At 40.1% G+C, this 144,179-nt stretch overlaps 1 pseudogene; it reads left to right on the forward strand.

The window, feature by feature from the left end:
* Window positions 1-26,690: 26,690 nt before the first annotated feature.
* Window positions 26,691-101,788, forward strand: LOC122794830 (annotated as a pseudogene).
* Window positions 101,789-144,179: the final 42,391 nt, after the last annotated feature.

Consider the following 144,179-nt stretch of genomic DNA (forward strand, 5'->3'; position numbering starts at 1 on the left):
AAGCTGTATGCAGAATCATACCCTACAAGTGTACAGAAATGTCCAGAATGTCCAGTTAATCGGCCCATATCTGTTGGCTGTTACCCTGTCCCCCTGCCATGTCAGTGTGCTAATTTCTGACATGTAGGCAGAATTTCATGTCATATAACTAACTGTCAGACCTGTATATATTTGGAAAATGTCAAATAAAACAAACCTGTCATTGTACAAGTCACTAAAGGTTTCAGAGGGCAATAGTCGAAATATGTCCTGGTTCACCTGCATGTGGTGAAGATATGCCCAGAGTGTGTTCAATACGAGATGGACAGGTTTGTGCATAGCATCAACCTGGAATCTGGGAGTATGTGTAGAAACAGTTAGGTAGTGTTAACAAATAATACATCCACAGGTATACCAGGTAAGAGGTGTATACTGCAGGTAAAACTCAGTTCATGAATATAGTTGTCGACAGCCATACCACTGTCCAAACTAAGGGAATAGGGTAGTGTACTAATACTTGTAATGTAATGATCACAGCACTGACTAGGAAAGTAATGCGAACTACAGGAATATATTAGTTGTTAATTGACACCCCCCCAACATATCTGCAAAAATAAACTAAATACACAGCACAATCAGTATGTGCTGAATTAACTCTACTGTTGGGACATATGTCCTATTGTTTGATAATTATTTAAATTTGTTTCTATGCATGTGCCATGTTAAAATACTCCCACATTGTTGGCATGCTGCCATCAATGTACCTGCATGCTGTTGTAATGACCACTGTGGTTCCATATATGCATGTGTTCTGTTTGCTATGCAACTGTTCCATATCTGGTGTTTGGATTAATGGGAATATCTATGTATGCTGTTGTACCTAATCCTGGAATGTGTTGACTATTACTAACCCACATATGTTGATAAAATTTAAACACCATAGCATGTTTGGTAAGGCCGGTCCTGGTGGACCCACCTCTCGCACCTCATCTGTCTGTAGCTCTGGTCATCAGCACATCTGGGGCCCAACCCGGGAACTCCTCGTCCATTGGTCCTGCACCACCTTTGGGTGGTACCAGGTCAGGGGATGGGGCTCACTCCCCCTGGGAGAAGAAACAGAAAGGAACCTGTCACCCATTACCAGGTCCAGGTCGTGGTGCGTAGCGCGCTCCGCAAGGAGTTCAGAGATCTGCTACAGCAGCTTGAGGGCCATGTGTTGCAAATAGAGGGTCAGCCTTGCCCTCCTACTCAGCCCCCAGCACAGCCACCTTTGGAGATGTGAAGGTGCAGGGGTGACTGTCCCTGTGTGGGGACCTCAGTCCCACTGTTTCCAACTAGGGGGCTCATGGGCTTCCGATTTCCAAACACTCCTCCCCAGCAAGGTGTTTACCCCTCACGTGTCATATACCACCCCTGTTATCATCTTATTTGTCTTGTCTCTTAACCTACCCAACCTACCTCCCCAAATATACCTACATTCCCTCCCCAACATCCCACTCACACCTGAAAAAGAAGGGCAATCTGTTCCCCCAAAAATATCTTGCCCCATACATAGCTGTCCATTTCGCACACATGTCCACTGGACATATGTAATCTGGTCTAATTGGCTTAACAACATATTACTGTTGTCCTCACCCCTCTCTCAGGGGTATAAGTGTCCAAATCTATCTCCAAATTCAGTGCATATGCAAAGCGGTTGCTGTAGAAGAAATTGGCAGATATAGACCTTCTCAACACCTGTCCTGCACATCCCTAGCTATTTTCCCTACTGTCTTTCCCTCTTTGTGCCCCCTTTTCACCACTTTCCTATCAACCCTTTTTCATTTCTTTTAAAGAAATAAGCACAGGGGTAAGCGGAAGTAAGCACTTTTAAGCAGCAGTAACCGGGTTTAAGCTTGTTTACACAGGGATAAGCAATGCCTACAAAGGTTAAGCAACTGAGAAGCTAAATCAGTATAAGAAACTATAACAGGAAGTTAGCAGTGCTTACTTAAGCACAAACCTGCACAGACCTGCTTTCAACTGCTTAAAAGTGCCTTAATCACTTTGTATCCAATGGCCCTTGTTCTGTCCAGCAACAAAATAAATAGCCTGTTCAAGTCTTGAACTCAGGACCCTGCACACCATAGTCAAAGTGATTGACCACTAAGCCAAGTCAGATATTCATAACCCTCATGTTTTCACAGATATATCATCCATCACAGTCATTCAACAGTACAGGAAATGTATTTAAACATGTAGATGTATTTATTTATTTATGTATTTTACATTTGTGAACCATATTAGTCTGACTGAGCTTTTGGCTCATTTTCATCAGAGACCCGGGGAGAACAGCTCCTCATTGAATAAAATGTAAAAAAGTTTCATTGCAGTCAGCAAAAAAGTTATTATCAGGTTACAATAGCACATGTGTGTGTGTGTATATATTTCTATCTAAACTAATATATATATATATATATATATATATATATATATATATATACACACACACACACACACACACACACACAAACACACACATATATATATATATATATACATATATTTATATATATATATATATATATATATATATATATATATATATATATATATAGATATGTACATATGCATACATCTATAGATATATATGTCTACATATATATGTTTATATATATATATATATATATATATATATATATATATACATATATATATATATACATATATATATATATATCTATATATATATATATATATATATATATATATATATATATATATATATATATATAAGCATAAATATATATATCTATATATGTATATACAGATATATATCTATAGATATAAAAGAGAACATAACAAATGCATTTATGACCATAGGCACCATTAATGGGGTTGAGGGGGCCCAAGCTACATATGTCTTGTACGTATTGATACTACCCCCCCCCCCGACAGCCAAACAGGTCTGCCCTGCAATACAGTACCAAATATTGCAAGTCCCATAACCAGGACCCAACACAACATGGGCACAAGATGTTAACAGTAATCCGTCCCACCTGTATTATGTCAGGCTGGTATCAACAATATATCATGCAGTACAGTCTGGCTACCATAGGGAATGTACAGTGTGGAAGCAATAAACATTCGCAAAGATACACACACACACACACACACACACACACACACACACACACACACACACACACATGCAGATACGTATATATATATATATATATATATATATATATATATATATATGTGTGTAACTACACATACACACACAGAGATATGTATAGGAAGATACATATTTAGAGGGTGCACACCTGATGGGATGGCCAGTATTCCTACAGTAGCCACCTTATCAAATGGACACTGTATGAGTCACCCATACAAAAGACAGTTGTTGCCTGAAACCTATACCCACAGAGAGGTCAAAGGATATAACACCACACACAGGTTTGCATACATGAGAACGCTTTATTTGTGTACTATTACAGTTTTATATGCCATGTCATACAGCTGTATAGACTTTGAAATACACATAAACAGATGAATGCAACTGTTAAACAGATCATTTAATACAGTATTCCGGAAAACATAACATATGTTGCTGTCTAGGCCAAGGCCTTCAAGTAGTACAACAGAAATGGCAGACAGGGCCACAGGAAAACAATCAATCAACAGTAAGTAATACAGATGTATAGTCCATCAGCCTCTAACTACACTCTGTACACAATCCCTAGGGGGGAAAAGACTTCAGTTGACACAATGGGACTGTTACATAACAAGGCATAACTGAAACCATCACAATCACATTGACAAACAGAAAAGTCTGTATGGCAGGAAGCAGGAGGCCAGCATTTTCCCAAGGTGAATTGTATGGTAATGTACATCCAGATACCTTAAGACAGCTTACACCTGATATCCCTCACATGTTGTAACAGCCTAGGATATTTATGGTGCACCCCCCATAGACTGACATACAGAGGCATATACCACTGTTACATTCACTGACATCTGGACTGCACACATATATTGTGCAGATGAAGCCCACACATATATGGACCCAACCCCACAATATATGTGGGGGCCACAACAGCAGTGGAATGATGGCAAGAATGGCAGCATGACATAATCATAGGCCACTACATAACAACCCCTGACTGCATGTCATATGGACAAAGCCTGGTATGTAGGTGGAGGACAGAGGCTGAAACACAGGCCCATATGTGAAATAGTATTGTCATACACTAAGCAAGTCACTGGTGTTACAGGATAGTCTGCAACATACCCTTAGTCAGGAATATGAAGTCAGAAAAAAATGGATGTAGCCATGTACTGATAGCACTCAACACACACACTGCAAGTGATATAACTGACACAAGACCCGTGTGGTGGACAGAAAAAACATATCAGGCACACCTCTGGCCCTCAAGTGGATAGGCCTACAGTTGAGAGCTATGCAGACAGACTACATTCCATGTTAAACTAGTATATACACACAAACCCTGTAACACTGGTACTATACAATGCATACAACACTACTCACACTCTGTAGTTCTGGAACCTCATACAGATATGTAGTTGGCCTGAGTGTGCAAGTTCCCTTGTAAAAAGTATTGCTACCTGCTGTCTGTAACACTGCTGCCCCACACAGGAAGGATGTCACCATACAGAAAAGGTAAAGGGAACACTCCCACATGATGTAGGGATTTATAGTAGTGGGTTGCCATGACAGTGGTAATTGGAAGTACTACACAGCATGCTGCATGCAGGTAGGAAATGGAGGGCGCTGACCGGTGCAGAGGCCATCACCTGATCATGTGCATCACCTACAAAAGCCATGCTGCAATCTCTTCCAAGCAGCTCAATCCATTAACTGAAGAGAGAGAGAGAGAGAGAGAGAGAGAGAGAGAGAGAGAGAGAGAGAGAGAGAAACCAAAATGAAAACCAAAACTGAAACAATCAAACAAACAAACCTAGACAGAAAGCAGGCTAAAGCCAAAGCCATGGAGATAAAAAAAATACTCCTACAAGGAAACCATCCAAAAATACCTCATTCCCACAGTAGGTATGTGAAGTATATATGCAAGTAATTGACAGTAGTACTTGGTCCATAACACTGGGATAGATGATGTGGAATGATATATATGTGCCATCATGTGTTGTTGTTGTAATGATGTTCGGCTGAACAACTGCTATGGACGATAGAGTCTGTCCCTGTGGGTAGTGGGCCATACCTGTCAACTGTGCAGAGCAGCACTGACTGACAAGATTTAAGCCAACATAGTGCGTGTTGTGTAATGGAAAGCTTGGATATTACTGTGGCCAACAGCTGGTGGTGGAAGTAATGCCATAATGATAGACACGTGGGTTCCAAATTCCACCACTTGCAGGACACTCAAGTTAACATGTATTGTAGCAAGTTGAAATGCCATAGGTGTGTTATAGGTTTACATGTGATCTAGCTCTATATATACCCCCCCTAATGTTAGGCTGTGTCCATATGTGGCACCTGTCTATGTTGTAGCAAGGCAGAACAGTGCAGCTGTGCAGGAAAGAGCATTAGAGATTGTGGACCTGATGTCTGAATGTACCCTACACATATACATATATATATATATATATATATATATATATATATATATATATATATGTGTGTGTGTGTGTGTGTGTGTGTGTGTGTGTGTGTGTATATATATATATATATATATATGTATGTCTACAGATATACAGAAACCCATATGTAGATATATATATATATATATATATATATATAACACATATTTATATATATATATATATATATATATATATATATATATATATATACATATATATATAAACACATATTATATATAAACACACATATATCTATATATATATATATATATATATATATATATATATATATATATATATATATATATATATGTCTACATATACTACATATATACGAACACACGCACATATATGTATGTAAATACATGTCCCCTATGTTACCATCACAGTGCCGCATGCTATGTGTGAGGGACCATCACACATAGCAATACACACAGATATATATACAGCTGTAAGTGCATGCAACATGGACAGTTATGTCACATGTGAACCCCTTGTTGGGACCACATTGCCTTTGTCTGTTAAGTAGGGAATGGAAATATGGGGAAGGATAGCAGGTATATTTGTGGAGGTGGTTTGAGTTGGTAGATATAGAGTACAGCCTACAGGGGTGGTATATGATACATGTGGTGGGTAAACATCCTGGATGGTGTGTGTGGTCTGTGATGTGGAAGCCCCATGAGCCTCCATAGGGAAACAATGGAAACAAGGCCCCCACCCATTGTTAGTCACAACAGCAGTTTTATGGCCCCGAAGGTGCTTGGCCTGGAGGCTGATCATGAGGAGAATGTGGACCCTGTGAATGTGTACTGAGGGCTTCAAGGTGCTGTAGCACATCCCACAAGTTTCTGTGGAGCCCCCTATGGAACCGGCCCTGGACCTGACTTCTGATGACAGGATCATGTCTGTGTGTGCCCCCGGGGGGGCACCATCTCCTGAGGTGGTTCCACCTGAAGGTAGTGCTGCTGAAGCAGTAGATGAGGAGGCCCCAGGTTGGGTCCCACATGTAATGTGGCCTGGTAACATGGCCAGATGAGATGGGAGAGGTGGTCCCACTGGCAACTATTCCCTAAACATGCTATTGTGTCACTGTTATAAAACATATGTGGGTAGTAATAGTCCACACAATCCCGGAACATTTCCAACAGTATGCATAGATATCCCCAATAACACAGAATGACAAATGTGCAGCAATCACATAGCAAGCATACCACATGCATATATGGAACCATATTGGGCCTGACAATGGCATGCAGGTGAAATAGTCCATAACAGGCCAGCAATGATAGTGTCCCCACAGGGAACATAGCTACAAACACATAGCACAAAGCGTGGTACAATATATGTCCCAATGGTAGGTAAGCTGTAGCCATACCTACTGAGCTGTGTGAGCAGCTTGTTGTCACTGATATGGTGGTGGGGAGACAGAGATGTGTATTAAGAACTATGGAAACTTTGCTGTATGAGTTGCTCAGAACTGTTTCCATCATTATGTCTTTCAGGCAAGATGTCCCACGGCTGGTTACCAGTGTATTCAGCGGCAGAAAATGAGGCAATTCTTAACCACCTGATATAGCACTATCAGGTTCTCTTTGGCAGGACAGCCCATGAGCAGCAGTAGCAAACCATCCTGGGGAACGATCTAGTCCACAGGGTCAATGATGTCGGCCTGCATAACCGCAGCTATGAGCAGGTCCGGCATCAGTGTAGTGACTTGCTTTGCAATGCCCGTTGGCATGCTGCTGCAGTCTGGAGGGATCACCTCACAGTAGGGGTGTCATGACATCCATCCCCCCGACACGTGTTGAGGAGCTCCTCACCAGCCTCGTGTCACCTGCCTGCCCGCACACACAACTGGCAGACACCATAGTGGAGGTGGGTGCTACCCACACACAGGGTGAGGAGCATGCAGGTAAGGCCACAGGGCACATCAGTAGACAACTGTTGTGTATGCATCCACATCTGTACAGGTAGCTCATGCATATGTGAGATGTCATATATATAGTCTGATGCTGTGTAGTAGTAATAAACAGACGTGCATACGCTGTAGTATTGTGGACTTGTACTGCTGATGTACTGTAATGCTGCACCCACCCTGTAGCAATGCCACAGCTGTGGCCACTGACATCACATCTCTCACACTCTTATGTAGGCTCCTCTGGTGTACCACCAAGGCAGCAGCCTGTAGCTGGTGAGTATGGTTTATGTTCATGCTTCCCAATACACCAGTCATGTAATGGCTATGGTATATTCCATGCACACATCTAAACACACCTACCCATAATGCATGCTGTACATGTACATGTATTGTTGCTCTTAACTGCACTGCATCACAGTAGTGACCATGATGGGGAATCTGAAGGGTATGTCAGACACCTGCAAGTTAACTAACATCCTGTCATTGTGAAATATGTCTAATGGGATGAACATAATGGTGGGACACATGGCCTACAGTAGGGACATGTGTGAAACATCACCCTTTTACAGTGCTACAACAGTGTATGTACCAGTATTACAATGGCAACTGTTACAAATCTACACTACGGCATATCATAATACTGTAGTCCACAACCCTTAACACCTGCAATGTGGTCCCAACATGAGCACTGAGTGTGTAATACAGAATTGTAGGTTAGGGCAGCAAATATGGAGAATGTAGAGAAAATATAGTGGAGGCAGCTGCTGAGGTACTGCCTGCATGCATTTGTCATGGAAATGCAACTTTCAGCAAGTACATCTCCCCAATGTCACACCAAGTATTGGTCTGCTGTCTAATTCATTTCACCATCAAATGTGCACAGTTACCTGCAACAGAGGCAGGCATGGTTTGCACACATCTTACATGACATGACGTGGGCCCCATACCCAACAGGTAGCATCCATGAGCTGCACATGTAGCCATACCTCACCATTGTATATGCCATGGCAAGCAGTGCAGACAGTCATATATGTGGCAAGGATGTATGGGACAGGAATGATGTAGGAAATAAACAGATGGCCACCCAAGACAAATGATGTCACATGTAGCAAACTGGTCATGCGGGCTGCCCACTAACATGCCACAACACTGAGGGGGTAGCAGGAATGTCCGGCAAGTACTGGCTGTGCGGTACCCATGTCAGCAATTGCCTGGACTCTGCAAGCATGTGGTCCATGGGTTAGGGTAAACAGATGTGACAGTTGTATCACAGGAGACATCAGACAGGCCTCTCTACAGGTAGTGTATGGAAAACAGAAGAAGTCCCCAACAGTCATACGTTGCAATGTGTACTTGTGCACAATGACCATGTTGGAAACCTACAGACAGTATCATGTAAGATACAGGTGCTGCACAACCAATGCCTCACCCCACCTCAGGCCCACCATCCCCATCTGTACTGTGCCAGTGCCAGTGTACATCTGTATGTTTGCCAGTCATTAGCTGGGACTTAGCTGTTATATGTGGTATTCAGTGTTTGGGACACTGCAAATTGACACACATGTGTAGGCCATAGTTGTCAAGCATCTGCAAAAAGGCTGATAGTGGGGAGGAGTGTCATCATGACACAACAGTGCACTGCAGCAAGGATCCAAAGGATGCTACAAATGGCTGTATCTGCACACAGTTTGGGTTAGGAACTGTGGCAGACATAACCCTGACTCCTCAGCAATAGTGATGGCAGTGTGTGAACTCCAAGGGATGTGCACATGAGTAGACCTTGCAATCATGCAGAGTTGGGGAACATGTGTAGGGCAGACTGACCATATACTGGCAAATGCAGTCTACAGTTACTGTCCACATGTCAGATCAGTATCCAGTAGGGGATATATACTGTGACACAACTCACACACCAGGAACACGACAGTGAGGCCTCAGAGTCCAGTTATGCCTGCAGGGGTGCTTGTTGCCAGTACTACATTTAGCAATCTACTCTTGCCTGGGAAAGCACTGTCAACAGCAGTAACGGCATGATACACTACATGCCAGTGTGATGGCATGTAACCTGGGTTACTACCCTTGTATGTAACACATTCACACAGATAAGAGTGATGTACAGGTCTTATATACTTGAATGTCCCAGACATGATACTCACACCCCTTGCTACTGTAATGACGGCACATAGACGCATGTTTTGTACATGACATTATATACACTTATTTCAGATGTCATTAACCTGCTATGTTATCAGACTGGGATGTGAGCATTGGTTACCAGGGTTGAGCCATGCTTTGCAGGTGTCAGCATTGCTTTAATATAACAGCTAAGCACATTTGCGCACTGGGAAGCAAAGCCTACATGGTGTAAGCATCCTTACATTTAAAGGTACGTTGGCACAGCTTAGCTTCACGCAAATCCATGTAAACATTCTTAACGTTGCTCAAAACTGCTCAAAACTGCTTTAACCACTCTGTGTACAGCAGCCCTTGTTCTGCCCAGCAACAAACTAAACAGTCCTTGCAGGTCTTGAACACAGGACCCTATACACTATAGTCACAACAATTCATGACTATGTCATGACAGCTGTGAAGACAACTATTGTTGTCCCAATATATCTGTCAGTACACATATTGACTAGCATTGAACGATTGCTGTGACTTCCACAATTGTACAGTACTTGTTAGTCATATTACTGTTACATCACATCTGTTGTTATATCTAAATATACACATATCAGATACATATGGTGTGATACACGTGGGAAGGCAAACCGTAATGTTTACACATGACAAGGATATGGCTATATACATATACATATGTAAATATATGTCTACATGTACATACACATATATATTCATATATATGTATTTCTACACATCTGTATAGTGCATCATATATATGGTCATTTATAGATTTCTGTGTGTGTGTGTGTGTGTATATATATATATATATATATATATATATATATATATATATATATAAATATATATATAGATAGATATAGATATATATATATATATATATATATATATATATATGTGTATGCACATCCTATATGTACAGATATACCTATTTATGTCGATATATATATATATATATATATATATATATATATATGTAGATATATATATATGTAGATATCCATAACTATATGTGTGTATATATATATATATATATATATCTGTATATGTGTACACATCTATATATATATATATATATATATATATATATATATATAAATATATGCATACATATATATTTAACATATGTCCAGAACATGGAGTGGAGTCCTACCTCAACACCAATACTCCCAACCTCTTAGTGCAAGGGGGATGTCATGTATGTATTGCAGGTATATATGTAGACTATTGCTACTGTAACAGGGGTTGTCTTAACAGACCTGATGTGTGTGGGAGTTCACATCTGCTGTTGACATGTACACCATCAGTTACTGACAGACATCCTAAGGACATCAGACTACAGTTCCACTGATAGCACAGTAATGTTCCTGTGGAAGACAGCAGAGATATGACCAATGTATGTGGACAGTCGGGCACTCTATGGTCACTCCAGAGGTGTACACAGATCCCATTTGTGTGAGACATGTGGACCAAGTCTGACAATGTGGATGTTAACAGCCATGTACATGGATATATCATGTAAATACTGGACTACATATGCCCACACAGTTTATGCATTCACAAACGCCAGTCTTTCCTGACACATAATACCTGGTGGTGCAGAGGTCACATGGCCACATATTATCCAGTAGTTAGTGACATACATCTGTACAGACTCCCACTGCTTTGTCAGAAATACACAACAGTTATGGTGGCCTGGCAGCAATATGTCTTGCAAATATCTGGACATAACATCACACTGAGTAATTACACTATGCTGCTAGACATGTAACAAAGCACTGTGTAAAGTACAGGCAGACTGCCACAACACTGGACTACATTTTATATGGGAGAATACACATGTACCTGCAAATATAGCAAGCTCTACATGCATGTCACAGCACAGAGTAACAGACACCTGTGCGAAAGTGCATACCTACAACCAATGTGAACACAGCCACAACCACATATGGTACACAAGTTTAATATGACACTATATGGACCGTCTGATAAACACCATCCTCATATGTGCCACTCACACACTGACCCTACATAAACTGGGTCATGACACAGTGTGGTCCAATGCCTGTCTGTGGTATGGGACATGTGTGTGTTTGGCCCTACAGACATGTGAGCCACTAGGGTACCATATACTGGAGCAGCATGTAACATCAGACAGAACAGGATCAAGAACAATGGCATCTACCACAGTCTGTGCACAGGCCAAAGTACGTATGGGCAATACACATACTGTTGACAATCACCATAAGTACACAGACCCCATTACTGTACACACAACCGCAGAATGCCCAGGTTATGTCCTCAGAAATAACCCCTACTATACATAACATGTCCAGCAGTCTGATATCTGACCAGCTTGTTATCAGGTATGATGTCAATAAATAATGGTGTACGGAACATATGCATTTTTTACTGCATGACATATGTACAAAGGTTGACAGACGTGTGGCTGGAGCCACAAACACTGGACAAATATTGGCATGTTGCTGTGATACCCTCATACATTTACTGTCATAACAGGGTTTGTTACGACATATGTCTTATGAGGGATATGAAGTCAGTAAATGTCATGGCTGTCACCATGTACTGACTGCAAACCTCAGACTATGCTTCTGCAGTTCTAAGATAGGTGATCTGTGAGTAACACAAGGAACATATGACTCCAAACACTGGCCAGTCTACAGATAACCCTACAGATGGGAGTTTCCTCAAACACATAACACTGTCATGACAGGTATTAAATCATGCAGACCAGCCATATCCACACACACCCTGTTAAACCAACATTACTCCAAATGCAGAAGAGCAACACTTACATTCTGTAGTCATGTCTGGCACATCCTCCTCCTGTTTATTGGCCTGTCTCCACAGTGTATGTTGTTAGAGGTAAATCCCAATACCATCTGTGATGTTGTTTGCCAAACACCAACATGAGGACCTGCTCACAGTGAATGAAAAGTCCCGACACCCACATGATGTTCCTAGATATTAAAGCGTGTTTCCATGCAATTGGCTATGGGAATGTTACCACAGCTGTTCCACATGCAATCGGCTAGAGGGGAACTGCAATTCATGCAGAGGCCATCAGCTGATCATGAGCATCACTTATAAAACACAAGTTGCTGCCTAAGCAAAGCAGGTGTACTTCTCCACATTCACCAGAGAGGGAGTGAGAGAGACAGAGACAAAGTAAGTCAGGGAGGGGGGTGGGAGAGTAAAACCTAAGCATGTTTGTGTCACACACATACCAGTAAGGGGTTTCAACCCCCTGATTGACTATGTAGCACTACCACATGTCTATGCAGTTATTGCATGTACCACATAACTTACATGTTGGTGAAGCTGTCCAAATGTATATCTGATGGTGAGTGACATCTGCAACAGTGATATAGGAGTGATAAGGTAAGTGTAGAACATGTGCCTGTCCACATCAACAGGTGTCAATGTCGACACAGCTACACTCTCTCAGGGACTCACACACACATTAACACAGTTGGCAGGGTCAGAAATAAACTTTCTAACTAGCTAGTTTGCTGCAATACAGTAATACACATGTTTCACATGCACCACATGGGTTATCCAGATGATATATGGGCATAGGGTATGTAAAGGTGTCTGACATCAGATGGCATGCTTCAGTAGGCCAATGGGGGTTGTGGTGAGTGCGAATGGGGTCAAAATCATTATACTCCTCACACAGAGACACAGGGTGCCAGTAATGATATGCATGGGTGCATTACTTCACATGTGTGTAGTGGTTGACTGTGCCAGAAGGCTGTACAAGGCTAGGTGAAGGGTATACCTTGGCATCAGGCCACATGACAATGGTCTGCAGTGTGGCTCAGGGGTGTAGTGTCTGGATTAGCTCACACAGGCTGGTATTGTATTCACCATCCAGTCATCTGGGTTACTATTGTGTGTGGCCAGTGCTGTGCAATGCTTGCCATGTATGTGTTCTACAGTCCATGACATGGACGGTGTCTGGGATGTGCACACAGCCCACATGCATGTTCTGTGACATGTGGAACTGTACCTGGGGTCTGGGTCATGTTGTGTACACAGATTGTTATCATTGGATGTGCCAGTCCTGGCCTCATGTGGTGGGAACTGGCAATGGACACCAGGTTGACCCTGCACCTACATTGACTGCATGATACAGGTATTCCCTAGTGTCAGTGGCATCTGTCCATACAGGACATGTGTTTAAGGCATGGTACGTCCTTTGTGGGTCACATTTGATAGCATTACAGTTATTGCAGGCATCCAGTGGGGAACATAGTGAAGGTGCACTGTCTTGCAATTATATGCCTATTGTAGTGATGGGACAGGGTGTCATGCCCTCTGTAGTCCACTGCAATTACACCATGGTTACTATCTGTGGGCAATATGCAGGGTACTACCAAAAAAGTGTTTGTTGCCTAGGCGAGTGTGTTTGTGTATGAGACATGGGTTGAGAGTGTTCTCTAGGTAATACAAGGGTTGCCTAATTTGTTTGCCTGGCCTTGATGTCACATGTAGGGGTATGGATTGGCAACACCAGCCTCTCTGCTGTTTGACATCTATTATCCTTGTAAGGTGGACATTGTAACATATAATAGGCCTACCATATAAGAAATTTGCAAAATCTGCTCCACAATGAGTCCAGTTGCTCCACACTCACAGCCACTTCCACACAGGATACGAATTACAAACACAGACACACTCACACCAAGTCTCACAGTTGCCATGTCTGGGAATAGAACTCCTACCGAAGTACTATATCACACTACAGCATTACACAGTTATAGGAGGCACTACAGAGATTACTGGGCTCCTCCTTCCCGAAAGGTGTATTTCAAAGGGAATGACATAAGCAGGCTTACCAAAGAAGGGTACTGGAGGTTGTAGTGACTGTGACTGGCCTCAAAAGCATTGTTACCTACACAGCCAAACTAACACACACACAAACATCCACACTTGCCATGTCAGGGAACAGAACTCCTACCTAGCTAGTTTATCACACTACAGCATTATGCAGTCATAGAACGCACCATGGAAATTAGTGGGCTATTCTTTCCCCAAAGGTGTATTTCAAAGTGAATGATATCAGCAGGCATGCCAAAGTAGGGCATTTGAATTGTAGTGAGTGTAGCAAGCCTAAAAAGCATTGATCCCTACACAGACAAACACAGTTGTCACTTATGGTATTAGAACTCCTACCTAACTAGTTTATTACACTACAGCATTACACAGTTATAGGATGCACCACTGAGATTACTGGGTGACCCATTCCTCAAAGGTGTATTTCAAAGTGACTGACATCAGCAGGCTTGCCATAGTAGGGCGATGGGGAGGGCAGTGTGTGTGCATGGGCCATATCCCATTCATCTAGAGGCAGACACACCACACTCAGGCAAACACAGGTTTATATTCCACAAGTACATGTATACAACTTCTAGATGACTATTGCCTTGTACAGTTATGTTGCACAGTTAGCATTAGCACCATAGAGTCTAAAATGCTGAGGGATTCCAGAGGCAAATGTCTATGGTGAGTGACAGTTACACATCATGTGGTTGTAGCCATTTTGCTGTGTGCTGGGTGGGACAGGCCTCAGGATGGAAGGCTCTTGTCACTGTCACTCTCTTTCACACATCTATGTATGTGCACTTTTGGCATATTATAGTGTGTTGTCCTTGGATATATGTGTGTATTCCTATACAATGTGTGTGCAAAGCATGACTGGTGCATACTGAGGAGTGTATGCACTAACATCTGCAACTGTCAGATATGTATGGTCCACTGTCCTTGCCAGACATGAGCTTCATTTCTTTAAGTGTGTGAGCATGCCACTATGACCTTCTGTACTGACTGTGTGAATCCATTCCAGGTAGATTGTACTCCAGTGCAGACTTTTGTGTTCTACACCTACAGCTAGCAAACTGTTTCTGCAGGATATCTGTAGATCAGTTGACAATATGGTGTAAAAATGGGAAAGGGATAGTGGGTTACTGTAGGTAATTGTGTCTGTGCTGCTTCTGCTACATGGTCCTGGTGTTAGCAGAGATATTCAGACATGTGTACTGTTATAAACTGTGATGTTTTATGTCACAAAGTACTGTCAGGTAGACATATTTGCTCACAGTGATGTCCTGGGGAACACAGGGTGAATGCAGCTGTGTCCAGTATTGTGGTCAAATGCCTACATATTCTTGCAAACTCATGCCATTCTGGAGGGGGACCTGCAGACACTTGCTGCTGGGTCTGTGTAACTGGTTCAGCACCTTGATACAGTGGTGACAGAGGATCCCATACTTGTACAGCCATCGACATGACAGTATGGCCTTATCTTGCTGTGGCAATACCTCACAGCTGTACATATTCACACAGGTTACCCAGAGGCAGGGGTTATAAGTCAGGACATTACCCCTAGTGTGCTTTATGAGCAGGTTTGTAGCCACCCATTCTTGTGTTTGCAGCCAGGGATAGTATGTGCACATGGCTATGTTTTGGACTTCACACACTCCATGCTGCCCATGCTCTCACCCCCCCTATTATTCTATCCTCTTCCATACATTATGCAAACATTCTCTGATACTTTCTCTATAGTTATCACCTCATCACAGCAGTATATTGGTGTTGGTCCACAGTTCATGCAGTAGGACATGGTGGACATGTTACTGTGGTTTGTCCACATGGCCTTGCATATGGGTTCTGTGGACTGTGTTATGTTGTTATTTGGGAGTCCATGACATAACATACATTGGCAGTACGGGTGAGACACAGGCCTTTGGCAGAGGACTGTAGGCCATTTGGTAGTGATGCAGGCCAGCTGTAGCAGGTTGCATTCTGTCGGTCCTACAGTCCCAGACTTCAATACAGTATATTTCCCTGGGGTGACAGGGTATGTGTGCTTGGTGTTCATGCTAATACTTACTGTCAGTATTGATCCAGTGGTGTGGATGCTGGCAGGGTGCTGCTTACAGCTAAGGACATCCTGCATGGGACACCTGCACTGCATGCTGCATTCTTTTGCTATTTGCCATACACAGGTGGGGGTCATATTGTACTCATTCCCAACAGTAGGGATAAGACCGGACAGGTACCTGTGGGTGGTGGTTGGGTGAGCTGGGTACATGTGTGCTATGGACACTACTTGCATCGGACTCACAGATATGCATGGGACATTCCACTTATTCTGGCTTGTGCAGAGACATCAGCTGTTTCTCAATACATCATTCCTATGACCTTTGTGGTTTGCGAGTGTTTGGCCAGACAAAATCGGTATTCCCTACTACAAGCCCAGATAATGTGCTGCAAACCTGTATGTACAATTCCAAGGGTGTGTCCATATAATGGTTACGCAGTGATGGAAGGCTCTTGTCACTGTCACTCTCTTTCACACATCTATGTATGTGCACTTTTGGCATATTATAGTGTGTTGTCCTTGGATATATGTGTGTATTCCTATACAATGTGTGTGCAAAGCATGACTGGTGCATACTGAGGAGTGTATGCACTAACATCTGCAACTGTCAGATATGTATGGTCCACTGTCCTTGCCAGACATGAGCTTCATTTCTTTAAGTGTGTGAGCATGCCACTATGACCTTCTGTACTGACTGTGTGAATCCATTCCAGGTAGATTGTACTCCAGTGCAGACTTTTGTGTTCTACACCTACAGCTAGCAAACTGTTTCTGCAGGATATCTGTAGATCAGTTGACAATATGGTGTAAAATGGGAAAGGGATAGTGGGTTACTGTAGGTAATTGTGTCTGTGCTGCTTCTGCTACATGGTCCTGGTGTTAGCAGAGATATTCAGACATGTGTACTGTTATAAACTGTGATGTTTTATGTCACAAAGTACTGTCAGGTAGACATATTTGCTCACAGTGATGTCCTGGGGAACACAGGGTGAATGCAGCTGTGTCCAGTATTGTGGTCAAATGCCTACATATTCTTGCAAACTCATGCCATTCTGGAGGGGGACCTGCAGACACTTGCTGCTGGGTCTGTGTAACTGGTTCAGCACCTTGATACAGTGGTGACAGAGGATCCCATACTTGTACAGCCATCGACATGACAGTATGGCCTTATCTTGCTGTGGCAATACCTCACAGCTGTACATATTCACACAGGTTACCCAGAGGCAGGGGTTATAAGTCAGGACATTACCCCTAGTGTGCTTTATGAGCAGGTTTGTAGCCACCCATTCTTGTGTTTGCAGCCAGGGATAGTATGTGCACATGGCTATGTTTTGGACTTCACACACTCCATGCTGCCCATGCTCTCACCCCCCCTATTATTCTATCCTCTTCCATACATTATGCAAACATTCTCTGATACTTTCTCTATAGTTATCACCTCATCACAGCAGTATATTGGTGTTGGTCCACAGTTCATGCAGTAGGACATGGTGGACATGTTACTGTGGTTTGTCCACATGGCCTTGCATATGGGTTCTGTGGACTGTGTTATGTTGTTATTTGGGAGTCCATGACATAACATACATTGGCAGTACGGGTGAGACACAGGCCTTTGGCAGAGGACTGTAGGCCATTTGGTAGTGATGCAGGCCAGCTGTAGCAGGCCGTTGCATTCTGTCGGTCCTACAGTCCCAGACTTCAATACAGTATATTTCCCTGGGGTGACAGGGTATGTGTGCTTGGTGTTCATGCTAATACTTACTGTCAGTATTGATCCAGTGGTGTGGATGCTGGCAGGGTGCTGCTTACAGCTAAGGACATCCTGCATGGGACACCTGCACTGCATGCTGCATTCTTTTGCTATTTGCCATACACAGGTGGGGGTCATATTGTACTCATTCCCAACAGTAGGGATAAGACCGGACAGGTACCTGTGGGTGGTGGTTGGGTGAGCTGGGTGCATGTGTGCTATGGACACTACTTGCATCGGACTCACAGATATGCATGGGACATTCCACTTATTCTGGCTTGTGCAGAGACATCAGCTGTTTCTCAATACATCATTCCTATGACCTTTGTGGTTTGCGAGTGTTTGGCCAGACAAAATCGGTATTCCCTACTACAAGCCCAGATAATGTGCTGCAAACCTGTATGTACAATTCCAAGGGTGTGTCCATATAATGGTTACGGATTATACACTGTCTGTCTGGGGTACTTCCCCCTGTGTACTTCTTGTATATCTGGCCCGACAGTCATGCCATGTCCATCATTCAGATGGTAACACATATTACTTCCAAACATTTACAACGGCTTATTGCTAGAATGTGTTATAATGGGAAGCATTGTGTTTGGCACTGCAGTTGTGAGGACTTGGCCCTGTCATCGGCAGTACTGGGCAATGGCCACCAGGACAAACCTCACCATGCATACATACTGACCACTCTCAGACACTATAAAACACACACCAACTTAACACACGCAGACCTGCATATTGTACACATGCTACAATCTATCCTGCTACCTTTGCCAGCTCAGGTAATCTGTGCTCCACTGGTATTATGCCTACACATACATGTTACTACATTTCTACATAGGATTGGGTGGAACACCTGTGTGTTACTACGTGTCTACATAGGATTTTGGGGGGAGGCACACCAGACTGTTACTACATTTCTACATAGGATTGGGGGGGCACACTTTTGTGTTACTATGTGTCTACATAGGAATGGGGGTGGGCACAGCTGACTGTTACTATGTGTCTACATCGGATTAGGATGGCACACCAGACTGTTACTACATTGCTACATAGGAATGGGGGGGGGGGCACTCCTGACTGTCACTACATTTCTACATAGGATTGGGGGCACACTTGACTGTTACTACATTTCTACATAGGATTGGGGGGGCACATCTGACTGTTACTATGTGTCTACATTGGATAGGGGGGCACACCAGACGTTTACTACATTTCTATATAGGATTGGGGGTACAGCTGTGTGTTACTATGTGTCTGCATAGGACTGGGGGGCACACCCGACTGTTACTACATTTCTACACAGGAGTGTGGGGGGGGCATACCTGTGTGTCACGACATGTATACATAGGAATGGGGGGCACACCTGACTGATACTACATTTCTACATAGGATTGGGGGGGGCAAACCTGACTGTTACTATGTATCTACATCGGATTAGGATGGCACACCAGACTGTTACTACATTTCTACACGGGAATGGGGGGGGCACACCTGACTGTCACTACATTTCTACATAAGATTGGGGGCACACTTGACTGTTACTACATTTCTATATAGGATTGGGGGGCACATCTGACTGTTACTATGTGTCTACATTGGATAGGGGGGCACACCAGACTGTTACTACATTTCTACATAGGATTGGGGGGGCACAGCTGTGTGTTACTATGTGTCTGCATAGGACTGGGGGCACACCCGACTGTTACTACATTTCTACACAGGAGTGTGGGGGGGCATACCTGTGCATCACTACATGTCTACATAGGAATGGGGGGTACACCTGACTGATACTACATTTCTACATAGGATTGATGGGGCACACCTGACTTTTACTACATGTCTACATCGGATTGGGGGTCACAACAGATTATTACTACATTTCTACATAGGAATGGGGGGCACACCTGACTGTTACTACATTTCTACATTGGATTGTGGGCACACCCTGACTGTTCCTACATGTCTACATCGGATTGGGGGGCACACCAGACTGTTACTACATGTCTACATCAAATTGGGGGGGCACACCAGACTGTTACTACAGTTCGACATAGGATTGGGTGGGCACACCTGACACTTGTAAACATTTGCTATGACTGTACTGATATGTCAGATACTCCATTTCATTCTGTATTCTAACCTATCATGCTGACTAAAGGCATATCAGTGTACTACAGGTCTTAGGATTGATTGACTTACATATCAGTTTCTGACTTCTTACCCTTCAGAACTAACATCTCACTGCCTGATCTGATGTAATCTGTCTGTGTAGGCCTGGGGGGGTATCCATAGCCATCATCCAGAGGCCTTAGCACGGCCTTTGTTTGTGTTTGTCTACACCTGTCCTGCTGGCTGAGACTGTTGTTGGGTATGTGAGTCTCCATGATTGCCATGTGTGTGTCATATGGACACATATCTGGCCCAGCACATTTCTTGCAGTGGGTTTTGTCACCATGTGTAGTACTGGCTACTATGGTGACACCAGTATTTTTACAGATCTCATGCTGTCACTATAGCTGTCTACTATCTGCTGGCATCCCATTCAGCCACCCAATTCCCTTGCATGCTCACATCCATACCATAGATACAAGTAACAACTCATACTACTTCATTCGGCAATTGGTAAGAAGAGTGACTTAACCTGTGGCTGTGCCAGTATTGAGGATGGTGCTGGAGGGCTGCCTATGTCGGATGCACATAGTACGCTCCCTATACATGGTTGAGCACAGGTAGTGTCATGTTTGGCATCCCTTTTACTCTATGTGCGAGTCAGAGAGAGGTGTCATTCCCTGGTTCCCTACTGTGTCAGTGTATGTGCTATGCATTGCCTCTTTGCCAAGGCCAGGGCATAATGGGTATGCCTCCTTCTGTCTACTGGGGCAGGCTCAGGTTGTTCCTTCTCTGAGTCACTCTGTGCCTGTGCAGGTCTTGGCAATGGTGGGGGGCTGTGTGGCCCTGCCCTGTGATGTTCCTACTGCAGCTGTTTCCCCAGGATCATATTGTGTAGCATGGCACATACAATGACAATTTGAGTACATGTAACTGGTGAGTACTGCAAGGGTCCACTGGATGTGTCCAGGCACCAGAACCGTGTCTTGAGCATCCCAAACACACACTCTATTATAATTCTGGTCTGTGCATGTGCCTCATTATGGAGTTCTTGTTCAGGTGTGTGTGCATTTCTGATGGCTGTCATCAGCCATGGCTCCAGTGCATAACCAGCATCCCCCACTAGGTGACCGTAAGGGATATCCCCATTGGCAAATCTCTGATACAGCTGCATCAGATGCCAGATGTGGGAGTCGTGATAGCTTCCAGGGCAGCCAGCACACACACATTCATTATAATGCCCTGGGCATTGCACACGACCTGGCAGTTGATGGAGGGGAAGCCTTTGCAGTTGATGTAGACCCTACCATAGGGTGGTGCTTTGATGCATATGTGCATGCAGTCTATAGCACCCACTACCTCCGGGTATTCTGCTGTTTGGTGGAAGAGGCACATATTGATGACCAATGCCTCACGAGTGTTGGGGAAATATACGTGCTCACTGGCATAAGCTGACATGGCATACAGAAACTGGTGGAGTACCCTGGATGTTGATGCCTGTGAGATCCCCATGATATCCCCAGTTGGCCTTTGGAAGGTACCTGTGGCTAGCATTCTTAGGCCTACACATACCTTGGTATCCACTGGGATGGGTTTCCCTCTGTTAGTTCTGTGTGTCAGGCATGGCTGGCACAGCTCAACAATTTGCTGCAGCAGGTCCCTGTCCACCCTATAGTGCTTCCCTATCTCCAGCTCATGTAGCCCCTGGTAGGTTACCCTGGGTCTGTACACTCTTCTCCGTCTCCTCACTGTGAGTTGGTCAACAGCATTCTCATTCTCACCACCCTCAGCCTCTTCCACATGTTGATGTATGATAGCTGCTGCAGCCCCTATCATTTTGTTGTTTTTGTTTGTTAAATTTTCCTCACTTGTATACACTAGTGGTGTAGAGTATGTGGGAAAATACAGAGGGAAAGGTGTTTGCATAGTTTATAGTAGTGTTCTGGGCTGGGCTGGGCCGCTGCATGTGTAATTGGCTGATTCTGATACATTTCACCTGCCAGCTATGCTTGTTCTCCTAGATTATCTTCCTACTTCTGTTTTCCCTTCCCATTGCCTTCCTGTTTAAGCCGGGGGCACGCCACACAAACACAGTGCTCAAATGTGCACAGAGCTGCTATTTCCTGGTTTACTTTTTTTTCCTTTAAAACTCTGTGTGCGGAGTGCACACCCACTTAGGCAATGTAAAGAGTGCTGGGCAGCCTCAGACACACCCCCTTCCTTAGCTCTGCTAAGCTAAGGGCAAAGCCAAGCCACAGGTCTCCAATCTGTTTACAGCATGCCTGACACACACCCCTATGATGTCAGCTAACTCTTAGGCTTGAACCATGCTATTCCTGCACTTACACTGTTGGGTGCTGACTAGCATTGAGGAGAAATCTGGGATTCAGTGTCATTCCTCTCATTTGCATAGGACTGCCTGCTAATGCATAGTTACAGGTCCCACACTGAGCCCCCTCCCCCCTTAGCAACCACTATTCACTGGCCATGTTGTCTTCTGCCTGCCATTGAGTATAATGGCAAAATAGTGATTTTGGTTAGAATGCATATTTCAGGTTATTTTTTATATTTTTGCCCGATCCCATTTGTGCGTCGCTGCCCTACTCTTAAACAGCTGAAATCGGCATCCATGCCAATCGCCATATGTATGGCCATTGGCATGGTTTCCACATAATATACACACTTTATTTGGAGCTGCCATGGCTCCGTTTTGTAGTTTGCAGAAATGTACTTGGTTACTAACCGAGTACATTTCTACACACTACACGAGTCTTTCTTGGCCAACTGACAGCTTCCTGGATCGCAAATTCAACTCAAATGGGGTAATTTGCATACAGGAGCTGCATCCCTGCAGCTTATTCCTGGATCGCATGGCAGCCATATTGCCTCCTGGAGCTCCTGCACTGTTCCTGCACACCATGCAGGGCTTGCTGAATCCAGGGGAATTAGTCAACCTACACAGTCAAATGGAAATTAATTCCTGAATCTATATGCAATATAATTAGTAACTCAGCACATAATATAATATAAATCAAACAAAAGTCTTTTATAATGTGATGAGATAACATAATATTTAATAAAAGTATAAAAATAAAGTATATAACTGTTACTAAAACAATAACCCTGTTTAGAAAATATATAAACATGAACCCAGATATAAAGACATGGTTTTATATTACATCCTATAGCTTGTACACAAAAATGTATAATTACCTTTGATTCAAATGTAATTAAAGTGTTTAAAGAAGAAGTAATCTACTGGTATCAAATACTCACTGGCAATACTTTATTCACGCTAGATCAAATTAAAAGGTAATTTGACTTAGATGATAAATTGCAGATACCAATACAACAGTCCATCACAAATAAGCTGGAATGGATGACAGTGATTTTTAAAAATAATATTCCTAAGTTCATAGATCTTGTGATTAAAGGACAAGGATGTCTATCCAAAATTCATAAGACACTTAAAGAAACAAAGAACTATACCAGTAATAGTTACTGGAACTATTATAATCAAGTTAATCAAAATGAAAAAGAAATGATCTTTTTATCACCAAGCTTTGCTACCAAGTCAGTTCAGTGGAAACTATATGCATGGAAATTCTTATATAGATCCTTTCTAACCCCTCATAGATTAGAACTAATATATAAGAAACATATTGATTGTTGGAGATGTAAAGCACATACAAAATCAGATTGAGTTCACATGTTTTTGATTGTCATTCATTGAATAAAGATTGATTTGAAATTATTTCTTTCAAACAATTTTTATTGATATTTTTAAGTTAACTAAGTCATTAGTTTTGCTTAATGTACCCATACCACAATGTGCCCCAAAAGTAAAATATCCTTTACTGTGGACATTGCTTGTCATTGCACATAAAGCCATAACAACTTACTGTAAGAATAAAGCACCACCAACTTTTCAAAACTTCAAGTAAATTGCACTTTTCATGTCTTAATGGAAGTAGCAACCATAAAGAAAAGAACTGATAAGACAACATCATACATCACTTACTGGCAGAAGGTTGACTAAATATTGGACAAAAAAATTGAACTGATAAGTTAGCACAGCATTTTAATACAAACTGCATATTGTATATGGAAACGTAATTTTATAGATTGTATACTTGGGCAATTGTATATAGTTTCTTTTGTAAATAGCTGACTAGTTGATTATGTTATATTATTTTTATGTTTCACTATTTATGGTTCGATCTATTTGAAGATATGGAAAGAAAATTAATAAAAAATGTCTTGAGTAAAAAGGTACACATCAGACTAGGTCACTCTATAGGGTCAAACCTTTTCTCACTAATAACACCAAAATATCCATAGCCAACACACACTTACTCTCCTCCCTGCTGTATGCCTCACCTATACCACTAATCTTAGATAAACAGATCTAAATAAAATGGAATCTTGCTATGACAGAATAGCAAAATTTGCCACTCGCCTCCCCTACAGATCACACAATTGTAATGCACTACACCAATGAAAATTGCTGGAATTTCCAAACCTATCAACATTCAACCAACTAAACTTCACACATAATGTCTTTCTCCGCCATAGCAGCTACACAGCCCTAAAAGGCCTGGTTCACCCCATAGCACCAAGAGATCCCAAAGAACAACCAACAAACTAATTCTAGAAGTAACTAAATTCAGCAGTTACCATGGTGACTCCCTAATATCAAACAAGACATAATAAATCTGGAATTTCATACCCCAAACAATCAACACTAACAATGCATTAAAGTTTAAACACTTCTGAAAGAACACCTTACAAATAAATGGTTACACTCTTGCACCAACCCTGGATAATCAATCCCTTCTCTACTACCTCCCTTTTTTCATCCTCTTTCCTTTCTCAAACATTGTCCCTATTTCCTACTCCAAAATGTCTCCATTTTGCTTTCTCCTTTTATCCCCTCTCTGAAACCTACCTGACCCTCCCCTTTCACCCCTCTCCACTTTCAAACTACCCCCTCAGTTCTTACTACATTTGTTTTTCAGTACTTTTGGCAGTCTATTACTAGGCTGCTCTGAGCATTACTCGGGTCTCTATTTCCCAATAATGGTTTCACAGTATTACTTTCACCCACCTTTTTCAGTTTGCAACCTCTGGTCTATTAATTTTCACTCCTCTGCTGTACCTCTACAAACTCACATGTCATCCACTTTGTCTCAGTCTTGCAATCTTTCTTTTCCATTAGCATAATTTCCATGTCACATCTGCTATCAGTACTACTACTGCTGTTAACTAACTTATAACTTATTGACCACTTGCTAGACCCTAATTGGTTGGCTTATATTTGTTCACCCCAAATCTAGTTCTGAACTATTTTACCTGCTTTTCAAAAAATTTATCTATACTTAAGATATTAACTCTTGTAATTATTTGCTATTTTTGATATGTTTCAAATGCAATTATACACCTGTTGTATTTTTGACTGCTACTTTTTTTCCTTACTGTGTATGAGGATGTCTTCACTCTATTACTAGTAAGTTTTTTAGTCTAAGGTTATGTGTACCTATTCTGTATTGTTTCATTTTTGATGTTTTTATTGTTTGTCATGTTAATTGTGGAGCTTTTCTCCCCGGGCCTCCATTGAAAAGGGACTAATTATTCTCAGCCCAGTGGATAATCCCAGTAAACAAATGAAAAATAAAATAAATAAATAAATGATTTTATATCTTGAAAAAATATGAAACTGTTTCAGAATGTTCCACAACAGATGTCCTTTTCTGGTTTTATCAGGTATAAAATAATATCAACTGCAAATAAAGCCAGCTTTTATTGAATGCCATACTAATTATATCCTTGACATTTTGAGTCCCTTGTTTTCTTTGTCAATAGTTCAATGTAATGTAAATAACAGAGCGGAAAGAGGACACCCCTCCCTGGTTCCTCTGTTCAGACACAACTTATCAGAGAGGAACCCTCCCACTTTGATTTTTGCCTCTGATCCCTCATACATCCTCCTAATTAACCAGATTTCTGCATCAGGAAATGCAAATGCTTCCATTCCATTGCCCTACTCATAAAATCTCAGTTTACTCTGTTGAATGTTTTCTCTGAATCAAGACCCACTAACACCAGCAGTGGCATTTTCTTATATTCTGCTTCCCTCTAGATCATCATTGTTCTGTTAATGTTGTCAAATGTTTTCCTCTCCTCCACAGAACCACATTGATCCATAGCTATCAATTTTGGTAATAACTTTGCCATTCCTTTAACCATTATACTCATAAATACTTTATAGTTTAAAAATGGAACGGGCCTATATGAAGCTGGATCTGATAGATATTTACTGTCTTCAGGTATTGCAACCTCCACAGCTTTTTTCCAGGATGTTGGTGCTTCCCCTACTTTTAAAATGCTGTTAAACAAAACCTTCTGGAGCTTTATTACGTTCTTCCTTCCTAGCTTCCAAATATCTGCCAGAATACCATCTATTCCTGAAGACTTAGCTGCAAATTGGTTACATATTGCCATGTTAAGATAATATTCTCCTATCTTAACTGTTAATTGTTGAGCCTCATCTACCTCTATTTGTGGCATATTTAAGTCTTCCATAACTATTTCCATTTATGCTTTTTCTTAATTTCTCTATCTCTCTCCTTTATACAACTTTTAATACAATTTCTGAAATATTTGTAATACCGATGCAGGATCTCTGGCTATTTTTTCTTGTTATAGGCCACCTAAGTTTGGCAATAACTCAATTTGCTTTCTGTTGCTTGAGTTACTATATCAAATGATTTTGTGCTCTGGAGTTACTGCCAAACAGTTGGTTAACAGCAATATTTCTAAACTCATGCATATTAACCAGGTCTCCCCTATTTTCACTTTAGCACTCTGCAGTTGCACCTTTTCTTGTTCTGTGAGAGTCTCCATTTATGTGTAATTTCTGCCTTACCATTCTGACTATTTTGTTCATCTAACTCATTCTTCTTCTGCCCTTCTCTCTGCTTATGTAACTCCATTAAACAAATAGCTGCACCAATTCTGCCTCTTACCCTCTTACTGTCTTCTTGTTCCTAGGTTCTGTGCCTGTTGTTTCCCCAAAGTAAACTAAACATACAAGCTTCATGACCGAATTTGCAGCTAACCCAGTGACTTCGTCCAGCAGCAGTACTCCCATGTCAGCACTACTCACCCTGAACTCAGCTAATGTATGTGTAATATAGCAATAACCCACGCCTGGGTGTGGGTAATGCTAAATTTACCCACGGTTGGCGTGGTTTGGTCCCGAGGGCGAAGCCCGAGGGACCAAACAAAACCAACCGTGGGTAAATTTAGCATTATCCACACCCAGAAGTGGGTTATTGCTATTATACCATGACATTATTTAAGAAAAGAAACTATTACTTTTCTTAAATAATGGCATAGTATAATGCCTGTTTACTGCCCTTCTGCAGATGTCTGGCATCCGCGGCAGTTCTGATGTACTGCGTGCCTGCGCAGTACATCAGAGTTGTATAAGCAACGGAGAAAGCAAGATCTCCGTTGCTTTTTAGTCTCGCTATGTTAAATGAGTTTAACATAGCAAGACAGTTTTAAAATAAGCAACGGACATCTCCGTTGCTTATTTTAAAACTGTCTCGCTATGCTAAGCTCATTTAACATAGCGAGACACTAAAAAAAGCAACGGAGATCTTCCTTTCTCCGTTGCTTTAAACACTGTCTCGCTATGTTAAATGGGTTTAACATAGCGAGACAGCTTTAAAATAAGCAACGGAGATCTCCGTTGCTTATTTTAAAGCTGTCTCGCTATGTTAAACCCATTTAACATAGCGAGACAGTGTTTAAAAAAAATGAGTTATACTAATGGAAAAAAGTCCGGGCGACCGGACCTTTTCCATTAGTATAACTCGATTTACAATGGGCACGCTGGCCAATCAGCATGCACGTTTTGGGGGGATCATGGTATAATATTAAATATCCTCCTATTGCTGTGTATCTGTAACCCATATTCATCTGCATATCACCGAGACTCTGTACTTACTCCCATCGCCTCCCCTACTGCTGCTTTCCTTTTTCTGCCACAACAGTGGCTGTCTTGCAGAGTATATAGACAAAATAATCCTGTGGTTCTACTTCTCATCCTTCCTGACTATCATAAGGCCATTACTCCCTAGCTAATATGCCAAGCTGCCTATCTCAGCCCATCTTACTGCCCGACTAAGACAAACTTGGCAGACATAGCTCTGTTAGAAATAATTCATGTAATGTGTCAACCCTGTGTTGTGTTACCTGTTATATGACTAGAGCCGACTGATAGTTTCTGCAGTCACACACACAGCTGCGAACAGGGTGCAACCAACCACATTAGCCACAGACAACCTTCCAGCAGACTTTCTGCAAATTGCAGCAGATGGTATAGCATATCCAGTAGCTATACTCATAAACAGATCAATATCAGATAGCCTGGTTCTTGATATTTGGAAAATCTCCCACATTATACCCTTACACAAGGGAGGTAATTCCACCGAACTTACTAATTATAGGCCAGTTGCTATCCTGTCACCCTTATTTAAAATACTAGAGATGATTATACACACCCAATTCATCACCTACCTTCACACACATAAACTGTTATCAAACACTCAACATGGTTTTCACCCCTCTCGCAGTACTACAACAACCCTCATGTCCTTTACTAACACAGTGAACCACTATAGGAATAATGGACATCTTGTATCTGCCACATTTTTAGATTTATCCAAAACATTTGACATGTTCAATCACAACAAACACATCAATGTCCTCTCCACACTAAATCTTAGTAACTCCTCTATCCAATATAGCCTTTGCTGAGATCAAGTACTATCTTAGTGACCTTCTATTACAACAGGCCATCAATGAAAAGGTCTACAACTACTTACATGTGGAAAAGCCCAGAATACCAGTCATCTTTGGGATACCTAAAACCCACAAAGGAATAAATCCACTACAATTCAGGCCGATTGTATCAGGAGCAGGTGGAGTGACTGAGCCCCTGGGAAAATTTATTGATTACATGACCAAAGAATACACGTCTTTATTGTCCCATGTCTGCAAGGATTCTTGGCACTTCCTCCGGGACATTCCCACCTCTTGCTACTCCCCAGACACCCTAATGGTCACAGTGGACATCAAAGATCTGTTTTCCAGCATCCCTCATCAAAAAGGTTTGGAATGGTTTGCCCAATTTCTAGGCCAGAAGACAACCCTTAGTAACAAAATGTCCAACTTGCTTACCGAAATGATGGAGATGGTTTTGTCCAACAACTTCATCTTTTTTAATGGTGAACTATTCCGGCAACGCAAGGGGGTTGCCATGGGGGCATCTTGTGCATCCTTCTACGCAAATGTAGTATTGCACATGTGGGAGCATACATTCGTTTTAATACCCCCATGGAAAGATCACATTCTCTTCTACAGACGTTATTTGGATGACATCTGTATTTTATGGTCTGGCTCTGAAGGGAACCTATCTGAATTTTTTACACACATCAATTCAACAACTAATTTCCTACAATTCACACACACAGTGGATCAGCACGAACTCCATTATCTGGACATTACTCTTTACAAGGACTACAATCAGAAAACTTTCCATTCCAAACTACATCGCAAGGCAACATTTTCTAACTCCTTGCTACACTTCGAAAGTGCCCACCCACCATATCAAAAGAGGGGGATCATTAAGGGGCAGCTCATCAGAGCAAGTAGAATATGCAGTACGGAGAAAGATTTTGATTCTGAGTTGGAATTTTTGAAAAACCTTTTCTTGGAGAGGTTACCCTCTGGAACTATTTCTAACTCTAGCAGCAGAGGTAAAATCTGCACGACATTCCCTCTACAAACCAATACTAGGGGGGGGGGGTTTGTACCAGTGATCAACAATACACAAAACAAGGATACTGTTCATACTAACAGTTTTGCACACACATACTCATCAAATTCCTATGAATTGGAAGAAACAATCTTACATCACTGGCCGGTTTTAACCCTCTTTGAAGAACTAAACGACTACATACCACCTAAACCCAGTTTTGTTCGTAAAAGAGGGGCTAATTTAAAGGAATTATTTGAAAGAAATCAAAGAAAAAAGATGAAGGTAAAACAACCAAGGCTGGGCACATTCAAATGTGGTGCCTGTGCCCAATGTCATGCCATATCCAAAAACAGCACCATACCTCCCGTCTAGGAACTACAAGATACACCCCACTGGATTTTACACCTGTGCCTCTAGAGGGGTCGTATACTTGGGGATGTGCACCAACTGTCAAAGTTTCTATGTGGGCAAAACTGAGAGGGAATTAAGAAAACGTATTTACGAGCATCTTTATGACATGACCAGGAAGAAGGAAACCAACGCCTTCTACAAACACTCACTCTCCTGCCCAGAACCCAAAATCCAGTTTCTAGTTCTGGAACAGGTTGAGCCAGATGCAAGAGGTGGTGACTGGGAATCCACCTTGGGCTACCGTGAACTATTATGGCAGTTGAGACTGAATGCAGGGAAGCCACCAGGTCTGAACGGGATGATCAGCATTAAACCGGTCCTCAAGCTCAGGAGGGCTAGGTTATAATTCTCACACTTGACCCCCTTCATACCATAGCATCTCCACACAGCACACTAAATTATTGAACATCCACGGTTATAGGACTCCGACTAATAAATCAAATTCTATATGAAATGTTATATGGATGGGCATTAAAAATATCTCATGCATATTTCATTGCATGTTTTTATCAGTGTAAAATAATAATGAAAAAAAAAAAAAATTTTTTAACAACTCACTGACAATCTAAACACATTTTTAAGCATATTCTTCAACAATCTACAACCCCAATCAGACTTCAGACTTTTATGTTCTGAAACCTAGGAAACTGGCATTTTAAAATGTTTTTTATGGTTAGTCATTTTTATTTAAGTGCATATGTTATTGCAAACATTTCATTTTTTGAGTTGATATAATGATTAACTTTTTTAACACCCAACTTTAAAGCACCAGAGTACCTTAGTACTAGATTTCACTAATTAATTAATTGTATAATTGCCAGGCTATTTAATGGAGGTTACTGCACACTGCAATTTGTTTTCACTTGATAAAGCTCAGGATTGCCTGAGCGAAAGCGCTTGTGTGATTTTACTTGTGTGATTTTATCTGTGACTTTTGGAATACTTCAGAAATAAAAATACAGCCTTTTGGACTTTAGCAGAGTTCCGGTTCCTTTCTTCAAGGTCGTGGATTATTCTTTGCGTCTCATCTTGTATCTGCCACATTTTTAGATTTATCCAAAACATTTGACATGTTCAATCACAACAAACACATCAATGTCCTCTCCACACTAAATCTTAGTAACTCCTCTATCCTATGCTTTCAATGTTACCTATCAGGATGGCAGCAGGTCATCCAATGGCAACACCAACTTTCCCCTCTTCCCCCTGTTACCTTAAGTGTTCCACAAGGTTCCATCCTTGGACCTCTACTTTTTTTTCTTCACCAACCAGCTCCACACCTCCACACTCCATACCTCAGTCATACACTATGCAGATAACTCTTTTCTAATATGAGCAGTGTCTTCCCTTCAAGATTTTTAAACCATTACCCAAGTTTCTTTTCTATCCATTGAATCATGGCTCATCATCTCCCAACTCATTTTAACCCCCAACAAAACAAAGTCCCTTCTCTTCTACCCAACAAGATCCACCTCATCTTCCCAATCTTTCAATTTCGTATCCAAAAATAAAACTATTACCACCCCAACAACTCACACCAAACTGCTAGGTGTAGAAATTGACAACACCATGAATTTCGATATACATATAGCTCACACCATTAAGAAGGTTCACAAGAAACTAGGTCTTCTATACAGAAACAAACAATTTCTAAAAAAAAAAACAAAAGCTACTATCGCTCGTACATACCTCTTATCAACCCTCCTATATGATCCTAAATAACCTCTGCATAACTGGCCTAAACAAGCTTGAATCTTGTTACAGTAAAATTGCCAAGTTTACCACTGATGCCTCATACTGGACACATCACTGTACATCTCTTAAACAGCTAGAATGGCTAGAACTTCCTCCACTGCTGCACTTTAATCAATTAACCTTTGCCCGCAAAATACTGTATCAACCAGGTAAAACCCCTGCTCTCCAAAAGCTTATACAACCATACACCACTTCTAGATCCCTCCGCTCTGATAAGAAACTCCTGCTAGATACCACCAAAGCAAATAACTCAGCTGGAGAATCACTCTTCTCAAACTACATTCCTAAAATATGGAATCAACTGCCTACCCAAATTACCTCTAGCTGCTCTATAACACAATTTAAAAACCTCCTGAAATCACACATCTGGCTCTGTTCTTGTAACTGTCTTGGAGAGGCCTTTAACTCCTTTAACTCAACTTCTCTAACTAGTTATTGCTGCCTTTTGATATCCTACAGCTACATCTGTGCTCACATTACTTGCACTAGTTTCTCTTTCTCGTTTATGATTAACAAGTGATGTATATATTCATGTTGGATGTGTAACATAAATATTTACTCCCAAAGAATTGTATTTATCATCCTGTAACTGTCATTTATTAACACTTTGTGCTACCTTGCATACAAGCCAACTTTTGCAATGTATGTATGTTTTTATGTTTTTGTAACTGGAGCTTTTCTCCCTGAGCCTTCACTGAAAAAGGACCTATGTCCAGTTGGACTTTCCTGGTAAACAAATGTAAAATAAATAAAAAAAAACAAAACAAAATAAACAATGAAAAATGTTTCACTGGTAAACTCTCTCCATGTGCTTTATTATCAGAAAAGTAAAAAGCAGAGTCCCCTTCTGCTTGGTGGCTCATTTATTGTTGGACAGACTTTTGTGTTTCCTCCTTAGCCTCTTCTGTATCTAACAGTGACTTTGACCCACCAGGAAAATATATTTTGAAGACAGCTGGATACAGCAGCTAGAATCTCGCACCTGCATCTTGACATTCCCTGATTGCAGGAATAAATGTGTTTCTCTTCCTGCTGGTATACAGTGAATAATCACTATACTGTCGCCAACTTTTAATACTTTCCTGTTTTGCCACAAATTTATCAGTATCAGCTCTTTCTGCTGGTAGGCTTGCATCTCTATTAATACAAGTCTTGGCTGCTTTCTCATGGCCAGATTTGAAACATATATACTGAGTTCACATTTGACTTATTTTGTAGATTATTGGAAGCCATGTCTTGTAATGCCATGGTGGTGCAGCTGTAGCATTGTTGCCGCACAGTAACAGGTTCTTCCATTCGATTCTTGGCTGGAGCACCTTCTGTGTGGAGTCTGCATGTCCTCCCCGCAGCTGAGTGGTGTTTGAAAGACATGCATGGATGGGGAATGACTTCGTTAAAGGTTGGGTGTTGAGTTGGCACCATAAAAATCTACTGCCAATCATTAGTGGACCTGAGTTCCACTGTGGCAACCCCAACCGGGAAAATCTGAAAGAAGAACAACAACAACATTGGAAGCCATGTCTTGCACCAAAGCTGCAGGGTTCTTCTAAGCTGGTGTTTACTCTTCACTTTTTCTTACTGATTTTTGTTTAGGCACCATTAGTTTCTTCTTTGGTAGCCTCCAGCCAGTAAACTTAGTAGCCCAAAACTGAATTTACTAAAAGTGACAGAGTTTCTGGCCTTTGTCATTTCATTTCCTTTTTCACAGTGGGAGAGCTGAAGTTAAGCTGTTGATCATGTGCAGCCATCTTGAATGTCCTCCAAAACACATCCTAATAGATTTCCATTGGATTCCCTTATGCCAGTAGCTATACTGGATAAGCCAGTCTCTAGTTCTGGTATATTGCAAAGCCAACTTAATATGTCTGCATGGGCCATATTGTGGTTACCTTTAACTATCTTACCCACACAATGCATCTGCTCACTAGCTAGGTTAAGTTTCCAGAGTGGTTTTACAATCTTACTTAGGATAAATTCAAAAAAGGAATGCATCTGTGGATTCCCTATACATTCTGGTACACCTCTGACTCATATATTTATGTGTCTGATTCTTGTGATCATCCAGGTTAACTGCTTGGGATACATTGTCCTGCTTCATTGCAAGCAACTTTTACCGAAGTTGTTTAGAAACCTGCTATAGATTTAGATGCTCACTTTTTAGCTGGGTGATTTTTCACTTCCATACCACGCATGCTTGCCCTGTTTAAGAAAGACAGTCATATTTGTTACCATACTAGAGAGCCTTTCAAACATAATGGACAGTTTATTGTTTACCGATGTGTGATTAAACTTTTCAGTGGCCTCCTCTTGGTCTGCAGCTATGTTTTTTTTCAGAATTGCCATCCTTCAATAATGTTAAATAGGGGATGTAAGCCAAAAGGTTAACTTTGGTTGACAGGATATGAAGAGTAACATTAGCAAGCATCCATCTTGTGGGTTAGCCACACCCCTCTCAAGAGGAAATCTTTGATATTATCATTATTTAAGTACAAAATAGGTCTCATTCCCAAATCATGGCTGATAAAACTAAACAAACTGGCTATATCATTAGTAAAAATGTGATCCATATGTCTTTCAACATCTTTCAGAATTGTAATTATGTGCCCACTGTCCTTGGGAAAAGAAGATAAGGAAACAACATATGGATTAAGACACAAGTCAATAGCAGTACTGACTCTTTGCAAGAGTCCACCAATCTGGGAGACAATAAGCCTACTGTGTGGCACTTTATGTTCTTAAAGCAATAAAAGGGGCGGGGGGCATAGGCAATCTTAACCCCACAGAGTAGTATTGTCGGAGTTCAAGAAAATGTCTGCTGCCTTCAACTCTTCTAGAATTTCAGTAAGGTCTAATTATACAAAACAGAAGATATTACCATTCAGTTTCAAATAATTAGAAGTAACATGTATTAGCTTACAACACATGTTCAAACAGAAAGACTTAGCTATAATTCCAATGTTTCCCATTTTATTTGCAGGTTTGATAACTAAGTCCAAGTCTGTAGATTACGACTTGAGAACCACTGCTACTCTTTAGTCAGTCTTGTACTTGACCTTGAACTGTTGTTTTTTTTTCCTCAAAATAATTAATTATCTCAGCCTTTACAATATTACAATAAACAGACATTGCTTTACAATGAGCAGGAGGAATAAACAAAGACTGTATATGAAAGCCTGCACTTTGTACATAACAATGTACTGTCCACATCCTGCCTTCAGTGGTTTGCAAAATAGTTTTGGAGGTGTAGTTTCCTAATAGAAAGCATGCAATGCATCTGAAAGAAAAACTGTAGAACAGGTCCAAATTTTAGTCCTCTAGAAAAAGACAGAAACATCAGTCTCATGCAAATGTATAATCCTGTGTAAAACCACATTAACGGTTAGCGTTGCCACCTCACAGCAAGAGGTTCTCTGGTTCGATCCTCGGCTAGGGTACCTTCTGTGCGGAGTCTGCATGTCCTCTCTGTGGTCGCGTGGGTTTCCTCCGGGTACTCCAGTTTCCTCCCACATCCCAAAGACATGCTGTAGGTGGATTGGACACACTAAATTGGTCATAGGCATGAGTGTGTGTATGTGTGTGCCTTCTGCAGAAGGTTGGGCATCGGGCTGGCAACTCGACACCATAAAACTCCACTGCCAATCATGAGGGGACAGTGATCCACTGTGGCGACCCCTAACCGGGAAAAGCCGAAAGAAGAAGAAGAAGATAGAAACAGTCAAGAATTACATTAATGAGATATTTGATTTCCAAGGTTTTTGGAATGAAATGTGAGTTACTGCATTCCTAATTAACAGTACTTACAGATTAGCAACTAAAATCATCCAGATGTAATCTTCCAGCAACTTTTATTTTTTTTTAAACATTCATACTTTACTGAGCATTGAAAGAAGGAGCCCATAGAGTCTTATATTGTTGTGCTAATTGGAAAGGCCCAGAAACCTTTGCAGTGGTATTCTAACATTAACATTGTTGTGAAACCATTCTTCAGTTATTTCACTATGACCTTGGCATGGTTTTCAATATTTATAAGCAGCAAAAGATTCTAATTAGACTTCACCATGAAATGGAAACTATGCAGTTCACCACAACAGAAAGAAAGAAAGAAGCCAGTTATTACCTTTGAATTTTATTAAAATTCCAGTCCAGTAATTAATCCAAAATGCAGTCCCACAACGCAGGTAAAATCAGCACACACTTGGATCCAATAAAATCTGGTTAGCAGCAAACACAATGCATAAAATGCAAGCTTCCCTAGCGCCTCGTCTCTTCAGCCTTTACAAAGTATATCCCTACTCATACATCCCATCTTTAAATAGTGGAATTACAAACAATTAACCAATCACAATCTTTAAATCAATTAAAGGAAACACTTCCAATGACATTCTTGATTCATTCCATTTGGAATTAGAGTGTTAAATTTCAAAATTAAAATAGACTCCATCTTCCAAAGTTGCTTTTTAATATCAAAATCATACATTTGTTTTACTTGCCCTAAAATTGTAGCCTGTAAACCCTGTATGCTTCCATTGTGACATTCCTTAAAGTGTAATGCAACAGGGCTTTCTTCTTTACCTTTCTTAACATCCCTAACATGTTCCTTTAACCTTCATTTGAAACTTCACTTACTTTCCCTTATGTACACCTTACCACAGGGAAATTTCAAACCATAAACTATACCTACACTGTCACAGGAAAACCTTCCTTCACACATAACATTTTTTCCACTGATATTATCAAAACGTTTTACAATATATTGACAATAACTACACTTTCCACAAGGGAAAGTGCCTGTTGTGTCTACTACCATACTCCTATTGCTTGCAGGCAGCTGAAACTCGCCATGCACTAAGTACTTCTACCTTTCGAGCAGGAGAACATAAGGTATTCATTAACTTTTATATTAAGAAATTATTTTTTTTCTAAAATACTCTAATGATATTTTAGCAAATTTACTAAAACGTCTGTAAACACTATTTAGTCACAAACCATAATCTCTGTTTGTCCTGTTTATGCACTCTCCCTTGCAGGCTATACATTCTTCTGCTGTTATTTTGTTGCACTACCCTCTTTCTACTTTCTTCCACCACTGCTTCATTGTAACCTCTAGTTACAAACATGTGCACTGTTTTTTTCTATTTCCTTATCACAGTCTTTTTTATCACTACATGTTATTTTTATTATAAGAAGTTCCCCATAAGAGATGGATTTAATAGTGCGGGGGGAGGACAGATTTCCCCCATGCAATATATGGCCACTCCCTTCAAACTTTCTATGTATGCTTGTTTGTATTCTACCTTCACTAATACCTTGCAAAGTTATAGCAAGAAGGTTTACTTTGTCACCTTTCTGTATTCCGTCACACATAATATTATAGGGGTTTATTTGAACATTTTGCACAAATGTGTTTATTTCTTCACATCCCTCCTCACAAATAAATATTAAATTGTCTATAAATCTATAATATTTTATAACGTTTCCTAAAAAATTCATTACTATATACATATTTATTTTCAAACCTTGGCATGGTTTTCAATTTTTATGAGCAGCAACAGATTCTAAGTAGAGTTCCATTTTCTCAATCAGTTGTTCTTTTTGCAGGAACTCAGAAAGACTGTTTTATCAATGGTCAGTAACTTGTCATGCATAGCACTGATTTTAGCTCTTTAAAGAGTCTCTTTGCCTTCTGTAATATTTCATGAGAATTTTTAATTTTTCTCTGGAGTTTTGTAAAGTCACACACTCCCATTTTTCTTTCAGATCAAAATGCTCATGACTATAATGTTTACTATAAGTCCAAGTGACCTTGGGTACAGTCTCCAAAAGTCAAATATTCTTGCAAAAGGCAATGTTAGCTTAATAGTTTACTTATTTATGTATATTGTATTGCAGACTGTCAAAAATCTTGTTCGAGTGACACAGATGAAATGTTTGGTCATTGATCAAGTCAGAGTCTTCACAAGAAGCTACTAATCCAAATGTTAGCTGTTTTGTAGTTTCTTTTTATAGCAAAATAACTCTAGCTACTTGTTGCTATGAGAGCTCTTAGGAGAAATACATTTAAGTCAAAAGATACAAACGCTTATCACCTACAGGACTAAATGGCAGTATTGTGGACACAGTGGAAGTCAACAAAGATCTGATTTAAGACATAGCTTATAGTCCAAAAAAGTAGTGAAAAAATAATTCAGTGTTTCTAAAGTAAGTACATATGAACTGACATTTTTAATCATTGGTTAAAATACACCATCCAGTCAGATATATGAAACAATTAGTCCCTTAAAGATATAAATATTTTTTAAAAAGATCAGGTAATATTTCCTACCATAAATACTCATTGTAACTTATTGTGAAGTACCAGAGAAAAGATGCACTGTGGTTTTATCTGCAGGAAAACTGTCTATTGTCTAAATATAATTGTACTTCAGGGAGATTATATAACAGAAAGAATCTTAATACCTCAAGGTCAGAACCATGGACTAACTTAAATGCTGCCATACTGGATTTGGTTCCACTTCATTTAATGTGTTCAAAAAACCTTTCCCTAACCCAAATAGCTGTCCACCCTGCATAGTATTTTGAACAGGAGCACATCAAACAATGTCAGCCCTATCAGATATCAGTTCTATGTGTATAAGGGAAATATTCATGTTAATGATCCTGCAAATGGGTGTTAACACCCTGTATGCTGGAGTCTGCATATAAATATAGTTGAAAGCCATCTACTATCCATGGAAAATATCTATATGACTGTTTAACAGATATTTTTGGGCAGTCCTTACAGGATCCCATACTATGCAAGCAATAAGAACACATCAGTGAGATGCAGAGACCCAATAATACCAATTAATAGTTATAATAGTTATAATATGTAAGCAATAATGCCTGACAGGGTGTGTATTAATGTGCAATTAACACCCTCTACACTCCTGGAAGGGCATTCATTACATATTATACAATGACCCCCCCCCCATTAATATTCCAAAACGTGTACACTGATTTGTCAGCATGCACGTTGTAAATCAGAGTTATAGTAATGGAAAAAAATCTGGTCGCCCAGACTTTTTCCATTAGTATATAACTCATTTTTTACAGCAACGGAAAAAGCAAGATCTCCGTTGCTTTTTACACACTGTCTCGCTATATTAAATGAGTTTAACATAGTGAGACAGCTTTAAAAAAAGTGATGGAGATCTTTCTATCTCCGTTGCTTTTTTTTAAAGGTGTCTCGCTATGTTAAATGGGTTTAACACAGCGAGACAGCTTTAAAAAAAAGCAACAAAGATTCTCTGCTGCTTTTTTTAAAGCTGTCTCACTATGTTAATCTCCTTTAACATAGCAAGACACTTTGTAAAAAGCAACGGAGATCTTGCTTTCTCCGTTGTTTTTTTCAAAACTGTCTCGCTATGTTAAATGGGTTTAACATAGCGAGACAGCTTAAAAAAAAGCAACGGGCATTCTCTGTTGCTTTTTTTAAAGCTGTCTCGCTATGTTAAACTCCTTTAACATAGCGAGACAGTTTGTAAAAAGTAATGGAGAGCTTGCTTTCTCCATTGCTTTTGCCCAAAGCTCTGATGTACTGTGTAAGCATATGCATGCGCAGTACATCAGAACTGCCGCAGAATACCAGACACCTGCGGAAGATCAGAAAGGAGGCATTATACAATGCCATTATTTAAGAAAAGTAATTTTTTTTCTTAAATAATGTCATTGTATAATAGTAAAAACCCACTTCCGGGTGTGGGTAATGCTGGATTTACCCACGGTTGTCTTTGTTTGGCCACTCGGGCTTCGCCCTTGTGACCAAACCACACCAACCGTGGATAAATCCAGCATTACCCACACTCAGGCGTGGGTTATTGCTATATTAGCACATACCCAGGAGGGCATTATTGCACTTATAAAATGGACTACTAGTGGCTATATTTAAAAAAAAAAGGAATTTGATTACTCTTTTAAAATTTCTTTTAATTAATTTTTATAATAGGGTTGACATAAAATAGTTCCTCATGTCATTATTTATTTATAGAATTGTATTGTTGCTATGTATTTCTTTTCCATTAATAACATTTTATTAGAACATTCTAAATTATGAAAACTATAATATTGTAATGAGAATAAATGTATATGTTTAGTAATAGTTTATGAAAACTATAATATTTTAATGAGAACAATTACATCTATATGTTTACTAATGTAATGTTCATTTGTCTTTGTTTTCTGTAACATAAAATGGTATAGATGCATTGAATATGCATGATGTTGGTTTAAAATAAGTTGTTTCTTCTTTCAGATTTTCTGCTTCTTGTTGATTGTTGCTTGTTTTCATGATTGTTTTATGTTCCTGTATTGTTGTTTCTTCTGCTGATAACAGTATATTGTTCCATTGTTTTCTGTTTTCATTTGTTGGTGTCCAGTAGTTTATAAGGCTTGCTTCTGACTTGTGTCCTGTTATTGGTGTTATTTCTCATGGGCATAGTCCTGCTTCTGCAAGCATCTGTATAGCAGTTGCTCTTATACTGTGATTAGTATATCTTCAGGTAAGATTTGCTAAGTTGCTTATATGTGGCATCATGTTTTCTATGTACTTTTTCCCATAGGTTCTCTAGTGTACCAGCATGTATGAAAATTAAGATGGTGCTCTGGTATTTTATTTGGATGTAAGAATAGTGCTGGTGGATTTTCTAGTAATTTTGAGATATATTTCTGGTATCATGCTACTGGGCATAATGGACTGTCTTTTCTTCATAGATTTGACCTCTGTATCGTTTATTACTTTCAGTTGGGTTTTTATGGTTTTTAGTTTCTTCACTCATTGTTAGTGTCAAGTATTATATTCCTGTGAAATCTGACAGTATTGTGAAGCATTCTGGTTTCAGCTGTATTTGTCCTTCTCTCACTGTTCATGCCATTAAAGCTATAGATTGAACCAGACCTTTGTGACAAGACCTTGAGGTGTGTTTGGTGCCATTGCTTTGCAGACTCTTATTTTTTCATGTCTTGTTTTGAAATTGCAGGATGATGGCTTGCATTATCTTGGTTTTCTTTTCTTATTTTTTTTTTATCATGGAGTGTAATATATTGTTTGCTGTTTTGAATAATGGGTCTCTTAAAATGTTTATTTTCCTGTCATTATTTGCATAATTTAAGGCTCTGTTTAATCCAGTTCTCAATGATATATAGCTCTGCACTGAATATTGTTTGCCATTGGTTGCTCTTACTTCAGCATAGAATAGTTTTATGAGGTCAGCAAATTTTGTATGCTGTTGTTTTTTAAGTTTATTTCTATGTTTTTGTGTTGAGCCCATTCGTATAATGCAGATATTGCAAAATACTGCTACAGGTCTGGAAAGCAATGACATTCAGCAGAAAAAAACTGTCAGTCCTTCAGTAAACTTTATTTCAATAAAAATAAGCCCTTTCGTTCACTTAAACCATATGTGAACTTCTTCAGACTTTTCATCCACAGTAAGACCTCTATTTAAAAAGACTCCAGTAAAAAGATGCAATCATTACATCACTTCCTCAAGTGTCTTAAAGGTCCAGCCACCCTTTTCTTTAAGACATTTTTTTAAAATATTTTAAATATAAAACAAAGACAGGTACAAGACCAAACTACCTTATTATTTAAATAACTCATTTTAACCCAAAAGGTAGTTAACACTTGCTTAAAATATCACCTATATAGTCAAAACATTTAATGCTAAAATAGGTTTCATACTGCAGCAATCATTAAACCCAGGATAAAAATAGGTATTAAAAAATAGTTGCTTAACTCTTTCTTTTGCAAATAAACTTCACAAGGTGCTCCTTTCTCTTTTACTGGGACACGATCAATGATCAAATATTTAAGAAAATGATACTCATTCATATTCACATGCTTAGCTGAGGTGTTATATAAATTCATTTTTTTTAATACCATATTCATGTTCATAGATACAGTTTATAAGTTTCCGCTCAGTTTTTCCAACATAAAAACAGGGACACTTCTGACTCTCTGCTAAACAGACAACTTGTTTAGATTCACAATTAAAAATATGCTTAATATGGTAGGTACCATCCCTTACCTGAAATGTGGACCCCTCATAAATGAACTTACAATATGAGCAGGCTCCACATTTTGTCATACCAGACCTTCCTCTATGTGAACCTGTTTTTTTTCTGTTCCAAAAAAGCTTTCATATTCTGGCCCCTCTGATATACTAATGGAGGACTCTCCTGGATTTTATCATGTAGTTCCACATTATCATATAACAATGTCCAATTCCTATTAAGAATAGACCTCAAGACCTGGCTATTGGCGTTAAAGGTGGTCACAAAACTCATGCCAAACTCTTTTGATGTATTCACCTTAGAGGGTTCAAAATTGGGAGTCCCTATTGTAGCTTTTTCATCGTGATGTTGATTTCCTTCATTAAAGAGGTTAGACTTGAAATGACCAATTGATCTTTTTGAAGTCATCTCCTCCATCAAATCCTGAACCAGTTTTTCTAGATAGCCTCTTCAGAGAAACATCATATGAAGGTTAGTGCATTCTTGATAGAATTCAGAATCCAAGGAAATCATTCTGGCTGCCTGAACTAGTTGCCCTTTCACTGCAGATCTCTTCTGGTGAAAAGGGTGGGAACTTGTAAAGTGTAGAAAAGTGTTGGAATACGTGCTTTTTCTATAGATTTTAGAAGTATATTTCTGCCCTTCATTGTCCTTTTCTAATAAAACATCCAAATAGGAAAGTCTTTCAAGATGATGTTCAGATGTGAATTTCAAGAAGGGGGTTGTGTTGTAATGTATTGGACAAAGTGATAGATAGCCTCCTCATCTCCTTTTCATATAATAAATATATCATCCAAAAAATGGGCTTAAGTTCTAATATTTGTCCTGATGGAGGGAATATCCAATACAAATATATGGTCCCATACAGCCCCGACAATGTTGGCAAAGATCCCCCACAAGGGGAACCAGCTTTTCTACTGAATGTCATTCCGGACATGTAGCAGTATTTTCTATTATTTTGTAGTTTGTGTCATGAAATCAGAAGTTTGTAATGTAGATATTGCCCATTTTGTATTTTTCTGAGCATTTTCTTCTTTATTGTACCGTTCTATTTTTTTAGTTCTTCATCTGATACTGTTCAGAATCTGTTGTTAGATGTAGTGTTAGGAGAATTTGACAAAGTGGATTGTTGATATTCTTTATTTTCATGTTACTCAGTTGCTAGTAGTTCAGGCTGAGGCTTACTTGTTACCTGTGTTTCATTGCTTGGTGCTGCTTCTGATGTTTCTTGGGTGTTTTCTGTAATTTTTACATTTTTCTGTTGGATTCAGAGATAGTGGTGCTGTTTATATTTTCTGTAGTTGATTCTTCTTGTGTTTCTTTATTATCTCTATTGTCTGTAGTATAGTTTCTTCCTTCTAGGTTTTCTTCTGTGTAGGCTGTATATGTTTTTTTTATTTCCTTTCCTATTAATATCTTCTAGGAGATTATTTAAGTCGGTTAAGTCAAATAGTTGAAATGATATACCAAATGGGTTTGACATTTTTTTTCTTTTTCTTGTTTTGTTTATTTTTTCTGTCAGGTGCTTTTTCTGTTATAGCTGTTGCGTAGTATGCTGCTCTGATTTCTGTTGCTAGGTTATGAGGTCATGTGACCATGCATTTTCTTTGACTGTTTAACATATTTTATATATATATATATATATATATATATATATATATATATATATATATATATACACCTACAGATTAGTGGTGATTTTTTTGTGTGGTATTAATGTAGTTTCGAAGATATTTGTTGTTACAAGTTTTGGTCACTAAGTGTCACTGTCTATATTTCTTTACATTGCTTGAATTGATTTTGGTCTGTGTTAACCTGCGTACTAATGAATGAGAAACCTTATTGTGGATGCTTACATGGTGGTTACTTATTGTTAGTTTTTATTACATTATTCAGGGACAAACGTTTTTAATAAGGCTAAACTTTGCATATTTTGGTCATACAGTTACAAAGTTGTCTCAGTTAACTTACTTCCAGTGAGTGGTAAAATATGTTTAACTGTAGATGTTGACAGCTACAGTATTTAATCCTCGATGAGTTGAAAGAATTTTTAAATTGCATTGGGAACAGCTATTTCTATTTTTTTATGAGACACTCAGTTAAAATTGAATGGGTTTTGTAGTACAGGTGCTGTTATTATTTCTTGCTCTATGCACATCTTTAGTGTTTTGATGGTATTTGCCTTTGGAAAGTTTATATGGTTGCTTTGATCTTGAAGTGCTTGTGCTACTTTTATTTCATGCATTCTCAAAAGTTTTATGTCACATTGCTGTAGAAAATGTTTAGTTACACTTGTTATGTATGAAACTGATTTTAGCGAGCGAAAAAATGGCGGCCATTTCTGCTTTTTCAGTGAGAGTTTCTTGGCAGTTTAAACCACTGCTTTGAAGTGTCACACTTGTTTTTGAGCAGGCATTACTTGTTCATTAATACCCTGCTAGAGAACAATCACTCTCCAATGCGGTATTAATGTCAGAAAATTCCATTTTCTAAAGTATATAATGTTGACCTACCTAATCAATTGTGAGGACCACTCACTTCATACCTTCTTCAGATATGGGGCCAGATTCCAAAACAGTTGATCTCAGTGTATGTCTGCCCTGATTCCAAAAGACCTGCTCTCCATGTAAATGACTTACTTCAGTGTAAGCCCTATTTATAAATAAGCTTGCTACATGGGTCAGATTCACAAAGACCTGATCTCAGCCTGCTCTCGGTGTAAGTGGTCACTTGCACTGAGAGCAAGTCTTTTGGATTTGGGCCCATGGTCTTTACTTGTAACTTAATGCTAAGAGGGAGGAAGACCTTTCTATCTTTGACAGGAGGGGCATGGCTACATCTACCCACAATGCAACAGCAGTCAGATATCAGAGCCCATTAGCACTTCTTGATATGGTCAATTATGCCATTGAGTTACTGACTGTACTATCCTGAAGTAATAATGAGCTACATTGAAGTCAGCAATCATTAGTATCCACAGATACTCATTCTGTCTCAAGTAATTCTTACAGCCCAAACAGGGCCAGCCTCTTCCGTCACTATTTACGGACATCAGTGAATAGCGCTAGTCTTTAACTTCTCATTTGGCAGCTGATAATTATGTGTCACATTTTTTGTGATCATTGTATTTATATATCAGCACTATATGTCTGTTCACATACTTATATCATACAGATCCACCCTTGCAGATCAGATAAGGAAGTAATAAACTTCAGCACAAAGTTGTTTAAAATGTATCTGTCCTCCCATAATTTGTTGAAAGCTTATCTGGTGAACTTATCTGTTCTTTGTTTCGTTATTTTATTATAAAAGAAAGAAAGAAAAAAAAACAGCTCAGAATTAACAACAATGCTGATCTGGAATGGTGTTCGGTTTGATCTGGTACACCAGTGCCAAAGCTTATATGCTAATTAGTTGCTTTCTACTTTGAAACTGGTACCTTGCATATCACATCTTACAGCGGTATGTTTACCACATAGTTCTGTTTTGAAGACATCCAGTGGGATTTTCAACCTGTTATAAGAATAGAAGTGAATAGAAATATCTGTTAGGTGGTACTTCTGAAAAATTTTCAGCCCACTGTGATTATTAATTTGAGAAGCAGCACTGCAATTGAATTACAGATATTTAATCAAATTGTTGAATATCTTTTGAGAATATTATTGAAATGAATAGGAGTTATTCCATGATACTGTTCTCACCTGTTCCACAATGCCCTTACTGGCAGTATCTTTACCAAATGGCTGATTCCACTGATGCAACTCTGGTTCTGAACATTCATAAGATACTTCCCAAACACAGATATTATATATGTATCTTAAACATACAGGTCCCTGAATCATTCATATTCATCTTAGCTTACAATATTTGGCCTCAGATCTATTCCACAAAATAGTGCTGGAGGAAAGAATGCTTCTAGCTATTCAAGAAAATACATTCCTTTTTAAAAGCATGCATATGCTGTGAGATGTCATTATATCTGTCACATGCGGTGAAATCATAGAGTACTTGGCAGTGCAGTGACAGACATTTCATGTCAGTAACAGGAACACACATAGCAGCTCATTAGTGATCCAATTAGTTGATGCCACACTCTTACACATAAATGTAAGCTTCATAAATTGAACTGGGAATCCAAGGACTAAATCTGAACACTTTGAACCATTCCGTTTTTAAAGACAACAATGGCAGAAGGGAAATAGGACTGAGAGTCTGCTACAAGACTCATACATTCCAGGAATGGGGAAAACAAGAGAGCATACTTATTGTAGCCACTGTATAATCCAGAATAATGACCATAAAAACCAACACATATCTCCCCAAATCAAATACACTGATTTTTCTCTTGTCATTAGTCAAAAGTGGTCCAAAAGTGTAGGTGTATGGAGGAGTTCAAAGATGTGAGATGACAGCTAGAAAAATCATACTTTCAGTTCCACTGCCATTCATTGAATAAGCATACTTGAATAAAGTCTGGCATGTAGAAAAAAACTCATGCATATTTCTTCAGTCATCAACTGGTGATGGAGGTGAATAAATGGAATGCCCTGCACTGATGAACGTAAATTGTACCTTTGGGGCAGAAGGGAGGCTTTTTGTGGGGTGGAGTAGGAGTAAGCACTTTAGTTGCTGACTGTTGTATATATTATATACTGTATAAAGAGCTGTGAGTGCTGTTAACTCATACACAATGCACAAAGAAATTGCCTGTCACTAACTCATAGAGAACAAACAGTAACTAAAATATTTGTCACTACCTCCTCCTTCCCCAGTCAGTTCCATGCTTCCAAGCATTCCAGGTACCTATGTGTGAGTGTGTGTGTATGTGAGTGCATGTGTGTGTGTGTGTGTGTGTGTGTGTGTGTGTGTGTGTGTGTGTGTGTGTGTGTGTGTGCATCTGCATGCATGTGTGTGTGTATGTATGTATTTGTGCATGCATGTGTTTATGTGTGTGTGTGTGTGCTCGTGTGTGTGTGTGCGTGTGCATGTGCATGCATGTGTGTGTATACATGAGTGTGTGTACATGCATGTGTGTGTGCAAGCATGTGTGTGTGTGTGTGTGTGTGTGTGTGTGTTTCTGTGTGTGTCCATATGTGTGTATGTGTGCATGTGTGTGTGTGTGTGTGTGTGTGTGTGTGCGTGTGTGTTTGTGTGTGCATGTGCATGTGAGTGCAAGTGTGTGTGTGTTTCTGTGTGTATGCATATGTGTGTATGTGTGCATATGTGTGTGCGTGTTTTGTGTGTGCATGTGTTGTGTGTGCGTGTGTGTGTGTGTGTGTGTGTGTGTGTGCGCGCATGTCTGCGCGCGTGTGTGTGTGTGTGGGTGTGTGTGGGTGTGAGTGTGTGTGTGTGTGTGTGTGTGTGTGTGTGTGTGTGTGTGTGTGTGTGTGTGTGCCTACCACTATTTTTACTTTCTGATACCTCCTCATTCGAAGGACACATCATAAGAATGTCATAGTGTATATAGGAGATGTAGCCTCAAAAATTCTTTGGCTAAAGAGGCAGCTTCTGCAGAAAATAAAATGGAAAATATTTTCCATGTGTTGATTATTCCTCTTCCTACTAACTACTTAATGCAGCCTGCTCTTCACTGCCTGTAAAGGGGTGCATGCCCAAACACTTCGACGAAGTCAGATAAATTATAATTATATCGGTGTATATATTATAAGGATGCCATTAGGTGTATTCCTAACTTCAAAGTTCATAGAGGATCTTCATCTTGATCTTAATGTAGGCAGTTTTATGTGTTTAATACTGTTTATCCCAAAATATAAAAAGTTTGTAAATATTACTTTTCTACTAAAAGGACATTCTACTTTATTTCCAATGTTACAACAAGACACTCATTAATGTTTTATAGTGATAAACTTTTGAATCAAAAGTTTTGGAGAGCTACCATTCTGACATTTTCTGATTGCCATTCTTACCTTACTGTGAACTTACATAAAATGGACATATTTCTTTAATGCTGCTCTTATAAAATTTTAGGGCAATACGAATTGATGCACAACTACAGAACCTAGTAGTATAAAATCAGGAAGAACAACATTTTAAATCTATAGATGTTAATCTGCACTGGTCAGAACTGTTTTTTCCTATAATATTTGAAATGACAGCACATGTTATTCTTTCTATTAGATAAGTATTACTATTATTGTTTTCGAATGTACACATTGTACCATGCAGAGCAGGCAGCTCAGGAGTTAGCCCATGGCTGCTATAAAGCAGTTTTGTACATTATATTTACTACAAGCGAAGCACAAGCAGCTTTCATTCTCTCTAAAGGTTAACTATTTCAGCATTGGAATGTATACCCCAATAGTGCCATGTAGGTGTTTCGAATGAAATATTGTTCTTTATTTCCTTACATTCGCATGAAGCAGGGTAGTATTGCCATCTGCTCAAAAAGGAAATTCCTGCTAGGAATCCTTCACTTTCCTAACAGCTCTAATTCAAACAAGTTTGACTGATACCAAGCAGGTGAAATCTACTAAGGTCAAACACAAAATCTCCATGCAGATGAATTGGCATTAGATCTTCAGATATAAAAGTTAAAAAAGTCAAACTTATCTTGAACAGCAGTACCTCTCCTTTAATGGGAATCCAGTCATTAGCAAGACAGTTGGAAAACAAAGTTGAATACTTTGAAAAGTGCAGGGAAAGATGCAACCAAGCTTGGAATCATCAGCTTTCCCAAAGGCATAGAATGCCCTTTGCAAATACTTTTTGTTCTGAAAGTGCCTGTCTTGTTACAGCAGGTAAAAGTATCCCCAACAGTATAACACCTCCACTACATTGCACATAGAAGTAAGATATTTAATCTGCCTAGACCAGGGGTGTCCAACCTTTTGGCTTGGTGGGGCCTCATTGAGTGAACAGAAATTGTCTCAGAGCTGCATATAAAATATATCATAAAATATATCATATAGTTAACTCTTTCGTTGCCATGAGCGACCAAAGTTGACCTCCTGGCTGTACTGTAAGTGCATTTGAACAATGAATAAATGTAATAAATGCCTAACATTTGCCTTAAAATTCTAATTCTCGTTCTAATTCTAATTCTTAATCTAACAGTTAACTCTAACATCTTAGTTAATATTTTTATTTATTTATTTATTTATTTATTTTTTTTTACAAATAAACAGGTACGGAACCCTTCCTAGGTATATAAAGTCACACACTACCCTACAGCAGAACATCCCTACACATTAGTAATCAATATCTGTAAACTCTTATACCATGCTTTACTATGGAATCCATCTCGCCTGTGTATCCCCTATAATTTTATTTATCCAGAATTATATCTTTAAGTTGATAAACTTGACAGTTGTGATTTCTGTCAAGTCAGGGAATTTATGAGCAAAAGCGATGCATTAAAATAGGAAAGAATCCATATACTTTTGGCAGTTCAAACTCACCCTAGCATTTCCCTGCAAAAAGCAACTGGAGACCCCCCCCCCCGACTTTCAGTAGCCAAGGTACCATAGTAACCAATATTACACAAAAATGTGTCTCAACTAACAGCCAACACACAATTCTGCATGACATGCTGACATATTTCCATCACACAAAACTTCAATATAATCCTCTATACCAGTTCCTTACTCCTTCTCCACCTCCAAGCTGCAACCACAAGAGACATGTTAAAAAGCACTACATTACCTTTAATTATTTATCAAATTAACTGAAATAGGGCATCGGTATTTAACAATATACCAAACGTATAAAAATTCCCTATCCTAATTAGAATTCCAAATTCAGTTACACTCATTATTTCAGAACTGCTTATGTAGGGTATAATAGTACAACAGCCTACCAGACATTTCTTTCACAGAACTACAGTATTGAATTTAACAACAATTTCAGTAATTCTGTGAAGTCTTTCTGCATGAATATAGCTAAAAAATCTCACATCACCACAAACACATTATAGGAACAATGTCCATAAAGCTTAGAAAATCTTCATCACTTGTAGACCATGCCTATAGATTTATACCCCCAAAAAAGGACATTTGTGTCAGTCAGACCACTAATACGATTTGCCCACTTATTTTCCACTGTCATACTGGTGATACTCATACCTCTCAACCACTTAGAGCACAGAATCTGGACAAAGCCATAAATAAAAGTGGGACAAAGGCCCAAAAATAGGGACAGTTTTTAAATATTGCTATTACAGATGTAGAAAGTTGATAGAATAACAGGTTTTGCATTAGCATACATTTAAGTAGAAAGCACTGCATTTGTTCTGCTAGCATTTGAAAGGATACCAGAACTGGTTAACCAGTTCTTCTTCCTTGAGTGGAGAACTTTAGGAGGTACAGGTGACTTTTGACATTCTTTTTGCAGGAAAATAGCTTAATCATCTGCATGTCACATTACATGAGACAGCAAATACTCTGATAAGCTATTGTTGAAAAGCCTTCTGCCCCTCTTGAAAACAAACAAATAGAAGCACACCACCTTTCTTATTTTGAAATGCACAGTGAAAATAGAACCAGCATATATACTGGTGATTGGTAAGCACTTGAAAATGATTTTAGCTTCATTCAGAAGCACTTGAAAATTATTTTAGCTTCATTCAGTCTAAAGATTTCCTAGATAGCCAAAGGACACTTGTTGGATACAGAAGATACTTTGTGCCATATGTTACCATCCTTTGTACACCCGTATGATGCTTAATTGTATGACGGTCATATCTGCAGTGGGACTGGCACAATATGCCCTCCTGAGGATGTGATGACAATTTATTCAACACAGATGTTATTAGAATAACCTTACACTGTACAACATGTAATCCACAGGGATAAACCCACAACATACCAGAGAGAAAAATAAATACATAAATAAGGCATAAAAAAATCATATGGCAGAATTCTGTATTTTTTTCTGAAAGACTATATACTCTGGCATGTTTAACAATAAAGACCTTCTAATAAGTGAGACCTCTTGCAAATAACTCTTTTTACAGCATCATCAAACTTATCAATAACGAGCTCTTTCGCTACAACATGTGATTGCTATTAATATTTGCATGACAAATTATGTACTTAAACTGCTTGACAATTACAACACTATTTTTCTATAAATATTAAAGCAATACAAATTCACCATAAATCGAAGTTAATTAATTATCCTAAGACTGAGGTCAGTATTCTCAGGCAGAAAGTTATCTACAAGGGTATAACTACCTAGAGCAGACCTACAACTGACGTCTTTTGTATTGGTGGAGCACTTACATGACCATACCTACATAATGTTCAGTTCTTCCACTTTCATTCCAAATGTATTCACTACATCAGAAACTGACTAACCAACAGAGATTACCATTTGTAGCCAAGCTCTACCCAAATAGATGGTAATGCATCATCTCAAAGTCTACTTTAAGGCTTCATTTCTACAGATGTACTTTTTCCCATAGTAACTGTTATATTTTAACTGGTGTATGTGTGAACAAACTGCGTTCCTTTTCTTAGAAAGTTCATTGCACTATAACCATACAAAATGTTGTTTTATGCAGCCCAGGATTAAAGCACATAACTATTGCCAGTTGTACTGCCAAACCAGCTGAGTAACACAAATAAACTCAGTTCTTCCCCAAATAACATTATTTTAAACAACAACTGTGGCTTATGAGAAAATATTCAGTATCTGCTCTTCGATAGACAGATATTCTATTCATGTATTTATAGCCATGTGTATGAGCATCCTGCAGAGATTATCTTCCTGGGTCTGTCTATGGCATTGATTCTGAAGTTATCACTTTACTGATTCATTTCCTGTACCACTTCAAATTGCATTCTGATTTTCCATTTTTTTGCAGGAGAAATACCAGTAAGTCTCTAATCTGAATTATCTGAGTAATGGCAAAATCACATTACTTTCACTGAACTCAGCATTTCAGGCCACATTTCAATAAAACCTGCATTTCTCATGCATACACACACACACACACACACACACAGACACACACACACACACACACACACACACACACACACATATACACATGCACACACACTCTTCTTCTACTTTCACGCACACAAACATTTTGCTTTCATGTATGCACTCATTCACTCACTCACTCCGCACTTACCTATTAATACAGTTAGGTGCTGTCTCTTTCAAAGGCAACCAATCCCTCTTTAGTGCGAACACACACACACACACACACACACACACACACACACACACACACACACACACACACGCACACACACACGCGTGAGCGCGTGCACACACACGCACGCACACACACACACACACACACACACACACACACACACACACACACACACACATACACTGATTCTTCAGCACAAACATACAGATCCTAGTTTGGTGTGAAAAAAAAAACAAAATGAGAATGGTGGTTTGGCACAAGTGCATACCGACGTTGCAGTTACAGGTCATGGGTGAGAAAAAACAATGTGCCTGGTATGGTGTTGTTTGCACTGGATTACAACGGTATCCCTTTATGTATTAACACACATCAACAATATTTTGTTAAATTTAAGGGCATGCTTGGCTGGGATTAAAATGGCTTTTGGGCCAGTAGCCAAGAAACTACATACAAACGTATAAACCTGACTGCCTCATGCTAAATGACCTTGCTTATTAGTGCCATTTCTGTTCCCAGTTGTCCAACGGTTTCACCAAAAATGGAGCGCAATATGTTGTGAACTTTCCAGAATAAGCAATTACAGACAGAAAGATGATGGAAATAAAGCATTTGCCTCAACCTGGGAACTCCATATCCACAGTCAGGATGACTATCATAGTATGAACCGAGAATGGGTAGCACAAATTATTCACTCTCCCACACTCTAGAAAGTACAAGCAAAACAGAAAAGTTTCTTTTAACAGCCACATCACCGCCTCTCAATAACTTGGCAGAGAGCATTTAGCTTTCTCATTTCATAGTTCCTATGTCTAACTACTTTCCTACAGTGCAAAAAAAACATATAAAAAGATAAAAGAGTAAGAAGAGCCCACCCTAGAGGAAGTGAAGTCAGGGAAAACAGCAGGCTCAGATGTCACAGCAGGTATGATCAAGATGTCGGGTGAGTTAAGGGCAAAATAGCTCCTGAGGGGACACATAGCATTATGGAGAGAAATATGTATCCCAGCTGACTGGAGAAAAAGCACACGTGTCATTGTGAAAGAACAAAGGGGACATTCACAACTGTGTGCATTGTAGAGGTATGAAGCTCCTATCATACTACATGAAAGTGTTGGAAGTGGAGATGGTGATTGATCAATGAAAATGTAGAATAGTAGAAAGTAAGATGAAGTACAAACAGTTTGGATTCAGATCAGGGTGCCTAACAAAAGACCTGGCATTTGCAGTGAGACAGATAGAGACAGATAGTGGGAAGACTCGAAAGATGAAAAAGGAGTCCAAATGGGAATTTGTAGTCTTGGAAAAAACAGATAACAAGGTCCAAGAAAACAGCTTTATTTATTTCATTTTTATTTATTTAACATTTGTTTACCGGGAAAGTCTTACTGGGACAGAGCCCGTTTTCAGCAAAAGCCTGGGGACAAAGGCTCCAGACGCATGTCTTTGGAAGACATTTAGGTAGTACTATGATGGCTGAAAGTCCCAGAAACATTGGCAAAGTTAATGCAAGCACAATGACACACATACAGTCATTGCTTGGAGTTTCAGTGGATTCCCAGAGGGAGTAGGTATGCATCAAGATTCAGATCTGAGCCCACTAGTGTTCATGCTAGCAGTGAATTACATTAGTCAAGAAGTCAGGGTAGACAGATCAACAAAGCTGCTGTATACAAAACTTGTAGCTTTACACACAGACTCTGAGCTATAAGTTCAATAAATGACAGGGTTGTGAAATGCAAGACTGAAGGCACATGGAATGAAACCTTACACAGACAAGACGGTACTTACATATTATCGCAACCAGATTTGCAACCTGCAATAATTTGTTATGGTTTGCCGAAAAAAAATTCTGTTACCCTTAAAAGGGGTGTGTGAAGAAATAATTATTAGTGTGCCTCATTAAGTGTGAGGCAGGAAAAGGAATACCGATCACTTTTTGTATTCTTGGGTGGCGTACTTTTCTGATGTAACTTATTTTAACCTGAAATTAATGCGACTGCTGCTTCACTCTCGTCCTTATCCAATCTCATATTTCTTGACATTCTTAATGTATGGCAACTTTGGATGCTCTGTAAGTCATGTAACTGTGAGTATTGTGTAGATCCTGTGATATACAGCTCACACTATTTTGCCATGGGAATGGCAATGCTGTTAAATGCCTTTCAGTGGACTTTCTAACATGTTAAGAATTGCAAGTCATGCGTTTTACAAAATATCGGTTAGCTGTAATATTACTTTTATTTATTTGGTTTTTCACATACTTCTTTTTGTGTAAAAACTGTAGCTTACAAGATGTATAATAAAAATGTACAAAATGTAATAAAAAAATCAGGTCCTTCTTCACCAGACTCGGAAGCAGCAGGCATGTTTATTGCATTATTCATTGTTACATCGGGAAAGGATGCTACCCAGGAAGAGGATTTTTGCCATTATTCCTCTTCTAATATCATAAGTAATGTGACAGAATATTAGGTATTAGTTTACACACCCCTTTTCATATTAATATACATCATTTTGTGAATAAATTACAAATAATCACACGCCAAGAATCTGGTTGCAATAATACGTAAGTACCGACAAGACAGTTGTCATGGCAGCAGGTGTGGGAATCTGGGAATCAGAAAAAGCTAAAAATTTAGATAGAAGGGAAAACAGTGGAAAATTATCTGGGAGGACTAGTTAACAAGAAAAAAAGTCTGAATGAAGAGAAATAGAACCAGAGGTGCTGCAGTCAGCTGGTACAGGGGGTCAATTATAGTGTGTGCGACAGAAGAATGTCAAAGAAAATGAAGAACAATGTGTGCATTGGATGGCATGCATCTGGTACTACATAGGCCAGCAGCAGATCAAGAGCTGTAACTCAGAATTGCCCGAGATTAGTTGGCTACAAGAACTTGCACATCGTTTGGGCACCCCCTACATTGTTGTGGAAACTACACGCACTCCGTTCACAAATGCCACTGCACCTCTGCTTGGAAACTGCAGCAGCAACAGCAGCAGCCATGAGTTAATGGGAGGACCATCTCTCTGATCTTCTCTATTTGTACCATGCTAATTGGAGCACTGATGCATGCCGTAGTTTTTGGAAATGTCACAGCCATCATCCAGAGGATGTATTCATGGTGATCTCTATACCACACTCGCACTAAGGACCTGAAAGATTTCATTCACATTCACTGGATTCCTAAGCCTCTCAAACAAAAAATGCTAGAGTATTTTCAAACCACATGGTCTGTCAATAATGGCATTGACACTGCAGAGCTTTTAAAAGACCTCCCTGATGAGCTGAGAGCTGACATTGCAATGCACCTTAACAAAGAGATTCTGCAGCTGCCCATCTTTGACTCTGCCAGCCGGGGCAGCCTACGCTCCCTGTCTCTCAATATTAAGCCATCATTCTGCACTCCAGGCGAATATGTCATCCGTCAAGGGGATGCTTTTCAGGCCATCTATTTTGTCTGCTCAGGCTCTATGGAAGTCTTGAAGGACAACACAGTTCTGGCAATACTAGGAAAAGGAGAACTGATTGGCTCTGACCTCACATCAAAGGACCAGGTGATCAAGACAAATGCAGATGTGAAAGCTCTTACTTACTGTGATTATAGTGCATTCATCTCAAGGGACAATTTGAGGTGCTAGATCTATACCCAGAGTACTCAGTGAAATTTACCAGGGAGATTCGGTATGATTTGATGTACAACTTGAGGGAGATCAACTCATCAGAGATAGATCGTGATCAACTTAAGTGTGTGCAGAACAAGTTACCATCCATTATTGAAAATGAAGAGCCTGGCAAAAATGAAGATACACTACAATGTCCAAAAGTAAGTGGCACACAAGGAGATGGAGGTACTGCTGACAAATCACAAGGACTCTTCCCATCACCAAGGCAAGCCCTTCCTTCATTCAAAACAAGTAGTACTAAACACTTGTCACCAGGCAGATCAAATCATAGGGTGTCCTTATCCCAAGAGCGGAATTCAGCAACATGTAACAAACCTGATGACCGATGTAGTCTGGCAAGCATGAGGCGAAAAGTGAATGAACTGCAGATACATGATATTAGCTGGAATGTTCCCTCAGATCTAAGCCCAAGGTTTGTGGATGAGATTGAAGATGATGGAACAGAGTCTGACAGGCAAAAGTTTGACTTTCTGTCTTGCCCATTTAGTCAAGGTGGAAGTACTCCTGGGGCAGAAAGTGGCCTGTTAGCTGTTCCTTTCACTCCAACAGCTTCAGTGAGTGACACAGAAATGACCAAAGAATGTATTCCTAACCTGAGCCAAGGGGTGTCTCAGCTCTCTCAACAGGTGTCACAAATGTGAGAGGATATTCAGTCTCTTATGCAGTACATTAAGCTGCTGTTGGAAGGCCAGAGGTCATAGACTAATATTCTGCCAGGAAGACTATCACCACACCTTGCTTCTTCTAGTAGGACAGACTTGTGAGCAACTTCAGCTGCTTCTCCACATGCTCACTCTGCGGATTTCCAAAGGCTATATCAATCAGAAATTTGGAATTCACATCCAGATGCATTACGGACTAGAAATCTAGTAGGACCTTCCATAACAGCCACATCACCTTGGCCACCAGGATCTCTGGTGCCGCCTTCCCAGTGGCCATACTGGGAAAGTTTGGAGATCTCTACGACACCTGAACAGTTGGAGCCCTCTGCTGCTGGTTGTACAGTAGCACCTCCACCACCTAGGGGTGCTTGTTTTCAAGACCCTTATTGCTATATTACAGAAGACAATGAATCCCTAAGATTAAGAACAAGTGGACCATCCAGTCCTAGCAGCTCCATGCCCTCCTGGGATCCTGAGGGCATAGAGATGGCTTTAGTGGGCTCTCTCAAAGATGCCTGCAAATATTATGCTTGAAACTCTGTTAAACTTTCATATGAAGAGGGTACAAGCCTGTGACACAGATATTTTGGGATGAAAAATTGATATGCTCCTTGCATCCTATTGCATGATGAGAATATTTCATCAAATCACTTTAGGGGAGATCAGTTTACTCCTTATAAAATTTAGTTTTATAGTTCTATTGTTTGGCACTTTTTTGTTTATTTTGGCATGTACAGATCTTTGTTTATTGATGTTGTGGCTATAAAATCCAATCTATTGGCAAATACATGCAAATTTGCTGGGTATTTAACCAAAAAACAAAATAGTGTTGTGACCAGTACATCTGTATGCTACAGAGACCTAAGTAGTAAAGTAAGAGCACTAGAGGAAGGTAGAGGTGATTAAGATGAGGTTCCTGAGATGGGTAGTAGGATGCAATCAAATGGACAGTTGAAAAAGCAATGAAATCAGAGCAGAAGCTAAATCAGCTTCAATTATAGGGAAGGTCAAGGAGAACAAATTACCATGGTCTGAGTACATGTGTAGGAAAGCAGAAATGTTTTGAGGAAGGAAATTTGGGAGAAACAGGAAGAAGACAGGAGGAAACAAGGATATCCAGCAATGAGATGGAAGAATTCCATGAGAGAAGAACTGTGACAGTCAGGAGTGACTATCAAAGAACACAGAATAGAGACACTGAATCAAGAGTGGTGGTGATCGTTTTTGCAATACAACAATCCCTTGAAGAAAATGAAAAAAATAGTGTTGATGATGATGAGGATGATAATATAATAGTTATCATTTTATCATGTCTATTGCTTTCAAATGTTCTCTTGACTTTAATAATAACACTATCTCCCATTTGGGGGGGTCTGTGTTTGGGGCTTGGCCATCTACGTTCTTAACATTAGTTGCATGGAGCTTACTTTAGATTACAGGATTTCTCAGATAGCAAAGTATTTAGTTTACTTTTTCATAGATTCTTATCATGCCCCTACTTCTGACCCCTGCTGGTTGACCTACGTACCTTTATCATAAGGAAATGAGTACAAGATGGAAGAGAGAAACTAGCTTTCTTGGCTAGACCCTTCTTTTTCTACGATGGAACAGAGAAAACTAGCTTTCTTGGCTATACCATTCTTTTTCTCAACTATACCTCTATCTTTTCTTTCCTGAACATGGAGTGTCTACCTTGATCTAGTGGATAGGCTAATAGCATCTGTTTTCATTTTACTCAGAATGTCATCATTGGTTTAATAGCAGCATCTTACACTGTTAACCTTTTGCATGGCTTTGGGGAGTGTGGATACTGAACCAAGTTCTGATTTTTTTTTTTGTTTGGAGTTAGGGGATTTACCCTGCCTCCAATATGTGACAAATAGTCCTTTATGTGCCCCTGTTACAGTTCCCACTGAGTCTTGACTGCCTAATAGGACTCTTATTCTTCCCATGAGCATCCACCTACCATCTACCTTTCCTATGCTGTTCCTTCAGGATTAATTGTGTTAGTGCTTAGAAGAGCCCAATAAACGGGTTCATTTCTGTAGTCCTGATTTAGTGCATGAAATTTACCCTAGACTTATCAGTTTCCTGATGATACTCCTCACTGGCTGTATAGTTCTTGTTATTATGGAGAATAATATATTATGTAGAGGTATGGGTGGGTCCTTACTAAAAACTATGGTTCACTATATTGAAATTTCTGATGTAATGTGTGCCAAGTCTTTTGTAAATCCCATTCGTTAGCAATACCCTTTAAGGGCACTCTGTTTGGAATTCTGAGACTCTTTAATGTGATTCCCAAAACTTCTAAAACATAAGTACAATTCTCAATATACAACAGTGATGTGCAAAATTCAATATCACCTCTAAAAAGCATTTTTTGTGGGGAACAGCTCCATCAGCACCTTAACTTGCAGAGGTCTGTATGACCCACACACCTGTTATTTACATTGATTAGTTACGAGATAACTGTATAATAGCAAAGAGGGAATACTCCAAGATAAAGCAATATCAGAGTTACCACATTCTTCTCTCTAATCAAATGTAAATTCTCACTGTTCAGAGGACTGTAGTTAAAGACATTGAATATAAAATGGAAATCATCCCCAATAAGTACCTCTTTACTCAGGATAACCTGACAGTTCTATCTCTATCTAACTATGTCGACCTGTCTGTCTGTCTGTCTAGCTATTTTCTCTTCTGTCTTAATGCCATCTTCTTTCAGCTGATATTTTCATTTCAGGCTTCTCATCCAACAATCAATGCAACATAACTGCAAACTTTAATATTAAAAATACTGATGTGCCTATCAAAAGGAAATATGTGCAAAAACTGTTATTTAAACACCCAGTATCTGTTGTTTTAGTCAAAGTAACTAAGCTGCATAGGAAACAGATTAATTTCTTGCATGAAGTATGAGCAGGCTGGGATGTCTAGGTGCTAGGTGGGCAGAGGGATCTTCATTCTTATTCAGAGAAAGCTAAACCAGCATCTGATGGCACAGAAGAAAATAGAATTAAGGGACATAACAGTGATGAATGCATACATCCTAGGAAGACTGCAAGGGCTGAGAAATATGTTGCTTGAACAAGGGTAATTGCAGCCTTCTTAGTCAGATGATTTTTGTAACTAATTATCTGTTTATTTGTCAGAAGGTGGCTTCCAGTTTTTTGGGAGATATTTGTGCTTTTCTAGCGCCCCTCATGTACCAAGTGCTAGTCTGGAACTCTCAGGCTATTCTAAGTGAAGAGGTACTTGCAATGTGTTTTCTAACACTCTGAGTCTTATACACTTTCTGTAATCTCTTTCTGTTAACTGTCTTAATAAATATTTTTGTTTCTATTAAATCAAGCAGGTCTTGTCTTAGAACTTTTATTCATGTCTGAGAGCATTATCTTTGCTCTTTGTCTCCAGATATACTGTTATTTCCCCCAGTAGTGTAATTCTAACTGGAATTTCAATCAGGTCTGTAGATGCAAGTTGTGATGACTCATCACTGGACCAATAATCAAGGAGCCTCAATCCTCACCACTGGCAACAGTGGGGGATGTTCACTGGGAGGATAGCAAGTACACACACAGTATCTCCAGATGTAGGCCTTTGCATCAAGTGCAATTTCACTTAAGAGCACAAAGGGGCTACAGCCATCCCAGGGCTGATTTCTCCCTCTTTCTCCATATCTCCAATAAGACTCCCCACTGGCACAGCTATAGAGTTGAGGTCTCAGCTGAGTGACCAAGCTAAGACCTCCAGCACCCTCTTTGTCCAACCAATGCTTTGTGTCCTTGCCCAAGTAGCTGACACACATACTCTTTGAGGTTTGATTTACACACACACACAAACACACACACACACACACACACACACACACACACACACACACACACACACACACACACACACACACACACACACACACATACACACCTGGGAAAGGCTGGCACAGGTTTACTAGCAATGTGCCTTTCTGCCCAGAATATAAGTTAGCTACCACTGCCACTAGTCAATTCCTTATCAGCTACTTTAAAGGCCTTAACAAAGGGTGCCCAGTCTTACTGTATAATATTAATATTAACACAAAAGGTAGTTTGACCAAGAACAAGGCTATTAGGAGTGGCACACACAGTCTCACCAAATAAATATGCAAGTGCTCTCAAAGCGTAAATATATGTACACAGATCAGCCACAGTGAAAGGTTTAAATATATTTAATAATGAATAATAAAAGAAAAAGACAATACTAAATATATATTCACTGTGACATCAGAGTTGAAAAACCACAGGAAATATTTAAAACAACATTGCAGGACAGTCTCAAGTAAATAAAGAAAAAATATCTAAACTAAGCTTTATTATATTCCTGACTGAATCTAAGAGAAGTACTATACTCCAGTAACTTACCAATAGAGCATGGCAGATGTAGTGAACAGATCTTCTAGTTGTTGTCAGGTCCAAGACAGAATGCAGAATGCCCTGTGTCACCAAGAGACTTCTCAAATTAATAGCTAAAAAGTTACTGCTGGGCTAGCTTGCAGAATGACATCATTTCTTGTCATCTGACTCCTAGTTTCCAGGTCAAAACCATCGATGATGATGGCACTATTTAGCATCTACCTGTAATAATATATAGACAAGGGCTTCTCCTCAGATCTCTCACACATGCTGGAACTCATAAAACAATTGCATTCCTTCATGCTTTCAAAACTAGTTATTAATTCATCCTAAAGACAATACAGAAAGTTTCCTAGTGCAGACATTGTGCCTCTTCCTGCATCAAAAACTGAAATATACCATCTTTTATGGCCTAGCCATAAAGTAATTTAATTTCAGTTATTTTTCTGAAGTTAACCTCCTGTATTCCAGTTTCCATTGTTAAAATATATACATTTAAGCAGTTACAATAGTGCATGTACATTTCTGTTCTCTTCCAGTAGGGCATGCTGTGGATCCATTTTAAACACAAGCATTTTGCAAACACCTTTTCAGCACACATGCCTATACAAGCAGTTTGCTATACACATGACATACAATTCTAATACATTTGTTACACAAGTGTCTTACACAAATCATTTTGATATTCAGCAATGACATATAATTATTTACAAAATTCCAGCTAGCTGGGCTGGCAGTATCTCCTTTTGTCACACTTCTTCCCCCTTCGAAGATGCAAGCTAGTTTTTCAAGTGACTATTGAGAAATGTTGCTTGAGAGGAATGAGCCTATCTGGGAATACATTACCCATTCCCTGCCTTGAAAGCCAATCTGCGTTGGCATTGCTAACCCCACTGCAGTGCTGCACTATCATGTCATATCCCTGCCACCCTAGGCTCCACCATAGTAACTTGGGAATTTGCTGTCTGGCTCCCTGTAGCCATAGATCACCCTCAGACTCCTCCTGCCTTCTACTGCAAATACTTAGCACCAGGGCCTCCCTATCATGGAAACGTTTCTCATGTTAACATAGTACAGTTTGTGCCCTAGTCTCCTGTCTAGCAGTTCCACCATGTAGTTAACATCACTGAACTTTCTTACCACTTTGAAAGGTCTCTCCCAAGCAACCTGCAGCTTATTGTGTCTGATGAGAATGACAACCATAACCTGCTGCCCCACAGCATACTCTCTAGCTCGAGCACTCCTGTCATACCAGACCTTTTTCTGCTGTTGGGCTTAGGCCAGTTTTCCTGAGCCAAGCCAATTAGTTCCCTGAGCCTTATCCTGAGGTTTAGGACATATGCCACAACAGACTCCTTGTGGGATTCACACTCACCCTCCCACTCATCGAGAATCAAATATAGAGGCTCTCTCACCCTATGGCCATGCAGCCACTCAAAGTGTGAAAAACCTGTGGATTCCTGGGGCACCTCTCTGTAAGCAAAGACCAGATGGGGCAAATATTTGTCCCACTCCCTCATAAACTGGTCTGCAAATTCCAGTAGCACTGTCTTTAATGTACAGCTTAACCTCTCCACAAGACCATTAGTTTGGGGATGGTAGGGGATGGTTTTCATGTGCTTAACTTACATTGTTTCCACAGGCAAGCCAGCAGGTCTGATGTGAAATTGGCACCTCTGTCAGTCAGTATTTCTTTTGGGAAACCTACCCTACTGAAAATCTCTAACAAAGCATCTGCCACCATTTCTGCCTCAGTGGAGGATAGAACCACCATCTCAGGGTATCTGGTAGCATAATATGCTACCACTATGATATATTTCTTTCCTGTGGAACTTGGGGAACTTAGAGGCCCCACAATATCCATAGCTACCCTCTGAAGCAACTCCTCAATCACAGGCAAAGGCATCAAAAGAGCTTTCACCTTGTCTCCTGCCTTGCCAACATTTTTGCACTGCTCTCAGGTCCTGCAGTACCCTGTTACATCCCCAGAAATCCCAAGCCTATAAAACATTATGCATAATATGTCTCTTTGTACACTTTATGCCTGTACATCCTACAAAGGGAATGTCATTGTCTATGGCTAGAAGTGCCAGATGGTAGGCTCTGGGCACTATCAAGTGCTATATTACCTTACCCTCTAGCTCTCCCTCAGGGGTCCACACTCTATACAGTAATCCTTTGTCCCAGTATACAGATACCCCCTTTCCTTGAGAATCAAGCACTTCCCTGGATACCTCCCTCAAGCTTTGCAGTGTAGGGTTTGAGAGCTGAGCATGTTTCAACTCTCTCTTTGTAACCCTTCCCAGCTCCCCCTCGACAGGAAGTCTGGTATCCTCTGAAAGCAGTGCCTCACTCTCAACCTGAGAATTACTACTCACCTCTGCCCTTGCAGTCACTCTGTCCAAGGGAACATCAGTACCCACCAGCACCTGTGGCTCACCTTCAGTCTCACTGCTACAGAGTAGCTCCCTCTCTGACATAACCACCTCATCAGTCCTGGCTTCAAGTGTGCAGTCTATAGGGGTTCCCCCAGGCTACCAGACCCACATGCTTGTGTCCAAGCCTGACTGCGTGTAACTGCATGCACACAAGGTACTGCATTATCAAAATCATTCCCTATCAGGACATCTGCAGGGATATCCTCAAACACACCTACTTGCTTGCTTCCTTTTCTACCCCCCCCCCCCAGTCAAGAGGAACCCTAGACAAGGGTGTTTGGAATGGGGTTCCTCCTAAAGCTCTAATTAGACTGGACTACTCAAGCAAGTAGTGCTCCTCTTTAACCATTGCACGCTTCACAATGGTTAGATTAGAGGCTGTGTCTCTCTTAGCAATGGCCTGTTTCCCATTTACTAAAACAGGATATAACCTCTTGTGGTAGTTTGGTACCATTATTGTCTCCACAAAAATTATTGCTGGCATTCTGTCTTTGCCACTTACTGGCTCCCCCACCTTTTGTTCCCCACCTTGCCTCCATGGACATCTATATGCTACATGGCACTACTGGTTGCATTTAAAACATTTAACTCTTGATCCTGGCCATGTACCTGAACTAATGGCTTCTCCTGTTACTGGCAGACCCTGTTGGGGTAGTTTAGGCTGCTCACAATGGTTCATTTAGACCCATTTGTAATACTAGGTATCCCTTTCCTGTGCAGTGATGCCCTGCTTGCTAGGTATATGGCTCCCTTTTTCTCCAATTCATCCATGGTGTTGCATTCTCTATCTGCCAACTAGATTCTCATGTCCTCAGGCAAAGTGCTAAGGACTTGTTCCCTCACCAAAAGGTCTGCAAGCCCTTCAAATGTGGTGATCTGACACACACTCACCCATCTATGAAAATAAGTGCTTTACTCAGCATTATATTCACATACCCTTTCATCTAGCTTGCGTCTATGTTCAACAAAACATTTTCCTATAAGGTTCAGGTGTTAACTTAAAACAATCTAATAAATAATTTTAAAGGTGTTATAATTTAAGCAATGAGTATTAGACAATTTAGAAACCACAGTTTCAGCTTTACCATGGAGTTAGGAGATCAGGAACCATACCCAGAGCCCTTGGTCAACATTCTGCTGTTTACATACCCTTTCAAACATATGACTAAAACTATCAAAATTATCACCCTCTATAAATTGTGGAAGAAATGTACTGACCTTTATTGCTTCTGGGGTTGATTTATTCCAATCATCATTACCACCATGACCCTGACAAAGAGTCTGCATGTTGCCTCTGCCTCTCATTTTCTTTGGCTTCCAGATGTTTCAGTCACTCTGCTGATTTTGCTTTGACCACCAAGTGCTACAGTCTCTGCTGATTCTACTTCTAAATGTTTGGCCTCCAGTTTAAGTCTCTTTAACTCCAGACAGATTTTTAAGTCCTCTGAGACAAAGTTTAACTGTCCATTTTCTGAGAGTTGTACATGCCCAAGGCCAGTCTGGTTGTCTTTCTGGTTGTTGGCCTGAGATGCAGCTGTGACTAAGACTGTAATCATTTCTCCTTTAGCCAGGTTGGCATGCACCAGTCCTTTGGCTTGGCACATCTCAGCCAACTGGATTCTTGTCAGCTTGCCATAATCCTTTGCTGACATCATTGCCTGCTCTCCCTGACTAACTAAGCTTAAAAAAATAAAACTATTGTGTAATTAAACTCTGAATGTCCACCATATGGCTTATTGAGAGTACAAACACCTTCTTTACTGACCACTGTTTACAGGCTAGAGGAGTTCAATATCCACACCACTGAATGCCAATATGTGAAGTGGTGATCTCACCAATGCCACCAATATGCGATGACCCACCACTGGACAAGTAATCAAGGAGCCTCAATCCTTATCAATAGCAACAGAGGGGATGTTCACTGGGAGGATAGCAAGTACACAAACAATATTTCCATATACAGTTCTCTGCATCAAGTGCAATTTCACTTAAGGGCACACAGTGACCACAGTCAGTCCGGGGCGGGTTTCTCCCTCTTTCTCCAGATCCCCAGTAAGACTCCCCACTGGCACAGCTATAGAGTTGAGATCTCAGTTCTGTGGCCAAGTTAAGACCTCCAGCACTGTCTCTGTCCAACCAGTGTTTCATGTGCCTCCCAAGTAGCTGAAACACTCACACTTTGTGGTTTGATTTACACACACACACACACACACACACACACACACACACACACACACACACACACACACACACACACACACCCCTGGGAAATGCTGGCATGGGTTTACTAGCTATGTCCTCTTCTGCCCAGACTATAAGGTAGTTAACACTGCCACCAGTCAACTCCTTATCAGCTACTTTAAGGCCCTTAACAAAGGGTGTCTAATCATACTGTGTAATATTAATATTAACACAAAAGGTAGTTTGACCAAGAGCAAGGCTATTAAGAGTGGCACACACAGTCTCATAAAAATAAATATGCAAGTCCCCTCAAAACTTAAACATCTGTACACAGATCAGCCACAATGAAAGCTTTAAATATATTTAATAATAAATAATAAAAGAACAAGACAATACTAAATATATATTCATTGTGACATCAGAGTTCAAAACCACAGGAAATATTAAAAACAACATTGCAGCACAGTCTAAAGTAAATAAAGAAAAATATCTAAAATAAGCTTTACTATATTCCTGACTGAATCTAAGTGAACTACTATACTCTAGTAACTTACTAATTGAGCAAGGCAGATATGGTGAAGGAATCTTCTAGTTGTTGTCAAGTCCAAGACAGAATGCCCTGTCTCACCAAGAAACTTCTCAAATTAATATCTAAAATATTACTGCTGGGATAGCTTGCAAAATGGTGTCATTTCTTGTCATCTGACTTCCAGTTCCCAGAACAAAGCCATTAATGAAGCTGGCAGGATTTAGCATCTTCCTGTAAAAACATAAAGACAAGGGCTTCTCCTCAGATCTCTTGCAGATGCTGGAAGTCATAAAACAATTGCATTCCTTCATGCTTTCAAGACTAATACTTAATTCAACCTAAAAAACATACAAAAAGTTTCCTAGTACAGACATTGTGTCTCTTGCTGCAATAAACATTGAAATATAACATATTTTATGACCTAGCCATAAAGTAATTTTATTTCAGTTATTTTTCTGACATTAACCTCCTAGATTCCAGTTTCCACTGTTAAAATATATACATTTAAACAGTTACAATAGTGCACGCACATTTCTGTTCTCTTCTAGTAGGGCACACTGTGGATACATTTTATACAAAAGCATTTACAAACACTTTTTCAACACACACATTTCTGTACAAGCAGTTTGATATACACATAATGTACAGTTCTAATATATTTATAGCACAGGCATCTTACTCAAATCATTTCTACATTCCGCAATGACATATAATTTACAAAATTCCATATAGCTGGGTTGGCAGTATCTCTTTCCATCACACAAGTTCTAAACTTTTGCTTTGTTATATAACTTTAAGTGTCCTAATCTGTCTGTTGTACAACTAATTGATGATTTATTGACAACGTGTTAGTATATTGTTTGTGTGGGAGTCTCCACATTAAACCCTGCAGTTCTCATTTGCTCTATCACCTCAGTTTTGGTCTGAGACTGTTGCCGTTCAATGTTACTAAACTGCTTGCTTTTGGATGCGTTCCACTTTTGTGTTTATTTACCTCTTTGCAAAAGGCATCATGTCCAGATGTCTTTTCCTGTATATATCTTCAAATATCTTTGAAGCTGCAGTGATTGTATTGGTTAACAGTTTGGCATTAAGTTTCTGTCTCTCTTTCTCCATCCCTCTCCCTGTCCATTTATGTTTATTTTGTATGGAGTCTGTAGATATACTGCTAAATCTGAGATAGTCTTTAATCAGTATAGGCATGCCTAACAAGAACCCTGTAGTCTTTGCCCAATATGCTAATGACAGTTTGGTATTGGTAATACATCTGGAAACCCATTTTAAAACATTGTTATGGGATATTTTATTAATATAGTGGCTCCAATATGAAAGGTGACACATCAGAAATTCTCCTTCTAAATGAGGCCTATCAAAGATTGCAGTCAACAATATCCTTTTCTTTTATTTCACCTGTGGGTGTTAACCATTAAGGCATTTATGTCTCTAAGAACCTAAAAAGGTGATCACCCAAAATGCTTATTTTCTTTAACAAGAAACTCATTTCCAGCTGCTAAGGTTGAAATAGCTCCATCTGTCCTTTCGGGCTAAAAATAGATCTATAAAAGTAGTAACTTTATATTAAGTCTTTATTTTTTGTCTGGGCATATTCCATAGATGTGTTTATAAGTTACAACAACCAAACTTCAATCATGTATTCTAGAATTTCTTCAGGACTCATGATCATGCCAAATATACTGAAACTTATGCTGATAATTAGCAAGGGTGGATTGGAGCTATCAAGATCTAACAATATGACTTTGCAACTTTTCACAGCAGCTATTACTAGGTTCATATGTTCATAGGTAAGTACGAGGCTAGCTACCCTTGTGGGCCATTTTAAGCTTATCCAGTTTCCATTTTTGTGCTGAAAATAATCTATTTCATTTGGTTATACAGTGGCCTTACCATCATGTGGTTGATAATTATATATTACTCTTAATACTCTTAATAAGAATAATTTGGATCATAACACATATAATTTGAGATAGGTATACAGTAATAGTACAAGTTGCAGTCCTGGGGTAAATATTCTGTTTCCCATCCATAAGTGTAAGTTGCACCTGAATTTGGACAGGGATGACCTTTGCTTTCTTTGGATGGGAAGTCTGTTTCAGAGCATTGGTATCCTCTGTGAGATATAATGCTTCATAGCTAGAGCAAAATAATTACCATTTCACTTGAATGTGCGCTCTGTTTGTTTCATAGAATAGATCAGGGAAACATGCTTTATGACAGATGATTTGCCAGAGATACAAGAGTGACTAAAACAACATGTTTGAACCTCTTGGATTGGTAGGCATACTTGTCTGGAACTTGGAATTTATCCATGTCATAATTTATTACTTATCCATCCACTGAATAGAATGAATTCAGTCTGATGATATATTGGATGGACTTAGTAGAAGAAGGCAGCAGAGCCCCCCCCCCCCCATACACACACACACAGTTTGAGATATGTCACTACCTCTCCATACAGGGCATGCTGAAGTTCTGGTAACACATGCAGTTCTCATAATTTGTAGTAAACAAGGTCCTTACCTAGCCTTACCAAACTTTCAGTCTGGCAAAATAATATCATACTAACATTTGTAGGTCTATTGTTTTCACTATCTTTGTACCTGAGTTGCATTTAAATTCTTCAGAATGATATTATAGCAGATGAATTCACATTTGTGGGCTACTCTTAAGTCATGCTTGGGACAAAACCTCTAAAATTCTTTGTGGGTATACTGGTGAATATTGCTTTATTATCCAGCAGACGCCTTTACAAATCTAACCCTGTTGCAATTGTGACAATCTTTGCCAATTCTACATCAGACCACATCTGACCTGTGTTATAGATACAACACTCTACATATGACTTATTTCCATATTACCTTTTCTTTCCCTGTCATCCAGTCAGTATAGTCTATTAAGGTATTATTACTCAATGCTAAGAGTCTCCCCAAAAAATGTCTGCTCCACATAAGCACTCCTTAGCCTGGAAAACATTGATATATGCATCATCACAGAAACCTGGTTAAGGACTATTGAAAGCACTCTTATCAGTTAAACAGATAGATATACTGAATCAGAAATAGATAGGTTCACGTAACAGATATACATCCACCCACATCCAACCACAACCGCACATGCTTGCGCACATGTACACACACACACACACACACACACACACACACACACACACACACACACACACACACACACACACACACACACACACACATACACACACACTCATTCCTTAGATGTGGCAATAATTTCACTGATTCACAAGATAAATACATCTGAGGGTACCATATTCTTCTTGTAAGAGTTCATAAAGAGTACAGATTTGGAGTGAGATCCCAGGGCAAATACAAAAGTGAGAAGTTAGAATGAGTGTAATTAAAGAAATAAATCTTCTGTGCATGTCTCTTGATATGTGGGAAGGAGATAGGGGTTATGAACTTGACTGATTTAAACAGATATACCAAGAAGGCAACAGTTATGAGTCAGAGAATTGAATCCCTTGGTGTAGGAGTAGTCTGGGGAAGCCATAAAGAATGATATTCAGATGAGCCTGATAGGTTTTTAGTGATCAAACATGACAGGAGGGAGATGCAGAATATTGGCCTTGCTTTTCTCATCAATAATGGAGAAATGTATACCTTGACTAAGGACATTGTTGGCATGAGGAAGTAACACAAAGTTATTTACCTGGAAAATAGTTCCTTGTTAAAGACTAGCCCCACAAGCCTCCAGACTATTCAGAGATGCACCAATATACCACCCTAGCTATCTTAACCACTCTTGTACTCTCATCCTTACCACCCAAATAAGGCTTCACTACACAGACCATGCTTTCTCAATTCTTTGTCCCAAACTGTGGGAATCTGTCCTTTCTTTTCTTAAAGACCACTCTTCTTGCCCCATTTTACAGTTAGAAATAAAAGCACATTTCAAGACTCTAGGAAAATGTAACTGCTATCTTTCTGGTCATATACCTTAACCCCTTCATACCCTTCTTCCCTCTACATACCTTGTTCTGACTCTACTTTTGATTGTGATTCCTTCAGCATGCCAACTCTGATTTCTACTCTGTATATAATGGATGTTTATATTGTGCTTTGTCAGTCACTCCACATATAATGTCATTTATCTATTGCCTTTATACTGTCAAGTCAACTATAATATTCACTACATACAGACACACACACACACACACACACACACACACACACACACACACACACACACACACACACACACACACATACACACACACACACACATATATATATATATATATATACATACACACACACACACACACACACACACACACACACACATATATATATATATATATAAAATATATGTGTGTGTGTGTGTGTGTGTGTGTGTGTGTGTGTGTGTGTGTGTGTGTGTGTGTGTCTCTCTCTCTCTCTCTCTCTCTCTCTCTATATATATATATATATATATATATATATATATATATGGATCTACCTTACAAGCTCGACACTTCACAAGATTGACATTTAGAACGACGAGACCACAAGAACGAAACCGCAAAAACACGAAAGTTCACATGCCCGACAAACCACAATCCCAACAGTTAACAAAAAAAAAATGCGCTGTTCCACACAACACACACACAACACAAGCACACCAACAACCTAAAAACCTAAACTACACCTTACACACAACTATCTATGCACTAACCTTAACCCAAACCCTAACCCTAAGGTCCGTCACTATCGCACACTTACCTTACCCGCACCCTAACCCTAACTCACTTAATCCACCCCTAACCCTCAAGTCCCTCACTATCGCACACTTACCTTACCCATACCCTAACCCTAAGTCCCTCACTATCGTACGCTTACCTTACACACACCCTAACCCTAAGTCCCTCACTATCACACACTCACCTTACCCGCACACTAACCCTAAATCCCTCACTATCGCATACTTACCGAGTCGAGATCACACATTTCCCATGTCGGTGTTTTCGCTGTCGGGATTACAAGTTGTCAGTTATCTGCTCCGTTGGTCTTGTAGTCTCACCATTCTAAATGTCAATCTTGTGAAGTGTCGAGCTTGTAAGGTAGATCTATATATATATATATATATATATATATATATATATATATATATATATATATATTTTTTTTTTTTCTATTTTCAAAAAAAAAAAAAAGAATCTGGAGAAGTTGTTGTATTTACTGAGACTCATGCTCATCAGCCAGCCAAAGAAAGCCATTGCAATAGTGCTGGGAAGCAGAGTTTGTCTGATAGCCAGCCATCTGGCTCACAAGGAATAATATGGATTCTGTCCTGGCTGTGGAACAGTGTGTCAACTCTTTGCACACTCATGGATACTGGAGAGGTTGCTGCCTCTGAACCCAATGTCTCATCCTCCTTGATAAGGTCTGACCATAAAGCTGTCTCCTTCAAAATCAAAATCAACTCCATAATCTCATTAAAACCAGTAACATTTAGGAGCTATTCCCAAGCAGATTACCTATTATTAATTGATGGATTGTCAAAAGTCAGTGCCACTCCAAATCCAGAGAACACAGCAGCCTATGCTGAATTACACTCAGAAACTGTGTACAACCATGTCAATGACTGCATAGAGTCAGCTATACCTACCAGAATTTTACCAGGACTTGCCCTAGAAACAAATCACCCTGGGGGCATCACAAATTAAACAGGGTATACATAAAAAGGAAAACAATTATGGCAAACATCAGGAAAGGTAATTCAATAAAGATATACATTTTGTCTCCAGAATAAATACTGTAGGCAACTAAGAGGGCTAATTAGATCAAGCAAAGCCATAGCCACCCAGTTGAACTATAGCTATAACGCCTTCTGCGGCTATGTCAGACACCTCAACAGCAACACACAATAATGTGCTGAACTGGTAGTTAATGGTGTCACATTCACTGAGCCTTGCAATATAGCAAATCTGTTAGTTTACAAACTGAGTTCCAACTTTATTCCATCCCTCACCCCAATCTCCTCCTCAAAAATATTCTCAAATATAACCCCTCCAGTTATAACTAGGGAGCATGTACTGGCTGCACTCATTAACATGAACAGGGTCTCAATTGGCCCTGATAACATCCCAGGATGCACCCTAAATAGTCTAAAATATGACTTATCAGGACCCCCTGGAGTCATTATTTAACTATAGTCTTAAACCAAGTTTTGTGCCACATGAATGGAGGACTGCAGTAGTCATCCACCTTCATAAGGGAGGACCTTCAACATATCCTGGAAACTACAGACCCATTAGTCTGACTAGTCTTGTTTGCAAAGCCATGGAAAGAATTGTCATGGAAGTTATCGGCAAGGACATAGGAGACACCCAGACACTTGACCCATCCCATTTTGGCTTTGTAAAAGGAAGGTCACACTTAGTGACTATGGTGGGCTTCTTTGCAAAGGTCACTAAGGCAATGGATGGAGGGAAAATGGTGCATACTGCCTACCTCTGCCTGGCTAAAGCATTTGATACAATACCCCATCAAGGCATTGTCAACAAATTAATGGAAATCAGTATAAATCCGTTTATAACATTCTGGATAGCTAGCTGACTCACTGATAAGACCCAGGAGGTAAGAATTAGTGAGGCCACCTCAACAAAGAGGCTGATCACCAGTATAGTCTACCAGAGCTCTTTGTTGGGCCCACTCCACTTTGGCATCTAATTCCTGGATGTAAAAGCAATGTCAAAGGCCTTTGGCTGACCAAGTTCGCAGATGATTGCAAACTGGGAGCAGTCACTGAATTTCACCCAAGATGAGAACACTCTTCTGGGAGGACTAATGCAGGCAAACTCTTAGTGCCAAATCCATGACTTAAAACTCAATACCAAGAAAAGCATTACAGTATCGTTTTGAAAGTCTACCACTCCGGGTAACTACATCATCATTAAAACACCTTTAAATGTTGATTCACTAGTCAGGGATCTGTGAATTCATGTAGATAGTAACCTAGCCTTCGACTAGCATGTGTCCAGGGTAGTAAGAAAATCCTTCTATGTTGCTCAGCTTACAAGCAAGAGCATAGCATGCAGGTCCAGAGAGGTCATCATACCACTGTACTAGACCCTCGTCAGACCCACCATAGAGTATAATGTCCCTTTCAGTATGTACATTACTAGACACATGCAGCAACTGGAATGTCCTCAAAGGTTCCTTACAAAAAGAATACAGAGAGTAAACACAATGTCCTAAACGGATTGCCTCAAAGTCCTGTCTTTTTCCTCAGTATCATACAGACTTTGGGAGGTGATCTTTGCATGGTATACACGGCATCCCTGGACCCTGTTTTCATGAACCTTTTGCACAACTGCAAAACAAATAGCATCAGAACTACCATAGTAAAATAACTAAATTTTCCTTCTAACATAAATAGGATATTGTTGAGAAACAGATATGTTCCTCAGAGAATTCACATTCTCTGGTACAGGCTCCCCATCAATGCGAAGCAGTGTTCCCTCTATCCCTTTTTGAGTGCTACTTAGACCTATGGATGAGTAAACAGAAATTCTGGTCTGCCTCCTATGTTTCTGATGGACAGAGGCAGTCAGTAAATCACAACCTATATGAATGAAATTTGTGGGTCACATTTGGTTTGCACAACTAGGCTTGTAAAGACTCTAGTGGTCATTAGCCAGTATACACTTATGAACCAATGAACTATATATAGTATGCGTGAAGTCTGCTGACCTGATAAAGACAATAGTGTAGTGGTCAGAGCATTTGCTTTGCGAGCAGTTGTTCCTGGTTTGATACTCACTGTAGCAAATTCCATTATACCACAATAAACAGGACATGCTGGAGGGATAGATTCCTGTCCCAGAGATTTCCTGTACTATGCAAAAATCTAACCATCTATGTCAAGCAAAGTTCCTCATTAGCAGTCTTCAAAAAAAATCTTGATGAGTGGATGGGAAATAGGAAATACACCCCGGGGATCACTTCTGTGGCTTTGCTCGACAGGGGCACAGGAAATTAACTTTCTTGGGTGGCATAAGCCAGGGAACCTTTTTGGCTAGGCTTACTTAGGCCCTTGGGCCGATAGCCTAGTACCTACCTATGAACCTATGAACATACAACTACTAAATGAGATGACATCCAGCTATATACATCATTGACAGTTTGCACTATTATTGAAAACCAACTAGAAAATGATTTTAATGACCTCCAAGTATACTTAATTGAAAATAGGATAACAATCATGATCGTCTAGCAGTTGGTCGAGAAGTTTAAGGCTATGAGATGCAATTCTTCTGTTACAGGGTTTGATTGCCTCAGACTTTGAGCAAGTTACTTAATCAGACATTTCCCCTCAAAAGGGACTGTGTGTTCAGTGGGCCTGCCTGGTTTGAAAATGGACATTATTATTACTAAATATCTCTAAAACTGCTTATATGCTGTATGGAACAAATCAGAAACTCATAAATAAGAGCACAGTAAATATAAATTACATTTCCAAAAACAAAATTACAGAAGTATAATTACAGAGATAACATGGGTTTATAATAGAAGCATCTTTACTGTTCATGCTACTTACTGAATTAACAAACTGAGGAAATATTCACCTAAAGGCATGTTTTGCCATCTAAGCCCATTTTATTAATGAAAGTAGGACAGCTCAAGTAATTCATATATCCATACCTTATAAGAAATATGTCCTGTCAATTACCACTCTGCTCACAATTAGTGGCCACAAAATTCTTCTAATAATCAGAATTTCAAACATTTTTTTAAATTTGACTCCTGGAGTGCAGCACCATTGTGTCATAATAAAGAATGCAAACTGGCTCCCAATAACTTCATGTGCATCATTAATATTATCTCCTTAACCTTCAAAGTAATGTATAATAGATGGTGCTGGTCAATCTCCTGCAAAATGCTTATTAAATTATCCCTGTAATCCCACAGAAAGTCCACTAATAGATCACTTACTTACATAGATTTCAGTTCTGTCAAACCATAAGAAAAAAAAGACTTTATTAAAAGCACACCTGCAAATTGGAACAATTTTTCATAAAGAAAATTGCAAAACAGGCAAAGTATCCCATCTTCTGCAGAAAAACAAACAATTATGTTAAACATTGTTACAGTTGCAACAGCACAGAGAACAATAGTTAACCATATTATTAAATTATGCGCCACTGTCTTTTCTGGAAAATGTAAAATTTTTCACCACTGCAGTGGAAAACTACCGTTTATTCTAATGTGACCTATAAATATGTAAAGATTTTTAATCTGTAAAAGCATTAAATAAAGACATTGATACAGATTCAATAAATCCTACATGGTCTATTAAAACTGTATGTGCATTGTTGCATGATGCATACATGATAGTGCATCATTTTGCATTCAGTGAGCTGCTCTACATGACATGTAGAGCCACTCAAACATGATAAGCACTGTGGCATCCTAATTACAGCATAAACAGCTGAATTATATGCTAACCAACCAATTCAAGATGGAAGAGCTATTCAACAAGCTATAAAGGAATTTTCTAGATGCAATGCAGGTTTTCCCTGTAAATTCCAAAACCCATTGGAATAAGCCACAGAAGATACTCTGCATGGAAACACTGTTAGAAGCTCCAGTTGATGTTATACATATGTATGTATGTGCAACAGGCACAAATCTTTTTTGCTGCTGTTGCAAAAACACCAAATCCAAGAAGGAAAAAGAGTATTTAGGCCCATGTTAACTTACCACAGTGTGTATATGTGGAAAGTGTAGAGTGCTACTGGGTGGATAGAGGCACAGTACAGGAGCTCTGCAACATTTGTTGTCTACAACTGAGAGCAAGGGCAAACTGAGGGGAACCAGTACTTGTGGAGACTAAGGTATGTGTAGCAGTTACAGTTACAGTTTTATCTTCAGAGGCCAACAGGGCATATGCTGCGTATATCACAGGCATCAGGATCCAGGATCTTACATCAATTCCTGAAAGCTATGCTACAACATACCACTGATTACACATCATTTTCTGCACATACCCATGGAAATACCAGGAAGCCTACACAATCACAAGATCAAAACTCTTGAAACTCAACTTATGTGATATATGCAAATGACCCTTATGAACATCAGGTGTTTCAGCTATATGGCTTGCCCATGACTTTTACATTTGAAGTCGTTTTAATGGACAATTTCAGGCCAATAAAGTCAAACCCCATTAGCTATGGATATGCATATTTCAGCCTTGTTATGACCTCATCAGCATAGCATAAGCAGAGCGTTTGACTAAGCATAAGAAACACAGGGTTGTCATACTCAGCTGATGTCCATTATCATTAGGGTGGCTGCAAAATATCCCAACTAACAAATTAAAACAAAGAGTTAGAAGGTCACACTGAAAAAACAATCAGAAAAAAACTAAATGAAAACTCCAGCCAAGCTAGAACTTCCAATGAGTGACCTCCCAAACCTCCTGTAACAGAGGCACGAGATATATTTTTTCTGATTGTTTTTTCAGTGTGACCTTCTAACTCTTTGTTTTAATTTGTTAGTTGGTATATTTTGCAGTCACCCTAATGATAATGGACATCAGCTGGGTACAACAGCCCTTTGTTTCTTATGCTTAGTCAAACACTCTGCTTATGCTATGCTGATGAGGTCATAACAAGGCCAAAATATGCATATCCATAGCTAGTGGGGTTTGGCTTTATTGGCCTGAAATTGTCCATTAAAACGACTTCAAATGTAAATGTCATGGGCAATCAGAATCACCATACTGCTGAAACACCTGATGTTCATAAGGGTAATTTGTATATATCCCATGTGCCTCTGTTACAGGAGGTTTGGGAGGTCACTTATTAGAAGTTCTAGCTTGGCTGGAATTTTCATTTATTTTTTTTTATTGGTTTTTCAGTGTGACCTTCTAACTCTTTGTTTTAAACTCAACTTATGTGGAAACACACAACTAGTGCTTGGCATCCCCACCCCAAAACAACAGGAAAATGACAGTTTGTACAATACCAGTAGTAACACATAATTCTCCTGCTTGGAATGTATTCCACACAATTTTCACAAAATGGGCACACATGTACAACACAAACATAAGTTGTTTACAATTGTTAGGCACCTCTTACTGTGCGCAGCACTCCCCTGGTGGTGTCTATGGGCCTTCTTAGAAGCATTAAACACCTGTGTCATTGACAATATAGTACTTTATGTTGCCATGTAATAAGATAGAAAAGACTATATGGTAACCAGTTTTAACAATAAGATTTGTAATGTCAATTAATAAGGCTGTCTATCTGTGAAAGTCAATGTATGGCAAAAATGCCAAGAGTGAAGTATAAAAACTGCATGCAAATAATAGTTTAATCCCCTAATGCATAAATATAACATTTATCTTCATAACATGTGAACAAATCTAGCAAGCACATGAAAAATACAAGTATGTCTTCACAAGATAAGAAGCCTTCTGTGCCGATAAATCTAAAGGAAAGCCAATCCTCTGTGTTCTACAAATACACAAGTCCTCTCATCCTCTCACCTTCAAGTTCTCTAGCTACATGGTTACCTTGTTATGTTGTAGCCTCATGCCTGTGTGCACAGTGAAGATGCAAATGATATGTGAACTCATTAGAATTGCTGAAGCATAAACCTTTGGATCTGTGTAGCAAATGTAAACACAGTGTAAACACTATCTCAGTGTTGTTGATAATGGATTGTAATTGTGAATGGTTAGTGGGAAGGAGAAGGAATGCACAACAATTCAGACTGCCTTACCTGCAGTGGGTTTGTCAGCCAGGATACACTTACAATGTGTAGAAGTAATTGCAGCAAAGTTTGAAATGGAAGTGAACAGCACACCTTTCTCACTTTCTGTCCACTAATATCCAAACGCCTTTGTTTTTATTGAAAACTGTATATTATTTCCAGTTAATATTCTCATGCATCTTAAGGACAATAATACAAAATGCCTCACAAACTGCATGTCTCTGATTAGTGCTCAGATAAGAGAAGAGTGAGCACCATACAAAGATAAGACAGAGATGAATTTATGCAAAAGATAGTCATAAATGGTTGTGTGATCACTCATTGTACTACATCTGAAATTATCATGTACAAACAACTTGGAAGTGTATAAGTATCATATGTCTTGTTAATACCATGGATACTTTGAATCTTGCTTGCATGCACAATGATTGTCATTCCTGCTGCATAGCTGTTTCTGTGGTAAAGAGGGACAAGACACCCTTACTGTGTTGTGTAGGTTCATTGGTGTGAGAGTTCAAATCCAAATTTGTATGAAAATCTTTCATGGGTACTAATGTTTATTTTGTAATGTTTTTATCTAATATTTTTTATTTTAATTTTTTTAAACACCACTATTTGCACAGTGCACCGCTTAGCACGAATACTGTGCTTCTGTGATAACCAATATGTAAACTACACCTGTGAATTATGTGTGTATAGGACATCTGATAAACACAGTGATCTAAACCGTATATACTATTTGTAGATCACAGTTCAAATCCCACATTTGTCTTGTAAGGATGAAACATAATAAACACTGCTCACAAGAATAAAACAGGATGAGCTTTGGTTGTCATGTTTGCATGGCACTTACCGTTGCACAAACCTGCACTAATAGCCCACACACAATGCATGCAAAATGCCTGCAGACAGTATGTAGGCATTCTTGATTTAAAAAAGTGTACATTGTTGAATTTTTTTTTCTTTCCATCGTACAAACCTGTTAAGTGGTGTTATGCGGCAGTAAGTAATCTTACCCAACACCTGCAGTCTAGAACACCTGCAGAGAGGAAGCAGGCAGGAGGCAATTTTAAAACAGACATATTCTATTAAGTATGTTGGGCACCGCACAAATGCATTAAGTGTTGTTGTGTGGAGGTTAACACACAGAAGTTAATAATGAGCATGAAAATATCCAAGTCATTTTTAGCTATTCATGTGGCAGCAGCTCTAAGTGTAGGGTTGCAAGGGTCTATATTATGTGATTGAATGTTTAGTTAATCGAATAACTGAACACTGATCGCTAAGGGCCGAAGACCCAAAACCATGAACGTCAGTTTCCACACAGGGAAACAATGCCATTGTCCTACATAAAAAAAACACACACAAATGAAGTAGGGGGGGGGGCTTTACACCCCACACCTCCCAATGTGGGGGCTGTGCCCCCCACACCCCCCTAACTAAATATACCAACTCCAAGATCGCTCCACATTGAAAACAGGGCAAAATCCATATAACGGCCAAATGACTTGTTACCCTGAGTGGAAACTGCCATTTGTGGTTCTGAGTCTTTAACATTTAGTGATCAACATTTAGTTATTCGGTCAACTAATCATTCGATTGCATAATATAGACCCAGGCTGTAACACAGGTAATCCTGGGTTCTAATACAGCAAATTCCAAATATTTTTACTGTTGTTCCATTTGACTTTATATTAAAATTCACATGAAAAATTATTACACCCACCCCAGTTTTATTAAGGATTATACACTCCATTTTAATAAACTCATATGAATTATTTGTATGTGTGAGGTATATTCTGCAATCATAATTGTGTTCTCTGGCCTTAGATGGCCTTCAGACTTCAATAATACCCATACACACTGGGATGTATAAACCAGGACCTTGTCTGGTCACAGACATATACATGGTTAACTCCTAAGTCTGTTATGTGTATTTGTATGTAAATAATGAATATGTCTGAGAAGCACTTCTTTTGTGGCAAGGAAAAAAAAATCACCATTGTAGAAGAAAATGTTTTGTCTCTTATGCATACGTTTGAAACCCAAATTGTAAAACTTAATTTTATCAGTGTGTAAAGCCACACAAAAAATGTGTCAGGTCATAAAATTTATGCCACCAGTGCATGTGTAATATTAAATTACCTAACAGTTCAGCAGCAGAAAACCCTCAAACTAATGACAAGTGTCAGACTAACCTTCCAATTCTGTTGCACTCTGCTTAACATTCTGCAAACACAGTTAGTATCTTTGTTCAGGTTTGTACACTGCCAGCGAATGTGATAACAGGCATTGATACAAAATAATTCTTAACTATTGCTGTTTTCCATGGTTGAACATATCTGGTAGTAGAAGGGAAGCTGCCCAATTTAGGGCACAGAGGTGGGGATTGAGGAGTCTAGAATCTTCATTGGACTCCTTGTAAAGTGCCACAGGCAAAGACTCTTATAGAGGGAGTATACCTGCTCCCAGTACAAGTCTGAGGGATGGAATAGTCTGGCCAAGGCTGTCTCCTGTGTGAATGGCATTCTACGCACTGGAAAACAGTGTAGACATCACATTAATGACCTGAAAAAGCACAAGAGGGATACACTGAACCAGTGGCTTGAGGAGTTCAAGACTGCTGACATCCCACAATTGTGTAAGTATACTGATAAAGATAATTTATAGTAGATAGAAAGCTGCATATAGGCAAGACTGGTATGCATGATGGTCTTTTCTTGTTATCTTCTCTTTATTACACAGCCAACCAAGGGATTATGGTGAATAGAGATTCCCATGCTGAACATTGAGTGAGACAAAAGGAAGCTAGGGATATGTATGCAGTACAACAAAACTATTATTTTAGCTAAAGTATTGCTTTACTATACATTTCTAGAAAAAGTAAGCATGCATATCCTAATTGTAAAAGCAAGCATCCATGCTTAAGCCTGTTGCACAAGCCAACTGTAAGAGTCAAGTCTAATACTATAGTCAGATGCTGTGGGTTCAAATACCACAATTAAGAAACACAGAGTAAAACCCTTTAAAAATATTACATAACTTAATTTCAACAAAAGTTGTATAAATACCCTACTGTTAACATATTCTGTATAATTGGACCAAGCATATGTGCAATGCATGCACATTGCAAGGATTACTTTGAGCAAACCATACTTATAGTTTGCAGTTGTTAAGATGTATACTTAATTGTAAAGGTAGAGATAAAATACTTTATCATTGTGACACATTTTATGTCACATATGATGGTACTAATTATCTATTTTTTCTCTAACCTCAACTCTTTTCTCTCTTTTTTATTTTTCTCAAAACATTTCCATGTCATCTCTAACAAATCACAAAAAAGATTTACAGCACAGGGAGGTAGGCCAACCCCCATGGCTCAGCCTGCCCCATTCCACCAACTCCTGCACTGACTCCCTGCATATCTGGGACCCAACCTAGCAATACTGCCTCTGCTGCCCATGCACTACCTGGGTTGGGCCCTTCACATCAAGTAGCAAACCCTGGAAGCTTGTGGTCTAGTAACCTCTGTCAATACTGGGGGATATGGGGCTTTGATTACCTGCCAGGAAATGACAGGATTGGTGCACAGAGTTGTGCACAGCACCATTGGTACATGCCTACACTGGATAGAGAAGATGCTGTTACTTTTGGTCCATAGAAGAAGATGTCAAGCACTGCAACTGCTAGCAGCTGAGTAAGGAGGTGGTGATGGCATTCCTGCAGGTGAGGACTATATTATCACTGTCCCTATGTTTGATGGGCATGGGCATATGGTGTCCCATCCCTAACCCCAATCTTGGTGTCCCCAACCTGTCGAGTCTGTTACCGTCATGGTGTCTTGTCTTGTTTGTCCTGTTTGTTTGCATATGCTTCCTCACCTACCCTACTTACCTGACCCAGAAATACCTATGTTACTTATCCAACATTCCTCTCTTACTGAAGTATAAAAAAACAAATAGGCATCTATCCCACAAAAAAAATATTATGCTATACATAGCTCTCCACTTCTTGATACACTTGATTCTGTTAAATTTGCTATACAACATGATAATGTTGCTATCACCCCTCTTTGTTGAGGTGGCAGTCCAAAGTCAGCTAATATTCTGTACATATTTTCATTTTACACTGTTAAAGAAGTGCATAGCTGTGGTTCTTTCCTATCTCCCTCCTGCACATTCCTATATTGCTTTCCTTTTGTTCTTCCCCTGCTTGTACCCCTTTTCACCACATTCCTATCCACCCCATGTTAACACTTTTAAGCAGGTCAAAAAATAGAATCACACACAGCACACATAAGTAAAAAAAAAATAAGTGGAGTCCTTCACGTTTTGTCCTCTTTGTTTGCACAGAGTTTGGCATTGCACACCAATGCCAAGTGATGGTAAATGTCTCTTCAATGGTGCAGTTATCTCACTGCAAAGATGCTTAAACACACTGTGCTAAGCTAACATACAGTTAAAATAGAATAAAGAATTATTCCATTGTATTATCAATAGATATTTAAAACTATTACATACACCTGTATTCAAACCCTATATTATCTGGGAGCCAAAATAATCATGTTAATGCATTTACAGCTGCAGATAAAGAGTCAGATAAGCAGCAGCTGTGTTTCATACACTCAGAACTCTCATAATTTTTATCAGTGAGGCAGAAGTTTTGATTTGCTCACCTCTTAACTACATGTAAACAGAAAAAGCAGTAGAAATGTGCAGCTCACATGTGCAAACACTTTATCTTTGATTACACAAACCAGCTGCTTGCTGGTATGCAATGGAAACTTCACATTAGCATGTATTACTCATGTTTACTGTCCCTTTAGTGTTCATGTCATGAAAATACTTGTAAAAACACAAAGTAAGGGAAAGCACTTTTAAGGAAATAACACATATTTATCCTGCAGCCATCTGTTATGTCCACACATGCACTTCAAACTTGATCCCTCAGTACTTGTTTACTAATATGTCAACTACATTACAGAAATAAATAGCAAATGCTTTCTTATGTACCATACACATCGTTATAACAATAATGCACATTTAGATTTTCCATACATGTAGTAATGTGGACAACTGTTTGCAAATGGCTTGCAAACCTGTCTTTTTAAGGTATACCTGCCTATTGGAAACACAAGAGCAAATGCTACACTTTGCACAATAATCAATGTGGAAGCATGCAGATCTTTAATATCTTGACAGCTGTACATAGCTAGCTATCCATTTCAGACAGACCTCCCAACATCTTCTCTTAAACATACAGCAATGATGTCATCCACTATAAATTTTCCTGCAGCCTTGTAAAAGTCAGACTTGTGCTGTGGTGATTGCATTAAGTACTGAGTTCTCTAGTCTGTATACTTGGTTAAGTAGAGTTTCTAAACTCATTGCAGTCAACTAGTATGTGTGTTGAGTCATAAGAGCATAATTGTGTATCCTGCAGTCATCACTACAATTCCATTAAGTACTAATATTTTGACAATTGTACATGCCTACACACCCACTTCATGCAGGTCTCCCAACATCTTCTCTCAAACATCCAATGATGATGTCATCCACTATAAATTGTTCTGCAGCCATGGCAAAGTCAGACTTGTGCTGTGGTACTTGCCTTAAGTACTGAGTTCTCTAGTCTGTGTACTTAGGCAGGGTTCTAATGTCGCTGCAGTCAGCAGTTATGTGAGTGTGTGTTTACTTGATTGACATTAGAGAAAAACTTTTACAACAGCATGTGGGACACTGCTATTGCCATCTTCTTTACACCAGAAACTGTTGATGTTGTCACATATAAAGTGTTGTCTGGCACTCTCCAAGTTAGACATTTTTTACAACACTTGCATTAAATACAGAAGTCTCTAGTCAGTGCATCTTACATAGGGGTACTATTCTCACAGCAGTTAATTGGTGTGTGTTTTTTCACTTTATTCACATTAGAGAGAGTAATTTATACCAGCATGTGGGACATAACTATCACCATCTTCTTCTCATCAGACAATGCTGATGTCATCATTTATAAAGTGTTGTCCAACATTCCAAGTCAGACTTGTGCTGTGCTGCTTGCGTAAATATAGAGCTCTTTAGTCAATGTACTTAGGTAGGGGTTCTGTTCTCACTGCAGTCAAGTGGTGTGTTATTTTAGTTTTCTTGGGTTACATTAAAGACAGCATTTTAAACCAGCATGTGGGATACTGTTATAACCACTGTATCCTGACCATACACTTTTGATGTCATTACTTATAAAGTGTTGCCCAACACTTTCCAAATCAGACTTGTGCTATGCACTTGCATTAGACATGAAGGTTTCTAGTCAGTGTACTTTGATACATAGCGGTTCCATTCTCACTGAAGTCAACTGGTGTGTGTGTGTGTGTGTGTGTGTGTGTGTGTGTGTGTGTGTGTGTGTGTGTGTGTGTGTGTGTGTGTGTGTGTGTGTGCGTGTGTGCGTGTGTGCGTGTGTGTGTGTGTGTGTGTGTGTGTGTGTGTGTGTGTGTGTGTGTGTGTGTGTGTATGTGTGTGTGTGCTTCTTCACTTATTTAACATTAGGATTTTACATCAGCATGTGGTATATGGCTATTCCTCTCAACAGACGCTGCTGATAGCATCACCTATAGCTGTCTCGCAAACACATTCTGTTAATGTCACAGGTTAGGTTAAAATAGATTTGTGGATGTGCAGCATTTCCATCAGGGCAGGGTCAGAGACTGGCCTGTAAGCCAGGCACAAGTCACTTCTCAGCAGCCTATACGATACAGAGTACAGTGACAGGGCTTTGTGTCTGTTAATGTATGTCATGGTAGCATATGTAGGCCCTATATTTTCTTGTTGAAAAACCCCTGTGGTCTCTACAGCTGCTGGAGTTGTCAGGTGAGGTACATGCAAGAAAGAGCATTGTACGCTATTATTGTCTGATGAGGGTTGAGTACAGTGGTGTTATCCTCAGACCTGAATGCAATGCCCTGACTTATGAGGTGCACAACTTAGAAGGTTTTCCTTATCCCTGTGGAAAATTGGTGGTCTATGTTCAGATTGCTATCTACCTGTGTTTCCAGGTCTCATACTACTGAGTTTGAGCTTGGGGGGTGTTGTCAATACTCTAATTAGCGGAGAATTTCCCTTTGCAAAAGGCAATAATAATGTTACTTTTTTGCCTTTAATTTTAGACCATGTATCTTTGGCACCAATTATTTGTCTGTATTAGCCCCTCGTGTAATATGTTAACATTGTTGGAGGACACAGTGATTTCACCTAATTTGCAATCGTCAGCAGACTTGGTAAGCCAAAGGCTATCTACTTTAGCCTGGACTTTCAAGAAATAGATTCTGAACAGTAAAGGGCCCAGCACAGATTCTTGTGGTACCCCACTGGTGATGGCTCTATGGGTAGAGGTTGAGTCACCAACTTTGACAGTATGTGTGTTCTGTTGGTGAGCCAACTGGCTTACCATCTAGTGATGTAATGGTTAACCCCACACTGAGAGAGTTTCTAAGTGATATCTACATGGAAAATTGTGTCAAAATCTTTGGCCAGATCAAGATAAGCAGTATGCACTGTCTTACCTTCATCCAGGGCTTTAGTGACTTAGTAGAAGTAGTCTACTAGGTTTAATAAGCACGATCCTCAACAAAGCCAAATTGGGTTGGATCTAGAGTATGATGGTCACCTATGTCCTTGTTGATAAGGTCCATGGTGATTCTTTCCATGACCTTGCAGATGAGTCTGGTTAGACTTATAGGATAGGACTATAGTTCCCAGGGTCGATTGATAGCCCCCCTTTGTACAAGGAGATTACTGCTGCTGTTTTTCACTCCCCTGGAACAAAGCCAATTCTCAGGCTATGGTTAAAGGGGGACAGTAATTTGTTCTGCTAGGTGCTGTTTTAAATTCTTTAATAAGCAACCTGGGATCTTATCTAGTACCAATGAGGGCATGTTTTTAGCATTGGAGAGTGCAGGTGTGCAGGTATAGCCTCATGTCTACAGACAATAGGCAGAGGACTAGTGTCAGGTATGCTTTGGGTTATTGGTGGTGGGGCAAGGGGATTGAAGTTTGCACCAAATCTATCAGCTAGCAGATTGGCATTTCCTCCAGTGCAACATTATGTTTAGACTTCTAGAGTTAAGCAGCAGAACTTTGAATTTGCCTCCAGTGGATGTTGTTACTTCAGAACTTTTGTTGCTTTGACATTGTCTAAATAAGGCTCTGTAGGGAAGGCAAGCATCTTTACTAGTATCCACGAGCCTAGAGGATAAATGTGCACACCATCTCTAGCAAAACAGTATGGCTTGTTGACCATGTCATCCCAGGCTGAGAGATACTGGATCTCCCTGGATTTACACTAGAAGCTAAGCTAATTGTTAAAGTCTATCATCTGTTGTTTATATTGTGGCATTATCCTGCCTGAAGGTAGACTGTTGCTTAGGGCTAGGGTCATACCTGTCTTGGACACATAAAGTGAAAGTTCAGTCATGTGTCTCTTCACATTGTCCAGAGAGGTGTGTCTCAAGTAATTCACCCCAACATAAACTATGGTAGAGTCATAACAGTACTTGTTGTTAAGGGAAATAAGTGGCATTGTATGATACACTTGTATGTTTATTGTCAGTGTACTAGGGCATGTGTTGTTGTAGTGGAGCAGATCAACCATCAATACAGTTCACATTCCATAATCACAGTGATAATTACAGTATGACATAGGCATGCAAGTGTCTAAATACCATCATTAAATGCTCTGTGACACATCAATACAAATGCATACTGATTACATGGATACATAGGTCTTGTCTCATACACATGTTGTTAATCTGTGGTATACACAACAAAGTATCTCATGTTTCGATGCAATTGCAACCTTGTAAATTCATTATATGTGCAATTTTTTTGCTAGAACCAAGGATTATTTAGGAGATCAGTGGCACCATTTTGTGACTATTATCATTGGTGTAAGAACATGTTCTGCATGAGTCACAAACAACTGATCTGTAATGTGTCCTAATATGGCATCAGGCTGTTCAAATACAGTTTGCCTATGAAACACATATAGGCATATGTTGTGCAATTAATGTAAGTATATGGCATTGTTACAGCTGTATGACTGTGTGGCTGATACCTGTATATGGAATATGATGAAAGACCACAGTTGTATTTGTAGGTCTTTTCACAAATCATGTATTCCAATACAATTGAAATAAGTGGAATACACAACTAAGTACAGACATGATTGTGAATGACACCAGACATACCCAACTGGAGTGAATAGACAAAATGCTAGCTGACTGTTTGATTCACTTGTCGACACCCCCCCCCCCATCACCACTCTTCATCAGCTAAAGTATATATGCAAACATGACTATGTTAAGGAGGGAAGCATGTTTGTGTGCTCTTTATGGCTAATAACACAGAATCAATTGGCTGTGACAACATCACACATTGCCTATAGCGTAACTGAGAACATAGACCTACCAGACGTGGGTGGATCTATACTTCAACACAGCCTCCAGATGAAATATGTTACCATAGAAGGGTGTACATCAACATGTATCCATCTGACTGGATGGGTGGGGGAGACATTATCTGATGCATGTCTGTATAGACACATCCTGACTCTCCTAATGTATGAGTTAGGTCAACATGTCATCATGCACCTTTTCTAAATGTACGCTGCTAATATACTGGAAGGTCAAGAACATGTATAGACTACCCATACATGTCAAGCAGTGCACCTCATTGGCCCTCTTCAAAAGGACCTTGATGATTGGATGGGAGATAGGAAATTCACTCCGGGGATCATGTCAGTCGCTCTGCTAGACAGGGGCCCAGAGAAGTAAATATTGTGGGAAGAAATATCCAGGAAATTGTTATGGATAGGCTTGCATAGGCCCTAGGGCCGATAGCCTAGTACCAACCTATGAACCTATGAACATGATCATCCTATGGAATTTGACTAGGCCAATGGATTTGATGCAAATCCACACTAAGGTATTCATTCAGCACTGTCAGATGTGGGCATAAACACTTATATCACCAAGTGGAGAGACCAATGGATCACATACATTGCATCTAAATATGGTGAAATGTGTGACGTGTCCTATATCCTGAGTCCAGTGATCAGGTTCATACATCAAGACTGTCTACTAGGTTCTTTCCTGTCCATTATTTAAGTGACAGACATCAAGAATGACATACACATCCTGTGTCCAAGCAGCTCTCTGGAGGGCTACAGATTGTGGGCAATCATTGACTCCAACTGTGATATTAGTATAATACAGACAATATCAACACACACAAAAGATTGCTGCCACAGCCATGAAAACATATGAGATTAAACAAAATCATTGGGGAATTTGTTACATTGTAAAAGTAAATGCATAACCTAATGATAATTTAGGCAGCACATCCCTATGAGCAGACCAAGTGGTAAGTGAACTGTGTACTGAGGTAGATGATATGCAGAATGCCCACCAGCATGTGCTCACAGTGGTAACTACTCCCTTGTATGTAACACAACTCCTGAGTATGTGCAGGATATCCTCATCAAAAGCCATTATACTTCCATAGTTCACAGCCTCCATCACACAAATAACTGAGAACAATGCACCCTTTTTCATATTCCTCCCTACATATCTTCCAGGGAGGCATAACTCAAGTGTACCACCTTTGCCACAATAAGCTTCCACACATCTTATTGGCCATACCTAAGTATTCTTTTTGTTGCATAAACATTGCTGTCTCGTGGTGCAGAACATTCATCAAGGTGTTATAGTAGATGCATGTTTGATACCTGTTCCGGTGATGTACACAGCATATGCATAGCTGATTGACAACATTGATGGCTTCTTCTTCTTCTTCTTCGTCTTTCGGCTTTTCCCAGTTAGGGGTCACCACAGCAGATCACCTGTCTGCTCATGATTGGCAGTGGAGTTTTAATGTGTCGAGTTGCCAGCCCAGTGCCCAACCTTCCACAGAAGGCACACACACGCACACACTCACACCTAGGGCCAATTTAGTGTCCAATCCACCTGCAGCATGTCTTTGGGATGTGGGAGGAAACCGGAGCACCTGGCGGTCCTCCACAGGGAGGACATGCAGACTCTGCACAGAAGGCACCCCAGCCGAGGATCGAACCGGAGTTTGATGGCATGGGTTACATTTGTGACAGTGTGGATTGTGCCATATATATATATATATATATATATATATATATATATATATATATATATATATATATATATATATATATATATATCTATATACATACTATGCCTGTCAGCTAGCCTAGATTGATCATAGTCTCGCATACAGGTATTGCAATGTTCCTCCTAACACTTCCAGCAGATGTTACAGTGTCAGGATGGTGTGATTGATTGATTTCACTCATAGAATGCTGACAGCTCATAATAGTTGTACAAGTGTGTTCATGCAAAACCATCTATGGTCACTCACAATCACACATTTTATGTCAGAGACATGGGATTACTGGTGATATTATTCTGATATTGCCCATGATTGCGCATCTGTTTCCTGTTGCCCATGAGCCTGTAACTATGTGTCCCACTTGGTTGAGACCTCTGCTGACCTTACAGTCATAATCAGACAACTCATTATGCACAGCTTCACAATATGCACTTAACCCCTATTGTATACATCATCCCTGATATATGTCCTCTCCATTATTCATGTCAGAATGCTTATATCACAAACAAATCTTTTCCATTGTCATGTCACTTTGTGTGACAATGACATAATATACATTCTCTGTGTTGTCCATACTGTATCATGTCAATATGTAGTTAGGGTTATTGGTACAACTGTCTTCATTGGCATCCCTTCATCTGCTGTACATTATCATGTTTCACCTGTCCCCTTTTTCCTGTGTTTATTCCTACAATTCATATGTGTGTCTTTGCTCAATACACACACTTCCCCTGTTTATTTTAAATCACAGTCCATGTACCCTTGTGGATTTGTGTCAAATGCCTTGGCCTGGTCAAGTTCCACAGGTGATTAGGTGATAATGTTTTCATCATGCATGCCCTCAATGACCTCTTTGAGGACATCTAACACAATAACACACATGGATATATCATTAACAACTCACACAGGTCTACTTAAAAACATCGAAACCCCACAATATTGAAGACCAAATTGTCAAGTTCAAAGTATTGAATCCTCACTTCAGAGAAAGACCGGATCGTCAAATCCAGTCTCATGATAAGTAACATGTTGGCCAACAAGGTGAACTTTGCCCTTTTCCCAACTGTAATGTGATCTTGGAGTTGGCATATTTAGTTAGGGGGGTATGGGAGATGTAGATCCCCACCTGGGTGCGTTGGGGATGGTACAGTTTTGTCCTCTTTAATTGTGCTATGAGTGGTTACTTACTCTTGGAATAGATTTGATGATTCGGTCTTTTGCTGAAGTTAGGTTTCAATACTTTAAACTTGACAATTTGGTCTTCGATATTGTGGGCTTTCAATGTTTTCAAGTAGACCTGTGTGAGTTGTTAATGCTACATCCATGTGTGTTACATGTGTTAGATGTCCTCAAAGAGATTATTGAGGGTATGCTTTCATTTCAAGGATTTGGTCTTTGATATTGTGGCCTTTCAATGTTTTGAAGTAGACCCACTAACATGATTGTTGAACATGCCCATTATATTACAAGTGTCCATTTAGAAAAGGTCCATAATTACATGTTGGTCTACCTCACAGATGAGGAGAGTCAGGATGTGTCTATACATGTGTTCATCAGGTGCATGTTGATGTATACTATTCTATGGGAATATATTCCATTTTCAGTGTGCGTTGAGGTATGTATCCAACCATGTTAGGTAGGTGTATGTTCTGAGTCAAGCTATAGGTGATCTGTGATGTCACAGCCCATTGATTCTGTGTGATAGCACTGGATTAAGGTAAGACAATCCATATTGCCTATCTTTATCTGGCCTAGGGTTTGGACATAATCCCCCACTCAGATATCATTGAGAAACTCTCCCAGCTGGGGATTAACCCTTACATCACTAGATGATTAACCAATTAGCTCACCGACAGAATGCATACTGTGAAAGTTGGTGAATCAACCTCTACCAGTAGAGATGCCATCATTGGCATACTCCAAGGATCTTTGTGTGGCCCTTTACTGTTTGGAATCTATTTCTCAACAGTCCAGGCTAAAATATTTGGCTTACCAAATTTGCTGGTTATTGCATATTGGTTGCAATCACTGAGTTCACCTATGATGTTAACATACTTCAGGAGAGGCTAACACAGACAAATGATTGTTGCCAAAGCCACACTGTCATTATTTTGGCCTTCTGCAAAGTGGAATTTCACAATAATTACAGCATTGACAACACTCTCCCTATGCTGAAACCCAGTGGTGCATGACCTGGGAACACAGGTAGATTGCAATCTGAAGTTTGACCACCAAGTGTCCACAGTGGTATGGAAAGGCTATGTCATGCAACTAATAAATCATGCCATTGTATCCAGATCTAAGAATGATATAACAGCACTATACATGAACCTCATCAGAATACTAATAGAGTATAATATTCCCTTTTGCATGTACCTCACCAGACACCAGCAGCAGCTAGAGAAACCACAGAGGTTTCTCACCAAGAAAATACAGGGCCTGCAAACCATACCATGATGTATGTTGATAAACCCTGTCACTGTACTCTGACCCTGCTCTGATGGGAGTATTTCACATCTGCAATTCAGTTATAGCTGATCAAATTAGCAGAGTCGGGTGAGAGGAAGATGGTAATAGCATTGCCCTATATGCTGGAGTAAAATGCTGTCTCTAATGTTAAGCAGGTGCACAAACACAAACACCCCAGATGACTGCACTGAGAACAGAAGCCCTCCCTAAGTTCAATGACCAGAGAACTCTGTATTTAAGGCAAGTGCTACAGCTCAAGTCTGACTTGGAGAGTGTCAGACAACAGTTTATAGGTGATGACACCAGCAGTGTCTGGTGAGGACAAGATGGTAATAGCAGTGTGACACATGCTGGCATAAAATTCATTCTCTTTCTAATGCCGATCAAGTGCACAAATACAGGCCCGCACACACATGCACACACAGACACACACACACACACACACACACACACACACACACACACACACACACACACACACACACACACACACAAAAACACACACACCAGGTGACTGCAGTGAGATTAGAACCCCTACCTGTATAAGTACACAGACTAAAGAACTCTATATTTTACACAAGTGTCATGGTACACATCAGACTTTTACAAGGCTGCAAGACAACTTATAGCAGGTGATGTCAGCAGTGGATGTTGAAGAGAAATGCTGTGAAATGGATAGCTAGCCATGTCCAACTGTCAAGATATTAAATTTCTGCATGTTACCAGATTGATGAGTGTGCAATATGTAGTATTTGCTGGTTGTGTTTCCAATGTGCAGGTATACTTTAAAGGCAAACTATATGCAAACAGGTGTCCATATTACTACAAGTATTGGAAAATCTGAATGTGTATTTTCATTCTAATGAAGTGTATTGCATATAAACAACATTTGTTATTTATTTATGTAATGTAGTTGATGTATTACCCGTGGTGGTGGTGCTGCAGTAGTGTTGTCACCTCACAGTAAGACACTGTCTGGTTCGATTCTCAGCTAGAGCGTCTTCTGCGTGGAGACATGCGTGAATGGGCGTACTTTCGTTGAAGGTTGTGCGTCAGGGCTGGTAACTCGACATGTAAAAATCAACTATCAATCATTAGCGGACTAGGAGTTCCACTGTGGCGACCCCTAACTGGGAAAAGGCAAAAGACACATCATCAGTTGATGTATTTGTGAACATGTACTGAGAGACCAGGGCTGCAGTGCATGGGGGGAGGTAACAAATGGCTGTTGTGTAAATATGAGCCTTTTTCTTGGATAGTACCTTCATTTTGTTTGTGTTTCCATATGTAGTTTCATGGCATGAACACTAAATGGACAGTAAACAGAAGTAATACACGCTATTGTCCACTTTCATAGCACACCACTGAACAGGAGGATTGCACAATGGTTGGTAAAGTGCTTGTGCATGTCAGATACACATTTCTACCACTTTCCCTGTTTGTGCATAACTAAGCAGTATGCGCATGCGAGCATAATTGCTAAAATTCTAAGAGTTCACAGTACTGAAAATATGAAACACATCTGCTGCTTAGTAGACTCTGTGGCAATAGTTGTAAATGTATTGAGACATTTATTTTTGAGCCCAGATGATATAGGGTTTGAATCCAGGTGTATATAATACTTTTACCTAAGTAGTGATAATGCAATGAAATTATACGTTGCACCACATTCACTGTATGTTACTGTGTGTTGATGTAGTGCACTGTGTTTAAGCAGCATTGTATGGAAGTAACTGCACTACTGAAGAGCTGTTCACCATCACTCATCACTAGTGTGCAATGCAAAACTCTAAGCAAACACAAAGGCCAAAAAACGAAGGGCTCCATTATTTTTTTTTGTTGTTGCTTATGTGTGTTGTGTGGGATTCTATTTTTGAACAGATTATAGGTGTTAAAATAGGGTAGATAGGAAACGGGTGAAATGGGGGACAAGCATCGGGAAGACCAAAAGAAAGTGATATAGGAATGTGCAGGAAGGAGGTAGAAAAACCATAACTATCCATATCATCAACAGTGTCAAATGAAAATATGTACAGAATAATAGCTGAATTTGGACTGTCACCACCACAAAAAGGGGTGACAACAATGTAGTCATGCTGTATCGATAATTGGACCAAATCAAATGTGTCAAGAAGACAAATGTGCAAAATTGAGAGCTATGTATGGGATGATATACTTTTTGTGAGACAGGTGCCTGTTTTTTCTTTCTTTCTTTCTTTTTTTATTTCAGTAAGAGAGGAATGTTGAGTAAGGGATGTTGGTATTTTTGGGTTAGGTAAGTTGGGGAGTTGAGGAATCAAATGCAAACAAACAGGACAAATGGGATAGGACACAGGAAAAATAAGGGAAACAAAAGGATGTTGGATACCATGATTGTGGTCCCCATGCCCATCAAACATGGGGATAGTGAGAATTTAGTCCCTGCCTGCAGTACTGTCACCACTGTCCCCTTACTCCACTTGCTGTTGGAGTGCTTGACATCTTCTCCTCCTACATATCATGAGGAAGAGCAGCTACTCCATCTGGTGCAGGTGTACACAATGGTACTATGCATGACCTTATGCACCAACCCTGGCATCTCTTGGTGGGTGATGAAATCCACACCTCTGCCAGAACTCCCAAAGGGTAACACAGCACCAACTGCCAGAATAGTTTTACCTGAGGGCACGGGTAGTGCAACGGCAGCAGAGGCAGCACTGCCAGGTTGGGTCCTAGATGTGCTGGCTGCTAGTGCAGGAGCCAGTGGAGTGGGGACAGGCTGAACCACTGGGGTTGGACTACCTCACTCTGTTGCAAAACATTTAGTGATGTATTACAGATGGATGGCATGGAGACATGTTGATGACACATAATAGAAAATAAAAGAGATAAGGGCTGGGGTGAGAGAAAAAAAAGAGATACAATTTGTACCATCATATGTGAGATACAATGCATTATCACAATAAAACAACTATTTTATCTGAAGTTTTACATTTAAGTATACTTCCTAACAACTACAAACTATAATTACAGATTGCTCCAAATAATCCTTGCAATCTGCAGATATTGCACACATGTTTGGTCCAATTATACAGATTACAGTTAACAGCAGGGCATTTATGCCACTTGTGTAGAGTTTAATTTATATAATATTATTAAAGAATTGAAGTACTGTATAGTTGTTACTCATGGTGTTTGAACCCACAATCTCTGACTACAGTTGTACACGGGACTCCTAAAGTTGGTTTGTGCTACGAACTGATGTATGCATACCTATTTTACAGTTAGGATATGCATGCTTACTTTGCTAGAAAAGAAAAGCATTTTTCTTTAACTTGTAAAGCCACAATAATACTTATCTTGTGCTGCATATGTACCACTTGCTTCCCCAGTCTCCTAGATGATCACCATGGGCTTGCCTATTTCCCACTATTTCAGAATTAGCTGTTAAAAGAAAGAACAGAAGAGCATTATGCATATCAGTCTTGCCTATATTTGGCTTTTTATGTATTATAAACTTTCTTTAATAGCATACTTGCACAACTGTGGGATTTTGCTAATTCAAAACTACAGGATGAGTGCATCTATCTTGCACCTTTTCAGGTAATTGAAGTAGTGCCTACACTGTTCTCCAGTGTGTGGGATGCCAGTTGCACTGGATACAGCCTTGGCCAGACTACTCCAAGCTTTAGACTTTTACTGGGAGCCAGAATAGTAAGCCTTTGACTGTGGCACTTTAACAGGAGTCAAATAAATATTCTGGACTACTGAACATCCCACCTCTGTGCCCTAAATTAGGAACCTTCCCCTCTAACACCAGACATATCCAATCCCAAAGCAGTTAAATAGCAAATAATGATTTCCCACCAATTTATAGTATCACATTTACTGGTAGTGAGCAAACGTGAGTAATGATGCCAATCATGTGTGTGCGATGTTAAGTGCAAAGCAATAGTGCCAAAGAGGAAAGCAATTTTTAAAATTGGAGGTTTAATCTGACACTTGACTGTAGTTTGGGGGTGAACAAATACCATGTCAGGAGAAAATCACACGAACAGCAGCTAAAGACCGGTAATGTATAAAAAAGTAAAACAAAACCAAAACACATGATTTGGTCACCACATCCAGCTAAAAAATAAAGAACTTTAATCAAAAACAAAAGAAATACAAAAGGTGAGCACTTTCAGGCAAAAGCCTTTTTTCAGAACTTAAAAACAAACCAACACTTAAAGCACTAAGGAAACCACAAGGCATAGAGAATCAACCAGTGGACACAAATTATCAATTAAACAATCTCCTTGCTCTGAGTGCTGGCTTTAAAGAAACAGTGCCATTTAAACCAGGCAAACTGTTAGCTCTGAGCTTAACAATGCATTTCATCTCAGTAAACTCAGTGCTCTGTATAATGTCCCCACCTCTCTTATTTCTTGCAATCAGTTATATTACCATAAACTTAAAACTATGTCTTGGAAAATCCTTTATATGTCTTGCAAGTGCATTGGTTGTATTCTGTAGTCTAATGTCACTAATATGTTTAAAAACTTGATCCTTCAACAACATATTGGTTTTGCCTACATAGAAACAAGAACAGCCATTATATAAAGCAAGGTATACCAAGTCCTTGCTCCTGCAATCTACATGTAACCTAAAATCAAAAATGTGTCCAGACCATGGATGGAGAAAAAAAGACTTGCAGAAGAAATACAACCACAAACCTTGCATGACCTGCAAAGTAAAGTACCAAACTTATTGGTCACAGAGGCAGAGCTCACTCTAGTACACAAAGCTCTATAAAACAACTGCCTCCTTAGGCAAAGAGCATTCCTGAAGCTAAAACAGGGGGAGAGACCAACAACCTGGATATGTTCTCATAATGCCTTAAAATGGACTAATTATTCCGAATAATATCACAGACAATCCTGGCATAACCTGAATACATCAACATCATATGGGTGGTATTTACTGGGTGAAGCAGACACCTCAATGGTAAACTGGCCGTTCTCAAAAAATAGCAGACCCAACTAGTGGTACAGTTGGTCAAGATTTCATACAAATGTTTCTCAACCTCTTGAATTTTGTAACCCCTATCCATGAAATCACTTACCAGATACCCAGTGGCTGTTCTAAACTTTACATAATTCATGTGCAACCTAGAGGTCTTTAAAAACTAACTCTTCATCACTGACCGATAAATGCATGCTGGATGCAGACTAGAACAGTGTAACAAAGTGCTCTTCTAACAATCTTTTCCTAAACAACACGGTACTAGCACTACCATCTTCATGTATCACAAGACTTTTATCCAACAAATCTATACTGTCACTTGAGTGCACGCTGGTAAACTTAAGGAACATACTGGAGCTGTTCAAGAACTCAATGAAACTACTCAGTTCCAAAATGGTACCCTTCCATAATAGAAAAACATCATCCATGAAACAATAAAACAATAGTATATGCTGCATAAAATTATTGTCAGAAAACACAAACTACTCCTCTCATCCAGCCATCATCAAGTTTGCATAACGTTTCACACAGGGGGTTCCCATGCCACCCCAACTCTCTGTAAAAAGAAACATTTACCAAAGGGAAAGACATTATTCTTAAGAATAATATGAAGAAGAGAGGATGGATGGGCCAACCAGTTCTCTTAACAAGATATGTTCTAACCATCTCAATCCCAAAATAATTAGGAATCAAGGTAAATAAAGAACAAACATCAAGCATAGCCATAAGGCAGCCCCTGGCATCACCAACAGCCACCAGCCATTGAGAAAAACAGCATAAAAAATCCTCTGAATCCTTAAGGACACCTGGTGTGGTATTAACCACCGGTCTAATGATATTTTCAAAATAAATAGACAATGTCTCTGTGAAACAGCAGTGTCTTGAAACAATAGGGCACATAGGTGGGTCAATCAAACTCCTGTGCATCTTAGGTAAACTATGAATGACAGAGGGTTGGGGAGGTGGCCTAATGGTTAAGGTGTTTGCCTTACAAACACAAGGTACAGGGTTTGAGTCTCACAAGGGATAATTGGCTAGGCTTAAAATGGCTCGCAAGGGCGGTTAGCTTGTGTTTGTAAGGCAAACACCTTAACCATTAGGCCACCTCCCCAACCCTCTGTCATTCATAGTTTAGGTGTTTGCCTTACAAACACAAGGTACAGGGTTTGAGTCTCACAAGGGATAATTGGCTAGGCTTAAAATGGCTCGCAAGGGCGGTTAGCTTAGTACTAATCTATGAACCTATGAACCTATTATAACAGGTGAATCAACCAAGAAATACTCATATAAGTCACTTGGTTTAATACTAGAGAAATGGAGATTACACAAAGATGTATTGACAAGCCTTATTACTCCCTGCACATCAAATTATGTAACCTATTTGTAAGTAGAGTAATCCTTAAGCATCGCTCTCATGGCACAAACATATGCAGATTCATCAAGCACTGCAATAGCCCCAACTTTATCAGCAAGTCAGAAATACAAATCGGGATCAAACCTAAGGGGTCTATATTATATACTTGAAGAGGCGTTCTATCGAACACCTCTTTATCGACCCTTAAAATGTGAACTCTCATAACAGCAAACAGCTGTGACCCCCAAACCCCCCTAACTAAATATACCAACTCCAAGATTGCACTACAGTGGGGAAAATGGCAAACTAACAAGGATGGCCTAGTGATTTCTTTCCCAGGGAAAGAAATCACTAATGTGGCCATTCACTGTTATGAGAGTTCGCATTTTAAAGGTTGATGAAGTGGCATTCAATGGATCACCTCTTCAAGGGCATAATATAGACCCAACCGAAGTTCAGAAAGGGAAAGTCTGCCATCATGTGTCATATTGATAAAGGGACATCTATGTCCATTCTCAAAGGCCTTCCATAAATCATTCTCACAAACATTCAAGAATGTCTAATGGTGTGGATGCAAAGATGGAAAACAGGCACTAGGTTTTCTAAAAGCCGGTGTTGAAAACAGAGTCTTGAGCATGATGTTATGTACAAATAATCTCAAGTCAATGATTAAGTCACTATCATCACATTTACTGGTAGGAATAAAAGAAAGACCTTTGTTCAAAACAGAGAGTTGAGACTCAGTCAATGTAACAGAAGAGAGACTAAACACTAAATACTTCTCACCTATTTCTTCTTTTTCTTTAAAAGTGAAGATGTCATTCTGTCTGGGGAAGCCTTGTTCTTCATCCACCACCTGCTTAAAGAATTCCCCCTTCTGTGCTTCCATTTCTCCCTGACTGGTTAAGGTATTTCCGGAAAAACAGAAGAATATCTCCAATTTCCTCATCCAATCTTAATGACTGTTTTGCTACCAGTTAAGAATGTTGTTCCTGCTGTTACGGAGAACACGCTGAGAGATTCTGTAGTTACTACAAAGGCCCTGCCCATTTCAAAAGTTGTTACAACTGTTGGACACTGTGATCTTGGGGACAGACAGAAAGAACCTCTTACAACTCAAGTTTTATCTACATCTTCGGTTTTTCCAGAATTACCTCTCCCAGTCAGGGAGAAATGGAAGCACAGAGGGGACCATTCCTTGAGCAGAGGGCGGATGAAGCACAAGGCTTCCCCATACAGAAGGACATCTTCACTTTTGAAGAATAAGAATAAATAGGTGAGAAGTCTCTAGTGTTTAATCTATTTTGTTACATTGACTGAGTCTCAGCTCTCAGTTTTGAACAAAGGCCTTTCATTTATTCCTGCCAGTATGTGTGATGTTAGTGACTTTAACACTGACTTGAGATTATTTGTACGTAACATCATGCTCAAGACTCTGTTTTCTGCACCAGCACTCAAAATAATATTGCTTTTAGAAAAACCTAGCACCTTTGTTCCATCTTTGCACCCACACCTTGAGACATTCTTGAATGTTTGTGAGAATGATTTATGGGAGGTCGTTGAGAATGGACATATACATCCATTTATAAATATAATACATGATGAGAGACTTGCCCTTTCTGAACTTAGGTCTCATCCTGACTTGTATTTATGATCTGCTGATAAACTTGGGGCTATTGTGGTCCTTGATAATTCTGCGTATGTTGGTGCCATGAGATCGATGCTTGATGATAAATCTACTTACAAAATGAATACATAATTTGATGTGCAGAGACTAAAAAAACTGCCAATACATCCTTGTGTAATCTCCATTTGTCTGGTATTATAGAGTGACATATGAGTATTTCCTGGTTGATTTGCCTATTATACCTGCCATTTATGGTTTACCTAAGATCCACAAGAGCTTGAGTGACCCACCTATGTGCTCTATTGTTTCAGTATACAGTTGGGTCACAGACATTGTCTATTTATGTTGAAAAGATCATTAGACCTGTGGTTGATGCTGTACCAGGTGTTCTTAAGGATACAAATGACTTTTATGCTCTTTTTCTCAATGGCTGGAGGCTGTTGGTGATGCCAGAGGCTGCATTATGGTTACATATGATGTTTGTACTTTATTTACCTCAATTCCTAATGATGTTTGGATTTAGATGGTTAGAACATATCTTATTAAGAGAACTGATTGGCCCATCCATCAGACTGAGTTGGTTTGCTGGTCTTTTTGACCTTATTCTTAAGAATAATGACTTTTTCTTTGGTAATAATTTTTTTACACAGAGTGTGGGTGGCCAGGGTGACCCCCTTGGTGTACAATTATGCAAACTTGGTGATGGCTGCATGGCAGGAGGACTTTGTGTTTTCTAACAAAAATTTTATCCAGCATATAGTGTACTTTAAACATTTCTTGGATGATGTTTTTCTTTTATGGAAGGGGACCATTTTGGAACTGAATAGTTTCAATGAATTCTTGAACAGCTGCACGATGTTTCTTAAGTTTACCAGTGTGCACTTTTAAGTGAGAATATAGATTTTTTTGGATGTACATCTTGCAATATATAAAGATGGCAGTGTTGCTACAGAGTTGTTTAGAAAAAAATTGCTGGAAGAACACTTTGTTGCACCATTCCAGCATGCAGCCAGCACACATGTATTGTTTGGTGATGAAGAGTCAGTTTTTAAGGATCTCTAGGTTACACACGAATGATGTAAAGTTTATAACAGCACTGAGAAACTGGTGAGTGATTTTGTGGATAGGATTTACAAAATTCAAGAGGTTGAGAAGCATTTGCATGAAAGCTTGACCTGCCGTTCCAGTAGTGGGGTCCCCTATGTTTTTGAGAAACGCCAATTTACCATCAAGGTGTCTGTGTCTCCCAGGAAATACCACCCATATTACTCTAATGTATTCAGGTGATGCCAGGATTGTCTCTGACACTATTCGGAAGAATTGGTCCATTTTAAGGCTTGATGAGTACATATCTATGGTTGTTGGTCACTCTCCCTGCTTTAACTTCAGGAATGCTCTTTGTCTTAGAAGGCAGCTGTGTTATAGAGATTTGTGTACTAGAGTGAGCTCTGCCTCTGTGAACAATATGTTCGGTACCATTTATTGCAGGGCATACAAGGTTTGTGGTTGTATTTCTTCTGCAAGTTTTTTTTTTTTTTTTTGCCATCCATGCTCTGGGCAAGTTTTTGATTTTAGATTAAGTGCAAATTGCAGGAGCAAGGACTTGCTATACCTTACTTTATGTGATGCATGTTCTTGTTTTTATGTAGGCAAAAGTAATATGTTGTTGAAGGATCAAATTTTGAAACACCTTAGCGACATTAGACTACAGAATAGAACCAATGTGCTTGCAAGACGCATAAAGGATTTTACAGAACAGACTTTTACGTTTATGGTAATACAACTGATTGCAAGAAATAAGAGAAGTGGGGACATTGTGCAGAGTGCTGAGCTTGCTAAGATGAAATGGACTGTTAAGCTGAGAGCAAACAGTTTGTCTGGTTTAAAATGCACTGTTTCTTTAAAGCCAGAACTCAGAGCAAGGCGATTGTTTAATTGATACTTTGCATCCATTGGTTTATTCTCTATGCCTTGTGGTTTCCTTAGTGCTTTAAGTGTTGCTTTGATGTGTGCTTTTAGGATCTGAATAAGGACTTTTGTCTGAAAGTCCTCATCTTTTGTATTTCTTTTTTTTTTTTTTGATTAAAGTTCTTTATTTTTAAGCTGGTGGTGGTGAACGGATCGTTTGTTTTGGTATTAGTTTGTGGGTGTCTGCTGCTGTAACCGTAAGGTGATTTAACTTGCAGACATGCGCTGAGGGCATAAATTTCATGACCTGACACATGTTTCTTTGGGTTTATAGGCTGCTAAAATTGACTTTTACAGTGTGAGATTCAAAGTTATGCATAAGACATAGGACAAAATATTTTCTTTCACATCAGTGATTTTCCATTTTTGCCACAGAAAATGTGCTTCTGAAGCATAGTCATGAATCTTTTATAAATACAGATGATAGATTAAGGTGTTAACCATCTATGTGAGTGATCTGCAAAGTCCTGGTACAGACATTAATTTGTTTATGTGTCTTACGTAAGTGTGAATGCCATCCAAATGCAGATAGCAGAATTGTACTTACAAAAACATAGTAGACACTATACCCTCAATCATACAGCTGAATCTTCAAAACATAAGGGTGTCTTACCCCTTATACATACAATTCATACCAGCTCCACTGTTTATAATTATGTATAAAGTGATATAAGTGATATTTAGTATAATGTGAAATGAACAACAGTGAAAATGTTGAGTGTTTCCTGTATTGTAACCTAGTACCATGTGGATGGCAGCTTTCCTCTTACACCTGTTGTCACAGGAATATTGAAGTAACACTCAGATATTTTTCTGTTCATTACTATAAATTGAAATGTCACAATAGTAAAAATATGTTGCACTTCCTGTATTAGAACCCAAGGCCATCTGCATCACAGCCCTACACTTACACCTGCTGCCACAGGAATAGTTAAACAACAGTTGCATAATTCCCTGTTCATTCTTAACTTTTGAATGTTAACATTAGCACAACACCACTTACTGTGTTTGTGCTGTACACAACAGAATTAATAGAATGCATCCATTTCAAAACTACTCACTGTCTGCTTCCTGTCTGCAGGTGTTCGATGGCTTAGCATTGTTGTGCGAATGAAAGCAAAAATGCAAAAATGTATCCTTTTTGACATTTAGAATGTCTACTCCTTGTTTGCAGGTATTCAGTCTGCTTCCTGCATGGGCCACTAGTCCAGGTTTGTGCACAGCTAAGCATTTTGCAAACAAGATAAGCACAGCTAAACATGACATTCATTTGTTTCTCAATTTCCACTGTTTGTGCTAAGCCACACATTGTGAAAAGGCTGGCATTAAAAAAACAAATAAAACAGGGATATTATGAGAAAGGAAGTAAACAAATCTATTAAATAAACACCATTACAAAAAACTTATGTTGGTATACATGAAATATTTTTACACAGGTCTGGATTTCAACTCTCACTCCAATGAACCTTCAAAACACAATAAGGGTGTCTTATCCCTCTTTGCCACAGAAACAGCTTTTCAGCAGAGAATGAAATCCATTGTGCATACAAGCAACTGCAACATCATCCACAGTATTAACAAAACATATGACAGTTGTTCTTACATGTATTAATTCCAGAAGAAGCACAATGGCTGATCACACAGTCATTTATGACTATTGCTTGCATACATGCAGCTCTGTCTTACCGCTCTGTGTTTGTTGCTCGTTCCTGTCTTATCAGACCAGTAATCTAAGGTATTCAGTCTCTTAAGGCATTCTGTAGCATTGTCCTTAAAATGTGTGAGGATATTTAATGATAATAATATACAGTTGTCAAGAAATGAAGGGAAGTGCGGATGTTTCTGAACAGGAACTGTGAAATCTGTGCTACTTACTTACATTTACAACTTTGAGACAATTAGTTCTACATTTTGTAAGTCTAACCTGGCAGGCACACTGGAGGTTAGGGAGTCTGAATTGTTCTTGTTTTTTTTCCTTCTCCCTACTCCTGATCATTACCAGCTGCAGTCATTAGGAATGCCTGCGCTATGGTTACATCTGATACAAGAGTTAAGTATTTGGGATTCTGCAATTCTAATGATTTCACACCTCATTTGCATCTTCACCATGCTCACAGCCCTGAGTCTATGCAATAAAAAGGGAACCATGTAGCTAGGGTACCTGAAGGTGAATAGGCATGTTTATGTAGATTTATTTACATAGAAGACTACTGATCTTCATAAGGCATGCTTGAATTCTTCAGCTATAAACTACATATGCTGAAATGTCACTAAGGAATATCTTTTATATCTATCTAGCTAAATATATATATATATATGTATATATATATATATATATATATATATATATATATATATATATATATATATATATATAGGGGATCCATACAGATGCTCGACTGCATCTATAACCGAATCCCAATTTGGTGAGCATAATGGCATGAAAGTGCTGTTCACTGAAGCAGCACTTTTGTGTAAGTATGCTTGTTGTTCCAGTCATACTACAGTGCGGTAAGGGAAAATTGCTTTTCCCCACTGTAGTATGACCTCGGAGTGAGAATATTAAAGTAGGGGGTTTGGATAGTGCAGCCCCCCCACATTGGGGAGGCAGGGGGCTTGTTCCCCTGCATTCAAGTAGATTTTTTTAACATACTTTAACTAAAGTGCTTTTTCGATGAAAGCGCTTTCGTTAAAGTGTGTTCGGTAGTAATGGATTTGGGCTTTTGATCTTTCGATCAAAAGTCCTAGATCCATATATATATATATATATATATATATATATATATATATATATATATATATATATACAGTAGCAAATGCTACTTCTATCTGTATGCATTTTTTAGAAGTGTACTGATGGCATGGGCATGTTTTTCAGGTAATTTTACTTTCACAGATGCACAGCCTTATTAACTGTCATCACAAGTGCTGATGTTACAACTGTTTTTCTCTTTACACTCTTATATTGCTATTTCAGTGAAATGTAAATGTCCTTTGTTGTCAATAACACAGGGGTGGTAGCTTTCTAGGATGGCCTACAGACACCTCTAGGACAGTGCTGGCCACAGGTAGAAATGACTGGCAATTGCATAAAATTGAATGTTCTGTGGTAAATGTGTGCATATGTTTTTGGGATAGTTTATTTGATAACACTTTCAGCAGTTCACTGACAGTTTGTTAGCACAATGTGTCATTTGCCAGTTGTTTTTTGGGGGAGCCAAGTTCCATGTCTGTGTTGGTACAAACACGATTTATTGTTGATACTCTCCTTGTTTGGGATCCAACCTTGCTTTCTGTGTGACTGTAATATGTTACAACCATGTAATTCCTTTTTTATATTTGAATATCTTGACTGTTTTATGGTTTTTTTTCAGTGGGTAATATTGAAGTGCTACCTTTTATGTATTATATCAAAGCAGGACTTTTATTTATGTGACACTTAAGTGTGTTGTCCTTCTTTTGTGTTTTATGTCACCAAGGGCTATGGCACCCAGGTATCCCAATCTCTGCAAATCCCCCATTCAGTGCCTCTGAAAATGAAGTAATTGTGGAAGCATTTAGGCAAAATTGTGCCTAGCAGAATGCATATATGGCAGCAGATAGTGGCTGATGTGACTGCAATAGGTGGCCAGAGCAGGACATAAGATCAGGTGCACCACAGAGTCACTGATATGATGTTATCAGCTCAAAGGATAGTAGCTACAGTGGCCTGTGAATGGATGGCTATGGGGGTGTTGCTACAGAGCTTCCACTGACACCAAATGAAGAATTCCTGTCCAATGTTAGGGATACAGACAGCTCAGTGGAAAGTGCCCAATAGCATGTCATTGATGTTGGTGTTGCTGTTCCAGGGAGGACAAATATGTCCCAGGAGGAACTTACCTATCTCAATTGTTAAATGTTTCTTGTATATAGTAGAGAGTCAATTATCCAAACTAATTGGGACCTAAGGTAGTTTGGATAATCAAACATGCATTGAACTGGATAAAAAACTTGTAAAGTCTTGTGTTTTCTCCATGCAGGGAATACACTTTTCAACCATTCAGTGATTCCAGTGGACAATTAAGAATATTTTTCACACACGAGTGGGTCACATGCTCCAAAAACATGAACAAGTGAATATGTATAAGATTTACATATTCAGACTTTATGATTTTCTTACCCGAAAACTTCTGAAAGCTATGCTTGGATAATTGATGTTTTGGATAACTGAAGTTCAGATATTCGACTCTCTACTGTAGTAAAATATTGGCAGCAATACTTCAGTTCTGTTTAATATAATTTTTTGAGGAGAGGTAGTTGTAGATTCATGCAGCTAACAACACATTCTGGTTGATTACATCTGGTTGATTACACATGGTTTTCGGGTGGATGTGTCATTCAAGTTCTTGTTAAAAGTATTGTTAATGGACATATAAAGGTCAAAAATATTTACCCCCCTGTGTTATTATTAATTGTGATGATGGAGTCCTTATGTTTTTCTTAACTTCTTCCAGGACTAACCTGCATAAGGAGCCTAAAATCATCTGCACATGGTAAGCCCACCATTTTTATGTCAGTACTGATGAGCAGTTCAAAGAAATATTTATTTTATTCATATGCATGATGTGGGTGTCAGGACTGTTGTGTGTATTGCTGTACTGTCTTATATAGTGGCACCACTGTTAGTTTGTTAGCATTTATTTTACTATAGTAGTGAAGGTATGAATTTCTTTTCTGTGTTTGTTGCTTATTATCACTGGTCATCCTGACAGCGGAAGTGTAGGACTCTTACCATCTGATGTCAGACTATCAGTAGACTCTGATGATGATGGTGGCCAAACAGATTCACAGTCAGGGGGTGGAGAGGTTGAATCTGACACTGAGGTCGACATTCAGCCAGCCCCTCTAATTCCATCAAACAGTCAGTAGGCCTACGCCTACCCATTCCAGTGAGCCCTCAGATATTGCACAGGTGAAGGATGAGACACTTGATCAGGGTAGTGTGGTCACCGTGGCTTCACTGCCAGTTGACTCTGGCCATAGCCAAAGTGTGGGTGAGGTGCCATGCAGGAGGGCTGTTAGGTGTACTTGGAGGAAGTCTGCTGTATATCCTCTGACACAGGTGTCTCTTCCTGTATGACTCAACGTATGTTTATGGCCATCATGGAGGCACAGACACTTTCCAATAGATCCTCCAAAGAAATGCTTATAGCTATAAATTTGTCATGGGCTGACATGCATGACTGCCTCCACCATGTTTCCAAGTCAATGGATCAGATGAATTACACATTAGAATGGAAGGTGTCTGTATTGGAATGTCTACTGGGAAGGGGAAGGCATCCACATGGGCATAGTTCAGCCACACCATCTGATGTTAGTCAACATAACCATGCCCAGTCATGCTCCCATAGTGGCACTACTTTCACTGCTCTGTCAGTTGTGTCATGGTCCTGGGTGTCATTGTGAAGAGAGCTCATCCAGCAGACATCAGTCATGTTCAGGTAGCAGCAGTGCATATGAATGTGGACATGGACATGCCAATGCAACTTGTGGCAGAGCCAGCTCTTGTGGTCGGGTATGACAACGATGAGCTGCCTCCTTTACCATGCACAGCTTACCCCTTGTCAGACATACCAAGATGTAGAGCTAGCACAGAGCTTGACTGTGTTCTTGCTGACACTTACACACCGATTTCACCAGGATGGCCAAAACAGGCACACACACAATAGTTACATGATTCAGCCATGAGGCCTAAAGCTCATTTTGTCTCAGTGGCCATTTGTTACTTTATCCAAATGTCTACCTATTTCTCTTTCTTACTCGCACACACTCACTTACCTTTCTGTCACAACAACCTGTGCAAGTGATGAGAACTGTGGCATATTCTTCTGAGGGTTATGACACTGAAATGTCTCATTGCGTTCAATTTCTCTCTTTGATGATTTTCCAGTACAAAATTTGAGGCCAAATTGAGGACATTTGGTGACCATCAGTACTTTTGAGAGATTTGAATGTATGAGTCTTTGATGCCTGAGGCCTATTTCTTGATAGAGGGCACACGTATTCACCTAAGTCTCTGTTGTCACATTTTAAAGTCATTGTTGTACAAATCATCCACCTTTTACTTACTTATGTTATCAATTAATAACATGCAAGGATATGCTATTCATTTGCATTATTACACAATTCTGTTTTAACATTTCAGGTCCAACCATTCCCTTGTAAATCCAGCAGTATATTGTCAAAATATAAAAGGGTGTCTCTGAAGTAGGCATCAATGTGGCTTTTACCTTCAAAGCCACCACATATAATATCTCGGAACTGAAGAATTTCTAATGAACTAACCTCATCAAATTTTATGATGAGGTTTTAAAATTCACTCCTTGCGGCAACAGCTCCAAAGACTACAAAGCAGGTAGATTCACAAAGGTGCCCTATGACCATTTTGATAAATGCATAGATCTGGCATGTCTGAGCAGAACAAAACATAATATGAATTTCACAAACAAATCACTGTTGTAGTCCTCCAACAGAAATAAAAGTTTACAGCAAAAGAAAAATATTCCTTAAATTATACAGCAGATGCAATAAACCTCAAATCAGGGTTATTTACAGAAATGTGGCAAAAATTTGAATAATAAAAAAATATTTTTTAAACCAGTCCATGAATGCAGGTTAGCAGTTGAAACTACAGACCATTATCAATCCTTCTTTAGATAATTTAGGAAAATAAAGAATAATACCCAACATTGCTCTTATTTTATTCAAAATGGTACCGCCTATTCAGACAATAGACATTGCTACTAAACTAGTAAATAAATTCAGTGCTAATTTTATCCGAGAGATTTTTTTCCAAACCCAACCTATCCCTAAATCTGTTAAACTCTCTGTTATCACAAAGGAGCAAGTTCTTAAGGTGTTTTCTAAGACCAAAATACTTCTTTCATGGGGCATGATAGTTGTTGTTGTTGTTTGTCTTTCGGCTTTTCCTGGTTAGGGGTCACCACAGCGGAACTCCGGTCCGCTGATGATTGGCAGTTGTTTTTTTATGGTGTTGAGTTACCAGCCCGACACCCAACCTTCAATGAAGGCACGCCCATTCAACACATGTCTTTCGAACACTCACTCGACCACAGGGAGGACATGCAGACTCCACACAGAAGGCACTCCCAACCCAAGCAGAGAATCAAATGGGAGAACCTCTTGCTGTGAGGCAACAACGCTACCGCTGCACCACCGCGAAAGTCTCATGGGGCATGATAGTACATATGGTTATTTAATAAACAGTATTAAGCAAACCTTGGCAGATTCTCTTCTCAGCCACTCATCAGACTATTTAATCTAAGTTTAGCCACAGGTTTTGTTCTTGAAGTTTGGTGCACTGGAGTGCTGATGCCATTCCACGAGGGAGTCCCTTCCACTAAGTTTGAGAATTATAATCCCATCAGTCTGATGAATCTCATCTGTAAAGCCACAGAACATATTATAACAGATGTTATAAACTATTAAAAATCTCACTAGACTTGGTCTGCAGCAGTTTGGCTTTGTCAAGTAAAGATTCTGCCTAATGAATTTTGAGCATGCTATGGCAATAAATATAACTTCTAACTGTCCTTGATTTTGCTTAGAGTTTTTGCTCCATCTTCTAGTAAAATTAGTGAAGGAAATACATACTGTGTGAATGAGCACACCTCTCAGCTGTGCCTGATTTTGCACAGGGACCTTGATTTTGCTCCATATTTTGATTTATTGGTAAACTGCAAAGGATTACAGTCAGTCATTAATGTTATACATCAGAGCTTCTCTTAACTTTTAGTTAGAATAATCTCAAAAAAACTGTTTCCGATTTTGTGTCATTACACCATCATTTTGCCCCCACCTCTCAAGCCAAGACGTTGAGCTATGAAAGAAGCAATCAGTAGAAAAAGTGTGTGGATGCTGCTGCTAAGTTATAAAATATGTGATTTTTCTGATGAATTAGTAAGAATTACATTTAGTTAACAGTGGCAGATACTGGTCAGGAAATGCATGCTAATGCAAAACATGTTGTTTCATTATGTATAAATGAATTGGAGCAATATTTCAACACTGCTCCTGATATGGGGTCTTTTTCCAGAATTAGAGCTAGGTCAACAGCTGGCCTGTAAAGAAATGTGTCTCTTCTCCACCTAGATAAAGACAAAAAAGGGTGTCATCTACAACTGCAGCAAACTGCTTTCTGCTTCAATTTGCTACAATTAAATCACGAGGCGCATTGACATTTCATTGCTAATAACCGCTAATGCAATATCCGCATTTATTTATGAAGCCAGTACATCGTACCCTAACAGCTTATATGGCAAACAGAAATCCAGAAAAAAAAGACAAAAGGCAGTGAATTACATTTTCATAATGCTAACACATTGGATTACAGACTTCTTTTACATCAGAAAATTCATGTTAACTGACATGCTCTTATTCTGACAGCATCTCAAGTTAACAGTACTAATATTTTAAAAAAGTGTGCTTAATTACGCCGATTATTATTGCATCTGTCTCTAATGCAGGAAATAACTGATTAAGACTGATGCTGTGGATGCCCGAGACAAGCTAGCATTTGAAATCTACTCTTCTGCTGCACAGATGAATTGCTGCATTATCGGGAATACCTATACCTCAGCTATCCTTCTTTTGGCAGAATAGGTTCATAGGTTCATAGGTTTATACTAGGCTATCTGCCCTAAGGCATTTATAAGCCTAGCCCAAATTTTTGTGGCTTACGCTACCCCTTATATGAAAAAATACTGTGCCCATTAGTTTGTTGTGCCTCTGTCCAGCAGTGACACAGAGATGATTCCCGGGGTAAACCTACGATCTCCCATCCACAGGTCTAGATTTCTCTTGAACAGAGTCAGCGAGGTGCTCTGCCTCACATGGACCGGGATTTTATTCCACAGCATAGGGAGTCTCTGAGTGATAAATCTATCCCTCCAGCACGTCCTATTTATATCCGTGCTAAGGTTTAAGTCGCTTGCTCTAGTGGTTTTGGTGGATTTGGATTTTTTGAGGTGGAGCATGTCCATTAATTCCGGGTTGGACATGGCCTTGTATGTCAGGCACATGTCACCTCTGAGCAGATGGTATGCGACTGAATAGAGCTGGAGTTTCTTCAATCTGGCAGCATATGACAGATTTTGGAGTCCCTTTATCCTTTTGGTGAGGAACTTTTGGGGTCTCTCCAATTGCTGCAGATGTCAGGTGAGATACATCCTGAATGGGGCATTGTACTCGATCATTGGTCTGATAAGTGAAGAGTACAGGGGAACAATAACCTCACTAGATCTGGATGTGAATCCCTTCATGATCAGGTGGGCAATGTAGAAGGTCTTTCTAACCACTTTAGCAATGTGAGTGTCAAAAGAAAGGCCACTGTCAACCTGGGTCCCCAGGTCCCTGATAACCTCTTCTGTGCTTAGTGGATTGCCACCTATATGGTAGCTTGGGGTTACCTTGTTTTTCCCGAAGGGTATGACTATACATTTTTTGGCGTTTAACTTCAGGCCATGGCTCTGGCACCAGCTATCTGTTTCCGTGAGTCCCTTCTGAAGGATATCCGTGTCTGATGCACTTTCCACTATGGCGCCCAGTTTGCAGTCTTCTGCAAACTTTGTCAGCCAAAGTCCTCCTATGTTGGCCTGTACTTCTGAGAAGTAGATGCCAAACAATAGGGGGCCAAGGACCGAGCCCTGTGGGACACCACTTGTGACCGGCTTGGAGTCTGACACAGCGCCAGCAACTCTAACCCTGTGGGTTCTGTCCTTAAGCCAGTTTGCAACCCATCCTGTGACATATGGGTTTACATTTAAGCTGGTAAGTTTTTCTACAATACCCGAGTGGGGTATTGTGTCGAAAGCCTTTGCAAGGTCAAGGTAGGCTGTATGGACTGCCTTTCCTCATCAATGGCCTTGGTGACTGTTTCAAGAAGTCGACCAAGTTCAAAAGGCATGATCTTCCCTTGACAAAGCCAAACTGGGTCGGGTCCAATGTCTGCAAGTCCCCTATATCTTTGTTTATGAGCTCCATTATGATCCTCTCCATAGCTTTGCAGACTAGACTTGTTAAGCTTATGGGGCGTAATTACCAGGGTCCGTAGAGGCCGCCTTTGTGGAGTGGGACTACAGTTGCCGTGACGCCACTCCTTGGGCACGTATCCTGTGGTAAGGCTGAGATTAAACAGCTGCCTTATGTGCGGGTTTAATTCCTCATTTAGCTCATGTAGCACACAGCCGGGGACACCATCCGGTCCCATTGATGCTGTGTTTTTAGCTTTAGAGAGTGCAGCTTTCACCTGCGCATTTGAGATGTCCGGGAGGCTACACTCGGCTGGGATAGTTATCTCTCCTTTAGGGGAGGGGGGTGAAGTTTGCACTGAACCTGTCTGCCAGTATGTTGGCAATGTCTGTGGGTTCAGTGATTTTTGTATCATTTTGGACTAATTCTGAGCATATCTGGGAGTTTCCACCCAGGTTCCTAACATAGCTGAAAAAGGCCTTATGATTGTCCTTTGAATCCATGGCAATTTTTCTCTCAAAATTGGCCTTAGTTGATTTTATGAGTGGTCGTAATTTTTTACTAATAATGATCAGGGGTGACTTCCTTTTATGGATTTTGTTCTATCATGTAATAGCTTTCTCCTCTTATTGTAAAGTTTGTTAATGGCTGGGGTCCACCAGACTGGACGCTTGCCCTTTGTGGAAAGAGTCTTGGTTTTATTTGGGATTGCCTGATCCATGCAGTCCTGGAGGTGTTCATAGAAGGCATTTGTAAGGGCTTCCACAGCTTGGGTTGTGGTTTCCACTGGCTCAGGGGCCTTGAAGGATACCACACCAGTCTTGAGTAGTGTGAAGTTTGCTTTAGAGAAGTTCTTCACTATGGTCTTTTTTGTTTGGGGTGGGGGCGGGATGTGGATTTCCAGTGACATTAGTTTATGATCAGATCTCACCAATGAGGGATATACTTCCGGTGTGGAGCATTTTGTCCCCATGTTTGTGACAATGAGATCTAGTATATTTTCTCCTCTCGTGGGAACAGTGACTAGCTGTTCCATGGCATTTGAATTTATGAACTCCAGGAACCGTTGGGCTAGAAAGTTAGGGCTTGAGTAATGTTCCCAGTCTATATTCGGGTAGTTGAAGTCACCCAATATGATGGTGTTTGGAGATACATTTATACCCTCCAGTGTCTTCAGGAAGGCTGTGTGGGGTTCCTGAGTTTGAGAGGGTGGCCTGTAGCATGCTACAATTTGTAGAGCAGTTTTACCTATGGTTAGTTGCACCTGGATGGTTTCCGAAGCTTCATGCGTTGCCACCAACCTGGAGGTGTGGGTATCCTTTATGAATATGGATACACCCCCTCCTTTTGTGGTGTGGTCCGGGTTTTGGGGCCGGAACGCATGATATGAGGTAAAACCTAATAGTGCCGGGGTGCTCTCAGGAGCCTTGAACCAGGTTTCAGTTACAGCACAGACATCGATGTTCTCCATACTGAGAAGGGCCTCGAGTGCGTGCATTTTGAGATTTAGACTTCTGGCATTGAGCAGCATTACCCTCAGTTTCTTCCTTCCATAACAGCACTTTTGATTTCCTGCTTAAACCACTCGGGATTACAGTCTGTCAATAATTCCATACACTGGAGTTTGTATTTCTTCTTCAGAAATGCACAGAGATGCAAAGTCAGTTGTTCTTAATGTTTTCATGAGAATTAAAAAAATATTGAAAAATTGATCCTTGGAGATTGTGGGTCTGTCCACCATCACTTTGTTTTTGATTCTACCCAAAGGAAAGAAGTGTAGGAAAGGCTAATTACCTACATCAACAGCAAAATATTATTTTAAATAGAAGTGAGAAGTGTTAATTATAGTCAAGGTGCCTCCAATATGTGCATTTACTTTCAGCACTTTGAATAAGGGTGATGTAAAAATCACATTTTTTTACCGTTGCTTTTGCTACCCCCTTGTTGATTACATGCACACTGTAGTGTACACAGAGTACATTTACCAATGTCCCTGTAATTACATACATTTACCTGGACAACTTGGAATGGTACTTTTCTGTTATCGGGGCAACACTTAGAAATTAGATAGAATAACAGGATTTGCTTTATTGCTAATTTTCTGAACGGTATGAAGTCTGAAACGACTTAAATCTTAAATGATTTACTAATGATTTTCAAGAAAACCACAATTTTATGAAAATGCACCCAAAATATAAGGCAAATATCTAAACATTCTGTGAAAATCTGTACAGCTGACCAGTGTGATCTCTTTAGTTTTACCTACTAATTTACAACGGAATGTCTGTGTAAATATTGTATATAGCGATATGTTTTTTCTTCTTTTTTCATTCTGTAAGTTTCAACCCATTTTTTTGTACTAAAACCTACAAAAATCTTTTAATAATAATAATCTTTGGCAAACGAACGTGCGCGCCCCCTACTTTCACTACTACTGGTCCGCTAATGTTTGATAGTGGATTTTTACATGCCGAGTTACCAGCCCTGGCGCACAACCTTCAACAAAGGCACACCCAATCACGCATGCCTCCACATTGAGAATCGAACGTGACAACGTCTTTCTGTGAGGCGACAATGCTACCACAGCACCACACAGACTATATTGAGGTTGGTGGGTTTTGTTGCGTACCAACCACTGCAAAAGTTAGGTATGGAAATAACATTGTAAAATACTGTCATCTCTGTTTATTTTTGTTTTAAACCAGGCAGCAAAACTGAATTGTCTGTGCAACAGCAATGCCACCCGATAAGTAAACTCAGCATGGCTGCTATTGCTAGCACTCTGCTGTTTACATTTCCGTGTAATCTTACTTTAGTACCCTTCATCTTAGAAGAAAATTACAGTTCTCAGAAGCCGATTATAATCAACTGATCAACCTGCACTTTCCTTTGAAATAATAGGCAGTGGGTGGGGAAAAGGATGATGTCAGCTTGGTGGGAGGTACTTTCTTGAGTAAAACAAGGGTAGAGTGGCCTGTAACACTGAAGTATAGAAATGAATAAATTTAGTAAAAAAGCGGATAAGTAAAAAGCATACCTTATTTTTAGGAGATAAAAAATTGACCTGAGCTGTATTTTATACGTTCCATCTTTCTAACTTATCGGGTCAACACTGTAACGCGATCGTTCAGCTGTAATGTAGCACCTCTGTCAAGCAGATGTTAGTGAAAGTCTGAATTAAAAGTTATTTTCTACAAATTAATTAATTATTCAAAGTAATACTTTTTACTTTGACATGAGGTTACTGGACATGTTAGGGGACTGGATTATAGTTGAAAGATCGCATTAACAGTGTTGCCCCAATAACGGAAAAGTACCCTTGGGACTGCAGTTAGTCAGTTTTATAGCAAGTTCCCTTCCATGTGCCGATCACACTGTAGTGCAATTGCAAATGTTTATAACACTACATACAGTTAGAGCAACAACTGGGAACTGCAGTAAAAAATAAAAATCAGTGTTTGCAGAAGAGCTAGGAATAGTGATGTTTTAGATGAACATTTTCTTCTAGTGATCTTTTTTCTTAGAATCATGGGTTAACTGTGTGATGTAGAAAGTGTTTTGCAAAAAAAAATTAAACTAGTTTCTTTCCGTCAATTATAGCGCATATTGATTTGATATGACATTACATGAGCAATGGGAACTGTGATTACCACTGAAATTTATGTAAAAAAGGAGAACACTGCCACTTTAAATGAAATGTTTGAAGCTATGTAAGGAAAGCACATGAACGATCATTGAAAAGAATCACAAAATGTTACTGTAAGGAGCAGTTTGCACTCATAACTGTCATACAGAAAGTATATCTGAAAAAAAAGGTTAACTACTAATGATATAAGTGAAAAGATGGATTGAACAGCGGAAAACATTTATTACTTATTACACAGGAAGAAAGATCCGATTCAAAAAAGACAGGAACAGAAACTGAAATGGTAGTTGACAGTAGGAGATAAAAGAAGACTGGAATTTAAGAATACCAGAAATTTACAAGAAAAATGACACTGTGGGTAGGAATGTGAGTGACATAACTAAAGTGGGCTTTACTTTTGTTACTTGTAGTTAGACCCGAATTTTAGATACTGGGATTGTCCCTTTAAGTGGTGAGTGAATGTGCTATGTGTTGCTTCTTAGCCAATGAGAGGGCATATTGAACATGCCTACATCTTCCTTCAACTACAACAACTGCCGGTTCTCCCTCTGAATCCTCACCTGCATGTGGCTGTGGTGTCCTTGCCATCGGTGGTGGGATGTGTGCCCCTTCCCCTTGTTGTTCCTGGGGTAGCTGTTTTCTCAGGATGATATTGTGAAACATGGCACATACAGTGTAGATTTCAGCACATATACATGGACTGTACTGCAGGGCTCTCCCAGATGTATCTAGGCAGCAGAACCGCAACTTCATTAGCCCAAGAACAAGCTCAAGGATATTTCTGGTTTGAGAGTTTGCTTCATTATAGCATTCTTCAGTGGGTGTGTGTGCATTTCTTATGGGCATCCTCACCCACAGTTCCAGTGCATAACCTGCATACCTCAATAAATGACCCTGTGTTGTACCACCCCTGTTGAACATCTGATACAATTGGGAGGTGTGCCAGATATGTGAGTCATGGTAACTGCCTGGGTTGCCAATACACACATTCACAATGTTTCCCTTAGCATTACACATGGATTGGCAGTTAAGGGAGTGGAAGCTATTTCCATTTATGCAGACTCTTCCCTGTTCCCTAAGTGGTGTCTTTATTTCTATATGTGTACAACCAATGGTACTCTGTACTTTAGGATAGTGTGCTACAGAGTAGAAAGCTTGCATATTTGTATCCCTGTCCTCAACAGTATGGGGAAATATACATGGTCACTGGCATGTTGAAGCATAGCATTCAGGAATTGGTGGAGTATCCTGGATGCTGATACCTGTGCAACCTAGCATTTCCTGTGTCGAGCTCTGAAAGGTTCCTGCAGCTACAATTCTAAGGGCTACACATACCTTTGTCTCCAATGGTATTGATCTCCCTCAGTTTGTCATGTGCCTGAGTTGAGGATGACAGAGGTTGCTATGTTCCTGTAGTGTGCCTCTATCTATCCTCTAGTGTTTTGCAATTTCCACCTCATGCAGTGATAACTTAAGTGGGGTCTGAAAACTCTTCTCCTTCTTGGACATGATCTATTAGCAGCAGCAGTAGCATAGATTTCATCATGTTGCACATATACATGAATTAAAGCAATAGCAGCCCCTAACATTCATTCTGTGTAGATGCCTTTCCATGGCTGTATTCCAATAGGTTTTGGAATCTGCAGGGAAAAACAGCACTGAGTCTGCATGATTGCTTTATAGCTTGTTGAATAGCTCTTCCATCTTGGATTCGTTGATTAGCATACAGTTCAACTGCTTATGCTGTAATTAGCATGGCACAGTGTTTACCAAGGTTGTGCAACTGTACACACGATGTTGAGCCACTTACTGAATATAAAACAGTGCACTGCCATGTGCATGTCGTGGCATGATAAGCACATGGTCTGAGTGGACCATGTAGGGTTTATTGAATCTGCCTGAATCTCTAAATGTTTTACAGTTGAAGGTATTGGTTTTACTTCCTTACTGTGTGCCTGAGTCAAAGATGAAATGTTCCTTGGGACAGTCCATCTATTCTGTAATTCAATTTAAATGAATAAAATAAATAAATGTAGACATACCTCCACCAGACATTTTAGCATTCACCTATATTCAGTACTAATCAAACTCATTATAAAGTTCAACACTCTGCTCTGTACCTCACTCGGCATATCAACAAACCCAAAAATCCCAAGAGGTTAATAACTAAAAAGATCTCTTGTCTCAAAATCGTTAGTTACAAGTTGAAGCTGAAAGCACAGCCCCTGCACTGATTTACAGACTCCTGAGGAGTGATCTGTGCCTATATTACTGCACCCTTAGCAATCTAGTGGTCCTTGACAGCCTATATCTCAGTAAAACTAACACTGCAACTAACATAAGAACTAAAGACCTAAGCCTTCATCTGCAGCTGAACAGAACATAATGGAGAGATAGATTCATCACTAAGTGCCCCCCATGGAATAGACTTCTTCTACAGGTTAAGCAATGTGAGTCAATATCTTCCTTCAGACTAAACCTGGATGCCTGGATGGGAATTTTCAAAATTATTCCAGGGCTAACTGACACCTCTCTATGCTTGGGAAAGGAGGTAAAGCCTGATTGTGGAGATTGGCAAGGTGTAAGACTAAAACAGCCCTGAAATTCCTATGAATGTTATGAATATAGGAATAAATAAAAACACTGGAAAGTCTTAAGAGAGGTGCAACAATAACATGGTCTCCTGGCCCATGTTTGCATTCCATTTTCTGTTTGCATTGGTGGAAAAACATTATGAGTCCATTCTGCTTATTAAGTCAAATGCATTAAAAGTGGGCAAAGGAATCCATCAAGGGTGTACCATGTCTAGCCTCCTATTCTTGATTTTTTTGTGGACAGAATATTTATCATAGGCAAATTATAGACTGTCAAGAGGGTGAGATTTTGTGATGTTATCCCTTACTGAAGTAGAAAGAATGAAAAAGAAAACTACAGCACTGAAGAATGGCCAGAAAGGCAATTGAAATTGCTCTTTGATTTTCAGTTCTCCAATGGGGTCAAAGAATACAAGTGCATTTTATAATGGTATATTATCATTAAAACAAGATATGTGATAAACCAGCATTAAGCAACTTTTAGTGCCTAAGAGTATATAAAATCCATGACACTGATTTCTGCCTTTTGCTAAGAGGAAATACAGTGCACCATCTGACTGAATTGGAAGAATGCCCAACATTGCTGTTTAATGGACTATTTAATAATAAGTGGACTCTCTTAAAATTTTTAAATTTATTTACAGATATATTTCTCTTATAATTCACATGCAAAATATATCAAATTGTAAATGGAAGTCACAGAAACAGATTGTTCTGGTTTAGGCATTTTGTTCAGAAGAGTAATTTTCTGCAGTGCATGACAGCGCTAACCAATTGACAAAATGATCATGCTTCATCAATTCAAAAAAAAAAGCTGCCAGTCGGTCAATGACACAAACTGCAGGGCCCAGTGAGGAAAAAAAAACAAACACCACAAAACATTGGTGGTCTAGTTATGCGTGGATATTTTTTTCATAAAAACACATAATAATAACAGCTGTTGTAGAAAGGGAGCAAAAGCTTGAGGGTGTTCCTTTAAATCTCTCTACAGTATATATAAATTGTTTGAGTCAGATGAAAATTTGGGATTTTTTTTTTTTTTATTTACAGTGGGAAAGAAAGATGAACACATGCAATGAATGTTGGTATTCTTTTCTTTTTAAAACATTCAGACATGAAAGGATCAATTTGTGAATCAGTATCTTCTCGATGTGTGATGGAATAGACTCCCCATCCACTTAAAACAAAGATTATCCTTATCCATATTCAAGTGCAACTTTAATCTAAGGATGGGAAACAAAACAATTAACTGAGAACTGCCCCTGTACTGCTAATGGACAGAGGCAGCTCCTAAATGCTTTATCCTATGCATGGGTCCTCTCAAATCATCTATGGTATGATCCAAGATATTCTCATTAGGGGTAATATATAATTACTGACCATGGGTTGGGTAAGGCCAATCTCTAATCAAATGGGATAATTTAGTTCAAGCAGAAAAAGAGAAGTGGGCTAGGCTTAGAATGGCCCAGAAGGACATCTAGCCTAATACTTACCTATGATGCTATGAACCCATAGAAGGAGAATAATACAAATGTCTTGGCGTTCAAAGAGTGCAGCTCAATGATAATTTATTTATTTGTATTTATTTAACATTTCTTTACCAGGAAAGTCCGACTGGACACAGGTCCTTTATCAGCAGAGGCGCAGGGAGAAAAGCTCCATGAGCAACAATACATTTTTATGCACACATTACAATAATCAATAATAAGGGTTTTATGCAGCTCATTAAGGGGATTTGTTCTTGAAATATTCATTTAGCTTAGCTGTAACTTTCACAGCAAACTGCCTGTTGTGGCCTATCCTAACAAATAAATAGAAGGGAAAAGGAAATGAGGATGTCCAGCCAAAAGATGGATAGACATGAGTGTAGAAGAAGGTCAGATAGTACTAGTATGTCAAAACAGTTAGATGGTAAAATACCTCAGTCCCATGCTTAAAATGGGCAAAAGGGTTTTGATGGTGTTGATAATGTTGATTTAGTTTTGTATGAGTTTTGACAGTATTAGGCTAATTACAAACATTACATTCCTTCAGTCAGTGTTGCTGAAGTCAAAAAATGCTACATTGCTTGTTGGTTTAACTGAGTTGAACCTGCAGTTAATTCATAGCTTATCACTTGCTGTTGGCAATTTGTACATCTGTCTCTAGTGAGTGGCAATACATTACAGATAATCTTACAACTGAATTACAAGCAAATCTTCTCTTGAATGGGTGGTATTGCAGAATGTGCTGCATTGAAATGCTCATGCGTTATATGATTTGTAAGGCTGGAGCACAAGCTCACATGGTCTCAAATGTAAGAGTGTCATCTTACCCATATAGCTTTGAAACCTATTAGCAAATGCAAAATTTGGCTTATTAAGGCAGCTTCAGGATTCACTTGGCAAGTGCTGCTCTCAGGGTTACCATATGTTGATAACAGGATGTAAAACATTCCATGGTTAGGAAGTAAAACACTTACATTACATGTGTTCCCCTCTATTGCATACTATTGAATAGCAATTTTTAATTTCCATTTTATTTCTCTACAAATGGTTCATGGCAGTTCTTATTCATACAATCAGTGAACATTTTACTGGCTTTGAAAATAAAATCCACAGTAGAATATCATCTTAGGATCTATAGCTGACTTCCAAGTGTAGTGCTAGGTTATCCCATTGCTTTGCCAGTAACTTTGGTAAAAGGATTAAGTTGCTTGTTCTGCAGTACTGGCCAGGATAAAATATTGAGAGACCACAGAGGGAAGTGGGCTTATCTTCCATAGGACAGAGTATTTTTATGTGCATACATGTACGTTTGTGTGTGTGCACACGCAAATGTGTGTTTGTGTGCACATGTGCATGTGTCTGTGTGTGAGTGCATGTGTCTGTCTGTCTGTGTTTCATTTCACATACATAGGACTGCATTTATATCTGTATTTATCTATATGTATGAATGGGTCCACTTTTGAATCTCGAAATTCTGAAATGTCAAATTTCAGTATTTCAAGACCGAAATGTAGAAAGTACAGTTGTTCGAAACTGCACTTTAATGAATCTAAGTTTCCCAAATGTCTAGTAGGTGTGGTGGGGAGTGTAGTTTATTGTTTGCTGTCTCGTTAGGGGGTAGTGTGGTCAAGGATTTCCACATGGCAGCCGATATCTGGTTATGTATGGAGATTCGGGTAGGTGTTTAGTTTTTTTAGGGTTTTTGGTAGAAGTGTGTCAGTGTTATTTTTTGGAGAGTTCTAGGTGTAGTTGGGGTAGGTAGGTGAGAGAGTATGTGTGTTAGTGTTGAAAGTGGTGATTTTTGTACATGTGCAGTGTGTGTGTGTGTGTTATTAGTGAGTGCAAGTACGACAGTATTCAATGGGAGTGTAGGGCACATACAAGTACTTTTTTTTTTTCAAGTTAGTGTAACCTCAGAGTTGGTAGATATAAGTAGTGGGGGTGTAGGGAGGTGCAGTGGGGTTTGCCCCCCTGAAAAAGCATATGCTCATGTTATTTGTTTTAAGTTTACTATTGTTTTTGTTTTTATGATTGGGGAGGGTAGTGTTTTTATTTGTGTTTTGTGTTTTACTGTGTTTTGATGTTTCTGTGTTGTGTGGTTTAATGTTTGTGCACTTTTGAACTTCTGGCGTAGAAATACTTAAATTCAACATTTCAGTATTCCGAGATTCAGAACTAGATCCGTATATATATATATATATATATATATATATATATATATATATATATATATATATATATATATATAGCTATATCTATCTATATCTATCTATAACTATAACTATATATATATATATATATATATATATATATATATATATATATATATATATGTGGGTTACCTTTAATTAATCAACAGCCCACTCCATCAAAACCAACTTCACCGACACGGCAGAACATCGACAATGGGAGAGTCGACATTTCCCACATGGTAAGTAACCATTTGGCCATCAACCTGAACTTTGCCCCTTACCCCCACGGCAGTGTGTTCTCAGAGTTGGAATATTTATGAAGGGGAGTGTGGGGGGCATAGCCCCCCACATCGGTGGGTTTGTTTTACTGGTAGTTGTTGAATTATGGCGAAACACTTACTTACCGTGTAGAAAACATTGGCACTCCCATTGTCGATGTTCTGCCGTGTCAGTGAAGTTGGTTTCGATGGAGTGGGCTGTCGATTAACTTAAGGTAACCCATATATATATATGTGTGTGTGTGTGTATGTGTGTCTGTATGTACTATAAGAGTTATCATTATATACATTTTTTACTTGGTGAAATGGTGGTGTCTTCTGCCTCTGGTACAGCTTCTCGAATTATGTAATGGTCAAAGTTATCATATCGACTATTACATAATTCAAGGGTTTTTGCCCTTTATTCAAGTTTGAGTAACCCTGGAGTTAGTATATTTAATTTCTAGGGTGTGGGGGTGGAGCCACAATGCTCAGGCTGGTGGTTTAGTGGGCAAAGCCCCCAACATAAAAAGTATTTTTTTTAATTTTCATAATTGCAAATGTAACCTATCGGTTTATATTAGTAATGACATTTTTTGCAATGATTTTAGCAGTAATTATGTTCTGTTTTTCTGTGTTTCAATCAAACTCACCAGTGATTATTTATTATACACTTCTATATACATACACACACACACACACACACACACACACACACACACACACACACACACACACACACACACAATTTATAGTAATCTCTCAACAAAAGTGATTTCATTTAGAAACTGGAGATCCAAATAAAGAAAAAAAACAAGACACAGGAAGACCAAGCAAATTCCACAAAGATGGTGATCATAGATCTGATTTGAACTCAAACCCCGGGAATACGAGAATCATTTTGATTTACTAAAAGAAATTTCAGGAAAGTCAGCCTTGTAAAAATAGCTAATTGTAAGCCATTTAACGTCAAACCTCAAATATAGTTTGGGGTTATATCCAACATCCCCTAATAGATAGATAGATAGATTAGATAGATAGATAGATAGATAGATAGATAGATAGATAGATAGATAGATAGATAGATAGATAGATAGATAATGCATGGTTGTACAACAGTGGTATAAAGGGCAAACTCCATTAATACTGAAAGTGACTTGCATTGCATTTGCTTTGTAGCATCAGCACTTGTGGAAAAGATTGCTAAAACAACTGACAGATTCCCGCACTGAGTCAGATAGGTTAACTAATAAGCCACATATTAATGCAAATATTTAACAAACACATGCATTTATGATACCAGGTTTTATTTAATATGCACACATATTCATGATACCAGGTTTTATTTAACAAACACATGCATTCATGATACCAAGTTTTATTTAATATGCACACGCATTCATGATACCAAGTTTTATTTAACATATACATACATTCATGATGCCAGGTTTTATTTAACATACACACACATCCATGTTACCAGGTTTTATTTAACATACACATGGATTCATGATACCAGGTCTTATTTACCATAACATACGCATTTACGATACCAGGTTTTATTTAACATGCACACACATTCATTATACCAGGCTTTATTTAACATACACTGTTCATACATACTGTGCACCATAATCACAGTACTAAACCACTAAGCCATGATACCAGGTTTTATTTTATGTACACACACATTCATGATACCAGGTTTTATTTAACATACACGCACATTCATGATACCAGGTTTTATTTAACATACACACACATTCATGATACCAGGTTTTATTTAACATACACATGCATTCATAATACCAGGTTTTACTTAACATGTATAAGCATTCATAATGCCAGGGTCGGGATTCACTAATCCTCCGTGTAAGACTAACTAAGTCTTACACGGAAACTGCAGTCTAAGAGTATGATGTCAGTGCGTCATGCATTTTCATGAGGGTGTGCTGACTCAACTCTAAGGCTAACCCAGAGCATGCACGAGTGCAGGGGGCATGTCAGACTGCCGAGCAGTCCAAATATCCACGCCCCTGCAGGTGCCTAAACTGCAAATGTCAACTGAAATGAGTGAGTCCGCTCAAATGTCTACATACCCAACACTACACTCCCCCACAGTCTAAATCCCTGTACAAGTTTAAAATGTAAAGCTTTCCTTTTTTTTTTTTATTATTCCCGATATAGCTGCCCTTATTTGCAAGTGTATGCACAGGTTTGCCCATTGCTTAGCTACAGTTAGCAGTGTAGATATCGAAGAGGATAATAAACTACTTATATGAAAATTAAGCCAAATAGCAATAGTGTATTGGTAGATCCCTTGCACAAAAAGGAGGCATTCCTGGTTCGAGTCCCGCCACTCCCCTTCCTGTTTTCTGTAGGAAATGTGTGCATAAAAAGAATTCCTGACATTTACCTTTTAAATTTCAGTAATATGCATTGAAATGGACTATGTGGTAGTGAACGATATTTTATATATATATATATATATATATATATATATATATATATATATATATATATATATATCTAAGAAGGTGGAATGGTCATGCATACTGATAAATGCATAAGTAACATATCTTAAGCAATGTGAAGCACTGCTAAGCAAAGTTTACTAGTATTAAGCACAGTGAAGTATAATTGCTCATAGCTTAGCACTGCTTTAACTAGCACAATAGTTTAGTGCAGAGCTGCGCATTGCGTCAACTAGCGCAAACATAACATGTTCATGCGGAGCTGTGCACCGCACTAACTAGCGCAACGTTGGGCAACGTCGGGCAACGTTGGGCAGCATAGAGCAACATAGAGCAACATTGAGCAATGTTGGGCAAAGTTGAGCAAAGTCGGCTAAACACAGCCACACTTCCTATCCAGTCTGGCCAGTAGTAAAATAAAAAGCAATGACAGGCCTCGAACCCGGGATACTGTGCACCATAATCACAGTACTAAACCACTAAGCCATGACAGCTTTAAAATTGGATGCATTTGAAACACACTCATATATATCAATGGACGTTTACCCATTGCTAAGCAGGTTTGCTTTTAGCTGAGATTTTTCAAAACCGGCCAATCACAAATAAGTGCAGGAAATGAGGCATATTTAAGCTCCATAGGCAGGAATAATTGCCATAACTGGTTGTAGCTCCCATCTGCAGACAGTATGGCTGGTGTTGGAGAGGGCTCTTGTTTTCGCGCGCAACGGTGGGGCATTGAGGAGTCAAAAGTAATGGTTTGGCTCCTCGTCCATCATCATGATGCAAGACTCCTGCAGGGCCAGTTTCAGGGCACTGAGTACAAAGTGGAAGCCTGGAACCATCTAGCACATGATCTCACCATTGTCACAGGCGTCCCTCGGACTGGTGAGCAGGTCAGATACCACTACTCAGACCTGAAGAGATGCAAGGAGGACCTACTGAACCAGTGGATACAGGAGGCCCGGGAAATGGAAAATGCCCCACTACTGAGTATGTAGCCATGGAATGAAGTATGTAAGAATTGCTATTGTAGTCTATATTATGGATAGGTATGTCTCAATATCCCTTCACAGAGAGACACAAACCACAGCAACAGGAAACAAAAAAGATATAAAAGAAAATATATTTGAAAAAAAATATATATTGAAAAAAATATATTGAAAAAAATATCTTGAAAAAATATATATATTGAAAAAATATATATATTAAAAACAAAAATATATTGAAAAAAAGAAAATATATTGAAATAAAAAAATATATTGAAAAAAAGAAAATTTATTGAAAAAATATATATTGAAAAAAACAATATATAGAAAAAAATATTCATTGAAAAAATATATAGAAAAAATATAATATATTGAAAAATATAATATATTGAAAAAATAAGATATAAACAAAACCAAGTGTACAAAACACACGGAACTGACTACTACAAACACATACAGAGGAAGGTATGTAACAGATATGTATTTACTGGCATGTAGTAGATGTTTTTGAAGAGTACTCTACATAGTTTGAATCATCCATATGTGGCAGCAGTACGTATCTATGCACAGATGCCCTGCACACCTGATACACTTGTAATAGGTGACTCTATTGTCAGGCATACTGACGTCCCGCTCAACAGGCTGAACAAGGAGAAGGTCATGGTGAGCTGCCTGTCAGCTGCTAGGGTCCGCCAGATAACACAAGCACTCAGGTCACTCCAAGGCAAGTACAAATATGACTCAGTCATTGTCCATGCTGATGTGAATGACCTGAGACATACCTCCCTGGACTACATGAAAAGAGACAATAGAGGAGCTCTCTGAGCATGTAGCCCAGGCCGGTATGACCCTGACCTTGAGTAGCATCTTACCTTCACCAAGAATGATGCCACAATATGAAGACAAGATGATCAATTTCAACAATTGGCTTAAGTATTGGTGTCATTCAAAGGGGATCCAATGCCTGTCAGCCTGGGATGACATGCTCGACAAGCCACGATGCTTCGCTAGGGACGGCTTGCACCTATCACCCCTGGGCTTTCGGATATTGGCAAAGGCTCTTGCTACCCCCATAGTGCCTTTTTTAGGCAAGGCTCAAAAGACAAACCCACCTCCATAGGTATGACAAGAAACTAAGAGTAATGCTACTCAACACCAGAAGTCTAAACCTCAAGATGCATGCACTCGAAACTCTCCTTAGCATGGAGAACATCGATATCTGTGCAGTAACAGAAACCTGGTTCAAGGCTCCTGAGAGCACCCCAGCGCTACCATGTTATTCCTCATACCATGCTTTTCGGCCCCAAAACTTGGACCGAACCACAAAAGGAGGGGGAGTATCAATATTCGTCAAAGATACCCACACCTCCAGGTTGGTGGCACAGCACGAAGCATCAGAGACTATCCATGTGCAACTAACAGTGGGTAAAACTGCCTTCAAGTTTATAGCCTGCTACAGACCACCATCCCAAACCCAGGAACTCCACTCAGCCTTCCTGAGAACACTGGAAAATATGAAGGTCTCTCCAAACACCATTATATTGGGCGACTTCAACTACCCAAACATAGACTGGGAGCATTACTCTAGCTCCAACACCCTAGCCCAAAGGTTCATGGAATTTATAAACTCAAATGCTATGGAACAACTTGTTACGACTCCCACAAGAGGGGAAAACATACTGGACCTGATCATCACCAACATGGGGACTCTATGCTCCAGACCAGAAGTGTATCCTTCACTGGTAAGATCAGACCATAAACTAATCTCACTGGATATTCACATCCCGTCCCCACCCCCTGCCCAGAAAACCACAGTGAAAAACTTCTCTAAAGCAAATTTCACACTCCTCAAAACCGAGGTGGAATCCTTAAAGGCCCCCAGGCCTGCGAAAAATACGGCCTAGACCAAAGAATCCTTTATAAACACATTCTATGAACACCTTCAGGAATGCATGGATCATGCAATCCCAAATAAAACCAGGACCCAATCCTCCAAAGGCAGACATCCTTTCTGGTGGACACCAGCCATAAACAAACTATACAATAGAAGGAGGAAGCTACTACATGATAGAGCAAAATTCCAAAAAGGGAAGGCATCACTGATCAGTATTAGCAAAAAACTACGGGCACTCATAAAATCGTCTAAGGCCAGCTTTGAGAGAAACATTGCACAGGACACTAAGGATAATCACAAGGCTTTCTTTAGTTATGTTAGGAACCTGGGTGGGAATTCCCAGATATGCTCAGAATTAGTCCAAAATGACAAAAAATACACCAAACCCACAGACATTGCCAACATCCTAGCTGACAGGTTCAGCGCAAACTTCTCCCCCCCTCCCCACCAAAAGGGCAAATATCTATCCCAGCAGAGTGCTGCCCCCTTGACATCTCAGATGCTCAGGTAAGAGCCGCCCTCTCCAAAGCAAAAAATACAGCATCAATGGGACCAGACGGTGTCCCGGGCTGCATCCTACATGAACTCCAAGAAGAGCTAAACCCAAACACAAAACTACTGTTCAATCTCAGCCTTACTACAGGATATGTACGCTAAGAGTGGTGTACAGCAACGGTGGTCCCTTTCCACAAAGGTGGTGCCTCAATGGATCCTGGAAACTATCGCCCCATACGCCTGACTAGCTTGGTCTGCAATGCTATGGAAAGGATCATCAAGGACCTTATAAATAAAGATATTGGGGACCTACAGACACTGGATCCTAACCAGTTCGGCTTTGTTAAGGGCAAATCCTGCCTCTTAAACCCGGTCGATTTCTTTCAAATAGTCACCAAGGCCATTGATGAGGGGAAGGTGGTCCACACAGCCTACCGGGACCTCGCAAAAGCCTTCGATACAATACCCCACTCTGGCATTATAGATAAGCTCACCAGCTTAAATATAAACCCCTATGTCACTAGATGGGTTGCAAACTGGCTCAAGGACAGAATCCACATGGTTAGAATTGCTGGAGCCATGTCAGACTCCAAACCAGTTACAAGTGGCATCCCACAAGGCTCAGTCCTGGGACCTCTCTTGTTCGGTATATATTTCTCAGAGGTACAGGCCAACACAGAAGGACTGTGGCTGACCAAGTTTGCAGATGACTGCAAACTGGGCGTCATAATCGACTCTCCAGCCGACACAAGCATCCTCCAAAAGGGCCTCAAAGAAACAGACAACTGGTGCCAGAGCCATGGCCTCAAGCTAAACGCCAAAAAGTGTATAGTCATCCCCTTTGGCAAAAACAAAGTGCCCACAAATTACCTCATAAGTGGTAATCCATTAAGTATGGAAGAAGTAATTAGGGACCTGGTTACCCAAGTTGATAGCAATCTCTCATTTGACAACCACATGGCCAAAGTGGTTAGAAAAGCATTTTATATAGCCCACCTAATCATGAAGGGATTCACATCTAGATCAGGGGAGCTCATCGTGCCTCTTTACGCATCCCTTATCAGGCCCATAATTGAGTACAATGCCCATTTTGGGATGTACCTTACCAGACACCTGCAGCAACTGGAAAGACCCCAAAAGTACCTCACCAAGAGGATCAAAGGGCTCAAACAGATGCCATATGCTGCCCGGTTAAAGAACTCCAGCTCTACTCAGTGGCATACCGCCTGCTCAGAGGCGATCTGTGCCTGACGTATAAAGCCATGTCCAACACGGAATTAATGGACGTGCTGCACCTCAGAAAATCCAAATCCCATCGAGCTACGCGCTCGAGAGACTTGAACCTCAGCACTAAAATAAATAGGACATGCTGAAGGGACAGATTCATAACCCAGGGGCTCCCTTCACTCTGAAATAAAATCCCAGTCCAGGTTAGGCAGAGTCCCTCATTGACTCTCTTCAAGAGGAATCTTGATGAGTGGATGGGGATCGTAGGTTTACCCCGGGTATCACTTCTGTGTCACTGTTAGACAGATGCACAGTGTACTAACCTCAAAAAAGGGCATAGCAAAATTAATTTAAAATGGGTGGCGAAAGCCATACACACTCTAGCTAGGCTTATAAATGCCCTAGGGCAGATAGCCTAGTATGAACCTATGAACCTATGAACCTATAACTACTGCCATGGAGAAATCAGTGTGTAGCTGTGTGCAGTGGGAGATGACTGTGACATATGTAGTTCAGAATTAAATGTCAAACATCTGGTCCATGTTATCTGTGTTCTGTACAGTAGTGTGTACAATGTCTGTTTGGGGGAGTAGCGCATACAGTTATGTAAACATGGATGTGACAGAGTAACAAATGCATGATAGTCATATTAATGTGTAGCTTAGCATTGGCAACAGCTGTACTAGTTTAGTATGGTAATTTAGCATTTGCAGCTATATATACACCCTCTAATATTACTGTGTGCTCACATGTGACACCTGTTCATGTTGCAGCAAGGCCCAACAGGTCAGCCGTGAGTTACATGGACTTACAACAGTGTGGTCCTTGTGTGTGTATGGCACACACATACGTAGAGATCTGTCTGTGTCAGATATTTTAGCATCTATACATGTGCATAGAGCAAGGGACATACTGCAACTGTTTGTGAAAGGTGGATATATATATGTTGTTGAAGTTTGTTATGTGCATATTTCTATATAGGTTGTAGTGTGTGGCATACCAGACAGCATACAGTGCTGGTATATGACATGTGGTGGTTGAACGCTGTGGGTATGATTTGTCAGGTTTGCAGTGTTGCAGCCAGTGAGGCCTGCTAAAGCTACATGGGCTGAGAACACCTTCAATGCATTCCGTACAACACTGTGCAATATTATGACATAACTGTGTACCTCACAACCTTCCCATACTATATTCACACCATGAAAGGTGGACTGTATATGTGCCTATACGTATATCTATATGTACACCAATGGATGTTTATATGTATGTGTGTGTGTATATATATATATATATATATATATATATATATATATATATATATATATATATATATATATATAACGGATGCCTGGTGACAAAGCCATGGACTCAAGCTCAATGTTGACACTGCATTGGCATTCCTCCTTGCAAAAACACAGTACCCATTAACTACCACATAGGTGGTAGTCTACTTAACACCGAAGGTGTTATAAGAGACCATGGGACACAGTTGGACAGTAGTCTCCCCTTTGATAGTCACAGTGCCACACTAGTCATGTAATCTGTCTACGTGGTACACGTCATCACAAAAGGTGTGTCATCCAGGGAAATATAGGTCCGTGTTCCCCTCTACTACACACACATAAAACCCATTATAGAGTACAATGCCCCATGTGGTATGTACCTCACCAGACATCTACAGCAACTGGAAAGGACACAGACATACCTCACAAAGAGTAATACCGGCCTCAAACAGATGCCCTATTCAGACCGTCTCACAAAACCACAGCTAGACTGTGTCGCATACCATCTACCCAGAGGTGACCTCTGCCTAACATGCAAAGCTATGTGAAACCCAGAGCTGTTGGACATGCTCCACGTAAACAGATCACAATCCCTACAAGCTACACGCTCTAGGGACCTAAACCTTGCCACCTCAATAAACAGCACATGCTGGAGGGATAGATCCCTATCTCAGAGACATCCCATACTCTGGAACAAACCACCTATCAATAGCAAACAAAGCTCCTAATTAGCAGTCATCGTATATAAACCTGATGATTGTATGTGAGATAGGAAATACACCCTGGGAATCACCTCTGTGGCTCTGCTTGACAGGGCCATGTGAAATGAAATTACCTCTGTGTCAAAGGCCAGGGTAGCGTATGGCTAGACATCTTTAGGTCCTAGGGCCAATAGCCTATAACCTACCTATGAACTGATACACACCCACATGTACTTGTTGAAATAATTGCTATGTGAGATTGACTGAGTGTGATGGTGAATGTGTTGGTGAATGTGTTAGAGTTCTGTATATGTGTGATAGCTAAGTGGGAAACTGTTTCTGTCATGGTATTATGTGTCCTAGCTGTGATCCCAGCAAAAGATGTGTATGTTATTGCTAGGCAGAAAAAGCAGTATGCCAGGCAGTCTGACGTAGTCTGTTGGTGTCGACTGGGGTGTCCCATTGTAGGCTACAGCAGTACATGTATGCTTATTGAGTGTTACTGCTGGTGAATTCAACCCCTGAATGAACTGTAGTACTACCTGAAGCTGTATGCCTAAACAGCACAGTATGGTGTATGTCCACATGTCTTGGAACACAGTTTTGTTTGTTCCCCGTAGTCCTCACAGATGACATATCTCAGGCATAAGGTTTTGTAACTACTGACACACAGTACTGTATGGTACACAGGTAAAGGTCATGTGGGTCGCCATACCTTTGTGTCTGGTATGTATGTCTGATGTGTGTGTGTGTGTGTGTGTGTGTGTGTGTGTGTGTGTGTGTGTGTGTGTGTGTGTGTGTGTGTGTGTGTGTGTGTGTGTGTGTGTGTATATATGCCTGTACCATGGCCTCAGTCATACGTGTGTTACAGGATATAGGTGCGTATCTAGCAACATGTATAGTCTAGTACATCAGTATGCCACCTATAGTGATGAATGAGCACATATGTTAGGCAAGGGTTTGCCATCAATGACTAGTGTGGTATACTGGCAATACTGTGACTGGACTTTACAATCATTGCAATGGATTACATGTTACTTTATGCATTAGCTTGATATATACCCCCTGTGGCTAGGTGGTGCATTGTGTTGCATACAGTGTGCCATGTACTGTTGTATAGTCTTACATACTAGTTTATCTTTGCTGCTGTGCAAAACATGGTTTGATATATAGAGTGTGCTAGGCACTGTCAGGCAGTTGTGGGTTGAGCACTGATATGTGGTTTTGAAAGTGTGTATCCTTCGACAGCCAAAAGGTTGCTATATATATGGCAGTTAAATGATATCTGTACTTTAGAATGTTAAGTGTGCCACTTGAATTGCTCACACATATTGTTTCATTGTCTTCCAGGGTCATGGCCTGCCATCATAATCCCTCATACAGCTCAGCAGAGGAGGAAGTGATTACAGGCACCATGGTTCAGCACTACGCCCTGCTGTTCTCAAGAAACAGCCAGGATCAGCATGAGCGGACTGCACTGTGGCAAGATCTTGTCTGTAGGGTAAATGACATAGGCATGCATAACCGGACATATGAGCAGGTACGCCATCACTGCAGTGAATTAATTAGACATGTCCGGCAGAATGCATCTGATATCCGTAGACAACAGCTTGTCACAGGTGGCGGGGTACCCATCCATTTCCCCCTCACCAGAGTGGAGGAGCTGCTCCTGAGCCAGGTGGCTCCTGGCCAACAACAACAACTAACATGCATCAGCATGGAGGCCGGAGCCACCCAGCAAGTTGACATGGAGCGTGCAGGTAACATGGCATAGCTGTACACTACTGTTTCCTCTATTGGTAGATCATGCTTATGTGAGATGTGTACTGTGTAGTTACAAGATGTGGTGCCTAGTGTTGTGCAATAATAATAATTCAGAATATAATATGCAGGCCTGTGACTGTCAACAGTTGTACTACTGTAAGATTGCAAACACACAGTAGCAATGCCACAGTTGTTGCCATTGACAAACTGTCTCATATCCTTGTAGGTCCCTCTGGTGTGACAGCAAGGCAGCAGACCCATGCTGGTGAGTGTGTTCTACATTTGATATTGCTAATTAAATGTGCATGTCATAGGTGAGATGTAGGCCATGTACACGTCACACACCAGTACATAATGCATGCTGTGCATGTTTGTTGTGAGACTATGCACATCTCAGTAACATGAGTAGCTGCCTCAAACACATGCAATATACAGGTTCATAGGTTCATAGGTTCATACTAGGCTATCTGCCCTAGGGCATTTATAAGCCTAGCCAGAATGTGTTTGGCTTTCGCCACTCATTTTAAATTTATTTTGCTATGCCCTTTTTCGAGGTTAGTATACTGTGCCGCTGTCTAACAGTGACACAGAAGTGATACCCAGGGTAAACCTACGATCCCCATCCACTCATCAAGATTCCTCTTGAAGAGAGTCAATGAGGGACTCTGCCTAACCTGGACTGGGATTTTATTCCAGAGTGAAGGGAGCCTCTGGGTTATGAATCTGTCCCTCCAGCATGTCCTATTTATTTCAGTGCTGAGGTTCAAGTCTCTCGAGCGCGTAGCTCAATGGAATTTGGATTTTCTGAGGTGCAGCATGTCCATTAATTCTGGGTTGTACATGGCTTTATACGTCAGGCACAGATCGCCTCTGAACAGGCGGTATGCCACTGAGTAGAGCTGGAGTTTCTTTAACCGGGCAGCATATGGCATCTGTTTGAGCCCATTGATCCTCTTGGTGAGGTACTTTTGGGGTCCTTCCAGTTGCTGCAAGTGTCTGGTAAGGTACATCCCAAAAGGGGCATTGTACTCAATTATGGGCCTGATGAGGGATGAGTAAAGAGGCACGATGACCTCCCCTGATCTAGATGTGAATCCCTTCATGATTAGGTGGGCTATATAAAATGTTTTTCTAACCACTTTGGCCACGTGGTTGTCAAATGAGAGATTGCTATCAACTTGGGTCCCCAGATCCCTAATTACTTCTTCTGTACTTAATGGATTACCACCTATGTGGTAATTTGTGGGCACTTTGTTTTTGCCAAAGGGGATGACTATACACTTTTTGGCATTTAGCTTGAGGCCATGGCTCTGGCACCAGTTGTCTGTTTCTATGAGGCCCTTTTGGAGGATGCTTGTGTCGGCTGGAGAGTCAATTATGGCGCCCAGTTTGCAGTCATCAGCGAACTTGGTCAGCCACAGTCCTTCAGTGTTGCCCTGTACCTCTGAGAAATATATACCAAACAAGAGAAGTCCCAGGACTGAGCCTTGTGGGACACCACTTGTAACTGGTTTGGAGTCTGACATGGCTCCAGCAATTCTAACCATGTGGGTTCTGTCCTTGAGCCAGTTTGCAATCCATCTAGTGACATAGGGGTTTATATTTAAGCTGGTGAGCTTATCTATAATGCCAGAGTGGGGCATTGTATCGAAGGCTTTTGTGAGGTCCAGGTAGGCTGTGTGGACCACCTTCCCCTCGTCAATGGCCTTGGTGACTGTTTCAAAGAAATCAACCAGGTTTAAGCGGCAGGATATGCCCTTAACAAAGTCGAACTGGGTAGGATCCAGTGTCTGTAAGTCCCCAATATCTTTATTTGTGAGGTCCATGATGATCCTTTCCGTAGCTTTACAGACCAAGCTAGTCAGGCTTATGGAGTGATAGTTTCCAGGATCCGTTGAGGCACCACCTTTATGGAGAGGGACCACTGTTGCTGTACGCCAATCTTTGGGCACATATCCTGTAGTAAGGCTGAGATTGAACAGTAGTTTTATGTTTGGCTTTAACTCTTCTTGGAGTTCATGTAGGACGCAGCCCGGGACACCGTCTGGTCCCATTGATGCTGTGTTTTTTGCTTTGGAGAAGGCTGCTCTTACCTGAGCATCTGAGATGTCAGGGGGGCAGCACTCTGCTGGGATAGATATTTGCCCTTTTGGTGTGGATGGGGGGGGGAGAAGTTTGCGCTGAGCCTGTCAGCTAGGATGTTGGCAATGTCTGTGGGTTCAGTGTATTTTTTGTCATGTTGGACTAATTCTGAGCATATCTGGGAATTACCACCCAGGTTCCTAACATAACTAAAGAAAGCCTTGTGATTATCCTTAGTGTCCTGTGCAATTTTTCTCTCAAAGCTGGCCTTAGACAATTTTATGAGTGCCCGTAGTTTTTTGCTAACACTGATCAGTGATGCCTTCCATTTTTGGTATTTTGCTCTATCATTTAATAGCTTCCTCCTTCTATTGTATAGTTTGCTTATGGCTGGGGTCCACCAGACAGGACGCCTGCCTTTGGAGGACTGTTTCTTGGTTTTGTTTGGGATCGCATGATCCATGCATTCCTGAAGGTGTTCATAGAATGCGTTTATAAAGGATTCTTCGGTCTGGGCCATATTTTCCACAGGCCCGGGGGCTTTGAAGGATTCCACCTCGGTTTTGAGGAGTGTGAAATTTGCTTTAGAGAAGTTTTTCACTGTGGTGTTCTGGGCAGGGGGTGGGGTCTGGATGTGAATATCCAGTGAGATTAGTTTATGGTCTGATCTTACCTGTGAGGGATACACTTCTGGTTTGGAGCATAGAGTCCCCATGTTGGTGATTATCAGGTCCAGTATGTTTTCCCCTGTTGTGGGAGTGGTAACAAGTTGTTCCATAGCATTTGAGTTTATAAATTCTAGGAACCCTTGGGCTAGGGTGTTGGAGCTAGAGTAATGCTCCCAGTCTATGTTTGAGTAGTTGAAGTTGCCCAGTATAATGGTGTTTGGAGAGACCTTCATATTTTCCAGTGTTCTCAGGAAGGCCGAGTCGGGTTCCTGGATTTGGGAGGCTGTAAACTGGAAGGCAGTTTTACCCACTGATAGTTGCACATGGATAGTCTCTGATGCTTCGTGCTTTGCCACCAACCTGGAGGTGTGGGTATCTTTGATGAATATCGATACTACCCCTCCTTTTGTGGTTCGGTCCAAGTTTTGGGGCCAAAAAGCATGGTATGAAGTATAACCTGGTGGTGCTGGGGTGCTCTCGGGAGCCCTGAACCAGGTTTCTGTTACTGCACAGATATCGATGTCCTCCATGCTAAGGAGAGTTTCGAGTGCGTGCATCTTGAGGTTTAGACTTCTGGCATTGAGTAGCATTACTCTTAGTTTCTTATCCCTTGTGATACCTATGGCGGTAGGTTTGTCTTTTGAGCCTTGCCTAAAAAAGGCACTATGGGGGTAGCAAGAGCCTTTGCCAATATCCGAAAGCCCAGGGGTGACAGGTGCAAGCCGTCCCTAGTGAAGCATCATGGCTTGTCGAGCATATCATCCCAAGTTGACAGGCATTGGATCCCCTTTGAATGACACCAGTACTTAAGCCAATTGTTGAAATTGATCATCTTGTCTTCATATTGTGGCATCATTCTTGATGAGGGTAAGATGCTACTCAATGTCAGGGTCATACCGGCCTGGGCTACATGCTCAGAGAGCTCCTCTATGTCTCTTTTCATGTAGTCCAGAGAGGTACGTCTCAGGTCATTCACACCAGCATGGTCAATGACTGAGTCATATTTGTACTTGCCTTGGAGTGACCTGAGTGCTTGTGTTATGTGGTGGATCCTAGCGCCCAACAGGCTGCTCACGGTGACCCTCTCCTTGTTCAGCCTGGTGAGCGGGATGTCAGTGTGCCTGACAATAGAGTCACCTATTACAAGTGTATCAGGTGTGTTGTTTAGTCTTAAGGGCTGTGACTGTTCGGCACTCTGGCTTTTTGAGATATGTGTTCCACGTGTTTTGTTTTGGGGTAGCGGTTGCTTGGGTGTCTGCTTTGGAGGTCTCTGCTGCTTAGGCAGATCTTTATTTAGATCCTCCGAGTATGTTTTTGTGTGATTATGTGTTTGGTTTGCTGTCGTGGTAGGTCTATGTGAGACTGGAATTGTAGTGAGTGTGGTTTCCTTCTCCTCCTGACTAGTTATGCCAGTACTGAGTTGAGAGAGCTTAGCCTCCAGTTTGTCTATGTGGTTGCATCTCTCACATGTGTTGGAATTTGTTGGGAGGAGGAGAGGGTTGTCTGTGTACATGAAGCAGTTGTAACATTGCCTCAAGATTCCCAGATTCACCAGCTGGACTGGAGAGGAGATTGACAACTGACCTTTGTACATGCTAGAATAATATTGGGAATTCCTTTATAATTGAAAACAAGGGCCAGTGGGGAGTGAGGGTGTAGTGCTTTTAATTTTTAGTGCTGACTTATATAATTGATTTAGTGAGCAAGTGCCAGGTAATTTAAGTGCAATGCGTTACAGGTAACTTAAATGCAAAAATGACTAACAGTAACTTTCTTTCAAGTGAAACAAGGAAATAAGTACAGTAAACAATGCAGCTATCACTAGTGAACCACAGAAGCACTGAGAAGCCACGTATTAGGTGGAATTAGCCACCACAGTGCATGCCACAAACCTTCCTAATGTAAAACAACTGGTCTGAAGCCCAAGTGCTTAATCCAAAAGACTTAGAATGATAGCCACACTTTAATCAAGTTACTACCAAGCAGTAATAAATACCTGGATTAGTGCTCAAGTTACACAAACAAAGCTAGATCCAGCAGGCCCGAATCCAGTCTATGCCACAGCAAACAAGGCGCACCAACTTCAGTAAGAAGCAGTTCAGATATGCATGCACTATAGGCCTTTAACCAGAAATTCCCAGCTCAGAAGGGCAGAGTCCAGCCTCTCCTCCCACAAGAGTGCAGACCACGAACCCTCTTAATGTAAAATAACTGGCCTGAAAGCCCAAGTGCTTAAACCAGAATTAATACACTTTTAGAATAACAGACACTGAGCCCTCAATCAGCAGTTCCCAACCTAGAAGGATGTAAGCTACCTGTTCTGCCACTACAGTGCAGACCACAAACCCTCTCAGTGCAAAACAACTGGTCCGAAGCCCAAGTGTTTAAACCAAAAGGCTTAGAATGAGTTACACCAAGCAGTAATAAATACAACTGAGTACTTTTAAGATGACGCAAAAGTAAAATAAAGTAGGTAGAAACACAAGTACAGTAAAAGCAGATGAATTTTTTTTTTTTTTTTTCTGAACAAGTGCTGAGATCAAAGAAACAGATTTGAGTGCTGAAACTAGAAAACTGGCTAGTTATAAGAAAACAAAAACTAAGCTAGAAGGCTTCCCTCCAACACAGAAGGGCTTGGGGGCTCAGAAGCCTACAAATAGTCTATACCACTTAACAGGAAAGGCAGTGAACAAGCTTAATTTTTTTTTTTCTGTTTCCCATATGCTCTCTTTGTACACAGTAGGAGTGCCTGAAATCAGAATATGATCTCACTGCACTCAGTTGAGTGAGCAAATGAGATGGGCCCAGAAGGAGTATCCAAACACAAATTTACAAGAGGGGCGGGCAGTTTCAAGGCCACTAAGATTAACACCAAAACAAAAACAGGGAGGGTGAGTGGGACTAACTGAAGAGCAGAGTCAAAACTTCCAGTTCAGTTAATATTCCTGCAACACAGTTAAAATCAATTTAAATACTGTATTTTTTGAAAAAAAAGTGCAGATAAAGGTACTTAAATTCTCTTATACATCCAGTTGAATACAGCTAGTTCTTAGCCGGCCAAACCTGAGGTTTTTAAGCATCCCACACAATTGTGGCAACACTATAGTGGACGTTGGATAGGCAGAGTCGATACACATGTACACAACACACATAACTGTGTCATACGCAGTACACGGTAACATGCTACACATGGCGTATTCAGTCACCTGCTGTAAAGTCACACTTCAGTATCCCAAATGTCATCCACACAGCACACATAATATACCTGAAGTGTAGAGGCCTCTCATGTGGCTGTGCGACACTCTTCAACACATAACACATTCATGTTAGGCAATGCCCTCTATTGGACACCTTACGAACCCATGTAACAACTGGCCATGAAATGGTGAATGTAGCCATGGTACTGCAGTTCAGGTACAGCATGCTATGTGCCAGTCTGGCACATATTAGTAGCCTTGAGTGACCACATGATGCTGCATGATGATGTCTCATGGTACTACACCCCATCCAGTTACAGTGGCCACAGTACTACACATATCATTAATTGCTATGCACCTCAATGTTGTCTGTGTGAAAACATATGCACCTATACACAATATGCATAGCAATCACCATTTGTACAAAGTGTCACACATGTCTTGTAATGCTATTGAGTGTATAGGTCACATGACACACATTGTGTATGTGTGATGTTTAATGTTGCAGTTGGGTGGTAGCATGCCATGTCATGGCTGGCAATGGCATGTCCACAATATGTCCTCACCATAACCACTGTACAATGGCTATGTTGAGCAATGGTATTCCATCAGGTATACATGCACCACTCATCCTGTGTGTATACATAGCATGCATGTGCTAAACCTGTGTCTATAATTATCTGCTAAAGACACAGATGCTCTAATCAGAAATGGATATCTATGTGACTCACTGATACACATCCAGCCATGGTTTGTATACCTGTGAGTGATGGCGCACAGGACATTGCAGAGCTTTTAATACTTGCACAGCAATGTTGTGTCCATGTACACATTGCGTTCCAGGGTGAGGCCAATCACTGAACAAAACACACATGCATCAAAGCCATATATACTGTTATTAATAAGGGCTGGCTACACTCACACTGCATGCTGTTGAGCAACACACATCCTGCATGTTGTCACATATGATATGAATGTTTGGCTTGTGATACTGTACCCCACCATCACACGCTATTGAGTATGTTCTGGATTGCTGGTGGTGTGTGTGTGTGTGTGTGTGTGTGTGTGTGTGTGTGTGTGTGTGTGTGTGTGTGTGTGTGTGTGTGTGTCTGTTTTAGTGAGGAGTGTATTTGTGTGCATGTGTTCATGTGTGCATGTGTTCATGTGTGCATGTGTGCATGTGTTCACGTGTGCATGTGTTCATGTGTGCATGTGTGCATGTGTTCATGTGTTCATGTGTTCATGCGTGCATGTGTTCACGTGTGCATGTGTGCATGTGTGCAGACATCATGTACAGGTCGTAAAGTGTGTTTCCTGTCTCCCTCTCACAGGTGCTGATTTTGGGCTCGTTCACTGCAGCAGAGAAACTGATGTCACTGAGCATGATAGTGATAATGATGATAGGTGTGTTGAGGCACAGGCATGTATGCCAGGGTCTGTCGTTGGGCCAACAATCGACAGTACACAAGTGTCCACCCCATCCCTGCACACAGTCATACTGCCAATACATCCATCACCAATGCCCTTAGCTGAGGGACAGCGTACAGCCAGCATTGGCCAGGACAGTGTAGTATCTATGGCACATGCATCCCAACACAGTAGCCATACCCAGATGTCTGGAAGGGTACCACATAGGCAGATATCCAGGGGTTCTCATCAGAGCACTGCTGCTCATCATGCCACTGGCAGACGTGCCACAGGTCTTACAACCTCATGCATGTTCCAGGCTGTCATGAAGGCACAGGCATGTAAGTAACGGTACACCAGACAAGGACTAAGGGCACAAAGGGCACATAACACCAACGTTATTGACAGTATCCATGACCTAGCAGGTGCCATCCGTCATTACACTGAGGTCACTGATAGACGTTGGGGTGAGACTTTAGATGTCCTCCGCAATGTCATGTCCATGTGTCAGGAAAGTGCGGGATGGCTGAGTCATCGACGTGGACATATGGCAGCAACATCAACAGCTGGCAGTCGCCGCAGACGTCCCTCAAGTCACAGCCGCTCCCATAGTGCCAGTACCAGCCCCAACAATGTTGGGTGTGGGCTGTCCATAGACCATTCGAGAAGACCATGTGCACGTGTCTCTGGACAGTCCCAGCAGGGACCTGGGTCCAGTGTACATCCATCTACATCTGGGGATAGTACCCAGTCAGGCTTAGTACCTGATAGTGTCAGTAGCACCCCTGTCAGGCACAGGTACCGTATCCGTGGCCAGAGACGGTGATCTGTAAAGACTGGCAGGTACAGTCTGTGGCTGTCCCATAAATACCCATATATGGCAGCCACATGGTGGAACTGTGTGCATGCAGACACACACACATAAACAAGACACCTAGGGATACCACATACACACACACATTACATCAACATTGGCCCATAGCAGTACTCTTGGCCCTCACACACACACACACACACACACACACACACACACACACACACACACACACACACACACACACACACACATACATATACACACACACACATACATGTCACTTGTATGGCTCACTGTAGGCCTCTGGCAAACCAACAACACACCCTGTGCATATGATGAAACCTGTTCCACCTCCTGTCATCTGTAACATCGATGCAGGAACAGGTTACCATGGTACTGATGCACAGGGTGACTTTATAGCAGTATAGCAATGTTAGCATGTTGTCAGCAGTAGAGTGTAATGATATGCTTGAAGGTGTAGCTGAGCAGGCATGATGCATGTAAGCTATGATTGTCAATGTAGTAATGTTTACACCAGGGTTAGTTCCAATAGTGTATTGTCTGCCCACATGTCACTTGGCTGATGTGTGTAGTATTGGCAGCATGTGTTAGAGAGTGGACAGTATGTGTGGGATGTGTGTGGCACAGATTTGCAGGTGTACATTTGTGAACATGGTGGAGGTGCACTGTCTGCATGTACGTGCATAGTGGACACATGGGCAGGGTGACATGCCCTGTATTACACAGTAACACTCCATAGTCTCGATTGGTGGCCAGTATGCATTGTACTACACACATTTTGGAACTTGACTACACATGTGTGTATGACATGGTTTGACACTGTGCTGTGGGTGATACTTTTACTATCTGTCATTGTTTTGAATTCTGGTAGTATACACAACTTCAACAGCCTGACCATAACCAATCGTTAGATGATGTCCTATCAACTGACACACAGATGTAGGACACACAGTAACATTTGGATCCTTCAGGTACTATACTATGCCAGTAACCAGTGATATTCAACTGCACCCATTACTGAGACCACTCCTGGTTGGCATATAGCTCTCTTAGGTACAAGCAATCACAGTAGGGATATGCCCGTCCATGTGTGGTAATACATACTGTGGCCTATAATGCATTCTCCAGATGAGACACACATCCTCCACAAGGGTATCACACAGACAGATCCCTGTTGTCAAACCCATGCTGCAAAGCTATAAGCCAACCAAAGCATAATCATCCACCTTTATGGAACATAGTATCCCCACAGTACCACATAGTTAGTAACCACCAACATGACGAACAGGTACCGATGTGTACATGCAACCAAGTGGTACGTCATGTCTCCTTTGATAATCACATTTCCAAAGGTATGTTTAAATCCCTGGGTGGATAACATAAGCAATAACGGGTCTGCATGCATATCCACAAAGGTTGTTGTACACCTATAATGAATAGCCATCACTGATAGACCCTGCTGCGTTTGAACAGGTCTGACATTTACCTCGGCCATAAACCCTCACTGACACAATTCTATAGAAACCGTAATGAGTGTGTGTGACACAGTTGACCTAGGCCAGGGATCACTGCAGTGGCTGGCCTTGTCACAAGTATACAGATGTGACCTAAGGTCTGGAAAGTAGCAGCACACTCTTGAAAAGATGACAGATGTGTTCTTGGAGAAAGCAGGGTTCCCACGCATGCAATAATTGAGGTCACATGTACGTATATGTATTTGCCACACAGCTACCTCACATGTGCAATGCACATACTGGTGTCATACTGATATGTCATACAGTAGTAAAAGCAAAACCCACAACCCATTGACCAACAGTGTCACACACATAAAGCACACACACTCACCAAGTGCAGGATTCAAACACCTACCTGACTACTTCATAATATGAGAGGAGTATGTATTAACACGACATGCTATACACATTACTGTGAGCTCTGTTTTCCACAGGTATATTTGTAGGATGGTGACATCATCAGACCTGGCAATGATTAGTATACCTCTTTTAAGGTGTTTGAGTACTCTCCAAAAAAGGTTGCGCCTCTCCAAGGAGATTACACACAAACACACTTGTAAAGTGTAGTATTGAAACCCCTGCCTAACTGGTTTATGATACTGCAGGAGTATGCATTTACACAACGCGCTATACACATTACTGTGAGTTCTCTTTTCCACAGGTATATTTGTAGGATGGTGACATCATCAGGCCTGACAAAGATTAGTATACCACTTTTAAGGTGTTTGAGTACTCTCCAAAAGAGGTTGCTCCTCTCCAAGGAGATCACACACAAACAGACACACACACACACACACACTTGTCAAGTGCAAGATTCAAACTCCTACCTAACTGGTTTATGACACTACATGTGTACACATTTACATGATGCGCTATACACATTACGGTGAGTTCTACTTTCCACAGGTATATTTGTAGGATGGTGACATCATCAGACTAGACAAAATGGGTTACATTAGGTGACATTGGGTGGGCTACATAGAAGGAATGTCTAAACACTTTGGCCATGTGATCATCAAAGGAGAGTTTACTATCTAACTGTGTCCCCAGGGCCTTCATGACTTTCTCCATACATACTGTAATACCACCTATGTGGTAATTTGTTTGCACTTTGTTTTAGCCAAAGGGAACGACTATGCATTCTTTGGCATTCTTCTTGGGGCATTGCTTTGACATCAGGTATCTGTCTCTATAAGCCCCTTCTGGAGGATGTGTGTGTCACCCATAGAGTTGATTATGGACCACAGTTAGCAGTCATCTGCAAACTTGTTCAGCCATATTCCTCCTGTGCTTGCCTGTACCTCTGAGCAGTGTCTACTGAACAGGTGGGGTCCCAGGACCAAGACCTGTGGGATGCCATTTGTGACTGTCTTAGAGTTGAACATGGCACCGACAACTCTGAACATGTGTGTTTGATCTATGAGCCACTTGGCCACACATTCTGTGACATAGCTGTTGATGTTCAGGCTGGTAAGCATGTCCATGATGACAGAGTGGGGAATGGTGTAAAAAGTCCTTAGTGAGGTCCAGGTGGGCTGTGTGGACTACTTTCACCTCCATCTATGTCCTTGGTAACTGTTTGAAGTAAGTCAACTATGTTTAGGAGGCAGGATCTGCCGTTAAC

The sequence above is a fragment of the Protopterus annectens genome, chromosome 2.part1, assembly GCF_019279795.1.
Source record: "Protopterus annectens isolate FY-2018-M chromosome 2.part1, PAN1.0, whole genome shotgun sequence".
Classification (NCBI taxonomy): domain Eukaryota; kingdom Metazoa; phylum Chordata; order Ceratodontiformes; family Protopteridae; genus Protopterus; species Protopterus annectens.